Source organism: Aristolochia californica, unplaced genomic scaffold (assembly GCF_029961685.1).
Source record: "Aristolochia californica isolate CCGP_79_NKW_82.1479 unplaced genomic scaffold, dmAriCali1.0.hap1 SCAF_6, whole genome shotgun sequence".
NCBI classification, from domain to species: Eukaryota; Viridiplantae; Streptophyta; class Magnoliopsida; order Piperales; family Aristolochiaceae; genus Aristolochia; species Aristolochia californica.
In genome coordinates this window covers 42,422,592-42,527,384 of record NW_027182257.1, presented here as the reverse complement: position 1 = coordinate 42,527,384, position 104,793 = coordinate 42,422,592, and the positions used below count along the sequence as shown (strand labels likewise).

Below are 104,793 nucleotides of genomic sequence, written 5' to 3'. Positions count from 1 at the left end.
TCCAAAACAAGGGTGACACTAAAAAACAAACTTGACTAGCTTGTAATGTTGATTACATATTGTTGATATACAAAAGGCTGCTGTTTGAAAGAGGTCTATACAAAAAAAATTAGTTGTGTAGGGTCCTATATCCTATTTGGTCCTCTAACTTGATCTTTTACGAATAATGTCCTATAGTTGAACCAACGACTAGATTTGAGTCTCCTTAATGCAGTTAGTGATTTGAATTTCTATGTTGTTATTGTGTGACATGTGGTGAGTGTACTTTCAACTCTAACATATTTGATGGTCAAGGAAGTATGATGGAGTTGTAGTAAAATTGTTGCTTGTTGTATGCTTTGTAATCCTACTCTAATTGAGTTGTGACAGTTGCTACTGCTCACCGCAATTCACTTCTCTCACAACAACCATCTCATTTCTTGGAGAATGACTTGTATTTACAGGCAAGGGTTTTAATTTTAAATGATCGAATGAGTACTTTGAAATGTATCTATTTAAAAATCTTTTATTCATCCTTTATTAAAGAAAATAAAATGAAACATAATTTTTTACTCGATTAAATATTTGGTTAATCTTACCTAATTGTATGTTTATCATTTTCTACATGGAATAGTAATAGCTAAGAGTTTTCCATACTTGATCTCCACTTATTTGGTTATAAGCGAGGCTAACTTAGTATTATTTTTAGTTACTAATGATGTATATTAAGTATGTTGTGTAGCTAAAAAAGCCCATAACAAAAATTTCTTGTAACCCATTTGTTTGATTAGTAGAAGACCATGTGAGTGATCCATACACAAGGATAAGTAGCTCATGTAAAAACAAACTATAAAAACAACCTAGTATTTCTATTTAACTAGACAAGAAAGAAAAAGAATACCGTTGAGTGTAGACAACAAGCCTAAAAGGCAAGAGTAAAAAATCCACACAAGGAGTTGTCCCAAGTAGAGGAGACAACTACTTTAGCTTGAAAAATGAAAAGTTGAACAATAGAAGGAAAAAAGGGATTGACCAAATACATAGGAGTCGACCTCTTTGACAGGAGGAATGGAGATCCAAAGGTGCAAAGGAGTTTACTATAGGAAACATAACTTTTAAACTTACAAAGGAGTTGGGCCCTTCAACATAAAAGTTGGAACACTAAGGATATAGGATATAAAAGCCTACGTGATTCAACCCCATAGGTAGGAATAGAGCCCACCGAATAAGAAGAGGAAATGAAGGGAGTAGAGCCAATGCAACAAAAAAATTTGAAACTAAAAAAGGAGTTAACCCTGTAGCAAAACAATTGAAAAAGAAAAACCAATTAACACGCACCCTATAATGAGTTGAGCCAATAGTAAAACCCATGCACTTACTCACACATTGTCCTACAAGCATGCTCTTACTATTCCTCATTACTGCTCAGCTATGCAAAAGGAGTACTACCATGCTCTGCTAAAAAATACACAAGAGACCTGGTTCATAAGAACCCAGATATCCATATAGTTGGTTCTAGAAGGATATTTTGAACAAAATATAATATAGTTTAATTATTCAACAGTGCAAAGTTTGTTTAGTTTCTCAAAGACACCATCAACTTCTTTGAATTGACTATGATCAAAATGTTAGTCATGTAGTAAGCTCTCAGTCTATTCGAGTAGTCCTTACTCTTGCTCTATGTTGTAATTGGTCCCTTTTACAATTTGATGCAAACAATGCATTCTTACGTAACACAATTCAAGAAGAAGTCTACATGTAACAACTTCTAGATTTTGAGTATGCAACCCACCCTATGGGTCAAACAAGCCCCATGAGAATGATTTGCAACGTGTTGATATGCGAGGAAAAATATAAAAGAAGTTCTATGCTCTCTTACATCATGTCTTTTTTACAAAGGAATACAATTTGAATCCTGCTAAAAATAAATTTTCCCAATGTTCGCAATCACACCCAAAATATAACTTGTTAAACTAACATAAATAGACAAAGCATAACAAGGAATCATCTGCCTAAATTCTACTTTTTTCTTTGTGTTTGCTTCTCTTGTGTGACTTATCTTACAAGAGATGCAATTAGACTCAAAAAAAACTTGTGAGATATGTTTTGCATGAGACTTTTCTTAGACTCCTTGATATGACTTCTTCGACACTCCCTCACAAAACGGAGTTTGTAATTTCAGCTTGCAAAACACTCTTGGTCAAGAAACTCGTGTGGCTGGAAAGAAATCCCAATCTTGTTTGTCTTTAAAAAATTCTGATTTCTGGTTGCCCTGATTTATCTTATTCTTATTCATTTATTTCTTGTACTCTTCATCTTGTTGTCATCTTGTTCTCCCACATAACTTGGATATTCTGGTCACATAAAAATTGATTACCACAACTTGTCAAATTCTTCATTGTGAATTAACTCTTACTTATACTTTTGCTTCTACTTCACCCCCTGAAGCTGAGATGTCTTTGTTCTTTGCCAAGACAACAGGCTTGCACAAAATAATGGTGAAAGAAGAAAAATCACCTTAGTCCAATTACAAAACTCTTACTCCAATCTAAAAAAGGCCGCTTAAATTTAAAGGTGATCTAGCCCATTTCTGGGCAAGGAAAAGAATATACTCGCTTTTAAAGGGTAGCTCAAAATACCACTTGGGTAAAAAGAATAAAAGAATTGAAGTTGGATGTTGGGTGTATTCCTGATCTTTGTAGGTAGTTGCTCTTTAGTCATTGCTCTAAAGTGATTTAAAAACACAAATTAAATAAATTACTTTGAAGAATTAAGGGTGTGAACAAAAAAATAACAACTCCATATTTCAAACAAAAGGAGGTGCACAGTGCGGTTCTTCATACTTCGAAAAAAGAAAGAGGTGCTTTTAGACCAATAGATAAATAAAATTTGATTAGGTTTGACTCAAACGGTAGATAAAAATAATTCCTCTATCAATATATATGATTTGAAAACTTAAAAAACTCTAATAAGGAAAGTTTTAAGATGGAATATAATAATTAAAATTTTAAAAGTAGAATTCTCATATAAAACAATTACTTTTTTTCACAACTTGACCAACTTGAAAAGAAAATATTCAAGAAAGGAATTATGAAATTAGGGAGATTTAGTATAAATATATTTGGAATTTACAATGAGAAAACAAGACTTCCTAATTATAAATTTTCAAATTTTGTCAAAAGGAAACTTAACTCATAAAATTACATGAAGATGGAAAGAAGATGTAGAAGGAAACTTAACTATATATATATATATATATATACACACACACACATATATACATATATTTTGAATTTATAAACTCTTAATTAAACATCAAAATAACCATTCATGAACAAGGACTGGAATTGTAAATTTCACAAAAAATGTGGAGACCAGAAAAAGAGGAATGGGTATTAAAGAATCAATTTTTTACAAACTACATACTTCTTGTCTGACCTTTAACTATCCCAATAATGATATCTTTCTCAAGAAATATTGGATTGGGAAACTATTTTTTGGTTTAGAAAATAGACTCACTGAGCTTTATTTTGTTGTAGCTGCTTGAAAATTTTCTGCAGCCTGATCATTGCTGCTTCAAATGTCAATGAATTTTTTTATATAAAAATTTTATTGTAATTTTTTTTTTTGTGTTAGAAACTAGTCTCAAAGGTCTTTCTCGTTATATATAATTTGTTATATGAAAAGTGTGGTAAGATAGTGCAAAATCCCACATAAAAGAAACAATGAAAGAAGAAGACAAATGTAAAAAAAATTGTTCTTCTTCCCCCTTTTCTTCTCCTTCTCCCTCTCCCTTTCTATGTCAAATCCTTGTCTGCTCTGATACCATGTTGATATGTGAGGAAAAATATGATAGAGGTATTATGCTCTCTTACACCATGTCCTATCATTAAGGAATGCAACTTGAATCTTACTAAAAATAAAATTCCCATTCACAATTACACCCAAAAGTATAAACATAAAAAGAAAGTGTAAATGGGAAACAACCTCCTAAATTCCATTTTTTTTCTTTGAGTTTATTTCTCTTGTGAGACTTGTCTCACATGAGATTCACCTTAGACTCAATGAAACTTGTGAGATATGCTTTACATTAGACTTGTGTTAAACTACTTGATATTGCTTCTTCAACAATAGTTTCAGTGAATTCCTACTACATTAGGTTTTTTAGTCAGTAAGGTTTTTTCAAAAATAGTTTTGTTGATATTTCTACAAAACATCTTTCGCACACTCACCTCAGACTCATTAGTAGCAAGCTGAATGTTTGGTCGTCCTCTCAATTTCGTTTGAGGTGGATTTGAAGACAACCACCCATGTTGACAACTCCACTATTCCATTGCAAACAAGCTAGTTAAAATCCATGCAAAGACGGACCCAATGAGTCCTCTCTTCCTTCCAAGAAAATTATAAAGCAAGCCACCTACAGTATCTCACTAAAGGGACCCACTTCAAGCTTCCACATCAACACACGTGAGCAAGCAAATCTCCCACAAGTAAGCTCCTCATATAGAGAAGAGAAGATCCTTCCCACCAGTAAGCTCCTTAAAAGTTCATCACTCAAAGTCATGTAAAAATGGGCCAAAGATAAATTCAAATTTTAAATCCTTTCCTAAGCCATTGTAAACACACGAGAAATGACAATTCATCTCCTCTATAGGCATTTTTTGAAAAAAAATTGTGTTTTTTTTTATTTGTTGGAAAAAGATTGTATAAGGGATGTAACATTCAATTGCTTATGAATCAACTAGAAATTCAAGAGTTTAATCGAGAGGAGGTCTATACAATTAATTGATTTTCACATATATCTCTCCATGAAAAAATCGCATTCAGAAACCATTTCTTGGGATAGAAAATAGTACTGTAGAACTTTCTTTTGACATATAATTTTTTATACAAGTTCCTATTCTTGGTGGGCACAAATTATCTCGAAAGTTGAAACTTTCTATTGTCGTTTGAAATTGTCCCATAGTCTGACATTTGTTATTTAGGATAATGATTTCTCTTCGTAAAAAAAATTGATTGCAAGAATTATTTTTTGTCAGAAACTAGACTCAAAAGCCTTTATGTTAATATATAATTTAAAATATAAAAATTTTAGAATAAAGGTGCAAACTCCAAGAAAAAAGGGTGCTGGGATGGGAAAACATCGAGAAAACTTATCTTCTTTTCTATTCTTCTTATTCTCCTTTTTCTTCTCTTCTTCTACATCATCTTCTCCTTCTCCATCTCAGGATCGTCCCTCTATGGCAGCTCCCACTTTGGACTAGGTAACCCTTTTCACCTTAGTGATGACTTTCACTTGGGCATTGGATGGTCCTTTTTGTTAGTCTCCCCCTTTGGATTCCAATACATGCATTGTGCCTGCTCTTATACCAAATGTGAAATTTTATGAACTTAGAACCACAAGAGACAAATCAGAGAAGAGAGACCTTGAATGAAATTTTAGAGGAGGATGGTTAGGGTTCCCTCTGCTCTAGTATTTATAACACAAAGCAATGATAAAAAAAAAAAACAAAAACACTTGTGCCCTGCTCCCTTTACAGCCTTGAAAATAAGATTCTATGAAAAAACACCCAATTACAGAAATATCTCTCAACACTACTTTTCTCCAAACAGTGAGATTAAAGTTAACATTGTTATGAACATTTGCAAGGCAATGTGAGAAAGCCAGAGTATATATATAGAAAGGATCATAGTCGAAGCAAATCAAACAGAGAGAAATAATGTTCCCACACAAACATCAGTTAAAAAAAAAACTAAGAAAACAGACACAAACAATCTGTTAAAAAATAAAAAACTCAAACTCGAAAACTAAGAAGCGAGCATTCAGTAAACAATTTCCCTGTAGGTCCGGTGTGGCACACGGGTAAGTACAGCCTTGATGAGATCAAAGAACAAGGAAAACTGGGCAAATGCAAAGAGCGCCACTGGCAAGCAAGGGACAGCGTACACGTAAATCACTAACTGCTTCAGATCGTTTCTCAGTAAGAAATAATGGGCCGCACCGAAGGAAAGCAGTATCGCAGCTATGGAGAAGAACAGAGAGTTGAGACCAAGTATAAGCTTTATTGGCAGACTCCATTCGAAATCCTTCGCTACGTGACGAGAGGTGAGGATGGCTAGAAACGTTATCAGCGAGGTGACAGAGAGGCAAAGTGCCATCAGAGAAGATATGGCAAACATGTCGAATGCAGGCCTGCCTTCCAGGTTGGGAGTTCCTTTATTTTCTTTATTCCCGCCAGGTACAGTAACGGCTGCAGCAAAGGCCACTGTGGCTATAAGTGCAGCAACGACTGAGCATGACTGGGAAGTATTGATCAGCCAGTCGCCTCCTTCTCTGACTAGTTCTCTGTGCGTCTCGGTGAAGATTTCCTTGGCTGTTTGTCCCTTTTTGTTGACTTTCACGAAGGAATGTGATTGCATGGACGATTTCACCAACTGTTTGTTTAAATTACAGAAAATACGTTAGTACTAATCTAGGGGAGTTGGCGAACATTAATCAGGAAGCAAAAAAATATTGAGGTAATCTTTTGTCCAGACCTTGTACCACTTGATCTCCCATTGCATTTGCAGAGCTGCACCAGGTATGATCCATGGTCGGTTCTTTCCAAGTGTTGCTGCAAGGTGGAGTGCACTATTTCCGTCGTTATCTACTTTCAGGAAATAGCTCTGAAACTTGCTTTTGTTAAGGCATAGCTCGGTCAAGAATTGAAACACTACAGGCTGCCGATGTTCCACCGCTAAGAGTACTATATTCTTTCCATCTTTACTTGCGTCTCGAATAGCCACTGGGAAGATATCGAGAATCTTTTCCACTATCTCTTTGGCTCCAGTCCTTGCTGCAACTAAGATCGGTGTCTCTGATATATGTTCGTCCAAATTAGTTTGAGGCACGTCTCGAATACCCACTTTGAAGAGGTCGAGAATCTTTTGCACTCTCTCTTTTGCTCCAGTCTTTGCTGCATCTGGGGTTACAATTATTTCCAAACGATTCATGTTTTCTTGGATGGTCAGTTTTAGATCGTAACCCACATTAGATGCTTCCGGTTCTTTTACTCCATTGTTCTGTTCCTCGTTTCCATATTTTCCCATACTGTATTGTGCCGTTGAACCTGAAATTGTAAGGCATCCCTTATTGCCTTCTCCGTTTGGGGAGTCGAGAAACCTACTCGGGAACGAATTTTAACATGACTTTTACCTGGCTGCTCTGGGCTATTATCGGGCAGATTAGAAAAGCTTGGATATGAATCGTCGGGAGCTAATTGTCCCTCTGGTCTTTTACCATCGGCATTATACTCCCAATCAGAAGCATCTTCTACAAGCTCGTTCATTACCTGAAGTGCCCAGGCGTGTCTCTGCTTCCTATCTTTCAATTTTTTAATTTTCCAGAACCCTGCGTGCAGCATTGCTATTCACTCAACAGACGTAGAAAATTAGAAGGAAACAAATTATCTCACTGATAAGTTAGAGGTACACACCTAAACCCAGAATAGTTAAAGAGGTCAACAGGACAAGCTCCAATAAACGAAACAGTGAAACGTAGTTTAGTGGAATATTTTGATGATATGCAAAATTAGTGGTTCTATTTTCCTTTTCCTTTTTCCCTTTCTCTGGGTCCGCGTTGTTGTTTCCTTTGCTTTTTTCACCTGAGAAGATGATAAAATTTGCAAATCTATACTGACCAAAACTGTTATTGAGGTAGTAAGGGTTGTATATATTTACCTCTGCCTAATTTAATCATCAACCACTTCTTCAATGCGTCGTAATTCACTGCAAAAACTGTTAATTTCTCATCAAGTCTTGATAATTGCTGCAAATGTAGGCTGTGCTAAACTTGGAAGGTACTAATAAGGACTGCATTAATTACATACCCACGTCCCCCACAGCTCTTCTGGCAAACTTAAGCATGTCGATACAAGTGCTGTAATTCTCTGGAACATTTGATTTCCTGTCCTCTTTCACTGGTTTGGGCGGGTGGAAATTGTTCGGCTTGAGAGGGTCAACCCTTGCAACTGCCTTAGACAAGAAAACGTTAAGTAAGATTGAACTGATGGTATTAATGAATAACGACCAGGCATGGTAAAAGCATATTCATTTTCTACATTTCTCTTCACCAAATTTAAAACAGTAAACCCAAATAGTAGAGCTCAGACTCACGATAGTAGATGATATTATCAACCATCCCGAGGTGATAACCACTTCTGAAGGCGTGGGAGCATTCGGCAAGAATGTGCAGAGGCGTCTCCCCTTTCACATTGTTCCTATTAGTCAACCCCTTCGTCCCTTTTTCTTGTTCGTCCCGATATATTTTAATTATTTGGAGCGCCAAATCTGCTCAATTTTGATAACAAAATCGAAGAAACACCTTGTAAGGATCTCAACATAGTTATCATCGAAGAAAGGGAAAGGAGGTTACGTACTCACCGAAATGCTCCCCCATGATGGCAACATGAAGGATAGTGTTTCCATCGTTCCTACTGTGGTACTCACTAATTGATTGCTCTTCTTTAACCTTTTCATTAAGCTTGTGGTAGAGGACGAGGAAGGCGTCCCTCTTCCCATGGAGAGCAGCCAAGAAGAGGGGGGTCTCGCCGTCTTCATTACGAGCTCCCAATGCTTTTTGGACAAATGATTCATCTTCGCCCAACAGGAGGCCACACAGGTCCCGAGCCCCCTGGAATGCTGCTAGGTGAAGAGGGGTGTCCCCTCTCTTGTTCTTCATCATCATGATATCCTGTTTGTGTTCTCCATCTGGCAACCCCTCGATGAGACGCTGAACTTCCTTTTTGTAGCCTTCGATGACTAGAATGTGCAAGGCTGTGTCATCCGAACTGGTGATCTTTTTCTTTAGGATACTATTATCTTCTAGAAATTCGTCGATGAGGGTATTCCAGATGCCGCTCTTCGCAGCCTTGAATATACGTCTCGTGAGGTCACCCTTTGAATCAGCAGCATCGACTTTGATGGGAACTATCTCTGGAACAGAAGAACTGAGCATGACTGGGATCTCAACTGGCTGAACAGCTGAAGTATCCATGACTGGGGCGTCAACTTTCAAGCAGGTTTCCCAACTTGCTGCTCAGCTTGTTTTTCCATTCGCACCAGCCCTACTTATAGAACTCAATACGTTATCCAGGTACCATCCCGTGGCCCCACAAAAGGGAAGCATCATTGGACCATCTCCATCGATCTTTACCTTTTGTCATAAATATTGATCCTGAAGGTTCAAGTTCCATCACTGCCCACTGCTTCGGTGGTTAGAAGAGACTTCAACGACGGTCTCTCATTTCCCCGGGTGTCTCTTTAAGATTGAATGACTTCCCTTTATTTATTGCCTGCCTTTATTCTTCGATAGAGACGATAGAACTTTTAAAAGAAAAAGAGAAAGAGAAAAGAAATACCTTCAAATTACCGCAATGTTCATGCAGACGAATGCTTGTTTTTTTCCCCTTTTGCTTCCTTAAATAGGAAGCAGCTATAAAACTTTCACACTTTACTCTTCCTACGTAGTGAATTTTTTCTCTCATTTTTCATGGGCATCCCAATAGTTTAGGCAATTCTAAGACTCTATTACCCAAAAAATTGAATCTCTAGACTCTATTACCCAAAAAATCTTCTCTATCACCCACTTTGGGCTTCTCCCAAAACCAATGGAAGCTCCATACCATCACCAAGTAGGTGATTAGCCAGGGTCATCTACCCATCCACTGGGAGACTTCACCTATTGGATGAAGACAACTGCACATTTAGGACTATATTTGAGGAGTTTCAACTTAGAGATTGGCTAGTTGCCATCTGCATTTCACTACAAGAAATTTGACTTTTTCAACAAAATATTTGGTAACCAAAAAAAGCCTGTTTTTTTTATCCAGAAAAGTATTATCAGTGAAATTGTTTGTTGAGAAATTTCACTAGAAATAACCCACAAAAAAGTAACTATCGACATAAAATGAATTTAACCAACAATAATTAATAATTTCTCCTCAAAACTATATTTCACCATAAAAATTCAGAACAAAATTATTTAGCTTGAAAGGGATTAGTGAGAGTGGTGGCATAGTTGTAATAAGAGTTCCAAGATAGGTTTGAGTTATGTTAATTATGGGTATTTTTGTTATATAACTTAGAAAGTGAGAAAAAATAAAGAGAAGAGTCAGGGACAATTATATTTCAATCATTCAAATTCTATTACCATGTGGGATTAGTGAGAATGGTGTGGCATAGTTGTAATAAGAGTTCAGAGATAGGTTTGAGTTATGTTAATTATACTAACCATAACACTGCAGGACAGGGACGAATAACTCTCTCTCTTTTTTTCACAATGGGTAATATACCTAAACCTTCTACTAATACTTTCACTTTTAGTAGGCATTACTTGCGATTTAGCAAGTGAGAGACACATGAGACCCTTCAACCGAGAAGGCTATCCCAAATCAAATCAGTAATTAAAGAAAATGATGATTCTCTTCTAAAAAGATTGAAATTAAACTCAAATCTTTAATACCTGTGCCATTCAAAATACGCTTGTGAACGAATGATATAAATTAATGCAGATACAAATAGAGATTACAATCAATCACATAACAGTACAATGGAGCAGAACAACGAAAATTCATCTTTAGAACCTAGTAAGCAGTCTCCCTATAAGTCCGGTGTGGTACCGGCGTCAATATAGCCTTCACAAGATCGAAGTAAAGAGGAAACTGAGCAAATGCAAAGATTATCACCGGCAAGCAGGAGACAGCGTACATGGAAAACGCTTGCTGCTTCAGATGGTTTCTCAGTATGAAGTAATGGCATGCACAGAAGGACAGCAATATGGCTGCAATGGAGAAGAAGAGTGAGGTGAGGCCTATCATAAGCTTTTGTGGCAAGCTCCATTCGAAATCCCTTGCGACGTGACGAGAGGTGAGGATGGCTAGAAACGTCATGAGCGAGGTGACAGAGAGGCATAGAGCAGCCAGAGAAGATATGGCAAACATATCGAATCCTAGTCTGCCTTCAAGTAGTGGAGTTCCTTCGTCTTTTCTAACCCCACCAGGTACAGTAACAGCTGCAGCAAAGGCCACTGAGGCTATAAGTGCAGCAACGACTGAGCATGACTTGGAAGTGTTATTCAGCCATTCCCCTCCTTCTTTGACTAATTCTCTATGAGTCTCGGTGAAGATTTCTTTGGCTGTTCGTCCCTTGTTGTTGAGGCGCATGAAGAAATGTGGTTGCATGGACGATTTCACAAACTGCTTGTTTAAATTTCTGAAAGGCATTAAGAGCGCACTGAAACTAAAAGATAAGCAAATTAATGATTGAGGTTTCGCTGCACAAACCTTGAACCACTTGATTTCCCACTGCATTTGCAGAGCTGCACCGGGAATGATCCATGGCCGGTTCTTTCCAAGTGCTGCAGCTAGGTGCAGTGCACTGTTCCCATCGTTGTCTATTTTCTGGAACACAGTTTCCTTCATGAACTTCTTCCATATTTGTTGATACACAAAGGGTTGCCGGTGCTCCACTGCTAAGAGTACGATATTCTTTCCCTCTTTGTTTTCGTCCTGAATAGCCACTGGGAAGACCTTCAGTATCTTCTCCACCATCTCCACCACTCCATTCTTTGCTGCAACTAAGATTGATGTCTCTGATTCATCTAAAAAGATTATTCAAAGTTAAAGAGTTCTGTTGTTGCGAGTTCATGAGGTTTTTAAAGACTGAATGCCAGTACCTCCATCGTCTGTCTTCTGGTCTTTAGAGGTTTCGAACGGATTTTGCTGTATAAGATGCTCTTGGTTCCTGTTTTGGCCCATCTCTTGTGCTGTTGGACTCTCCATCGGCGAACCTGATATCCCAGGAATGTTCAAAGTTGCAAAAAACAGCCTCGATTTATCAAAGATCTGTAAATTATTAGAGTTACTTTGATAATAATTTAAAGTTATCACAGTACATGTACCTTGAAATTCCTCAGCGCTTAGATCGCTGAAATGAGAGGGAAAGTCAGGAAAATTGTGCAGCCTAGAGCTTATCGATGACTGATCAGGTCTTTTACCATCTGCATCATACTCCCAAGCAGAAGCACCTTCTACAAGCTCCACCATTACCTGAATTGCCCAGGTATGTCTTTGCTTCTTATCTTTCAATTTTTTCATTTTCCAGAACCCTGCATGCAGCACTACCCACTCAATAAACGTACAAAATTACAACGAAACAAGAGTAAATCATTGATAAGTTACGAGTTACACACCTAATCCAAGAAGAGTCAAAATGGTCATCATGATAAGCTCCAGGAAACGAAACAGTTGAATATAATTTGGTGGAATCAATTGATGGGCGAAATATGTGGCTTTGTTTTTGTTTTCTTCTTCTGTTCCATGGCCAGTTTTTCCTGCACAATTTATTTACATTTTGGTACTGTTACATGTGATGATATATGTGAATGTTAAATAGTCGTGTGGGAAGATCAGCACCTCCGTTTGATTGAGAAGCTGCTGGATTCTCTCCATCCCTTGTGTTGCCTCCTTTTCCTGGGAAGATGATAAATTTATGACTGAAACATGACTTGTTCTGCAAATCGTGACCGAGCTAGAACTGAAAGGTACTAATTAGGGTTTCACTTATTACGTACCCATGGCCTCAAAAGGTTTCTGGGAAAGCTTAAACATGTCCAAACAGGTGCTATAATTCTCTGGAAATATGGATACAATGTCATGTCCCGGTGATCGGAGCGGGTGGAAATTGCTGCCATTAAACGACTAATCCACCTCAAGAAAATCAGCCCATGTCACTGTCTTATACAAGAACCACTTGTTAAGATATGGAATTAACGATAATAATGAACTCAGCATAAAATTGTGAAGTTGGGTCAAGGCTTATCCCAAAATTACTAGTCATCTTAGGAAACCTCTTTCCCGACTAATAAACTCAATATCTTTGTTCTCACTAATCCATGTGGGACTATTCCTTAATACTCCTTGTGGAGGTTCACATACGAGTACCTGCTTTGATACCTAATAGTTTTTTCCCTAACAAAAACTAGGACTCCAATATATACTCACGATGGTAGATGATCTGCTCGATCGTCCCAAGGTGATAGCCACTTCTGAAGGCGTGGGGGCATTTGGCAAGAAAGTGTAGAGCAGACTGCCCTTTTTCGTTGTGTCTATTAACCAAAGTGTTGTTCCCATGTGTTTCTTCCTCCTTCCGATATATATGAATTATTTGGTACGCCAAATCTGCTCAATTTTTATCAGGAAATCCATCAAACACCTTGTAAGCACCTTGAGGAAAGAAAAAGGAGATTAGGTACTTACCGAAATGCTCCCCCAAGATGGCAACATGAAGGATAGTGTTACCGTCGTTCCTACTGTGATACTGACTGATAGACTTCCTTATCTTGGCGTGGAGGACGAAGAAGGCTTCCTTTTTCCCATGGAGAGCAGCCAAGAAGAGGGGGGTCTCACCATGTTCATTACGAGCTTCGATTGCATCTGAGATATGTGGGTCGTCAGGCAGACTCGCCAGAAAATCACACAATTCTCCGTCCCCCAGGGCTGCCGCCAGGTGGAGAGGTGTATTCCCTCTCTTGTTCATAGTCGACAGGATCTTCTCCTTTTCGCTATTACCCTGTAGCAGATTGACGAGAGCCTTGACCACTGTTTTGCGGCCTTCTATAACTGCAAAATGCAGGACTGTGTCTTCTGAGCTCGTGATCTTTGCCACTCGAGAACTTGGGTCGCTTCGAAATTCATTCTGGACGACGTCCCAGTTGCCACTCATGGCAGCCTTGAACATAACTCTCTGGACGTAGCTCTTCTGTTCAATAGGCGGTGAAGGGACACCTAGAGAATCCATGGGGCTGGGTTTCTGTCAAGTGAAACGTAGCAACGTTTGCCAACTTCGTTTTTCTTTTCTCAGTTCAGCCCTATTTATCCTAAGTGAACTGTGAAACTTTGGGTAAAGCAAACGGTAGTAAAAAGGCCACTGGATCACATCGACAATTCCCATTTCTGGTTATAAGGTGAGAAGCCCTTAAGATTCAATAATCCTCATTAGCTAGATTTTTTGTCGGTTGGGAAAGATGGACTTCAATATCACTGATGTGTGTTCCTACCACCCTGGGATAGGATTATATTTGAAGGGTCTGGTGTGCTTCTCACGGATTCTCATGCATGTGTCAAATGCAGTTTCACGTTGCTCAAAAGCCAACGTCGAGAAAAGCAAAGCTGTAAGGCTTTGGAGTGGAGTTGCCTCGACGTAATGAATCACCCAGGCAGATAGATTTCTCTTTATTTGCTCCTCTTTAATTTATGGCCTTTATGCTTCTACGAAGGCAGATAGAACTTCGAAAAGAAAAAGAGAAAGCGAATGGCCTCCATGCAAAGTAATATACCTACATTCCATTTTGCTTCCTCTTAAGGTAGCAGCAATTGGCTTTCAAGTTACATTGAGGTGTAAGCCAGGTCCAGTTGCCAACTGCGTCGACTAGCAAGTTGATGGGTTATGAATCTCATGATCCGTCTTGTGAAATGAACAACACTAAACCCTAAACCCTAAACCCTATATGAATATATTCTATATTTAATTAATAATGAACATGAAATCTGATAAATACGAGCAAATCACTTCAACACTATTTTTACTATTAATTTTAATTTCATATTGGCTAAGTTTATATTGATTTTTTTATATAAATATAATTAGTAAAGTCATGTAAATAGAATGCACTATTCAATTCAATAATGAAAATATTAATTTTTTTAAATATTTTTAATATTCTTTAATATTTCATAAATTTTATTTATACATCTTATTTCATTTTTTATTTTAAAAAATCTATGCATTCTCAGACTACGACAATTAGATTATTTTTTAAATTGATAAAAAAATTAAATTTATACCACCAATTAATTATATTTACTATAGAGTTTATTTTTTGAAATTTTAGTAATAATTATGTTGATACATAATCAATTTATGTATATCTTATTGATTAATTTGATTTGATTTTTTTTATTTTTAGTTAACATGAAACATAACTTTTTATCAAAATATTTTTATATACATATAAGTAAATTAATTTAATATGTCAAAATACATTAAGTAATTTATTATACTAACAATATTCTATGTTTGGAAAAAAAGGAAATGTGTTACAAATTCAACAAAGTTATTGGAAATTCGATGAAAAAAATGTTTTAAATGCAAGGTATCTAATAACTTCACAAATTCGTCCTAGAGCATTTCTCCTAAAAAATTTATAAATTCATTGCAAAACGTATTTCAAGCCAAATTAATGCCAGACACTTTTCGTATAAATTTCCAATTTTTTGCAGAAGGTCTTTTAGTCACAAATTTTTACATCCGTTTAGGGAAAATGGCCCTTTTCCTAGTCAATTTAACAATTTGGTGGGAAAATGGAGAATTTGCTATGAGAAGTATCGAAAATTAATTTTGCAAGAAGCACTTTTGGCAGAAAATTTGTAAATTTATGAGAAAAGTGTCATTTTTCATAGCAAATTGTTGAATTCACTAGTCCATTCGTTTCCCACAAGTGGAAAAAATTTCCTAGGAATTCCTTTTACCAGTAAATTTAAAAATTCACTAGCAAAAGTTGATGTATGGTAGCAAATTTGCAATTCGGTGGTAAATGTAATAGTTTTACAAGTGAATTTCTAAATTCGGTGGCATAGTCATTTTTGCTAGTGAATTTTAATTTGTTGGTAGAAAATTTTAAAAACTTAAGACAGAAAGAGGCACACAATGCAACACTCATTTTTCAAATTGAGTTTCTAAATTTAAAGAAAATAAGAAGGTGGTACCCATAAAATCAATAGATTAATGAGAATGACTAGTTTTGACATGAGAAAAAGGGGAAACCATTTGAAAACCTGCAAGACCAAAAACAAATTAAAGCCAATCATGAGTTGAAACATTCGATTGGAATTCATGAAGTGCTAACCTTATTGAAGAGGTATGCAAAAGCAAATAAATCAAGGACAAATGACAACTTGTTGGGACTAGATGAGAAAACTTGGAGATGTTTTAAAAAAATAGACCGTTATGCTTAAACATTGTTATAAGTATCAAAATAGGAAACTGATTTGAGACATAAAATAGCATAAACTCAAAATTCTTTAAAAGAATCGTGTAGGTAGAGACTTGCACTAGAGTTTGAAAACAAAAAGGATACTTGGGTAAACCAAAAATAGCAACTGATAAAATAGAAGAAAATTTTTAAGATTAAAATTCAGGCTTATGAATGCAACAAGCTTCCAACATTACCTTTAGTACTTTCACTATTGATATTTCTCTCTAGAAAAATCAAATTCAAAAACTACTTATTGGGTTAGAAAATAGGCTCATAGATATTTCTTTTGACATATTATTTATAGATATTCTTGTATTTTATAACAAAAAATATTTCTTATGACCGTAATTTTATGTATTTTATTGTTTAGATAACATATATTGCTTTAAGGGTATTATAATAATTTTATAGTAAAATACGTATTTTATAAAAAATTCTATCATTTGATTTTTTTTTTTTATTTTATTGATATGAGTAAAGTGTAAATGGGTATTTTTATCGTTTACAATATATTATATGGATAAAGTATGTGAAATGAAAGAGTATTTTTGTTATTTTTAACAAATGATATATATCATATTCTTTTTGTATTTTTATTTTTATTTTATATTATAGCATAAAGCATGTGAAAGGGCATTTTTGTTAATTTATATTATGATATATGGGTGAAGTGTCTAAACATGAATTATTGTTATTTTATTTTGTAGTATATACATAATCTATGTAAAGGGTTTTTTTTATCATTTTAATTTATATCGTATGAGCAAAATATATGAATGGGCATTTTCATCATTTTAACGTATGATTATATGTCTACCGTATTTCTATACTTTTATCATTTTTTATTACATTATTATATTATATTATATTATATTATATTATATTATATGTGAAAGGGCATTTCTTTATTTTTTTATTTTTTACTATATGCATAAAATATATACAAGAGTATTTTGTTATTTGAGTAAAGTATGTAAAAGACATTTTCATTATTTCTGTGACATAGGATATATATTAACTAAAATCAACGTTAATGGGTGTATTTAGGATAGGGTATCCATTAAGAACCCAATAGAAACACAATATAAGCATATTCTATATTTCTCTTCTACTAGTCTCCTCGTCATCAGCTGCTTCTCAATGTGTTTGATTTTAACTTTTCCATGGGAGGTTAGGAGGAAAGAGAGAACAGGTAAAAGGAAAAGAGAGATTGGAGGGGAAAGAGCCATAGGAAGAGGAATAGGAAGGAAGAAGAAACAGGGAAGAGTGAAGAGGAAATAAGAAAAGAGGGAAGCAGTCAGCCAAGGGCAAAAAGCACAATGGCACATTCAAGTTTCAAGCTAAGGCCAATCCCATTAAAGATACTCATGTTACAAAACCATATCAGGCTGCAAACACGACCAGAACAACGAAAACTCAAGTTTCAAACCAGGAGGGAGAACTTAGTAAGCGGTTTCCTTGTAAGTGCGGTGTGGCACTGGAGTCAATATAGCCCTTACAAGATCAAAGTAAAGGGGAAACTGCGCAAATGCAAAGAGCAGCACCGGCAAGCAGGAGACGGCGTACATGGAAAACGCTATATGTCTCAAATGGTTTCTCAGTATGAAGTAATGGCCCGCACAGAACGACAACAATATCGCTGCAATGGAGAAGAAGAGAGTGGTGAGGCCTATCATAAGCTTCCTTGGCAAACTCCATTCAAAATCCCTTGCTGCGTGACGAGAGGTCAGGATGGCTAGAAACATTATGAGCGAAGTGACAGAGAGGCACAGTGCCACCAGAGAAGTGATGGCAAAAATGTCGAATGCAGGCTTCCCTTCCAGGATGGGAGTTCCCCTGTCTTCTTTGACCCCACCAGGTACAGTAACAGCAGCAGCGAAAGCCACTGTCGCTATAAGTGCTGCAACGACTGAGCATGACTCCGAAGTTCTGTTGAGCCAGTCCCCTCCTTCAGTGACCAGATCTCTATGTTTCTTGGTGAATATTTCCTTTGCGGTTTCACCCACGTTGTTGAGGCGCATGAAGAAATGTGATCGCATGGACGATTTCACAAACTGTTTGTTTAAATTCCTGAAAGGCATTAAGGGTGCACGGACACTAAGTTAAGCAAATTAAAGATCGAGTTTATCTGTACAAACCTTGTACCACTTGATTTCCCACTGCATTTGCAGAGCTGCACCCGGGATGATCCATGGTCGGTTGTTTCCGAGTTCTGCAGCCAGGTGGAGTGCACTGTTTCCGCCGTTGTCTACTTTCTGGAATACACTCTCCTTCATATACTTCTTCCATAAGAGTTCATACACATAAGGTTGCCGGTGTTCCACTGCTAAGAGTACTATATTCTTCCCTTCTTTGTTTTCGTCTTGAATAGCCACTGGGAAGACTCTGAGTATCTTCTCCACCATCTCCACCACTCCATTCTTTGATGCAACTAAGATTGATGTCTCTGATTTATCTGCAAGTGTGTTCAAAGTAAGCGATTTTGTTGTTGCCAATTGGAGTTTGCAATGAAATGGGAATGCTAGTACCTCCATCTTCTGTCTTCTGATCTGTAGAGGTTTCCGACGGACTTTCTTGTTTAAGATGCGCTTGCCTTCCATTTTGTCGCGTATCCTTTGCGCTTTGACTCTCCATACCCATACCTGGAATCCCTGTAATTTTGAAGTTGCTAAAAACAGCCTTTATTTATCAAAGCTCTGTTCATTATTGGAGTTTTGTTTTGATTTAATGTTGATAGAGAAAAAGAAAAAAATGTGCCCTTCACCTTGAGACTTGTCATTCATCTCCGTTGTGTTTAGACTGCCTTCAGGCCCTGCAAGGTCTGGCGAATCGGATGGCAGCCAAGATGCAGCCGTCGAAGGTTCTGGTTCTTTACCATCGGCATTATACTCCCAAGCAGAAGCACCTTGTACGAGCTCATTCATTACCTGAACTGCCCAGGTGTGTCTTTGCTTCCTGTCTCTAATCTTTTTTATTTTCCAAAACCCTGCATACGACACTACTCTGTTCACAAACTTATCAATATAGAAGGATATAATTACTAATCACAGGTAAGTTAAGAGGTATCCACCGAATCCCAGAAGAATCAAAGTGAACTGCATGACAAGGTACAAGAAACGAAACAGTGGAACGTAGTTTGATGGAATCAACTGCTGGGAAGTATAGGTGACAGTATTTTTCTTCTGAACTTGTTCTCTATCATCGTTCCCTGCACATTTACATCTCGGTTCTGTTATATGTGGTTATATATCATATATGTAAATGTTAAACAGTGGATTTGGATAATTAACACCTCCATTTGGTTGAGTAGGTGGTGGATTCTCTGAGTCCGATTTGTTACGTCCTTTGCGTCCTTTTCCTGGGAAGATGATGCAAACATTGCGATTGAAACAATATGATTTCTGCTGCAAATTTATACTGACCAAAACTTGTAAGGTAATGTCTAATACGCAAGGACTGTATTTAACTACCTTTAGCTTGAAACAGGTTCTGGACAAGCTTGAAAAAGTTCCAGCATTTGTCGTTAGGTTCAAACTGGTTCTGGACTAACTTGAAAATGTTCCAGCATGTGTTGTAATTCTCTGGAAAAATGGTTTTGTCATCTTCTCCTGGTAATCGCCTCTGCTGTAAACTCTGGTCGTTTATCTTCTTCTCCAGGGGATCAACCCATGTAACTGTCAGGTGCAGGAAACCATAAGGAAAAAGGATGGTAATGTCCAACTTAATTGAAATTTTGCAGATAAAAGTTCTCACTTCTGGAATTAGGTTAATCTTATATTGAATAAATACTCACGATAGTAGATGATCTGCTGAACCGTCCCAAGGTGATAACCACTTCTGAAAGCGTGAGGGCTTTTGGCAAGAACGTGCAGAGCCGACTGGCCTTTCTCATTGTACACATTAACCAACACATTCTCCCCCTGCTTTTCCACGTCCTGGTACATCTTAATTATTTGGAATGCTAAATCTGTTCAAGTTGGAACACAAAATCCACCAAACACCTTAACTGCATTCCTCTGAATCGATCAATGCAACCAACAGATATCATCAATATTGAAGAAAGGAGAAGAAGATAATTTACTGACCGAAATGCTCCCCCGAGATGGCGACATGAAGGATGGTGTTACCATCTTTCCTTCTGATGTATCGGCCAATTTGATTCAGTTGATTAGCCTTCTTGAGCTCGGTGTGGAGGACGAAGAAGGCTTCCTTCTTCCCATGGAGAGCAGCCAAGAAGAGGGGGGTCTCACCATCGTTATTACGGGCGTCGATGAGTGACTCTGCAGATACCCTGGCCAGAAATTCACACAAGACCCAGTCCCCCTGGGCTGCAGCGAGGTGGAGAGGCGTGCTCCCTCTCTTGTTCCTAGTCAACAGGATTTCCTTCTTTTCGACATTACTCGGTAGCAGATCGATGAGTTCCTTGACCACCGCTCTCTGGCCTTCAATGACTGCAAAGTGCACGACTGTGTCCTCTGAGCTAGTGATCTTTGCTTCCCGGGAACTCTTGTCCGTCTGAAATTCTTTCTTGACGTCGGTCCAGTTGCCACTCATGGCAGCCTTGAACATAGCTCTATTGATGTCGCCCTTCTTTTGTTCATGACCAGTCTGTACGGCTGAAGGATCCATCACAGGGCCGTCAACTGTCAAGCTCCTTCCCCAACTTGGAAGTCAGTTTGTTTGTTAATTCTCTCAGGCAAGCCCTATTTATGCTCAAACTCACAAACGCCAGCAAATCAAGGCCAAAAGCCTCCTGTTTCGGTTGGAGTTGTCTCGACGTAATGAATCACTTGGTAACTTTAAGTACTTAAACAGCTTTACTTTGACGTTCGCAGAATTTTTAAAAGAAAAAGAGAGAGAATATGGCTAATCGTACACAACTTCTATTTTCTTTTTTCTCTTTCAAGACTCGGAAGGATCATTCTTTACTAATGAAACGTTAGAGCTGCCGTTAATAGATCGAACTGTAACTAAAGTCTAATAGATCTAACTCATGTTTATGATTGCTTTTCAGTTTCCGTGAGTTTCCTTGGGTATCAACCTAAATCTATACAGCTATATGGAGGATATGTATTCATGATCATCATATTAGTTTATGTTTTTTAAAAGTAAACGTGATTCATAACAACCTTTGATCCTGATTTAGAGGATCATTTGCACCAGGAAAAAGAAATTTTGTGGGGCTTCCACCAATGCAAAAGGGAGGGAAAGAGGAGGTTCTTGTATTTTATAAAGCGGGTTGCTTTCTTTGATCCTGTTTTAGAAGATAATTTGCACCAGGAAGAAGAAATTTGGCGGGACTTCCACCAATGGAAAAGGGAGGGGAGGAGGAGGAGGTTCTTATTTATAAAATTTTAGTCTCGGGGTGAAAAGTCCTATAAGAGATAAACCTAGAGGAGGGTTGAGTAGGTTTATTAAATGTCTTATGGCCAAATTGAAATTGATTGCATTCACAGCGTCTAAAAATAAAAAAAATTCAAATTATTCACCATTGCACTAAGAATTTTTATAGTGGTTCACAATCAATTTTTTAGATTGCTACTCTTCTGAGGAAACTGTTCCCCTGGAATTAAAAATCCCACTATGGTCAACCAAACAACATCTACAATAAAGAGTCTCATGAGACTCTCAATCACAACACCTGTCCAAGCACTTTGGAACTTATGGTCAACAACTCTTACAATTTCAAAACGGTTTATATGCAAGGGTAACATGTTTTTTTCTATTAAAAGCACAAATAAACCTCTTGTTAGGAAAATATAACATTCAAGCATATAAGAAATAATTATACCCACTTCTAAGGTGAATCTATCAGCAATTTTAGTAGCTCGACTTATAAGTGCAATTGAGACTTTTAATGCTGGCTATATGAGAAAGTTTTACAAAACTGACAATTTATATGAAAATAAAACTTGTAAAGATGTGATAATGGAAGACCAAAGAAACCAAGTACTCTCACCAAATATTTAAAATCAATGTTCATAAATACTTAACTTTCAAAGGGAATCTATGCAAAATTACTTATTGAGCTCTTATTGACACTAGCAATTGAGAGAACACGGGAAGACTTGGGAGCTTCAAAATTTGTGTGATCAAACCTCTCTTGAAGATTGGGTAAGGTTACATATATATGGCATATTTTCCATCGTTCTAAAAACTAGTCACTATGAGTAGATAAAGATGTATTTGGTATTTTTTAAAAATATGTGAAAATATGCTCAAACAATTATAAAAAAACTATTAAGCATGTTGGTAGGTTACTTACAAAATTTGAGGACCAATAGCCTTTTGAATGAGCCTCTTACATTCTAAAAAAATGAATTTATGTTGTTTAAGGTCACTTCTTTTCCTAGGTCGAATTCGTTTTGCTTCCAACAACTTTTTTTTGTAATTGAACCCTTCTCTATGCTAGACTCTAGATTTTGCTTTCTACTAAGGCCGACTCTTCATTTTAATCAAAAAACTTAATATCGGGATTGGACTCCTTTTTCTTGCTTTTTCATCAGGTGGGATCGACTCCTACTATGTGCTTCTCCCTATAGGGATCAACTCCTCATTTTAATCCAAAACTAACTGTTAGTAGGATTCAACTCCTTCTTTATGGGTGTAACTCCTTTTGTATCATTGGTACAAGGGTCGACTCCTTTCTTTTCCATTGGTAGGATTTGATTTGTATTTCTTCTTTTGATGAGCTAGACTCTTCCCTTTATGTACTTGAATTCTTCAATAGCTTTAGTCAAGGAAAAACATTGAAGGCAGTTCGCTAGAAAGCGCTCAAGCCTCTGCCTATGAAAAGTTGTTGCACCTATTTGAATCCACATCTTATTGTAAGTAGGATTTGACTCCTTTTTAACTTCTTTTTGTTGGTGTGCTTGAATATTTTATTATGGATTTCAATCTTTTTTTCAAAAATGGCTAGGATGTTTTTGTTTTCTGCCAAAATTTCACTCATAGACCAAGGTTAGATATCTTCGCTTGTTATCATCAAATTTTGGAAACTTATAGGAAGCTTGAGCCACAAATTCACATGGGGTCCTCTTTTCTTTACAAACAAAATCACTTCAATAAAACTAAAAGGAATTTTTTTTCTTTTGTAATTTATATGAATACAAATAGTACCAATAGTGTAATTAACCTTATACCATATTAAGAGTAACATAGTGTTATAAAAACTAGAGTGGACTAGTTGGTTGAACTAGGTTAAATCGAACAATTCCTTTGTCGGGTTACTGGTCAGTAAGACCAAAACGATGGTCAAAATCCAATTGACCTAGTTAAGTTTGCCGGTGAATTGAACAACCTGAAGGGTCAACCAAGTTGCTAATTTGTAAAGTCCCACAAAGATATTGGAGACTACCAACAATAGTCCGATAGTCAGATAGATCAGAGAGGGTCATGCCAAATTGAAGTGTAAGTGTAGACGACGTGGCAAGAGGTGTTGTTATTGGCTTTACATTTGTCATGTGTGTGCGTGTAAGGAGAGTTCTTTTAATTGATTTCAAATCAATAAATAACCAAGCCTTCTCTAGCCAAAACAAGAATCTTAGCCAAGAAATTTGAAGTGCCTCCAGTTCATACTTAATGATCCTCTTTTCCTAAATATTAAAATTGAAAATTGAAGTCTTCAACTTGAGTTTTCAAGCAAGCTAATGATCTAGTTTTATTTTCATAGTTATTTCCATACTTTGTTTGTTTGATTTGAGCTTTGACGAAATTGTTTTGTTCAATCTTTAAATTTCAATATTGAAACTCTTTGAAAATATTAACATGTACTTTTAATTTTTCATACATAGTGTTGTTAGCATATTAGCAAAAGCACTTAATTATTTGTGAGATTCTACTTTGTTATTTTATTGATTTATTTGCCTATAAAGAGGTATATTATGCTTTATTAAAAAGCAAGAGATCATTGCTACTTAGTCATTTGTGTTGGCTTGCTAAGTATATGTGTGCTTACTTTTGCTATAAGTTTATTTGTGAGCAGGTGTTGCTATTGCCATAAATCCCTGTGTGGGTGATGTTGTTGTTGTCATGAATCACCGTGTGGGCAGGTATTATTGTTGTCAACAGTCTCTATGTGACCAAATATTGTTGTTATTATTGTTGTTGTAAGTCCTTGTTTGTGAAAGTGTTGTTCTAAATTTTTTACTTAGAGTTTACTAACCATAAAGTCCCTAAGTATTTGCTAGATTTCTTTCGCTTTACATAGTGGACTTTTATTTCCAAGGCAAGAGATCCCTGGGAGAGTACAATAGAAATTTGAAATAGTAATTATAAACCACTATATATCTTGGTATTGTGGATGTGATTGTGTTGGATTATTTTAAAGTTCATAATTTTTGTGTAAAGCTATTCACCTCCCTCCTTCCCTAGGTTTACTTGATATAATTCTTTGCAAGCACATCAAATTCAAAGAAATGTCCATAAACATAGGGGTGGCTTCGAACCGAGCCGACTCACGAGCGGCTCGAGTTCGGCTCAGTGCCGGGTCGGTTCGATTCGGTATCTCTCGAGCTCGAGTCAAGCTCGATATCCCAAATTGACTCATTTCAATTAACGAGCTAAGCTCGACCGAAGCCAAGTTCGGCTCAATGGCTCGCGAGCCGGCTATTTACGGGATTCGGGGGGATTTGGGAATTTTTCGGATATCTCGATCTCGGAACCGGAAGAGAGTCGTGTCGTCTTCCGTTTCATCTCTGCTATTCCCATGCCGTTGTCTGCCATTTCCACTGATGAGGTCGTGGCTTATGGTGTCGTTGTTCAGGCCGCAATTCTGAGCATCGAAGGCGACGAGATGGATGTGAGTCTCATACGTGTTTCTTTCTTGTGTTTTACCCTCTCGTTCGGGCAAATCTGCCTCTCTCCTCCTGTGACAGAAATTTAATCCGTAAATTGCCCTACATTTCTGGCCTTCATCTTTGCAGCTCGCCGACTTGCCCATTACTGCATTTTTGTGCTCCAACGGCGCGGCCTGGTCTTTGCAGCTCCGTTCGGCGTTGCCTGCTCACTGTCTTTTTGTCTATTTCTCTCCCACAATAGTCTCAACTTGGAAAACAACAAGAACAATGGGAACGACTGTATTTCTCCTCTTCTTCGCTTCCATTCTTCTCAGCGGGTCGCTGATTCCCAGCAACATGGTCTCAGGTATTTATTTCTTTCTTCCTCTTTATGCAGACATTTATGGTTTATTTTTATGTTAAGTTTTATCGATCGATAAATTGTTCCTTTGTTTTCAATCCTCTCTCTGAAGTTGCCAACCCTGCTTCAATTTTGCCTATAAAACACTAAAAACCCTTTTTCTTTTCTACCATCTATCGAGAAGAGCACATTAGCTGTTGCTAACTACAATACTTTCGCCCAGATCACCGGAACTTACAGAAAATGAATCGATTGACTCAAAGAACAAAAATGAATCTGTAATCTATGGCATCTATAATTGGCGAATAAAACCATCTCAACAAATTACACAGATTAGCGCATGCTTTCTTTTTCTTTAAGCAAATCCGAATCGCTTCTATCTTTTTTTCTTTTAATTTTTTTATCGCAATATTATTCCTATGAGTAATCACAGAAAGATCTGCCGAAACTTTTTTTCTCTGGCAAATACATGACTTTGATTAATTCCTTTTTTCTCATCCTAATTACAGCTTACCCCGTTCCAAATTATCGACACAACACGTTTTCAGGTGTTTTTCGTTACAGCACAACTGCTTTTGAATTAAGATCTAAAAATGATATGGTTAATAATTTAGCTTAATTAAAAACTCTCGACATGATTTGATCTCAAGATTGCCAATATTTTTAACATGATTTGATCTCCGAAATATGGAATTTCACGAGCGTCGTATCTCGCAGTTGCATGCTTCGTGAAAAGAGCCAACTAGCCAAGTTGGTAAATCGCCTTTTGTCCCGCACTACTAACATTACACATGGAAAGTGTAAAGAACAGGTTCGCTGTTGGCAAAGCGCGTGATGAATTTACGTTAGTGACTGTCTATATTCTTACGAGTGAGCTCATGAGTAAGACAAGCAATGGTTTTTTCTGCAGCACATGGCAGTTCAAGCATGGAGAAGTTTTCGACAGCCAATGGTCGTGCTAGTGCTGGTGCAGTTAGCGGTGGTGGTGGAGTGTTTAGACTATTTTATGGAGTGTATAAACAATTTTATGGAGTGTTTACGGAATGTATAAATAATTTTATAGAGTGTTTATGCAGGTATTATGTATATAGATTATGTCCAATTTTAAGCAAAGGTCATGCCAAATTTTATACAAGTATTATATACATAGGTTATGCCCAATTTTAAATAGAGGTCATGCCCAATTTTATACAGGTATTATATATATATATAGGTTATGCCCAATTTTATGTAAAATATATGTATAATTTTATATACAATTTATTTGGTATATATTTTTTTGAAAAGTTTTAAATGTATGTTGAAGCTCGAGCTCGGCTCGAACTCGGTTAAAATTTTTGGTTTCGAGCTCGAATTCAAAATATTTAAATCAAACTCGGCTCGATGCCACCCCTACATAAACATCCTCCTTGTATCAAGGAGAAAAGACATTCTAAAATGAAGGAATCCTTTCCTAACTTCTCTTACCCAAATTCTCTCACAACTTCTTGGCTTATTTTTGAGGAACTCATTTTCCAAACCTTTTTAATGTTTTTGAAAGACAAGAAGAATCAATAGAAATCAAGCAAAAACATTTTCCATCCCCTTGAAGTGGTATAAACACCAAAATATTACAAAACCAAAACTTCCCCACATGGCAGGAATCAAGTTAGAATATATCATCATATTACAAAATAAGATGTCTAATTGCTTTTAACTATTTGTTAAATCTTTTACTTATCCGCAGTCTCTTAAAATTTAAGGAATTTGACTTGAAAATAAGATTAGAAAAGTTGAATTAACAATAATTATTAGAAATCATCAAATCTGATTGTTTTTCCTTTTTGCTTTAGATACTGTTTTGCGATTGTGCTAATTTTTTATTATCCAACTCGAAATTTTCTGTATTTTACAGGAATCATACATTGAAAATAAGCTTAAGAATTTAAAAATAAGACGGAACGATTGGAAGCTTGAATATTAATTAGAATACAATCAGCGGAGTTCCTCCATAGTTGATTTTCAGAAGTCTGTAGTAGAATTGCAGCTGGGAGACCATCCAAATAACCAAGGGAAACACAGCAACGTAAGAGACAGGATAAATGAAGGGCTTCAGCGGCTTCTGAATGACAAAGGTGAATGCAGAAAAGAAGGAAACCACAATGGAGAGAACGGATAAGAAGAGAAAGGTGAGCGCATTTGCGAACTTGTGCGGCAACTTGCTTTCGAAATCGTCAATTTTATGGTTGGAACTGAAAATGTCGACGTACATGGTGATGGAAATCATGGAGAAGCATAACCCCAGGAAGTTGGCGACGACGAAGACATTGAAGGCGTGCTTACCACCAAGTAGGGGCGTCTTGTCATTTTCATCATAGGAACCAGGCACTGAGATGATGGAAGTGTAAGCCAAGGTCGCCACGAGCACTCCAATAGCTGAGGCTGCCTGAGACGAAGTCACTAGCCATTTAGAGCCGTCACTGACCATCGTTTGATGGGTCTCATCAAAGATCTGCTTGGGGGTTTGGCCATATACGTTTAGACAGGTGAAGTAATTCGCTCCCATGGATTCTTCTATGTACTGTGCATGTTATTTCATTCAATGTAGTATTAGCTCTGGGTTTCATCCTAGGGGAAGTGGAAGAAGTAAGAGTTTGGTGAACGTTTTACCTTGAACCACTTGAACTCGCATTGCAATTCCATAGCTGCTCCTGGAATGTTCCAAGGACGATTTTCCGACCTCTTTGCTGCTAGATGCAAGGCACTGTTTCCTTCATGATCCATTTCGCGCAACGCGCTGTCCTTCTTGTACTTGCTTGCAGTTAACAGCCTGTAGACGCCTACATGCCCTTTCTCTACTGCTATGAGCACAGCATTTTTACCTTCCTCGTTTACGTCATGAATTGCCTGTGGGTATTGATGCAAAATTTTTTCCACTACTTCAACGATTCCGTTTTTAGCAGCAATCAAGATTGGCTTCTCTTTGCCACTTCCTTTTAGCTTGAAATCACCTTTCCCAGTTGATTCTGGAACTTCCTCTTCATGGGGTTGAAACCCCTCTACTAGTTGTTGAAATGCTTCAGTGGATGGTGGTAAAGGCATATGCTTGTCGGGAATCCTTCCATCAGCATGGTAGTCCTTTTGTTCAGCAATATGCTTGAAAACCTCACCTAGCACCAGTAGTGCCCATGTATATCTTGTTTTGTTTTCTTTTATTTTCCATATTCTCAAAGTATCTGCATATATCAAGAAGCAATAAGAACTAACGATACACAACATTGAGTTGAACAAGGTTTATGCATATATTTATCCAATGTTATGTGAAGTTGGGTCCAAGACTCATCCCAAAATGACTAGCCAACTTAGGAAGACTCTCTTTTGTGACTCTACAAGTGGATAATTTAGGTGAAAGTTCAAATATAAGTACCTGCTCTGATACCATGTGAAGTTGGGTCTAAGGCCCGTCCCAAAATGACTAGCCAACTTAGGAAGTTTATTTGCCAACTTAGGAAGTTTATTTGCCAACTAATAAACTCAAGATCTTTGTATTCACTTATCCATGTGGGATTATTCCTTAACATGTTACATGTACCAATATTTAACATTTCTATGAGAGTGATGTTACAAATAGGATGTATTATAATGACCTTCCCAAATGAGAAACCTATTGACTTTTTGCCCAATATGCATAACATATTACCAATTAGCATAACATATCAATTGATTTAATATAAGGACTAAGACTTTACCTATTCCAAGGGTCACCAAGTCCAAGAATATGAGAGACATTAGGTGAAAAAAGGCACGAGCCTCACCTACAAACACAAACACAAAAAAAAAAAAAAAAAAAGTTTCAAGTTATAGCATCAAAGTTAAAATACGAAAGCATAGTAGGAGATGATCGTCACCCTTGCTAGGTTGATTGATATTGCTCGGACGTGGAGTTGGAGTCTCGACATCTCCTTTCAAACCCCATAACTTCATCTCTACAAAATCCAAACAAAATTAACTATCAAGCCCAACTAATGTGTTTGTCAGCTAGAGGAAAATAAAATTTGTATTTATCTTATATTTTTCTGGTTGATTATACCTATATAAAAGATGTCGAAACCACTCTGACTTGGTGATTTTAAGAAAATGTTTCTTTCACTTTCCCATATTTATAATATATGAAAAGGATATCCCTAGCCTTTATTTTGTTTTTATTAGTATTTGTACAAGAGGGGCTCACCTCCCTTTCTCCCTTCCTTATGTAAAGAGGGAAGGGAGAAAGATTGAGGTAATGCCCCTCCCTACTCCCTTTTGCTCCATTTTAAAGAAGCAAGTGTTGCCAAGCGCGAAGAAGAGAGAGAGAGAGAGAGAGAGAGAGAGAGAGAGAGAGAAAAGGGTAGTTCCATCCTTTTAATTAGTATCTAATCAAGATGAATGGAGAATGGATAAATTTCAAGGGTATTAGAAATATAAGATTCGTTAGGGAATAGAGTAGTTGGATTATTATTTTTCAAGGGTGAGATTCATTGCCCTTTTCTAAATTTAAATAAATCTGTTTTACCTACCGAAATGGTTGGCCATCTTGTCCAATAACTTGATGATGCGGCCTCGTTGTTCCTGTTGCCTTCTCTGTGGTAACACTTTTCTGTTCCTTTCACTTTTTGGTCTCTTCCCAATGGGATCTGCAGGCACGACTATTACAGACAAGAAGTGCTATCAATAATCGGAAATAATCATCTAACAATAGCTCTTCACATGTCCTACTCTCTTTTGAAGAAACATATACAGTTTCATTCCAGCACTGTCGTTCAGTTCATAATTCATTGAAGAGATTAACACTCACAAGTATAAATGATCCGATCCATTAGCTCAAGGTTGTGACAGCTTTGAAAAGGGCGTGGATGGCTGGCAAGAACATCCTGAACTGACTCCCCTTCTGTGTTGTGTATGTCAACCAAATGCGGGAGTTCCCGGATCACGTGATATGCCAAATCTGTGAAACGCAAGAGACTCGGACCTCCCTTACATGAGCATAACCTTAACGAATTAAAACAAAATTTCCAGAAGAAAGAAAAAAGAACCAAGTCCTGACCAAAATGCTCCAATGCGATGGCAACGTGAAGAATGGAGTCACCATCACCGCTCCTCCTGAAGCAGCTGTTAGGGATCTCCTGACCACCATCAGCTTCTTTCAATATATCGTACAGGGTAAAGAAGGCGTCCTTCTTACCATGTAGAGCAGCCACGAACAAGGGAGTCTCTCCGCGGAAATTGATAGCGTTGATGAGGGTTTGGGGATTAAATCCCGCCAGAAACGAACACATCTTCTTATCCCCTCTGGCTGCAGCAAGGTGGAGTGGCGTGTTACCTCCCTCGTCCTTCAACAGCAAGGTTTCATCCCTGAGATTCACGTCGTTCAGCATTTCTACCAGATTCTTCACCACTTCTGTTTCGGCTTCCAAGACAGCATAGTGCAGAACCGTATCCTGCCCTCGAAGGTTGAGCGTCAGCTTTGTATTTTCTGGGTAATGTTTGTAAATCTCTGTCCATTGACCGCGCACGGCATCTTCAGACATTTTCTTGGCAAGTTGAATTTCGTCATCAGCCAGCATGAATGGTGCATGGAACGAGTAAGGCTGGTGAGAATACATGCCTAATTGTTGACCTCTCCACACAAAGCGAGGACGTACAGAAGACATGACTGGTTTCCGGTGCTGCGGACCAGACTATAGTTGCTTCTTCCTCTTTCTTTCTCTCAATTTTGTAGTTGTCGTGGATGCTGTTTCTTCTTTTGGCAAGTAAGATGTAAAGGAAGAAAGGAACTTCTCAGGTGGATTTCCATAAACGGAAGAAAGGAATTTCTCAGGTGGATTTCCATAAACGGAAGAAAGGTACTTCTCCCGTGGATATCCATGAACGGAAGAATCACTGCTCCTTTGCTTGCCTGGTTCTTCACTCGGTAATATCAATTATACTAAGCCTTGCCTCATCATCCACTCTTACAATAGCCGGTTCCCATTTTACCTTTTTATCATATCATTCAATAATTGCACGACTGTGTAGTCTATAATTATATATTAGAATTCTTATTCATTGATCAAATTATACAAAACAGTTACAAATATATGAGGGATTTTATCCCATTTAAATTACAAGATTGTATATTCCAATCCTATCTCAAAATCAAATCAAATCTTATCTTCAACACTCCCCCTCAAATTGGAGTGTATGTTGGGACTAACTAATGCCTTAGTGAATAAGTCTGCAGTTAGTTGTTTGTTCATATATGGGTTATCTTAATCATATCTGCTTATCTTTTCACGAACTAAGTGACAATCAATTTCGATGTGTTTGGTTCACTCATAAAAGACCGGGTTTGAGGCGATGTGTAGAGCAGCTTGGTTGTCACAATACAACATGACTGACTGAGTATGTACGATTTCTAAGTCCTTCAAAATGTTCTTCAACCAGGTAATAGACTACCCTATCCTCGAGTTTGTTTCAAGTATCGAAGGACTCTATATGGTGCCTCAAGGTGTGGTGTACATGGTTTTTCCATAAATTGGCGTAGAACATGGACGCCGTATACCAGTTCTGGTCTAGTAATGATCAAGTAGATTAATCTTCCCACAAGATGCATGTATGATGAAGGATCATTTAGGAATTCGTCATCGGATTGTGTAAGAGCCAAGTTTTGTTCCATTAGGAACCTTGTAGGTTTTGCTCCTAGAAATCCAGCATCTTCTAATATCTCCATAGTCATCTTGATGAAAGAAACAAAGGAATGTATTATTAGATGTTTTATTTTCACTTACAATTTTCAAGGTACCTTTTTCTAACGCATGACTGTATTTTGTTATTTCATTTGTTAAAGGATGAATAATAAAGATAACAAGAGTATAAAAAAAAAGGTTGTTGTATTTTATGGAGCCACAAGTGTGGCATATGTATAACGTCATGCAGTAGTATGGCATTATAAAAATTTACCGACAAATCGATCTTCGATGGAAATAATAGTGGTAAGAGTGCTAATGGAGTGGCTTACCTGTTCAAATGACACAGATTGTCGAGACCAACTATGCATGGGGGTTAATGTATTTGGAAGATTTGTTAGCATCTTGAGGGAAACAGGTCATCTTAAGGATATAATGTATAGTACCATAGAGAAGCAAGTGGCAAAGTTTCTCTATATTGTTGGCCATAATTTGAAGAACCGTCCAATAAAATTTTATTTATTTTGTTCTAAAGAAATAGCTAGTCCTCCAAGTAATCATATCCTTAGAAGATATTTTTTTCAATAGAAATAAAAATAATAATAAGTTCTAGCCATACTTTAAGGATTGTGTAAGAGCTATTGATGGAACACATATTCGTGTGAAAGTGCCAGTAGATGATGTATCAATATATCGAGGACGAAAATAACATTCAACACAAAATGTGTTGGTTGCATACACATTTCATATGAAATTCACATATGTTTTGGTTGGTTGGGAATGATTTGCATCTAATTCAATGATTTTGAAAAATGCATTGACAAGAGAAGTAGACAAGTTGATCGTACCTTAAGGTAACCTCTAAGTTATAAAAGTAACTATTTTTTAGAAATTTAATTGTAATAACTTAATTGTTTTTGACTTCAGGTAAATATTGTATAGTGGATGAAGGGTTTATGCAGAGAGCTGGCTTTCAAAACTATCACATTAAGGAGTATTTTGTTCATGGTGCTAAGAATTTTGAAGAGATGTTTAATTATAGACGTGCCTAGTTGCGAAATGCAATTGAAAGAACATTTGGTGTATCAAATAATTTTTTTCCCATTTTGAAGACAACCTAATTATCCAATTCAAACGTAGGTGGATATTGTATTAACAACGTGTATTATTCACAATTATCTCATGGTAGTTGATGCAAACCTATAGCTTATTAAGAAGGTTGATCAAGAGTTTATGGAGCAAGTGATTGGCGAGGAAGTGTGCTTAATTACAAATTTGGCGGATATTGTATTAGCAACGTGTATTATTCACAATTATCTCATGGTGGTTGATGCAAACCTATAGCTTATTAAGAAGGTTGATCAAGAGTTTATGGAGCAAGAGATTGATGAGGAAGTGTGCTTAATTACAAATTTGTCTAAAGAGTGTCAACAAGTAAAAGGATTGAGGTAAAAATAGCTTAAAATATGTGGCACGATGAGATGCATTAAAAATAACTTATTTGAATGTTATATCATTGTGCAAACATGAGACATCTTCTTGAAAATTGTTTATGTTTGAAGTATCTATGTATGAAGTTAGTCTTGTAATTTCAATAGTTTCAAGTTTTAATTGAATTGGAGTTTTAATTTCCATGTATGTATATATTTTAAATGGTTGACATTTGGTATCTAATCATTGAAAATTGATATTGACAATTTTCAATAAAATGGATAGTAGTGGAAGTGATAAAAAGAACATTATATAGAGTCAAAACATGAATAATTGTCTTATGCAGATTCTTATAGATCAAATGACTAATGGCCAAAAAAAAATAGGACGTTTACCGGAGTTGCCTGTTCAGTAGCTTCTAATGTCAGATAATTTTGGATCTTTCTGTGGCTTGCAATATATACCTGTCTAACACATTAAAAATTGGCTAAAGACGTTGAAGAAGAAATTTGCTACACTTCAGGAACTCCATCATAGTAATGGTAGTTGATTTGGTTTTAATCAATCAACTATGATGTTTGAAGCAACTCCACAAGTGTGGGACAGTTACATACATGTATGTTCGTACATAATTTATTTTTTTATGTTTTAACTAACCTTTGTATACTAATTTTGTTTACAATTTGTTAAATGTGTAGGCCCATCTTGATGCAAAACAATATCGATACAAGCTTGTTCTAAACTATGATGACTTACATGTTCTCTCTTGGAAAGATCGTGCAACTCGGTCTAGTGGTACTATAGCCAAAGAGAGGCAAATGAATTTGGATAAATGGCCTAACATATCAAACTTGGAAGACAATTTTACTTCCCTTGAAGATGGTTCTAATGAAGTAGAAGACATTGCAAACTCTCCTACTCAAGAGGAAACAATTCCTAGAACATCTACTTCATTTGGAACTAGTAAAGTAAAACGTAAAAAACAACGGGCTTTTGATGTCCTAGATGAAGATCTGAAATCAATCAAGGAGAGTCTTGATGGACTTGCAGTTGCCATTTCATTAGGAAACATTCAAACCTCTCAAGCACATAAGTTGTACAATGAAGTGATGAAGATTCCAAAACTTGACAAACGTGCCAAGATGAAAGCATATGACTTTCTTGTTGAGAGTTCTACTATAGTAGTTGCTTTTATGGGGTGCCCACTTGAAGATCGAGCAATGCAGTTGATGATGAAATAGATAATTGATTGTCTTACTTTAGAAGTTGAGTTACTTCAAACAATTTTAAGCAATGTTGTCGAGATAATTTTTGAGTACTTTAGAAATTAACTTACTTTTATGTGAAGTGACTAGATTAAACAATCGATGCTTAAGATAGATTTTATTGAGTAGATCTCTTCTTATTATAGATGTTATTCCTATGAATGTGTTGATGAGTTTATTGAATAGATCTCTTCTTCTTACAGATATTATTCCTATGAATGTGTTGATATATTTTTTTTTGTAAATCTCTTCTTTAAAGATAGATTTTATTGAATAAATATCTTATTTCTACTTATGTTGTTCCTATGAATTTATTGAATATATATTTTCTTATTACAAATGTTATCCTCTGAATATGTTGATGATATTCTTATTACAAATGTTTAAGATAGATTTTACATATGTTATTCATATGAATGTGTTAATGGGCTAGGTTTACGGTGACGGGTCGAGGATAGGTAAGTTTAAGTTGGGTTTATAAGAGCATGGGGATGATGATCAGATTGTGATCGAATTTGATGTTTCAAGTTTTTTCGGATTTGGGTTTTGGGATCAGGGATCGAGGTCGTGTTTGGGTTTTGAGATACCTGACTCGTGCTAAGTAGACTTAAGCTTTCAACTTGCAACTTTTTTATGTTCATTAATTTATTTTTTAGGTTAAATTGAGGTATTTTATAATTAGAGTTTTAAATATTATTTTAGAACAATAATAATTATTACTATTATAATAAAATTACAAATAATATTTGATAAACATTGATCTTAATTGATAAATAAAATTTTATCGATAATATTTTGATAATTATAGATATTTTAGTTCTAAGAACAATAATAATTTTAATTATTATAAAATTTTTAAATTATTAATTTTATTTCCTTTTCATTTTCCTTTTGCATCCGAGAAACCACATTTCTCTTTTGTTTTCATTTATTATCCATGGACATCCAAACAAATTTTTTTTTTCTTTTATTTATTTATTTATTTATTCTTTTTCTTTTTCTTTTCTTTTCTCGGGGTTTCAAAGAGACAATTAATGAAGAGTAAAGAATTTCTTTGAGGCATTCCATAAAATCATTGGCTTGTCCGACGTGACAATTCCAACGACAACTTTCGCTATGATATACTCGACGGAGCGATCAGACTAGCTGCAAGATGGAGAAGTGGAGATCCTCTCAAAATCTTCTGAAGTGCTGCTCAGGTCGCCTTTTCCATCGTCGGTTGGACCACAAATCCGAGCAGGCGGCTCCCACATCAGCTTCTCGTAAATTCTACACACCCATCTCTTTAATGCATGACCGCTAAGTTTTATTTATGGCCATTTCTACGGTTTCTTAGAGCTCTCTAACATCTGATGGTTGCTCGGTTCTACTGAAAACTTTGTACGTATTGTATATTTTTTTGAATTGCGCTATCTTTTGATATCTGAATCTCACAAAATCTTAAATGTTCAGAAGAATTAAACAGATGGCGATCGAAAATGATATACAGTTTTTGATACTCTAGAAAGAGAGGCAAAGGGAGACTTGAAAGCATTTTTGAAATTTCAAAAGAATGAATGCAAAACATATTTTTGAGATTTTACACTGATGATTCCTGGAAATTAGGATGACGATACAGTAGAGGCTACAAACCATCTGCACAAAGCGACTATACTTTGCAGTTGGTTTCCATTTGCGAGGTTCCTGGAGGCAATACCCATTAACTACTGCTTGATATATTCACAATATTGTCTGTTAGTCTAATATACGAAACATTTTTCGTTAAGTAGAGCGCCGGATTATTTTTTTGCATTTATCACAGAACTAGAGTTGCGGTCAGATCACAGAGACAATAGGTTAGGAACCAAAGTAGATTCCTTTTTTTCCTCCGACGCTCGGGTAGCAATTAGTAGAAGCCAAGGTTGAATCTAGAAATGGTCAGTGTATACGTGACTGTATATACAAAGCGTACTAACTAGAAATTGTGTCTCTGAGATCTCTAGCTGGGTAATTAGGGATTCATTCAAAAGGCAATGTCAATGGCAATGGCAATTGCTTTCTCGCTGTAAAAATAGACATGAGGTGAAATGGCCAATTAATCAATAGTGCTTTCTGCTTAATTTATGTCAGCTATCATGGGAAAAGGAAATTTATGATGGGATATCAAATGCAATTTACAGGTTTTATTTACAGACAAGGAAACTCATGCAAACCATCCATCAAACCACCACCAAGAACACTCCGGACATCCTGTTTTCAGCTTGGTGATTATACGAGATTATTTCAATCTTCTGCCACAAATATTGATGGGATTCATAAATTTCAAACTAGATCCCTCAATTTGGATGCGATGAAGATTCAGAGAAACCCATCGTTTTCTACAATAACGCTTGATGATATCTGCTTTTTTAAAGAGACATTGGGTGAAAAGAGTGTCATTCAAGATGAAGATAAATTATCATCTGCTAATTTGGATTGGATGCGAAAGTATAAGGGGTCAAGCCAGCTTTTGCTCCAACCAAGGAACACAGAAGAGGTACATATTTGACTCCTGGTAGGCTGTAAGTACCAGTAACTACTCTTCATAGTGAATAGGACCAACCATGTTTTATTTTGTTTTATTTTATCAAGCATTACAAGAAAAACAGTAACAGATCGTTGTAGGGAACCATTCAGGGCTTATCATGATTCTTGTGTATTCAAATATTGGAACCTGGTAACTATCCCAAGTATAACCACTATGAACAAATCGAGTGATTCAAATCACTAACTTTGGCTGATGCAATCTGTTACATATGTTGGACACGGAAATTTAGTGACTGGTTGATGAAGAGTGCACATATTTTGGGAAAATATATTTGAAGATTTGAAAATTCATATGCCTTCTCAATGGAGCTTGAATACGGGTCATATGTGTGTGGTCATTGCTGTTCTACAAAGCTGAAAGAAGTACCTTCCAAAAAAATTTGAATAAATATATTTTGCTGGCTGCTGCATAGATGCAGCTGTAATTGTTTTCTCATGTTCCCAATCTCCTAAGATTAGCAAACAGTGTCAACAGTGACAAGGCTTTTGAACTCTGAGAGGCAGATTGAGCTTGTTAAGCATGGAAACAGCTGGAAATCAAAATGTTCACTTAATTGGACAAATCTTTTGTATTTTTCTACTTTACCCACTTTTTTGAAGTCCCAGTTCACTCTTCTCATCTAAATGCGGTTTCAGTTTTCTGAATTTAATGGGATGAGATAGTAGGTAGAAAATAATAGATAAGCTGCACATGGACTGTGAAAATATGATGGCCTACTGTGCATTGCAGACGGAATTTTCAGTCATAAACTCTTCGCCATCTGATCCTTGTCCCAGTGACATTGTCCATATTAAGTTATACAATTCATGACCATTTTCATTAAAATCGTCATCTTGGGTGCCATCAACCTGTGTGATTTCTGTTGGCCAGATGCATGAATCTATTCCCTGTACCTGCCAGATGTATGCAGGTTCATGTTCTAATATTTGATTACTACCTGGAGAAAGGACCTCTCTGTTATCACTATTGGAATCAGCAGTTAATGCCAACTATGTAGTATTAACTGGCTAGATTGGCAGTTATACTCTAATCTTATGATATTTGCAGCTGGGAAGTTTTATTTATTACAAAGAGCATCCATGTGTTAAAGAAAGTCATGGCTGTCAGTTTCTAGTGCTTGGAGTTACTTTTTTGTGTTTCAAATTACTTGTTTCTTGGTTTCTTTTGCTTAGTACTAATGAATGAAGTTTGCAGGTCTCACAGATTCTAAAATACTGCAACTCTAGAAGGTTAGCAGTTGTTCCACAAGGGGGTAATACTGGCCTTGTAGGTGGGAGTGTGCCTGTGTTTGATGAGGTGGGAAACTTTACCTCTATTCAAATCCAACCAAGTTATTCTTACAAAAATTGGCATTGAGCATCATAATAAATATGTTTTGAAGGTTCAAAATTCAGGCATTTTATGCAAGACTCTCTCTCTCTCTCTCTCTAACTCTCCCATTTTAATTTTGTGAAATAGTTCTATCATTAAAATTCAGAGATACTTATCGGCTTCATTCCGCATTAATAAACTCTTCAAGGAAAAAATAATCTGCCAAATCTACTATATAGTCTCTTGATGTGATAGCCAGTATGTCTGCTTGATCAGGCTTCCGAATTGCTTCTGTTGGTCATATACCCCTATCAGAAAAAGTAATGAATTGAAGGGTATCCACTGGAATGTAGAGATGGTGTAGACAAAGACCGTTAGATTACTATTTTTGTGGGTAAATTGAAGAAAATAATGTCTTGAGGCTGAAGATGTACCTGAAAAAGACTATGCTAGTTATGTAGGCTCAAAAGAGATGGGAGATTGAGGATGTGACATAGAATAGAAGCAAGATGACTAAACAGAACATCAGTGCCTGCACACTATGCAATAGTTGTATGCTGAAAAGGGTGAAGGCAAAAATTTTAAACACAGTTGCGGGAAGAACTGTGTTTTACAAGGCCGTTCAAAAAAAAAAAAAAGGCAAATTATTTTTTTGATAAAATGTTTTACAAGGCAAATTATTGATCAGTGAAGAAGCATTATCTGCGAAAGATGAGGGTAGCAGTGATAGAAGTTATCACAAATGTGTGGCTAAACTCGAAATGATGGATTAACAAATGATTGTAGTATAAAACAACCAGAAATAAGAAATGTTGTTGGAGATGATTCAATTATGTGTAGTGAGACCAAGTAGTGGACTGGTCAGAAGGGCTGGTGTGAGTGTCTTTTGAGGGTTTGAAATGAAATAGATGGATGAAACTGGAAATATTAGTAGAATTGGTGAGGAAGGACTTGATGGAGGCCAATGCAACAATTGAGCTGGCCTGTGATAGAGCAGAATGCAGGATGGGAATTTGTGTAGCCAAACTGACATAGTTAGAACAGGGTTTTATGATAAAGGTTCCTGTTTGCATAGGTCTGCCTGGGGGTTAAAGAACCCTGCAGCCTGTATGGCAGAAGGTTTTTGACCCAAACCAGTTCATCAGTATGAAAAGGCTGGGTAGGCCCTAAAACGGCCATACCCAAATCACTAGGATTTTACTTCTGAGATGAACTAGATCTACAGTTAATTTGTGTCTATTTCTAGATATGGTCTCCTTAGGTGTTGTAATTCTTCAGAAAAAAAAAGATGACGTATTTTCAAATATGACCTTATAATTAGAATTTAATGGCCAATTATAGCTTTGCTTTTAAGAAAACTTAACAAAAATATAGAATTATTTTTTAAATGAAATAAAAATATTATACCACCCTTGATTTTAAGATTTTCTTATAATGTATATATAAAAGTATAATTAATGGGATTCACTTCTCTAATGGGCAGGGGAGCCTTTCACTTTTTCTCTCCTCTCCCTGGTGCACCTTGTCAAAGTGGTTTCGTCCACTCTTGTAGGCGGTAGCTTTCGGCACCTAACAGATTGGTCTTTTGGGTGTATTGGTTAGCTGCTATCATGGTATTAGAGCTGGGCACGCCACGTCCCGCGTTCGAATCCCGTGAGAAGCGGTCAAAAATGGGCGGGGTGGGTGTCAGAGTGGTTCCGTCCACTCTTGTAGGCGGTAGCTTTCCGCACCTAACAGATCGGTCTTTTGGGTGTATTGGCTAACCGCTGTCAAAAAGACCGATTTGTTAGGTGCGGAAAGCTTCCACCTACAAGAGTTGACGAAACCACTCTGATACACCTCACCATTGAGAACAAATGAAGGGGGAGTGAAAGTTTACCCCTACTCTATCAGGCAATGCGGGGGGGAGCCACCCCTATAGGGGTAAGGCACTCAAGCCCCCTCTGTTGAGAAAAAGGCCCACATGTGGCCCTTTTTCTACTTTTATATTAATATTTTTTATTTTGAAAAAATTTAATTACTATCTACCCTCAATGCTTTCTGTTGGTCGTATTTGGAATTAGGCAATGTTTCAAAATATAACATTTAGGTGACTGTAATCTAGAACTTTGGTATCTAAGGTATCTAAGGAGGTTGTTGAAATATCTATAAAGGGCATTTTAGTCATTTACCATTGTCATATGTTCCTCACTGGGTAGCAGTGAGCTTATCTTTATGCTAGAGTTATATGTTTAAATTTTTGCTTCATTCTGAGGTGTAATGAGGGAGATATAAGGGTTTATGTGTAGAGGGGCATATATATCATTTTGTACCTTTTTTTTATAAGTGAGTAAATAAGTGAATTGAGGGTCTATTCTAGAGCCTAATGGTTGCTACTCTATTTAACACAACCTTCTCAACTTCTTCTCTTCTACTTTTCCTTCTTTTTCCTCTGTTTCTTCTTAATTTTTATATTTTACATGTTATTAGTGCATATAATCAGATTTTTGTGAGTTTTTTAACGAGATTCTTTCTCTCCTCAAGTTTGCTAATGCTCCAAGAAGGGAAATTTTCTAGAATTGTTAATGATTGAAGTTAAATGTTAAACCTTTTTTCCTTGCGTTGTGCCATAACAGGGTTGATGTCTTGTGTTGTCAATTGAACTGCTTTCTGAAGTTCTTGCGTCCCTAGCAGTTTGTTTGGGTTCTTCTATCCCAATACTGTGTCTATGCAAGTCTTCGAGACATGCGTAAGGAATTTCAGAATCTTAACGGCTCCAACATAAGAGGGAGCTGGTTGCTGATAGCTGGCATGACTTATCCTTCCCGTCCCTTGACTATGGAAATTTGGTCTCCCCCTCCGATGGGCCACTACAAATTAAATTTCGATGGTAGCACTTTTGGATGCTCTGGTCTTGTGGGCTTTGGTGGAGTTATCCATGATAGTAATGGTTGTCTACTTTTTACCTTCGTTGGGCCAATTGGAATCTCTGATTCTACCACAGTTGAGCTCTCGGGTTTGCTTAATGGGTTGTAGATTTTCAAACGTCATCTGGTGGGGTCCCTCTGTATCGAAGGAGATTCTAAAATTGTCATTAACTGGTGTGTGAAGTCAACTCCTCCCCCTTGGCAGCACTGGGATATGTTTTTTGATATACGTGATTTAATTTCTCTTATGAACTATAATTGGAAGTACATCCCTCAGTCAGTTAACCATTTAGCTGACAATCAAGCTAAATTAGGTGTTTCACTCCAACACCTTGTTGTGGAGGAGAAGGCCATTTTTAGCTAGGTATTGTACTTTTCCTCTTTTTAATAGTTTATACATCTTCATTCAAAAAAAAGATTGTCTGTCTCATCATCCTCAAAGTTGATGTCAGCCCTAATTGACTTCTTTTCAACTATTTTCTCTCATTATTTGATAGTAACAGTGTGATAATATCAATTGTGCTTTCGGTGCCCTAATTGTTTGTGTTGTGTGGGCTCCATTTCATCTGCGCAAGCATATGTAGTCTTTTTTAGTGACTTTTGGGTGCTGATTGTTGTGGTAATGTATTCCAGTAGGTTATTTGTGAGAATTTTACTATCCATTGATAATAGATGATAGCTGATTTAGGTGAAGCAATTACACCAGCCAAAGAGTCTAGTAATTTAGATGGTAAGGTTACTATTTTGATCACCACAGAGAAGTTGAATAAACTGAATTACCTGGGCTGGTCTAAATTTGTCCAAATTTATCTTAAGGCTAAGCGGAAAACAAAATACTTGATGGATGATCCTCTTGACCTTATAACTGATAATTTGGAAGACAGAGAATAATCAAGTAATGACTCGATTTTTCTTTCTCTGTTAACATATACATCCTTTTCAAAAAAAGAAAAAAAGTTATGACCCAATTGCCAAATAGCATTGAGTCAAAATTCGGGAAGCAAGTGATGAATTGTAGACCTCAAAAGAAATTTGGAAGTGACTAGAAGTTCTGTATGATCAAGAGAGCAACTTTTCTAGAATCTATGAATTGTGTACAAGTTTTTGGGCTTAAAAGAAGAGATCGATTAGTTATTGATTATTTCACTGAGTTGTAGAGTGTTTTACTCTTAGTTTGGATATTAATTTTTGTAGCTATCAACAAAGCTGGCCCTTGTTCTAGTTGGATAATAAGAATGTTTTCTTGTATGTTGATCTGACCAAGGAAGTCTATACGAAACAACCTCCTAGCTACTTTTCTAAAGGGAATGTTGGAAAAATATGTAGACTGGACAATGCCCTTTATGACCTCACGCACAGTCCTAGATCATGGTGCAAAAAATTCTGCCAAGTAGTTATGTCTTTAGGGTTTTGTGTGTGACCTCTCTTTGTTCGTTTTGAAGAGAACTTCTAGATTTGTAGTGTTGATTATATATTTTGATGACATAATCTTGTTGGGAGGTGATGTAAAAAGGCATTGAGGAAGCTAAAGGACATTGCGAAACACTTCCAAACCAAGGATTTGGGTTCACTCAAGTATTTCCTTAGGATTGAGGTATGAAGGAATAAGACAGGTATTGTTCTAACACAAAAAAATATGTTACTGATATGCTTAATGATTATGAGTTGTTGGGAGCTAGGCTTGCTAAGACTCATGTGGAAGTAAATCACAGTCTCCATGAAGAGGATGGTGTCGAGCTTAAAGACAAGATTATGTACAAAAGGTTTGGAAGAAAATGTATTTATACTATAGTGACTCGACTTGACATATCATTTGCAGTGAGTGTGGTCGACTAGTTTATGGCGCACCGTAGTAAGATACATTTCGAAATTGTGTATAGGATCTTGCATTATTTGAAGGGTTCACTAGGAAAAGGATTGTTGTAAGCTCCACACGACCACTTGAAGATTGGAAGATATTTTGATGTTGATTATGCAAGGTCTAAATTGGATAGGAAATCTGCCTCAGGGATTATGTTTTTGTTGGTGGAAGCATAATTAGTTGGAAGAACAAGAAACAAAATGTTATAGCTCTCTCTAGTGAAATAGTAGATTACCAAGCAATGGCCAACATAATTAGTGAAATATTGTGAGTTAGGGTATTGTTACAAGAGTTGGGGTTTCCTACTATAGAAGCTATGAAGATTTATTATGATAACTAGACCACAATTGGTAGTAACCTAGTGTTCCATGAAAGGACTAAACATGAAAAAGTTTATTGCTTTTTTTTGTGATATTGTAATGAGTAGAGTTGTAGCCACTGCCTATATCAAGCTCATGGATCAACTTGGCGATGCCTTTACTAAAACATTGGGCAAGAGAGAATTTAGGATTTTTTGTAACAAGTTGGTGCTCGTTATATATATATGCTCCAATTTAAGGGAGTGTTGAAATATCTATAAAAAGGGTATTATGGTCATTTACCATTGTCATATGTCCCTCATAGGATAGCAGTGTATGTATAAATTTTTGTTTCATCTTGAGGTGTAATTACGGTGATCTAAGGGTTTACGTGTAGAGTGGCATATATGCCATTTTGTACCTTTTTTAATAAGTGAGTGTATAAGTGAATTGAGGGTCTATTCCAGATCCTAGTGGCTGCTGCTCTATCCAACGCAGCCTTCTCAACTTCTTCTCTTCTACTTTTCCTTCTCTATTTCTCCTTATTTTTTATATTTTATAGAGGGCATATATCTTCAAGTCTTAGACTTAACTATTGACAAGTGGTGTTCATGGGCACAACTCAATTAGCAAAGGGGGTGTATCATTAAAACAGTTGATTGTAAATTTCAGTCATGCTAATTGATTGTATTTTTTTATTTTTATTTTTATGTAATTAGTTTTTCTTTAGTGTAATGAAATTTCCCTCCAAAAAAAAACGAGATCATATTTGAAAATCCCTTTAATTTAGTTTGGGTTGAATTTAACTCCCTTGGGAGTAGGTACTTACACAATTACATTGTAAAACTCCATTGCTGTTTATTTTCCATGAGTATGAGGATGTGAGAAAGATGAAAGTATCAACAGAACTTTGATATCTCCCCTTTAACATTGTGAGGTGTCTAAAATTCAAATATCTACTTTATTGCTTGTGTCAATATGCTGATACTTGGTGTCTAAGATTTAAATACTCTGTTTGTCTGGTCAAATCATTACTAGACATCACTCATTCATTATTAGTTGTCAACTCACTAATTTGCCTGGACTGTTGTTTCGTTGAACCAAATTGAACCTGTAATCCATAATAATAATTCTCAGCTCTAGCCCATCTCATGGTAGCTCCGATGCCTGGAATATTTCTGCTCCACCGAAGGTTCAATTCTTCCTTTGGTGTGCTCTCCACAATCGTATTTTGATGGCTGATAACCTTATAAGACGAGGAAACACTGCCCCCTGCCGTCTCTGTCCTTTTTGTTCTCAGAATGATGAGACCATGCAACATCTCATTCTGCATTGCCACTGCTCTTGGGGTGTTTGGACCCGGATTTTGCAGCGCATTGGCCTTCATTTTTGTATGCCCGAGCATCTATCCGAAGTCTGTCAAACCTTCATGCACCTTTTCCTGCCCAAGCTGGGAAGAATGTTGATCTCTGCTTGCCTAGCTCGCATTCCCTGGATGCTATGGCAAGAGAGAAACAACCATTGCTTCAATCTGAAGTTCAGATCCTTGGAGGAAGTTGCTGAGCTGACCGTCGGCCACATATCCTCTTGGCTTCACTCCCGGAAGGACTTCAGCAACCTCAGTGGCATCTCTTTGAGGACAAATTGGTGCTGCATTGCCCACATGGCTGGGAGCCTTTGCCCTCCAGCCTGTGTCCCTTGGTCCCCTCCTCCCCATGGGTTTATCAAACTAAATTTTGACTGGAGTGCTAATGGGAACCCGGGGCTGGCTGGGTTTGGTGGCGCTTTTCGGGATTCTTCCGGTACTGTTCTGGTCTCTTATGCAGGTCCTATGGGGAATGCTGATTCCACATCTGATGAACTCCTCACTTTATACCATGGTCTTACCATATTTTCTGATTGTCTTCAAGGCCTGCTCATTGTTGAAGAAGATTCCCGAGTTGTTATCCAATGGTGCTCTTCCACTGCAATTCCCCCTTAGTGGCACTGGCCAGTTTATCATCGTATTACTGACCTCGTCTCAAACCTCACTTGTAGCTGGTCCCATGTTCCCCGTGCAGCTAATTCTTTAGCTGATGGTTTTGCTATGCGCGGGACCTCCCTCCAATCTCTAGTTGTAACGGGAGGTCCCCTTTTATGTTGTTTCTCTTGGTTAGTCTTTAATAAATTATCACTTTTATGAAGAAAAAAAATATTAACTCTTTGCTGCCAGATCCATAATTGCTCCACACCATTCTTTAAGCATTGTCCTGGACACTTTGTTGGGTGAAAATAAATGTGACTTGGGAAATCTGATAGAATACCTCCTGCCTAGTTCAATCATGAAAGCCATTTTGGCCGTTAAAGGGGATGGTGATATACTATTCTAGTCAAACCTGTTGATGCTTTCTCTGCCTTCTTGATGTTTCAATCCCCTTTTGAATGGGTTATATGAGTACTTTGCATGTACACAGAAAATTTCTGATATTTGATGATATTTCTTGCACTGAAATGATACTACCATTCATAACATTTTTTATTTTTTTTTGATAGGTGATTATAAATCTTGGTTCTTTGAACAACACAATCTCTTTTGATGAGGTAGACATTATCACTTTACTGGTTGGTCTATTTTTTTGTTTTTATTTTTCCCTTTCAATGTGCTTGAGAAAAAGCTACTTTTGTAAACATGGTGAAAACAAAATTTATCCTTTTCTACTAACCATGCTTTCTTAGCATTGGGAATATGGAAATATCTGAAAATTGTTCTTGCTGTATCTCATTTACAGATACCATTAACAGTCAGAGCCCCTCGCCACTACTGGATTTGTTTCTGATACTTATAGGCCTTGTTAGTGTGCAATAATATCTCCTTGTACTTTAAAGTTTCTTTTATTATTATTGCTATTATTATAACTATAACTGTTTATATTATTACATCACCATCATCATCGTTGTTATAAATGAACAGTAAGGAAAAGAGAACACTCCTGAAGATTCAGGAATTAGATACTCCTGAAGAGTCAAGAATACTCTCAGATAGTGAAATGAATCAGCAATCAGCACTCCATGGGGAATATGCAGTCTTATTCATTAAGTGAGGGTGATTTGGAAATGAAGGTCAAGATATGAATGGTTTAAAAAGAGGGACAAAAACATAAGTTCCGTTCATGCTATTACCTCAGCTCATAGCACATACAATATATGTTCATGATATTAAAGGCCAACTAGTGGAGGATCAAGACTAAAATGCAAAAGAGTTTATAACATTCTCTTTTGAATTATATACAGATGATACTTCTTTGAGACAACAAGCCACAAATCTTACTTTTAAAACTCTTCTCAATGGAAGTAGAGTCTGAGATCCCCATTGGACTAGAGTAAGAAACGAGCGTGGTGCCATCAGAATTCCAGATGGCCACACCAAAAACAACTGTCCTAGGATTGCCAAGAGCACTGCTATCAAAGTTGAGCTTGGAGATGCTAGGGGTGGGGGCTTCCAGTAATGCATAGCACGGCCGAGAGAGGGGACGGACATCTGAGGAATGGCGCGCCAGTTGCTTATTGTAAAGGGAATGCTCCTCTGATTGTAGGTTTTGCTATTGCTTAATAAAGTTCATCTCTTTAAAAAACAAAACTCTTCCATATGGTCTTACTGAATCTCTTGAAGCACCATTACTTGAAAAAAAAAAGTTTGGAAAGCAGTGAAAACCATACCAAATGACAAGGTAACGAGGCATGACAGGTTTGTTGCAAAATTCTATAAGTACCATAAAGCTAAACTTTGACGGAAGTTCCAAGGTTAACCCGGGACCTGGTATAGTGGGGGCTGCAATTCGTTGTCATGAGGGACTTGTCCTTTAGTCCTCCTCAAGTCCCTTGGGAAAGGTTGATTCTATGGAGGCAGGAATGGGAGCCTTTTTTCCAAAGGCTCATCTTTTCAGAGACATCTTCTCTCTCCCTTTGATTTTTGTGGGAAAAAAAGAAGTAAATGGAGATTTGAGGGACAATCTTTTACACATTATTGACCTAGCTAGTTTGCAGCTGAATCCATGGCAACTTGTCCCTAGTTAGCCAATTCTTTCTTTCTTTTTCTTTTAAGACATTTAGCCAATTATCTGGCTGGTTTCTTGATAAAGGCTAGCCCAAAGAAACAAAAGACAACAACAATATTCATTTCAAAATCGGTCAAGTTTGATCACCTCATTTTTCTAATATGTTAATATATTTTTAATGTACATTTGCTCCTAGTGAAAGCATGTCAACGCATATTCTTTATAGGTCAACTTAATTTGACTGTACATTGAATTTCAAATTTTTCTTTTTTACATGGGCACTCTGTTGACATGTAGTCAACATGTTTTAGACTTAAGAAAAGTTTGGTCTTTTTGTTTGCCATATAAAATCCCATAAATTGCTATATTTTGGAGAATTTACATAATGTTCCAAGGATAAAAAAGTTGGCCTCCAACCTCCTCTTCTGTCTTGCCAATGTTAAAATCCACGACCATATTCCGGACACTCTTATTTAGACCCCTTGCCCTAAAGGTTCCTTCACTATGGCTTCAACTTGCAATCTATTGCATGGACCCAACACCTCTCAGCCTCACCACCCTGCTGCTCAAGCCTGGTCTCTTCTTACTCCTTCTTGTGCCAACTTTTTCACCTGGTATGCCTGTAGAAACAAAATCCTCACCTCCGATGCCCTCATCAGACAGGGAACTCATGTTCTAGACCCAACTTGTCCCCTCTACCATTGCACTCCAAAATCTGCCACCTATGTCTTACTCCATTGCCATTTTTCCCAAGCTATCTAGGCTAACCTCCTCAACAGAGTTGGCGTACAATATTGTGTTCCCCACAACCTGCCATCTATGATCTAATCCATCATCAACTCTCGGCTTCCTAAGCTTGGAAAAATATTTATCTCTAGCTGCATGGGTCACATTCCTTGGGCGCTCTAGAAAGAGAGAAATAACTTGAAATTCCAGTTCAAATCCACTCCTATCAAGGTGTTTGCTGAGCACATCGTTGGTCAGGTCTTCGCCTAGCTCCTCACAAAGAAAGAATTCCTCCACCTTAGCAGCTCTGATTTCCGTGGAAATTGGCGCCTAATTGCTGCCACGGCTAGGCCACCCCAAAAATGGCAATGGTCCCCTCCCCCTTGGTCACTTCAAACTTAACTTCGATGGCATTCCTTTTGGCTGCCATGGGCCTCTAGATCTTCCGAGACCGATTCTTTGGCCTTCCTTAACTGTATTTGGATCCACACCCCTAGATCTGCTAACCACTTGGCAAAGTCTCATGCTAAATGGGGAACCTCCCTCCAAAACCTTATTGTGGAGGACGGCTCCTCTCTATAGGTTATATTTTCTTTCCTCTGTTTTATAATATTCACACATTCCATAAAAAAAAATCACCATCCCTAACTTGCCATTCGATAAAAAATAAATAAAATCACCATTCCTGACATGTACACATTGGTCTAAACACGTGAGATCTTTATGGTCTTGATGAGGCTCCTCCAAATCAACTCCTTAACAGAAATCAGTCTCTCGAGCTTTCTTGACTTGAGTCTGTAATTTTACCTCTTGAGGTCATCAAATTTGCAGTGTGGAAGATAAGAAAGCATGGAAGACAAGAAAGCATCTATACGTCATAAATTTTAACTGTTAGTATCAAATAGTGATTATTTTGCAATCATCAAAATCAGGGATTTAAAATGAGATATGAAACCTTAAGACATACTGCCTTATACTCTACTTTTATACTTGATGCAGTTGCAGAATTTCTTTCTTCCTAAGTAACCAAAGTCAAGTTCTACCTATATAGGTTCAATAACCTATGGAATTTTCTTATCATCTGGGATACACACCCAAATATCTATCTTGAAATTGTTTCTCATGTAGATCTTCATGTATGAAATATAAAAGACCTTGTCTGGACTTTTCTTGAAGTATTTCAAAACCCTTTCAACCTTTATCCAGAGAAATTATAGGGGCATTTAGGAACTTATACTTCTCACTGAATGAAAGTACCCAGGCCCTGTCAATGACAAATGAATCAACTAATCTTCCGTATCAACTCTGGATCTCCTAGTTGTGGACTATCATTTGAAGAAGTAAACTATTTTTTTGAATGGTGATTACACATGCACACACCCCTGATCCCTTGGTGAAACTTGAACCTAACACCTCAGCCAAGATATCCCTTGAAAACTAGAATATGTAGGAGCATCAAAAGTTCTACAAACTAGAATCCTTCTCTTAAAGAACATTCAATAAAATTCTTTTAAGACATGTTAATCCCTTTGTCCAAAACTAGTTGAGGTTCATCTATGGTTAACTGCATGAAGTTCTGGATATAGCAAAGGTATGAATGGTAGTCTTGTTACTTGTAGTTGCTGTTTTCAAACAACAGTCGTTTGGACATTTACCTTCTATATAATTTTCACTCAACTCAATTCAGGCTTATCTAGCCAGGCTTCTGGTTAAATTATTTGCTAAGAGATACTTTGTATGTATCATTTTTTATTTGTCAACTTTTAACCAATTATGCTGTGGTTGCATGAAGATTACTTGTATTTTTTCCTTGAAATGTTTTGTTATAAGTCAGATTCAGCAGTGTAATATTTTTATTAAATGTTCATTACAGGTTAGTGGCATACTGATATGTGAAGCAGGATGTATTTTAGAGAAATTGGATAACTTCCTGGCTAACCAAGGGTAAATCTCCACAATGACCATTCTAATCCATTTAGTCCATTTGGATCAAAGTTTGTCTGTGTTATTTTACTTTTGATGATACTTCCATATTTTTGCTACTGGGTTGAACTGGATAAATAATGTCAAAGCTTCTTTGCTCAGTCTTCGCAGTTCTTGTGTAGCTGGCAGGACATCAAAGGGGTTCTTTGGAAAACTTAAGTAGGAAAAGCAAACGTGCAATTGAATGCCATTTTAGATGTCCTCTATATTCAGTAACTCTGTTGATGAGGATGGATTTATATACTCTAAAAAGTTACTTGCAACTGTGACTTGTAATGGTCTCATTCTAAAATCGGTTGCTTGAATAAACCAGAAGATAAACACACTATCTCCGATACAGCAACACTATGTGCTATAAATTCTGTAGATTTGCATTATCCCCATTACAAAATATAGGTCCTTGCCTTCTGGACTATATTTTTGATAAGTTATTATTGTGACGTACTTTGTCCCACAAATCTCATTTTTTGGCTGGAACTGGAGTTTGATTATCTAGTTATGCACTTATTATGTTTTCTTTTGAGTTCCATCTGCTGTTGGGCTTTCATTAAATCCTTTGATAATAATGGAGTATTGTTACTTCTATAAAAGGCTTGCATTGTCTCTATCTACCTGCACTATTCCTTCTTCAGTTAAAAAAACTGTCTTCTCCACAATAGAAGCTAGCCATGGATGTTGAAATGGAGGTACTGTTAGATCGGGGAACATGGCAGTTATGTGACTTACCCTAGAAGCAACTATTGTTGGGTACAGATGGGTGTATACAGTGAAGTATAAGGCTGATGGCTCTATTGAAAGGTTCAAGGCTTGGTTGGTAGCCAAGAGGTAGACGTAGACATATGGCATCGATGTGTTTGAGACATTCTCTCTGGTTGCTAGGTTATCTTCTATCAGAATTTTTCTTGCTATAAATTTGGGATGGTCTTTATGTCAACTAGATATAAAAAATGTTTTCTTGTATGGTGATCTGGAAGAAGTTTATATGGAGCAACCTCTTGGGTATGTTGTTCAGGGGGAGATATATAAAGTATATCGACTCAAAAAAGCCGTTTATGGACTCAAACAGAGTCCACAAGCATAGTTTTGAGAAATTCAACCGAGTAGTAATGTTAATGGGGTTCTCTAGAAGTCACTGTGATCATTCGTTGTTTGTCTTGAGGAGGTCATCTGGTGTTGTGGTGTTACTAGTGTATGTGGATGATACTATTTGTTGTGGATGAAGAGGTTAAATCCCTTCTAGCCAAACATTTTCAAACTAAAGACCTTAGTTTACTAAAATATTTCTTGGGCATTGAAGTGGCAAGAAGGAAGGCCTTTTATTGACATAGAGGAAGTACGTAACTGATATGTTACAAAAAATTGGTTTATTGGGAGCCAAATAGTTGATACTCCAATGGAAGTTGGGCATGATCTCCATGATGATCAAAGTGTAGAACTTAATGATAAGACATTGTACCAAAGATTGGTTGGGAAGCTTATATATGCTATAGTAACCCGTCTAGATATTTCATTTAGAGTGACTATGGTAAGTCAATTTATAGAATGCCCACACAAGATTCATTTGGAAGCTGCACATCGAATATTGAAATATTTGAAAGCATCACCAGAGAAAGGTATCTTTTTAAAACATAGTAATCATTTGAATACTGAAGCTTTCTCTGATGTTGATTATGTTGGTTCCAAACTGGACAAAAAAACTGCTGGGTATTGTGTGTTTCTGGGTGAAAATTTGATAAGCTGAAAAAGTGAGAAACAAAATGTTGTAGCTCAGTCCAGCACTGAAACAGAATATAGAGCAATGGTGCACATAGTCAGTGAGTTATGTGGGTGAAGTCTGTGACACAAGAATTAGGGTTTTGTCAGAATGAACTTATGACTATGTATTGCTTAGGGCCCATCTCCTCAAAATCATTAACCCCTGTCAAAGTGCATTCATTCATGGTAGGAATATCCTAGACTCCTCTATGACCTCTCACGAACTCCTAGACTCATTCAAAAAATCCAATCTACCCAGATTCGTCCTAAAACTTAACTTTTAAAAAGCCTTCGATAATGTAAACTGGAAATTAATTGATTATCTCTTTGACAGAATGGGTTTTTGGACTAGGTGGAAATTTTGGATGAGAAGTTGCATATCTACCTCATCATACTCTGTCCTTATTAACGGAAAACCGTGTGGTTTTTTTCAATGCAACTAGAGGAATAAGGCAAGGGGACCCTCTCTCTCCCTTTCTCTTTACTTTGCTGAACACCTTGCATTGAAGATCCGTTTTGCTAAAAGTTCGATGATCCCAATCAATATATTGTATTTCTGCAGTATGCGGATGATACCATATTCTTTGGCGAAGGTACAATGAACCAAATCTCCCATATAAAAACCCTGCTCAACTTATTTGAACTCTCTTCTAGGCAAAAGGTAAGCTGGTCAAAATCATCCATAACTGGGTTCAATATTGACCCCTCGGTTCTAAATTCTATGGCTAGTTATCTGGGATGTAAAATTGCATCTCCTCCCTGTACATATTTGAGACTTCCACTGTCATCTGTTCTACCCTCACCCCGTCATTGAGCGTCTTGAAGGCTGACTGGCTTCCTGGAGAGGAAGATTTTTGTCCAAAGTTGGTAAGCTTGTCCTTATCAAATTTTGCCTCCACGATATTCCTTCTTATTTCCTTTCCTTGTACCGTTGTCTTGCCTCAAATCGAAAAAGAATTGAATTCCTAAAAAGGAGATTTTTGTGGGGTGGGCCAAACGGTGAAAGAAAGTACAGCCTCGTGAAATGGGCTGAGGTATGTAAACCAATTGCCATGGGAGGCCTTGGGATCCGGGATACTGCAACAACTAACTCTGCATTGTTAGTTAAATGGATCTGGAAATTTAACATGCAACCTAATTTGATATGACGGACTATTGTTGCTGCTAAAGCAAACAAAATATTTGGTTGGTGGACAGAAGATGGAAGATATAATAAGTTATCTCCCGTGTGGAAAAAGATTGTAAAAATGTTGCCTGAATTCAAAAAAGCAGTCAAATGCTACACTAGTACGGGATGTCTGACAAAAATTCTGGTCAGATTGGTGGGTGGGGCCAAGCAGCGTTAATATCAGCCACTGTCAAATCTTTTCCTTGACAAGAAATAAGGATGTGACCATTTTTGACAAAAGGACAAATTTCGGTGAATGGAACTTACATCTTCGGAGAGTGCTGTCAAATGCTGAAGCACTAGAAGCTTCTGACCTTATCACCTGCCTATCATCGGTACGGTTTAGAAATATCTGACTCACTCATCTGGACTCCATGCCAACAATGTACGTTTTCGACTGCCTCAACTTACAATTTCTTGCTTTTCCTCTACCCCCCTCAAACCAACCAACCAACGGCCATTGCATGGTCTTTACTTGCACCTCCTCGAGCGAAGTTTTTCATTTGGAGCGCATGCCAAAACAAAATACTCACATCCGATTCTTTAATCCGTCGAGGAATTCTTGTTCAGGACCCCCTATGCCCCATCTGCCAAACCTCTCCTGAAACTGCTGGCCACATCTTGTTACATTGCAACTATGCCCACATTGTCTGGACCAACCTCCTTAACAAAATTGGTTTGCAATATTGCCCTTCTCAAAATCTCTCATCCACAATCCTCACAGTTACTAGTGCTCATCTTCCTAAGCTCGGAAAATTACTTCTCTTACTGCGTTGGTCATATCATCTGGGCCTTATGGAAAGAAAGAAATAATCGAAAATTCAATATAAAATCTCTTCGAAGTAACATTTTGATTGATAGAATTGTGGGCCAAGTTTCCACGTGGATACTCATGCAAAAAGAATTTCAAAATTTAAAAGGCTCCAACTTACGAGGAAACTGGCAACTGGTAGCTGAAATGTCTTACCCATCTTGCCCCCCTGTTATGGAAACTTGGTCCCCTCCTCTGATGGGACACTTCAAATTAAATTTCAACGGAAGCGCATTTGGCTGCCTTAGGCTTGCCGGATATGGTGGGGTCATCCATGATGAAAATGGAAACCTTCTTTTTTCTTTTGCTGGGCCAATCGGAGTATTTGACTCAACTACCGCTGAGCTTTCTGGGTTATATAATGGATTAAAACTTTTCAAGCAACGGTTGGTGGGCCCTCTTTGCATTGAAGGAGATTCAAGAGTCGTTATCAACTGGTGTGAGAAGTCCTCTAAACCTCCTTGGCGGCACTGGGATCAGTTTTATGATATCTGTAATTTATTTTCTCAATTGCAATATAATTGGAAATGCATTCCTAGATCAGCTAATCATCTAGCGGATATTCAGGCTAAATTAGGCATTTCCCTCGAACACCTTGTTGTGGAGGAAGGTCCTTTTTAGCCAGGTATTGTACTCTTCACTCTTTTTAATGACATTTACACCTTTTTACTAAAAAAAAAAACTATGTATTGTGACAATCAAGCAACAATTTTTATTGCTAGAAATCCAGTGTTTCTTGAGAGGACAAAACACATAGAGGTAAATTGTCATTTTATTCGGGATGTTGTTATGAGAAAGGAGGTAGTTATCCCATATGTTCATTGTGGAGGTCAGCTTGAAGATGTATTCACTAAGGCATTGGAAAACCGTGAATTTATGATTTTCTGTAACAAGCTGGGCCTTATGACATATATGCTCCAGCTTGAGTATTAGAAAATCTACTCAAGGGTAGTTTGGTCATTTCACCTCAGTGTAAGAGGGGAATTTCTGTAATTGTCCTAATCCTATCATTAAATGGGGTTGAGCATGACCCCAACGAACTCAGAATTTTGAGTTCTCTCATCTCTCCTTTCCTCTCAATTTCTCTTTTTCTTCTCTTCAATCGACTTTTTTCAGTTATTCATTTACAACCCTACTTGTTCTGGGTTTTTATAGGGAGAGGTTTCAGCGTTGGGTTCACAAGGTGGATTTGGGTTTTCAAGTGTCCGCTCTGAACCCATCCCTTGCCAACCATACCTCTAAATAAGTGCAGGTATAGGTTGAGTTAAGTAGGGAACATCACCCTTATGTGGGCATGGGTGGGGTTAAATGGGGAACATGAAACTTGACCTTACCTGATCTAAACAGTGACAGGGTTGGCTCCTCACCTGGAGGGGCAGGGATGGGGTGAGGGGGAAAACCTCACATAGGTTTGGATGAGATGGGTTTCCCCGACCTTGACCCTCGGGATTTATTACGAAGTTACTCTTAATTATTTTGAAAAAGACATCTATATTGTTTAAAAAAAGATAGATTCTTTACTTCATTGAGGGCGTATATGGAAGGAAATAATTTAATTGTTTATAGAGTTGTTGTACAGGAATGGGGTTGAATTTCCAACTCTATTGTAAGTTGTATGTGGGGATAGGTCTAGGGATTTAGTTTTGGCGGAATGGTTTCAGATTTTCAAAAACCTGCCCCCCACCCCCCCCCCCCCCCCCCCCTACTTCTACACATTTTTTTTCTCATTTTTTAACTTAAAAATCTCAAACACAGTCAAGTTCCCCCCCCCCCCCCCCCCCCCCCCCTACTTCTACACATTTTTTTTCTCATTTTTTAACTTAAAAATCTCAAACACAGTCAAGTTTGATAACACTAATTGAAGATGAAAGAGAGGACGGGAAAGACTTGAGAAAAAGAGGACAGGAAGGACTGATGCATATGTGGTTTTCCATTTTGTTTTTACTATTTTTAGTTGCAATGGTATACATGTCTACCGACTTATGTTCCTTGATATTGAGTCTCTTGTAAAAGTATATGAGTAGAGTAATTTGATTAGTTCATTGATAAGTAGTACATATCTGGGAAGATACACTGTTAGAGTGTCTGATAAAACGAAGAGTAATCTTTGAAGCATCTTATTTCAATGTCCAGATTTATGATGCCGCTTGATTTGGGTGCAAAAGGAAGTTGTCAGATTGGTGGGAATGTGTCAACTAATGCTGGCGGCATACATTTTGTACGTTATGGTTCACTTCATGGAAACATCCTTGGTGAGAATTGAAAATGTTAGGTCTTGTCACTGCATGCATTGGGTCTGCCTTTAGTTGAATGCCATCATCTATGAATATCATAGGACCAACCAAATAATGACGATTTTAAATCTTTGTTTCTCTGATGCTCATTTTTGGTGAACTGAAAAGCCATCTTTCTTTGTTTCTGAAGCGACTGTATTTCGTGTTACTATATTCTATTTATTTAATTTTTATCCATCCATCTAACTGTCTATTAGATAGATGGATGGATAGATGGTTACAAAGCAAACAATATTAATTGATACTTCTGTTCTAGTTGTTTTCCTTTTCTTGTCATTTCCTTTGTGGTGAAGGTCAACTTTTGGGCAATATGTTGTCGTTTCATTCACAAATAAATTCATCTCAGTTGGAGATGTTGGTTTGAATACAAAAGGTCAATAAATTTGCAATATAGCAAACTCTTTTTTTTTTTTTTATTTGGAACTTGCGAATAGCATTAATTCATAGTTCTATTTTAGTTTTCCTTTTCTGATCACTTCCCTTGTGGTGAAGGTCAACATTGAGGTGCTATGTTGTGTTTTGATTCACAAATAAAGAGTTTGAAACCAAATTTCATCCCAGACCCATCAGCGTGGTGTTTAGTGGTAAATACCCATCTACAAACCACAATATCTGCTCCTGGAGGTGGATTACATAATGTCCATGTCCCTCATGAAATGAGAGCATCTATTTTCTCTTGTTCCATGGAAGAGTCATGATATAAAGCAACTTTATGTAAAGAGGGAGATAGAAAATCAAAGGATACATACTGAGAAATTGGATCTTGAGTACAAGACCCTACCCCTTTTCTTAATGCAATGGGTAAATGAAGATCAGACTGTGGCTGGTACCCATAGAGGGACTGGGTTTGGATCTGATGATGAAGAGGGCCGAGAGCATTGAGGCTCAAAATCTTTCTTCTAGTCACCAGTAATTTGGGGAATGACAGGCTGTTCAGCCTTAGTACCTGTCTCCAAAGACTGAGAAAAGGTGAATGAGCTGAGAAATGTCTTTTGTGTTTTGAGGATCAAGGCGCTTATACCTCTTCTACAATCGGGAGTACCCAAGGAATATGCACTTGATTGATTGAGGAGAAAGTTTATCCTGACTTGGAGAAGAATTCTCCACAAAACATAAACAACCAAACACTTTAGGTGGGAGGGAAAATAGTGACTGAGTATGATACAGGACTTTAATAGAAATTTTGTGTTGAAGAGTGGAAGAGGGCATTCGATTGATTAAATACAAGAGGTCAGTGTCGCATCCCCTCAAAATCATTTAAGACCTTCATGTGGAAGATTATACTTCGGCCTGTATCGAGTACATGACAATTTTTACGTTAAGCCGCCCCATTTTGTTGAGGAGTAAACTGCAAGACCTTTCATGCAAAATTCCGTATGTGGTGCACATTTTGGAAAACTCCTCACTCATATATTCTAGAGCATTGTTAGTCAGTAAGCATTTTGTTAAGTTGGGTCCAAAGCCCATCCCAAAATGACTAGCCAACTTAGGAAACCTCTTTCCCAACTAATAAACTCAAGATTTTTGTACTCTCTAATGCATGCGGGACTATTCCTTAGCACTCCCCCTCAAGTGTAGGCCTTCTTTTGTGGCTCTACAAGTGGATAATTTAGGTGTAGGCCCTCGTTTTTGGCTTTACAAGTGGATAATTTAGGTGTAAGCCCTCCTTTGTGGCTCTACAAGTGGATAATTTAGGTGTAGGCCCTCCTTTGTGGCTCTACAAGTGGATAATTTAGGTGTAGGCTCTCCTTTGTGGCTCTACAAGTGGATAATTTAGATGTAAGCCCACATATGAGTACTTGCTTTGATACCATGTAAAGTTTGGTCCAAAGCCTATCCCAAAATGACTAACTTAGGAAGCCTCTTTCCCATCCCAAAATGACTGTTCCTTAACACATTTAATAGAAGCACCAAATTGACATTGAATTTCTTTATAGAATTGTTGGAAAACAAACAATACTTTATAATGTTATCTCAGTGAAAATACCCAAATACATTCTGAAATCATCAATGAAGGTAAGAAAGTATTGAAATTCCCTTGTAGTGGGTATCCGACAAGGCCCCCAAATATCCGAATGAACTAACTAAAACTTATATGAACGGCCCAAAGTGGTCTTTTTATGATTACTACTTTTGTGGTGTTTACCGAGTTGACAAGACTCACAAAATAATTGACTTGAGACTCTAATTGAAAGAACCATCACTTTCAACTTGTCAATGGAGGGTTGCTCCAATCGAACATGCCAATCCAGGGGGGTGACAACAGTCTGAAAGGCTGATGAAGATGGATTTTCATTGACGGCTAGAAAGTTATCCTAGTTCATGTCCTCCATCAATCATCTTTCTCTTTCTCAGGTCCTGAAATACCCACATAGCAGGAGTAAAAGTTACTAAAAAATTCTGTTGTTTAGTGAGCTAACTGATAATAAATTGATTGAAATTTTTTGTACATATATGCTTAAATTCAAGGATAGAGAAGAAGAGGCTTGAACATGACCTTCAACTCTGAAGTGACATTGCAAGAACAAGTAGATGTTTATAAGGAAGAGATAAGATGAGAATTACCTAACATATGAGTGGAAGCACCCAAATCTATCACCCAAGAGGAGAAAATGCTGAATTATCTAAGTGAGAAGGGGCTGATATGAGAGATGCCAAATAGATAGGTTTTTCTCCAGTTAATATTTTGCCCTGAAGCCAACTCAAAGAGGCCAAGGACAGCTCTCAGCTTTTTTATCTGATCCACAGTGCCCACACCGAGACAAATGGTGTCATCTGCGAACTGGATAATCGGCAATAGGGAGAAGCCAACCCATCTCTTTGGCCAAATAGATCAGGGAGGAGAGATATTCAGCCACCACGTTGAAGAGCAATAGGTCCCCTTGACGGATGCCACGAATTCCCTTAAAATAGCCACTCACCGTCCCATTAAGATAGACAAAATAACTGGCGGAGGAGATGCAACTTTGGATCCAGAACCGCCACTTGTCTTCAAAACCCATTTTACCCAGAAGAGTGTCCAACAGTTGCCAATAAACCTTGTCAAATACCTTTTCAAAATCCAGCTTGAGGATAAACCTAGGGAGCTTCAAGGTCTTGAAGTGGTGAAGAAGTTCATGACTAGCCATTGCGGAGTCAAGAATATTCCTCCCTTTGATGAAAGTGTTTTGTCCTTGGTGAATGACAATAGGAATTACCGCCCGGAGACGGTCGGCAAGAAGTCGAGCTAGCAACTTATATGTGCTGGTAGTGAGACATAGGCCGAAAATTAGTAGGTTGCTTTGCCCCTTCTCTCTTGGGAACAAGGGTAATGAAAGAAGCCCCGATACTTTTGAATGAGATGCCACGGTGGTAGAACACACGGACCATATCAGAAATACCCTCGCCAATGGAAAACCAGCCATGACGGTAAAAATTTTCATTATACCCATCCGGACCCAGAGCCCTGTCCAAAGGAAGGCCCATAGAAGTTTTCTCAATTTCTCGGTTGGAGAAAGAAAGCTCAATAAGACCAGCAGCCGTCAAGGGATAGCTAATAGGTTAACACTCTAGAAGAAAGGTCGAACTGGATGGCATTCGGTATAGAGACGTGCAAAACAACTCACCTAAGTGTTGGAAATGAGAGACTATTCCGAGGTAATTTCGCCATTGATGCAAAGCGAGCCGCCTGGCGGTTGCAACGACATGGAAGAATTTTGTGTTTGCATCCCCCTTCGAGAGCCCTTGAAACGGGTGCACTGCTTCCAGTGTACGAATTCGCTATGAGCAAAAGCTTGCAACTGGCCTTGAAGAGCATAGCGCTGACTGTTTCAGAGAGGGTCAGACATTTGGACTCCTCATCAAAGTCAAGGGCAGCCATCTGAGACAAAATGGAGGCTTTCTTAGCAGAGTGGGAAGATTGATGCTCCAAAGACCATCCACGCAAGAGGGGCTTGAGAAGCTTGAGCTTAACCGGGAGGGACCATCCTCTAGGGTTGACAACGACAATCTTCTTCCAAAAGGATTGGAAAGAAGAATCAAAAGTGCCATCCTTGAGCTAAACCTGAAGAGTGGGAGCCTCCAACTACCGAAGTGAGTATCTATCAAGATTAGTTAGTGATCCGAATCTGCACGATCGAGAACTTTGCTAGTTGCATTATAATAGAGTCAAAGCCAATCCTCATTAGCGAGGAATCTGTCAAGCTTTGACATGACGGGGGGCTGTCGACCATTGGACCAAGTGAAGGCCTTCCCAGATAAGGTGATTTCATTCAGGTTCCAGCAGCCAATGAAATCCACAAAGAGTCTCATGGAGGTAGTAATCCTCCGAGCTGGCCGAGACTGCTCGTGGCAAAACCAAATCACATTAAAATCACCGACGAGTAACAGAGGGATAGGCCATCGCTGACAGACCGAAAGGAGGTCAACCCAAAAGAGGTGTCTCTCATTGGGCCGAGTGGGACCATAGAACCCCCACAAGATACCAAATGGTGCCCGAACTCTTATCCCGAAGCTTGACGCCAAGCGAGTAACTGTCCCGAAAGCTATCAAGGACCTCAATAGTGTCGAGGTCCCAAATAAGGAGGATTCCTCCCGCCGAGCCAATGGCGTCAATAGTAAGCCAACCGGGATCCTTCAGGGGCCACATATCTCACATGAAATTGAGGGGGAGAGAGGCGGCCTTAGTCTCTTGAAGCACAACAATGCTGGACTTGGTAGAGGAAAGGAGGCTCCATATAGATACACGGTGCCGCTACGAGCCAATTCCACGAATGTTCCATGAAAGCACAATCATTAATCGTTCTTCTTCTTTTTTGACTTTTTCAGAGGAATGATTATCCCCTGGGAGCGGTCTCGAAAATACAACGCCGATCAACTTGGCTAACGCCATCATTTGGGCCCAAGTTTCAGGATCAAACTTGTGTTGCTCAGATTGTAATGCTTCCACGAAGCGTTGGGATCTTTCACCAGACTCTGGAAAGATGAAGAGACCTAATTCTGGGCCGTGGGGGTAACGGTTTTGTGCACTTGGCTCACCTTGAAGCAACTGCCAAGGCTGGCCTCTGTTTCAGCACTGAAGGGGGGGGGGGGGGGGAGGGTTCTATCTACTGGCTTTCTCTCACTTACTAATCATGCTCATACACAATCAAGATATATATCATATTTTTATGTTTATAATGAATTGCTTGTGTTCTATATCCCTCGCTGTTCATGATATTTTGTCGAACTAACACACTTCTATTTTGGCATTCTTTTCTATGGAATGCCATCAGTTGGACATCTTCTTAATTCCCATACACTATCTTAATCTTTAAAATATATTGATCAGGTCTCGAAGTTGTGATTCCAAATGGAACTGTTCTTGACATGCTGGGAGCTTTACGGAAAGATAATACAGGATACGACTTGAAACATCTATTTATAGGTTGGCATGGAACTACTGGAAGGTCAGCTGTTGTAAACCTTGTGGAACAGTAAGTAATTACGTCCACATTTTGATGCAGGTAGTGAAGGATCCTTGGGAATTGTTACTAAGGTAGCCATACTTACACCACCAAGGTTATCATCGACCAATCTTGCTTTTCTTGCCTGTACAGACTACATGAGTTGTCAGGTTCAATTTTTTACCTTTTCTCTTGAACAGACATAAACCTTTCATTGTTGCACAATGTTTAGTGGATTCCCTCCAATGTAAATATTAACTCTCTATGATCTGCAAGGTCTTTTGCCTCATTGACCTATTGGATTTATTTGATAATCTAGCTTGCCTGTACTGACTATACGAGTCGTCAGTCTTTACTTTTATTTTTGAACAGACAAAAACCTTTCATTATTGCAGTCTTTATGGATTCCCTCCATTATAAATATTAACTCTGTATGATCTGTGAGGTCCCTTGCCACATTGACTTATTGGATTTATTTGATCATGCTCTTTTATTTTACTTTTATTTGAAAAAGCTGAGTTAACATAGGGTACAACTAGTACAAGCCAGCTCATCTCGAGCCAGAGGGGAAGGGATAAACCAAAGGCTAGACATTCTCTGGAAACTTCAGCTTTGGCAAGGCTGTCTGATATTGAAATTGCTGATCTTGGGACTTTATGCAATATGCCATTCTAGTGAAAGGTCAGCAACTTCGTCAAATAAATACCTTAGATTCCAGGTGTTTATGTGGGGTGGGGGTTGTATTTTTTCTTGTCCATCCTATAACCAAGCCGATGGCCCTTCCACTATCAATTAGCCGGAGCAATTCTGTTTGAAATTGCTTGATTGCAGTCAATAAAGCCCTTGCTTCAGCTTCATTAGATCCACAACACCCTGCTAGCCTGGAGAAAGCCGCTCAACAATTTCTATCCATGATAATCCTCAATTCCAGCTGGTAAGAGAAGATTGATACTCGGAAGAAGTGGAGAAGAGAGGAGGAGAAGGATATCATATAGAGCCAAGAGAGAAAAAACACAACTTGGGTGAATCCACCCAAACTCGACTCTCGTTATTTAGAATTGCTAAAGCCCTGAACTCAACAGCTAATGTCTTCGTAATTCATGCTAATTAAATAAACTCATTACATAATGCACACTCTCACTAACTAAACCCTTGACATAACTTATGCTCTCACTAACTCCATAACTCACGCCCTTACAAATAGAAAATGTTCTACAGTTACATGCATTCTTAACAAGGAACTAAATATAGAATCTATCACCTTAACAATGAACAAGTAAGAATCTAACAAAATAGTGATGAAGGATCGACGATGAATACATTTTGTTGCTAGTTTTACAAGGATTTCTCCAAATGGGACTTCCTTATTAATTGAATGCCTTATTCTGTTATTGATGGGAAAAATCCTATTTAGGTATTGTTACCATCAGTCACCTTATTTCCAGTCTCTCATCGGGTCTTCAGATATGTTTGTTTTGCACATGTATTTGGGTCTTCTAAAGACAAGTTGGTACCTTGTATTGTCAAGTGTATTTTTTTGGACTACTCATGCACACAGAAAGGATATAAATACTATTGTCCATCCATTAAAAAATCTGTTAAGGAATAGTCCCACATGGATTAGTGAGTACAAAGATCTTGAGTTTATTAGTTGGGAAAGAGGTTTCCTAAGTTGGCTAGTCATTTTGGGATGGGCCTTGGAGCCAATTAACATGGTATCAGAGCAAGTACTCATATGTGGGCACATACCTAAACTATCCACTTGTAGAGCCACAAAAGAGGGCTACACGTGAGGGGGAGTGTTAAGGAATAGTCCCATATGGATTAGTGAGTACAAAGATCTTGAGTTTATTAGTTGGGAAAGAGGTTTCCTAAGTTGGCTAGTCATTTTGAGATGGGCCTTGAGCCCAAATTAACAAAAACATTTGTTCCTGTTGACATGATATTTTTTTAAGATACCCTTTCTTCTCTTCATCTTCCTTTGAGGTGCCTCCACCTATCTCTATGTCTGAAGTTGTTGCCCTTGTTCTTGTGGATGCTATCCCTAGTCCAATTCCTAATGCTACTACAGTGAAGCCACTACAAGTATATCATAGATGGAGAGCTAATAAAGATGAACCGGTTGCGTCTCTCCCGTTGGACCAAGAACCCCCTTGTCTATAGACCTTGAGATAAGCGACCTACACCTGCCCATTGCTCTTCAAAAAGGTGTTTGAAAAGGTACACATTATCCCTTGTCTCACTTTGTATCGTTGGATGCTCTTTCTGACCGGTACAAATAATTTTCCTTATCCTCGTGTACTATTCCTTCGTCTATGTAGGATGATATTTCCTCCCCTCAGTAGAAGAAAGCTATGGATATTGAGATGGAGACACTTTTGGATAGAGGCACCTATCAGCTATGTGATCTACTCGTTGATGCTATGGTTAGGGGTTGTAGATGAGTATACATAGTGATGTATAAGCCAGACGGTTCTGTTGAACCATACAAGACTAGGCTGGTTGCCAAAGGCTACACCCAAACATATGAGATTGATGTCTTCAAAACTTTTTCTCGTGTGGCATGGCTATCTTTAGCTTGGATTTTGATGTCTGTTGTTAACTAGGGGTGACCACTATATCAACTGGATATCAAAAATGCTTTCTTGTATGGTGATCTGGCTGAGGAGGTATATATGAACAACCTCTTGGATGTGTTGCTTAGGGAGGGAATGCCAAGTTATCCCGATTGAAGAAAGCCATAGATGGTCTCAAACAAAGCCCCCGGACATAGTCCGAGAAGTTTAGTCAAGTGATTGTGTCAATTGGCTTTATCAAGAGCCACTGTGACCATTCATTGTTTGTTATGAGGAGATGGTTTGGCATTATAGTAATATTGGTATATGTGGATGACATCATTTTATCTGGCAGCTATGTCCAAGGCATTGAAAAGGTAAATACCCACCTAGCACAACACTTTTAGACTAAAGACTTGGGCTCACTAAAATATTTTCTCGGCATTGAAGTAGGTAGAAGCAAGGCAGGTCTAGTAGTTGACTCAGAAGAAATATGTCACTGACATGTTACACATGAGTAAGGACTATTGATTGCTAAGCTAGTTGAGAGCCCTATGGAGGTTGGATATGACCTTCATGATGAACAGAGTGATGAACTCCGAGACAAGACAATGCATCTTCGGCTGGTTTAAAAATCATATATGCTACTATCACCCGTCCTAACAGATCCTTTGCTATGAGTGTTGTTAGTCACTTCATGGAGTGCCCTTGCAAGATTCATTTGGAAGTTGCCCAGCGGATCTTGAGATACCTGAAAGGGCACCTGGAAAGGGACTATTCTTTAAACCTCTCAACCACATGAAAGTAGACACTTTCTCAGATGCTGAATATGCTAGATCTAAACTTGACCAAAAATCTACTACTAGCTACTTTGTCTTCCTGGGAGTTAATCTGATTAGCTAGAAGAGTAAGAAACAGAATGTTGTTGCTCGTTCTAGTGTTGAAGTTGAGTATAGAGTCATGGCTTATACAGTAGTGGACTAATGTGGATCCATGGTCAAAGAATTAAAACTACAACAGAAAGGGCGGATGACTATGCACTGTGACAATCAAGTTGCCGTATTCATTGAAGGAAACCCCGTGTTTCATGAACAGAAGAAACACATTGAAGTTAATTGTCACTTTAATTGAGATGCTGTGATGAAAGATGAAGTCATCACGCCCTATGTAAGGTTCGGTGATCAAATTGGAGACATGTTCACTAAGCATTGGGTAGATGTGAATTTGTTGTGTTTTGTAGCAAGTTGGGCCTTATGGATATATGCCCTCCAGCTTGAGGGGAGTGTTAGAAAATCCACTAAAGGGTAATATCGTCATATCACGCTCTATAAAGTCCAGGAACTACGCTATTTTATTCTATGTATTATCTCTAGTTCAATTTTTATGTAATTTAGACTATTTTATTCTCTGTATTCTTTTTTATTTCTAGTTCAAATTTTATGTAATTTAGACAAGTATGTAGGCAGATATAAGGGTTTAAGTGGTTTTTAAATGACAAGGGGTATTTCTGTAATTTGCAACTCAGAACATATAAATAGCACTGGGATCAAGATCAATCCCATACAGAGTCTTTCTAAACTCTGGTTTTCTCCCTCTCTTCTCTCTTTCTCCTCCTTTTCCAAAACCCTAAAAGTCATTCTTTTACATATATCTTGTACTTCCTTCCATCTTGAAGAAAGAGATTTTAGCTTTATCCTAGACAACAAAGACGACACTCTTCCCTGATACTAGAGCTACGTTTGACCATGGCTGTTGTAGGTCTCCTCTCGGGATACCTCTCGGTTTTCTCATCTTCTATCGTTCTCTCTCACTTAGCTACATCTAATTTAACTTAACTAATGAGGACCTAAGATGTATATTGCTCTTTGTCAACCATGATACATCTTAGGTCCTCATTACTAAAGTTGAACTAGAGGTGGGGAAGTGAGAGAGAAGGATACAGAACACTAGCTGGCTTGCAAGAAGCAGAAAGTAAGTGAGTCAGAGGAGAAGAAAAATAAGGACGAGAGAAGGAAGAAGAGGCATGAGAAGGGAAGTTGAACCCACCTGACCCCTGTTCAGTTTTCTATAATGAATGCTGTAAATTTCAAATTGCAATGATACCTGCAATTAGAAACTAGTTCACGAGGATTAAATTGAATGTTAACTAAGTAAATTACTTATTAGAACCAACAGTAGCAGGTAGTGTGTTTGCATAAACTATAATTTTCTTGAATATTCTTGAATAATGAATAGAACTTTTAAGCATCGACCAGCACTATAGTTAACCACATTGTAATGTTGAAGTTTAAATTTTATTTTCATTGGATCCTTTTGTTTACCTTTTATGGTATGAACCTAAACTAAAATGTGTTTACTTTAAATTGTTTGTAGAAACTCCTGCAGGAAGCCAAGAGAGCACTTGGAGAGGTTTTGTCAGCATTTGAGTTTCTAGATGGCCATTGTATGAACATGGTATGCTTATATCAATTGAATAATTTGTGCCTCTCTTGTACTCTGTACCATAATTTGGGTTTTCTTTGAGTTGATATGTATTGGTAGAACAAAGTTTGACTTTACAACATGAGAATAATGATGATGAGAAAAAATATCAGTACCTACTGGGAAGTTTAAGTTATTAAACAATTATTGGACTCAGCATTTCATTTATTGTTGGATTGGTTAGTCAAATCATGAAGAATTCAAGACAGATTTTTTTGGAAGCTATACAACAGATGTTGAAATATCTGGAAGTTGTCCTTCGGAAATGATTGGTTTATTACCACATTGGCACTTACATGTAATGTGTTACTCAGATGCAGACTATGGGTCTAAGGTGCATAATAGATCTACATTAGGGTTTTAGATATTGTTTGAAGAAAAGTATGAAACAATTGTCGTAACTAGATCGAGTGTTGAGACAAAATATTAGGAACTATTCCATGCTACAGATAAGTTGATGTTGGTAAAGTCAATGGTTGTGATGGTTGGGTTCTCGTTGGATATACTTGTGAAAATTGGATGTTATAATTGTTAAAATACCAGTTCAGGTGTATTTTGGTCATTTCCTATATTTTTCACATTACATTTTTTCTCTTATAGTATGGCTATTAGATAGAGAATGTCTTATTTTATCTTTAGTTAAATTTTCATTCAATTTAGACATGTATTTTAGGAGATGTAATTTTGAGTATTGAAGGGCATTTTTGTCCTTTTATAAATTTTCACTTAAACCCTGATTATAAAGAAGCAGGAAGGGCCTTTCTGGCTTGGATTCCAAGACAGCAAAGCTGCCCCTCTTCCAGAACTCTTTTTCCTCTTCTATTTTCTCCCAAATCACATATTTTTCATGATACCAGAGCAGTAACGCAAGTCTTGGGTAAGTTTCTTTCGATTTTGTGGATCTTCTCTCCATTTTCAGCAATGGACTGTTGCACATGCTTGCTTTATTCTCCACTCAATTCCTTGGCCAAGACACTATTTTCACTGCTCTTGGACTCTTGAACTTGAGTTTTTACTTCTCTTGCAGTCTCCTTGCTTGTGTGGATTTCTAGACTAGACTTGAGTCTACTAACATTGAATAGAGACTCTTCAACGACTCTTACTCTACTTGACCTACTATTACTGACTTGATCTTACTCTACTTGACCTACTATTACTGACTCGATCTTCCCCTATTGGGCTCACACAAGGGTATTTCTGTCAAGAGGTTGGCCAATGCAACCTAAAAGACTAGTTGGTTAAGTGCGGAAAGCCACCGCTCACAAGAGTGGACGGAACCACTCTGACATCCACCCCGCCCATTCTCTACCACCTCTCACAAGATTCGAACACGGGACGTGGCGTGCCCCAGAACTCCCGATGTCAACAGGTTGGCCAATACAACCTCAACGACTAGTCTTTTTAAGTGCGGAAAGCCAACCTAATCAAGAGAGGTGGACCGGAACTACCTCTGACATCCACCCCGCCCGATTCGAAGGCAGGACATGCCGGTAGGGGTGGCTTCGAACCGAGCCGGCTCGCGAGCGGCTCGAGTTCGGCTCGGTTCGATTCGTTATCTATCGAGCTCGAGCACCGAAATCGGCTCGTTTACCTTGACGAGCCGAGCTCGACCGAAATCAGGTTCGGTTCGTCGGCTCGCGAGCCGGCTCGAAGTGAGTCGGATCGGTATCGGGATCGGGAGCCGGAGCGGGAGCGGGATCGAGAGCGAGGGGGGGAAATTTTTTTCCTCCCCTCGTCACCGTCGAGCCCCTCCCGTCGGCTGTTGTCGCCGCCTCCACCGCCGTCGCAGCTGCTCGCCGGCCGCCTCTGTGACCGTCCGTTCGATTTCTTCCTCTCCTCGCTGTCGCCTCTGTTTCCGTCGCCGTCGCCTCCGTCGCAGCCATCATCCCCGACGATAGGTCCTCCCCGACGCCGTGACCCCCTTCCCTACACGTCGTCTCGGCAGAAAAACAGAACCTAAGTTCAGGGGAGAAATTAGGGGAGAAATAATCTCCCCCCTCCCCCGCACGAAGATGATCTCACACATGCGATTTCGCACGTGCGAGATCATAAAGTAAAAAAAAAAAAAACTTTTTCCTCTCGAAAAAATTAAAAATAAATTTTATAGAAATAAGTTTCTATAAACTATTAGTGTCTCATGTTTTTTTAAACATTTTTCTAATTGAAATTTTTTATTAAAATCATATAATTTTCTAAGTAAGATTTTCGTACCAAGATGGGGTAGAAAACTGTATAGAAAATTTTTGAATAAGTATTTAACAGTTGATGCTGTAATACTTTTAGCATGAAGCAATTTTCATTGCAATTTTGTGTTTGATATTTTATTTAATTAAAAATTTATTGATAAGTATAATAATATATTAGATTGATAATTAATTTTTATTTATTTCCCTAGAAGAGACAATAAAAGGTCCATTTAACTTTCCTAGGAAAATTTTAAAATATTTCTTGTAATTTTCTAATAAGTCACTAATAGTAATAAGATTTTATTTAAAGGGTTTTTTGGGAATATGTATCATAGGAAAAATATTTTAAGGTTTTCCTAGAATATAAATTTTCATCTAGGGGCACTAAGGAGGCCATAATAAATTATGGCCAGATTCAAAAATTACAAAACAAGCTAGACAACAATTGGAGTAAAAAAGATTAATATTGGTGCATTTTAATCCATTATTGAAATTCAATCCTGAACCTCCCCTATCATTATATTTTTAAAAATGTATGCATAATTTTATATATAATTTATTCAAAGCCACCCCTACGTGCGAGATCATAATCAAGGAAAAAAAAAAACTCTTTGTCCCTTCCTCATGGCTCTTAAAGAAATTGAAAAGATATTTTCGTAGAAATATGTTTCTATAGACTATTAGTGATTTTTTTAATAAATGTTGAAAAGACATTTTTAGTAGAAATATAGGGACCATTAGTGCCTCATGTTTTTTCAAAATATTTTTCTAATTATAAATTCTTTTTAAAAAATCATATAATTTTCTAAGTAAAATTTTCTTGCCAAGATGGGTTAGAAAACCATATAGAAAATTTTTGAATAAGTATTTGACAGTTGATGATATAATACTTTGAGCATGAGGCAATTTTCATAGCAATTTTGTGTTTGACATTTTATGTGATTAAAAAATTATCAATAAGTATAATAATATATTAGATTAATTATCAATTTTTATTTATTTCCTTAGAAAAGGCAATAAGAGGTCCATTTAACTTTCCTAAGAAAAATTTAAAATATTTCTTGTAATTTTCTAGTAAGTCTCTAATAGTAATAAGATTTTATTTAAAGGATTTATAGTTTTTATTTGGGTGATTGTAAATTGATAGTAATATTTCATTTAATTTTGTTGTGTTTGATTATTGTATGGAGTTTATTTATAATGTTATGCAGTGTATGGAGTGTTTACACTATTTTATGGAGTGTATAAACAATTTCATGGAGTGTTTGTGGAATGTATAGACAATTTTATGGAGTGTTTATGCAGTATTATGTATATTGATTATGCCCAATTTTAAGTAGAGGTCATGCCAAATTTTATTCAAGTATTTTATATATAGATTATGCTCAATTTTAAGTAGAGGTCATGCCCAATCTTATACACGTATTATATATATAGGTTATGCCCAATTTTATGTAAAATGTATGCATAATTTTATATACATTTTATTCGATATATATTTTTTAAAAAATTTTAAATGTATGTTGAGGCTCGAGCTCGGCTCGAAGCTCGGCTCGAACTCGTTGGGCTCGAGCTCGATAATAATTTTAGGCTAGAGGCGAGGCGAGGCTCGAAGCTCGGCTCGAAATATTTAAATCAAGCTCGGCTCGAACATAAGCAAGTTCGGGCTCGTCTCGGCTCGATGCCACCCCTACGTGCCGGACCTGGCTTTGATACAATGTCAAGAGGCTGGCCAATACAACCTAAAAACTAGTCGTTTAAGTGCGGAAAGCCAACCTACTCAAGAGAGGTGGACCGGAACCACCTCTGACACCCACCCCGCCCCTTACCGCTCCCCGCGGGATTTGAAGGCGGGACGTGCTGGACCTGGCTCTGATACCATGTCAAGAGGCTGACCAATATAACCTAAAAGACTAGTCGTTTAAGTGCAGAAAGCCAACCTAATCAAGAGAGGTGGACCGGAACCACCTCTGACACCCACCCCACCCCTTATCGCTCCCCGCCGGATTCGAAGGCGGGACGTGCCGGACCTGGCTCTGATACCATGTCAAGAAGTTGACCAATACAACCTAAAAGACTAGTCTTTTAAGTACGGAAGACAACCTACTCAAGAGAGGTGGACCGGAACCACCTTTGACAATTTCTTCCCTAATCCTTTACCCTATTCCTTGCGGCCAACATGGCTTGACCCATGTTGATACTGGGGTTCATAAGAGATTTACACCACCATTCCATGAGCTGCTAGGGTCCCCTTAACAAATTAAATGGGTTGTTTTTAATTTATTAGTTATTATTACATATAATTCAAGAACATTACATATTTATTTTAGGTGGTTTATTTGATATAAATGTGTCAAATTGTAATCTGGATATGGAAGCTTTCTAGAATGGTCTTTTAGATATTATTCCAAAGAAAAAAATGATAGTCAAAAAGAAAAGGAATAGAAAAAATCTTCAGTTTTTTATGATAAAATGGAGGATTTTACCTTTTATTATGTTATTGGATATTTAAAGTACCCTATAATGACACCACCTTGTCACAAAAAATCAATCTTATTTATTTTGTGTATGTTTCTCTTGATGTGCCAGGTGTTGACTCACTTAGATGGGGCTCGGAACCCATTACCACCATCAGTCTCTGATTTTTATGTTCTTATCGAGACTACAGCAAGCAATGAATCATACAACAAGTATATCTCTTCTTTTCACTGAGTTATGTCCATTTTTTATAAACTAAAGGACTTCTGATATTTTTCGATGTGTTACTGAGGGTTATTTAAACATACCCTCTGAAAATTGCAAATTTGCTAATATCATCTGGAACAAAGTTATTCACACACAATGATAGATGAGTAAACCCCACATTAACATGGTGGCACATGTCGATGGAGGAGATATAGCTACTGTAAACACCTTGATAATGAAGTTTAGAAGATTACATTGCTGCAAGTTGTCATACAACAATGTTTCTGTGAAATAGGGCATCAAGTCAGCTATCCATGCTCGTTTACTCTTCATTGGTAAGAATACCTTAGCATTTACAACGAAAAAAACATCTATGCCCTTTCTTTTTTTTTAAAGTTCATTGCTAGGGTTTTGACGTCAAACCTCCTAAGATATGATGTTTGGTTTTGAGAGGTTAGTAAAAAGTAAACCTCACCTACCCCTGACTGATCAAAATTGAGAAGAGAGCTGTTAAAGCATGGATTTGATTCTGCCAAAGAAGAAAACATGAGGAGTTAGTGCATGAGAAGAAGGGAAGAGCAAAAGTTTCCTCCTCCTCGTGAATCACCTTTATTCATAACTTACACTTAGGGTTACATCATAAAAGACAATTATACCCTTACTAAAGAGGAAATACAAAGTAAATACTCTACTGTCTTACATTCCCCCTCAAACTGGAGAATAAATATCAAACATTTCCAGCTTGTTACAAAAGATATTAAATACTTTAAGAAGAAGGGCCTTTGTGAAGAAATCTACCAACTGTTTTGGTGATCTCACCTAAGGGGTATATCTCATCACTTCATCTCTAATAAAGTGACAATCTACTTCAATGTATTTGGTTTGCTCATGAAATGCTAGATCTGAAGAGAATTATTTGAAAAGTCAAATATACCCTTCAGAAAAAAGAGAAATACAACTCAAACATATTTACAGAAGTCCTATTTCAAACTCATTTACACTTAAGTCCCTGTATTACATAATATTCATAGAAAAGGACATCTTCAGTTTTTAAACTGAACCAGTGATGGGTTGTAAATAACTTGATGTTGGCCACACTATCATTGATAGTGAGATTCATGTGCCATGCTCAGATATATGGAAATGTCTTTTGTCTCCTTCTATTATGTTGATTCCTGCAGACAAGAATAGTATCCAGAGTTTTATTAAATGCTTTCTCATGTTCGAACACATTCCACCCAAGTATGGCATACTATTTTTTATTCTGGACCTCACTGAAATGTCAGTTTGTAAATCTTCTTTTCAGAGAGAAACTCGAGGCTTTTCTAATGCATTCAATGGAAAGTGGTATTATTTCTGATGGTGTTATTGCCCAGGACATGAGTCAAGCATCCTCATTCTGGCATATTCGTGAGGTTCCATTGTGATCTTCTAGTATTTTCCATTTGCTGTACTTTCCTTTTCTTGCAACCACTGGTACTTGTATTGGAAATCTTATTTCTCATTGTGTTTGTAAAACTTGAAGATAGAAGAGTAGAAGAGTAGAAGAGAGAAGAGAAGGAAGAGAGGGAGGAGAGAGTTTGAGAAAAGGTCAAATTAGAGCTTGTTGCCCACTCTATTTAATTAAGAGAGACCTTGTCAATTACAAAAATGCCCCTACTTACACATATGCCTTATCTCCTTATCTCCCATTCTATTTGTCCTATGTACATGAAATTTGAACCATAGACATAAGTCAACATGAGGAACAATATACATAGAAAATAAATCTATTGATGAGATAAAATGACCAAAATGCCCCTAGACTGATTTTCCAACACTCCTCAAGTTGGAGCATATATATCTAAGAGGCTCAGCTTGTCAGAAAAAATAAAAAATTCTTGCTTTCCTAGTTCCTTAGTAAAAACATCTTCAAGTTGATCTCCATATTGAACATATGGGGTGACCACCTCTTTTTTCTTCACAGGGTCCTGAATGAAGTAACAGTCCACCTCTTTATGTTTTGTCCTCTCATGAAAAACTAGATTATTAGCAATAAAGATAGTTGTCTGGTTGTCACAAAACATTGTCATAGGTTCATTTTGCTAGAAGCCCAACTCCTGTGAGACTGATCTCACCCACATCAACTCACTCACAATGTGAGCCATTGCCCTATTCGGCTTCAACACTAGACTGAGCCATGACATTCTTTTTTTACTCTTGCAACTGATTAATTATCACCTAGAAAAACATAGTAGCCAATAGTTGACTTTCTGTCTAGTTTGGAACCTGCATAATCAGCATTAGAGAATGCTTCAATCTTCAAATGACCACTAGGTCTAAAGAAAAGACCCTTTCCTGGTGCCCCCTTTAGATACTTTAAAATTCTATATGTTACCTCTAGCTGGACTATACATTGGATGCTCTATAAATTGACTCACCACACATTGCAAATGAGATATCTGGTCTAATAACTATAGCATATATCAGCTTTCCCACTAATCTCTGATATTGTTTTATCAATCAATTCTACACTTTGATCATTATAAAGATCATGTCCAACCTCCATTGGGTATCAACTGGTCTGGCCCCCAAAATACCATTTTCTTATAGCATATTAGTTATGTATATCCGCTATGTCAAGACAACTCCTTTGTTTTTGCTTCTTCATACTTAAATCCCTAGAAAGTATTTCAGTAGCCCCATTATTTCCGCTTTGTCAAGGCAACTCCTTTTTTTGCTTCTTGCTACTTCAATCCCCAGAAAGTATTTCAATTGCCGCAGATCTTTAGTTTGGAAGTGTGTTGCCTAGTGGGATTTAACTTCTTCTTTGAATCCCACTGTTTAACAGAATGATATCATCCACATAAACCAGCGATACTATAATCCCAGATGATCTTTTTTTATAAAACAAGGAATGGTCACTATGGCTTCTAGAGAGAATCCCATGGACATCACCACCTAGCTGAATTTTTTCAAACCAAACCCTCAGACTCTGTTTTAAGCCATAAATAGCTTTCCTGAGTCTACATACTTTATCCATATCCATCCCCCGCCCCCTGAGCAACATATCCTGGAAGTTGCTCCATATACACCTTTTCTTCCAGATCACCATACACGAAAGCATTTTTTATATTGAGTTGGCACAGAGACCATCCTTGATTCACTACAATAGAAACCAGTATACAAATAGAAGATAGGTGGGCAATAGGAGAAAAAGTCTCAAAGACATCGACACCATATGTCTGGGTGTACCTTTTAGCTACAAGTCTAGCTTTATATCTCTCAATGGACCCGTCTGCATTATACTTCATTGTATACACCCATCTATAACCAACAACTACAGCCCCTGGAGGTAAGTCTCATAATTGCCAGGTTCCTCGATCTACCAATGCTTTCACCTTGACATCCACGGCTTGCTTCCTCTTGGGAGACAAAAGGGCATCCTACACTGAAGAAGGAATAGTGCAAGTAGAGATGGACAAAGCAAATTTTTCGGTAACTGCCAGATAAGGAACTAAAGGACAAAATGAGACGAAGGATAACCACTACCTTCTCTAACACCCTTTTGGAGTATAATAGGAAGGTGTAAATCACTTACCTCAGGATCCTTAGATGATTTAGAGTCATGGCACAATGTGAGAGAAAGGTCTGGAACCTAAGGAAATGTCTCTTGTCTATGCTAATACACCTACAGTGGTTTCTCAACAGTGACACCTTGTGAAGGTCGAATGCACTCATCAACTGTGAGAGGAATAACTAATTCAAGGTCTGAAGGAATAAAAGGTACAGTCTTTGAAGAAGTAGACTCAAAGAATGAAACATTCTCAAAAAAGTACAGCTCTCTTCTTTTTGAGGAAAAGGTGTGAATTTAATTCAAAAGAAGGGGAAAAAGATACAACCTTGTTGCAAGAAAGTAGAATGACAAGAACCTGGCCAATAGACATTCCTATGGATACTAGTAGATATCTCCATGATGAACAAAGACCTATTCTTAATGATAGGACCAGTGTAATAAAACTCGGACTCACCTAGCCAGTTGAACCAGGTTCAATCGGACCCAGCTCCTTGTTTGGGTCATATAAAAAGAAAAATCAGAGAGAGATGAAACCTGGCTAACTCAGTCAGGTTTACTGGTTCAACCAACGAATCAACCGACTCTACTCAGTCGGGTTTACTGGTTCAACCAACGAATCAACCGACTCTACTCAGTCATCCAGGTTGCAAATCTATGTTGAACTACGAAAAGTAAAAAACAAACAGTAGTATCAAGTTGGTGGCCAAATCATACAATACTATACATGTCGGTGGCAATTTGGTAAACCCCGAAAAGTAAAAAACAAATAGTAGTGACCAAATCATGTGTTGAACTAGAGTATCAAGTTATGGCCCATACCTGTTGTGAGTTGATGTGGAATAGATTCTTATGGCGGAGTTTGGATTTGAACTGAATGAGCCTATTATGAGGGGATGTCATAATCAAGCAGCCATATTCATTGCAAGTGACTTGTGTTTCATGAGAGAACAAAACACATAGAGGTTGATTGTCATTTCATTAGAAACATAGCTATGAGTGAGAACATATGCACTCCATATGTCAAATCAATAGACCAATTGGGTGACTTATTTACTTAAGCACTAGGGAAGGAATTTGTATCTTTTTGTAGCAAGTTGGGAATGCTAGATTTTATAGCCAACTTGAAGGGGAGTGTTGAATAACGTACTAAGCAAAAAAGGTATTTTAGTCCTTTTACATTGGGGTATAACTTTTAATTTAGTTTCCTTCTCCCTTTAGAATCATTCAACATATATTTGACTGGGTAGTGTACCGTCTAGTTTAATTTAGGAGTAATCTGGAATATGTAAAAAGGTGAAGGGCACTATAGTCTTTTTGTACTCTTTTCACTCATATACACAGGTTAGGGGTCGATTTTTCTCCCCTCACTGATGGCTGTCGCTCTCTCTATTTTAATGGAACATTCTCCTTCCAAGTCTTCTCTAGCTCTTTTCCCACTTCTTTATCTCTCAAATCTATACATCTACAAAAGTAAAATTAATTTCTGGCATTGTATGTCATTAACATACATGATATGTAGCATTTTGTTGAGGTGGCCATGGGTTGGGTCTGGGTCAGGGCAACTTAAACTTGTTGTTGATTGGATTGACCTGAACCCGGCCCATTTATTAAACAGGTATAAAATGTAGACCCGTACCTGACCCACGGGGTTCAGATTAACCTACTTAAGTATTAATAAAATAGAAAAATGGGTAATATGAGAAAATGAACATAATTATGTAAAATTGAGAACATAAATTTTATTGATAGATAAGTTATTTTAAATAGTAAAAAAGGAAGACAAAGCGTCTGGTCTAGCTAATATATTGAACCAAACCATTTTGGCCCAATTTTTGCTTTTTGATCAATTAAATATGGCCTGTAAGGTCCTTGTGTCAAACCCAAACCTGACCCATTTATTAATCGGGTCATGCAAATAAACCCATGTCCAATCCCTTTGTAACTCAGGTCGGGTTTGGATCAGGTTGAGTTGGGTTAAATCTGCTTCTCCAAATTATCATATTTTTTCCTTAGCCGGTCTGGTTAAAATTTGCTTCTTCCTATTATCATACTTTTTCCCTTATCTTTAATTTTTTATTTATGTAATCAGGCACATAGCAACTGCAAGTATTAAGCAAATCCAATTATGTTTCTATTTTTGCAGGGTGTAACAGAAGCAGTGGCAAAAGCTGGAGCCGTCTACAAGTATGATTTGTCTTTGCCTGTTGAACATCTCTATAATGTCGTTGAGGAAATGCGACAAAGACTAGGTAACGTTTCCTGGGGTGTCAATGATGGATATGCCACAGGACCACTCCAGTATTTATATTCCACTACAGAAGCACCATGGTCCACTAGTTTTATCCTGTTAAGATAAGAATCATTTAGTTATACTGATTATATAAACAACAGCTCCCTACCTGTATTCCCACTGATTGGATTGCTTGAATTATTGAAATCATGGAACGTTTTGCAACAGCCTTTTTGGGGACCTTATCAAAAATCTTGCGTAATGTATGACATGGGTGTATTCTTAACTGGAGCCTCCGTTGCAGAGTAATTATGGCATTTGTTTCATAATCGTCTCTGTTTTTGTTTTTATTTTTATTTTTTAGGGGATTTCGGTCACCTTCATACTCATAATATGTCACCAGTCAGTCATTTTTTCAGGCCCCACAGCCAAGGTATTGGGATACGGTCACCTTGGAGATGGTAACTTGCATATGAATATTTCAACACCCAAATATGATGACACTGTAATTTCTCAAAGCTTTTATCCTTTTGCTGATTGTATTAGTGGAACATTGTCTGCAATTGACTTATTGTTTATTTAGTCTAATGAATGCTTCAATACTTCCGTTTCTAAAAAAAAAGGACTTTTAACTTCTCTCTTCCCAATTCAACAAGTACACATTCATTTATTTTTTTCCTGACATCTTTATCAACTCTTTTTTATAAAATGTTATAGGTGCTTGCACAAATTGAGCCTTTTGTGTACGAATGGACATCGAAGCACCGTGGAAGCATAAGTGCTGAGCATGGCCTAGGGCTGATGAAAGCAAATAAAATCCATTACAGCAAGTCTCACGAAAGTGTATGTAACTCTTCAGAATAAGTCAGTTTGATTGTTCCTAATGAAACTGCATGTAAATTAGTCTCATTGGAGCTTGATTGTCTATTAGACCTTATAAAGCCATTCAAAATTTATTTACCCGGTTTTTAGATCCCTGATAAGCCTACCAATTAAGCTAAGGAGGCCAACTCTCTTGAAACCAACTGCATTTGATTACATAGTGCATCGAAGATAGCCCTCTAAGATCATTTATTTTGCAGCCTTCACTAAATTTATCTTTTGTTTGTGGATCAGGTGCAACTAATGGCTTCCATTAAGAAGCTACTGGATCCCAACGGGATAATGAATCCATACAAGGTTCTCCCCCACTCACTGCTTTCCCAGGGCTGAGAGTTGAAGCACCCAGTGCTCTCATTTGTTAATACTTAAACACTAGTCGTGGTTTGGCAAGGAAAGCGGCTCCTTTGCACATGAACCAATAATATTTAGAGCAAGTATCCATATTCAGAAGCAAAGACATGTTGTTTTGCGTGTAAATCTCAAGAGCAAGGCAGCTGGGGAATTTCCTGAAGCCAGTTCTTTATGGTTCTTCTGTTTTTTTTTTTTTTTTTTTTTTTTTTTTTTTGTTTAGAACAGGTAAAGAATATTTGATCTTTCTCTTTTATCCTCTAACTCGTACCTGAAGCACTCAAAGGGCGATGTAAGATGCCTGAGAATACAATCGCGTTAAGCATTAGAGGAAGCAATGGCAGGCTTAAGCAATCCCGAGGGCACAAATTCTTCCCTTGCTGACGCTATTCATGCCTGTCATCCCTTTACTAGTCTTTTCAGTCTTCTCTTTTAAAGCCAGCCCATCAAATTAACAAAGATTTCTCCTTTGATTGTAGGAAAAGAGTTCTTTCTTTCCACTCTAATATTAAGAAACCCATGGTAGGTCCAAGCATTTATGCTCCCACAGGACACTTTCCATCTTTTTCTACCTATCCATCTGCATTTTATAAACATAAAATCAAAAGGGGTTTCATCTTCCTTTAGGATTAGCCTAATGGGCTGGAGAATCAGGAGACCAGTGCATGACTTTTAACCTAATTTCTAGTCCACATTCAGGTCAAAAAAAGAACCATTGCAGAAACTCTCAAACCAATTAAAATGAAGATTTTGAATCCCCGAGAATGCCGACGAATCATCGGTTACCAGAGCTGGGATTACAAAAGAAAAAATTGACCTTTTTACCTCCATTGTAGCACTTGATGCAAAGATGTTGATGCTCAAATCTGGGGTGCAGAGTCAATATTAAAATGGAAGATAAGGTGGAGCCTTTGAAGCAAAACTTGGCATAAATAAGGCAAGCTTTCTTGGAAAGCAAGTCCTGCATTATTCCTTTTCCTACCATGTTTGCTGTTTGGATTCTGGAAAAATGAATAATGCGCCCACAGGAGCGCAGAGATGGTGGCTTGACTTCAATGGTTGGCGCATTAGGTTCTGTCTACTTGATCCACTGGGGGAAAGGGTCCCACAGATGAAACTCTGGCACCAAGAAGGAGACAAAATGGAGACTTGAGAAGGAGTGAGAAAGACAGAATTCAATGGAAGTGGACTTGTATATTAATCCCAGATCAGACAGGCTGAGTAACAAGTCAAGAAGATAATCTTTTCGAACTGCTTGAGAACAGCAAACTGAAACCTTAAACAGATATTTAGGGTTTCAGCTCAATCATGGTTCTCCCTCTTTGATCCTCTCAATCCAAATCCATACCATTTCTTGGTTTCTTGTTCATTCTGGGTGAGTGAAAAATAGAAATTAAAAAAAATTATATAAATTTAAATATTTTCTTCCTTTTATTTCAATAAGCACCAAATAAAGTTTAATAACTTGTAAATTATAATAGATTAGTCTTAATTGATTGACACGCCCCGAATAAAACATGTTTAATATTTTAAATTTTATGCCTAATTTCCTACCTAGAATAAATTTTAAAATAATTTAAATTCAGTTCATGCATTGGGTTTTCTAATTCTACTCCACACCTCTATTTTTCATCATTTTTCAAATAAAAAAATAGGGATTGATTTTATTTTATTTTATTTTAAACTTATCACAATCTTTCTCCTTTCACACGTGAAAGGATCACGAGTTAGGACACAGATGAGTTTATTGAATAAAAAAAATCAGGAAAAAAAAAGGTTAATTTTGTCACCTGGAAAGAAAGGACATACTCGGGAGTCTCTGCATTTTGAGAGCCCAAAGAGGAAGTTTTTTAAATTCTTCATATTTTCTCTTGCTGTCGTTGATTATGCCACAGAAGTGGACAGATTTTAGGTTTGAATGGTCATATATGCTCCTTTAAACTCTTGTAATGACAGCTTAGTCCTGTGGGAACCTCCGCAATTTAGCCTTGTCAAAGACAATTGTTATTTTATTTATGTTACTAAACTACCCCTATTGATTAGAAAATGGTTAGGCATAAAATTGTACCCGCAATTCCTTCATCCATCAATTAAGAAAATTTGCAAAAAAAATTGAAAATTAGGTTACTCAAATTCTTAATTTGGTAATTAAATTTACATTAAATGATTATATTTTATTTTATTTTCAAAAAAAATTTCATTTTTATGCATTTGTGCCTTAGTTCGATTAAGGTTTTTAATATTAAGTAATAAATTTATATATAGTATAAATTAAGTATAAATCGATAAAAAACGTTCGATATGACAATGTTACCCATTGATACCAATTGCATCTCAGGCAATATATGTCGGATTTTGAAATAGGTAACACAATATGAATATGGTTATTTATTAGGTTTTAATATTTTATTATTTATTTTATTTGACATTTTTTTTTATATAACATCAAATTTTAAAGATCTCCAACCAAATAGTTGATACCATTTAAAAGGAGGGCATTTTAGTCATTGAAAAAGTTGTGGAGGACATATGAGTAATTATACTATATGTAAATGACTAATGAATATGAGAGGAGACAAAAGGCATACTTCCACCGAGGACGGTACCTCCTAAAATACGCACTCCCCCTTCTTATATCAGGCTCTCCCTTATTTCCCAACCCCTCCTCTCCCTCTCCCTCTCCCTCTCAGATATGACCAGCTCTTCCGCCCCTTCTCGCAAGGTCTCCCTTGTTCTTCTCTCTCTGTCTGCCGTTTTTGTGGGAATTCTCTTTTTATCAGATATTCGGTTTGTCTTACCTTGAATTCTTCTGCAGGCTTTGAGCAAGATCGCTTGCAACAGACTTCAGAAAGAGCTAGTTGAATGGCAGGTCAATCCACTTGCTGGATTCAAGCACAAGGTCACTGATAATCTCCAGAGGTGACGGTCTGACTTCATTTTTGTTCGTTTTTATTTTTTTCGTAGATCATTAACGGTTAATCCCTTTTGCTAGTGGCACTTTTTTTTTTTGTTTCTAATATTGGTGGGTTTTAATCTCTTGCGATTTTCTAGGTGGGTAATTGAAGTTAATGGTGCCTCCGGAACTTTGTATGCAAACGAGTCATACCAGCTGCAAGTCGATTTTCCTGAGCATTACCCCATGGAAGCACCGCAGGTGAGTATTAACGTCTTGTTTTCGCTTTTCTGGGTTCCGATTATTTGATTTCAATCTAGTGGTTGTTTTAATTATTGACCTAGTTCTGTTTGACAGGTTATTTTTCTTCACCCTGCTCCTTTGCACCCTCATATTTACAGCAACGGGCACATATGTTTAGGTAACTTTTAAAATCTACAACCTTGAGTGCATTTGACCTAGCTGGTTCGTTTCAGTTGACCATGATTGTAGTGTAGTTCACTGGAATGTTCTTATACTGAGATGTTAAGTACTAAAATTGAAAAAATTTACCGATTTTTTTTTTTTTCTTAATATCGTTGGTTTATATGAGCATTTTATTTCTATGCTATTGGTTTGTCTTTGTTGATTGGTCTGAATATTTGTGTTTTTAACATTCAAATCTTAGTTGTAACCAAAATGATGTATCCCTGCTATTAGTGTCATTTCTCTGGAGAACTTTGGGTTACTTGCCATGTTGGTGCAATTAATTTTTTACTTATTTAGTGGTCACGTTATCTTACTAAGAATAGAATTTCTTTCTTATATGTGCATGTCAACCGTTCTAGAAATTTGGAGCCTCGAGATTTCTTTTTCTTTTCTTTTTTTTGTATTGTCTCTAGAGTTATCTTCCTTTCATGGAAAATTAAGGTGTATGCTTTTAATCCCACACTTATCAGTTGACATCAACTTGTGCAAAGTAACGTAACTGAGCAACTAGTGTTTTAAGTATTCTATTTTCTGCTTTCTAGAAAATGTTTGAAAATAAGCAGTCAAAAAGAAAATGAAACTAAAGTTATGGTATTGCACAAGACTAGCAGGAGAACTCTCTACATGCCTAGTCGCACTGGTTGTGGTATAATTGTTTCTCAAGAAGAATCAGTAAAGACAATATAATCAAGAGCACAAGAAATGTTTGCTGTCTTGATCAGTCTAATCCAATTACCTGATCAATTTTTTTAATAACATATACCACTTTGTTGTCTTTTGCATGCCGAGTACATATATTCGAAAACCTAAGAGTGGTGCCTTAAAGAGTAATTAAGAGGGATGGTGGTTACTGTGGAACCTACTATTAAGTATAATGCGACAGATTGCTACAAGTTGTTATGAAACTTCCCCCCTTAGCTTCACTGGCAGATTTTGAATTTGTTTATATTTTTATTTGTTTTATATGAGATTATGGGAATGCTGTTAATAGGATAAGGTTAGTGATAATTCTCTATTTTCAAAAAGAATCTGGTTTTGAGTCGAACCTTCTTTCTATGTTTCTCTGTCGTACAATGTTTCCCACTTATCTATGAGAAAAGAATTCCTTTATTCTTCTTAGTTATGAGCTTAAATGTCCACCAGCACATTCTGTGGTTCTCGTGGTGAGTGACTGTAGATTTGGTTGTATGAGGTTATTATTTTTCATTTTTCTTGGCTAGTGAAAATAAAGTGAATGGCCGTAGTTGTAAGCTCGTTTAATGAGTAAATGACCATTTAGTTGTGAGGATTAATAATACTTGAAAACTTTCTATTGCATCACAGTAATTTGATTCAAGTCTAGGTTCTGCACCTCATTAGTCGATAATTTACACACCAAATATCACAAAAGCTGATCATAGTGAATCCAAACCACATGTTGCACTTGTTAGCAGAAGATGGATTGATTCACTATACTTTTTGTTGGAAAATTTGATTATATTTGTTTTTACCTAATCCTTCCTTTGGCTTAAGATTGGCATTTTGTGGGACTCCACTTACTGTAATACAGTAAGTTGGTATGAGTGCATGAATCTATGAGTATAGTTCACCAGTTGTCTAGTTTAATACATCTATGTTTACGAGAACTTTGCTCTAATTCATCATCGTGTGCTCTGATTGTTGACAAAGGTTTTCCTACATGCTGATTAGCATGGATAATTTTTTTTTGTTTTTAGAAACGCATGGATAGGTATTTTATTGATGATACTTTTTACTACATCATCATGTAGCTTCCCTTGCTAATCTTCTTTAAATAGAAAATTTAGGTTCACTACATCTGGCCTTTTCACAGTAAAGCTAAGCAAACCATAGTAGCCACATCTGAGTAATTTTCAGTCAACCTCTGAGAAGTTTATTTTTAAACATGACTGCATTCTGTATCTGCTCACTTGAGATTGGGAGTGTTGAAGCATAATTAAAATGTAGGTCTTGCATCTGTAAATTTCTTCTCTTGCGCATAGTACATAGCTTGTAACACTTGTTTGCATCTTCAACTTACAACTTAAGCATGCTGAAATTCATTTTGATGTAAGGTATTGTAGTGGTTTTGTTTTCTGAACGAGCCTGTTCTATTTGACTGTTCTCTTTACACAAGTTGATATTCAGTGCCATCTTGCAGACATTTTATATGATTCGTGGTCCCCGGCTATGACTGTGAGTTCCATCTGTATCAGTATATTGTCCATGCTTTCAAGCTCCACGGTGAAGGTATTACTTTTATCTTACTTTTGTCAGTTTAACATTTTATGAAGTTCTTTTAGAACAAACAACATAAGCAGTGGATTTCATTTTTATGAACCCTTCAAATATCAATTGTCATCCGGTGTAACTAATTTTTGAAACACTACATTGTAAGGTCGGTATTCTAAGTGTTATTGTTCAATCCTTTTCTCTGCTTGTAGCAACGGCCTGCAGACAATGACCGCTACGTCAAGAACTGTAGGAATGGCAGGTCCCCTAAGGAGACGCGATGGTGGTTCCATGATGACAAAGTGTAGAGTCGACCGGATGGGCATCTAAATGTAGCTTTGGTGTAAGCATCCCAGTAGACCTCACTAGTTGAGATGTGATTCGGAAGCAAAAAATTATCCTTAAGAGTCGTTGGTGTAAATTGGCATGCCTTTAATTTGTAAAGGAAGTGTTCTTGTGTTTTCAAAGTGTAATTGAACCACAGATGCTGTGGTAGTTGGTAAGACACTAGTGAGCTTTCATTACTCTGGTCAGTGACTCTTGTGGAAATCTAACAATTTCAATATTCTCCAGGGGAGACACTATTCTCTGTCATGTGCCCTTCTAGACCTCTGTTTGTAACTACTTTTTCCCAGACATACCTACTGGCTTTCCATTTGGGAGTATTCGTTTTATCGCTCTCTTCTTTTTTTTGTTGGATGGGGTGTGAGCTTGGTAAACGGAAGTAGAATGGATAATTAAGCCAAAAAAAAATTAATCTGAAGGTAGTTTTGAAATTGCATAACTAGATTGCTAATCTAGATACGAAGCAGCTTGTGATTCTTTTCATGTGGCTCGCTTTTAAAGAGTTTGGCTGTACAGGAAAGGGGAGAGTTGAGACCTGTCTCAGAGATGCCATGATTCTTTGACTGTAGCATGAAAATGTCCCTGAGTCAAATTCAATTAAAAGCCAGTCTGTTTGAACCCATCAACCAATCCGATTCTTTTAATTTTCGGTACAAAGAGAACAACAAAGCCTTATTCGAAAGACTGAAAGATGGATGGAAGAATCATGTTCTCTTTTATGTTCTGGTTCAAAGGGGGGGATGGTTGGGTTACAGAAATAAGAGTTGAACTGGAATAACTACGCCAGAATCAGATAACATATTCACTTGACATGGCAATGTTAGTAGGTAATTCATTTTCCCTTGGAAACAATATCTAAAGTATATAAATAAATGTTTTTTAATTTTTCCAAGGTGGTTCTATGGTGTAGTGGTTAGCACTCTGGACTTTGAATCCAGCGACCTGGGTTCGACTCCCGGTAGGACCTTCAGAATTGAGGATTGTGACTTCTCTCCACTCTTACTCTCTGGTCTTTTTTTTACCATCTGAAGATATCCAACTTGACAAATCCGGCTAAGAACTGAATCCGTTTACAACCACGAGATCCGACCTCGAGCCCGGTTGCCGTCTGTCTCAGACTCTCCAAGTGACCCCAAATTTTTCATTGCCCTATCCAGACTGCTCTTGGCTTCTTGCCGCTAATGGCGTCTTCTCTCTCATCTCTCTGCAGTCCACACCACTCTCTATTCCTTCGCGTAAAACTTCGACGTTGCTGCTCCCTAACCGCTTCGGCTCTTTCTAAATCACATGTCTCCGTTGCTTCTTCATCTGCTCCTTACTCTCTCTCTTCTCGTTATTGGATTCCGTCTCTTGCTTTCTCCAAAAGCTTCTCGCATTTCCACTCTCATTCCGCTAATAAGAGCACTTTCTCGAAATTGGGTCCGAATGCCACACTCCCGGATTTTGTTGCCCAGGCCGCAGTTGCTGCCTCAGAATCTCAGCAAGAGTGAGCTCCCCTACCATGTCTAAACCGTTTTTTTTTTTTTTTTTTTGGTATTACTCCCCTGCAATCTAGGGCAAGACGTGGTGATTGAATTTGGAATAAGAAATTTGGGTTTCCCTGGCTGGTCTCGTTCTTTTTCACTTTCTGAGAACAAAAGAAAATCTTAAGGTATCCCATGAAACTCTTATAAGGAAAAAAAGATATGTCAGAAATTTTAAGTGACTGTTTTTTAGAAGCACGTCATTTGATCAAGCAGCCCTTTTTTAACTCAATAAACCGCATAAAGTTTGAATTTCCACGTGGAGGATCCTTCTTGGTTGTCTCAATACTCGCTTGAGATTTGTATGTGCATGGCTATTTACATATTTCTATAGACGAATGATTAGGTCAAATTTGCTCCTGCTTACCTGTGATACTGTAGGAACTATTCCGAGAAAAGAAAAAAATATTTTTTTTGCATGAGAACTTGATGTTCATAATGTTGATATGCTCTCTCTTTCTAATGGGATTATTATTCGTTGATGATCAGTCCATAACTCATTTAGCATCCGTTGCTTCTAGTGATCCAAAAGGCATCTAAAGCGGCCTGGCAAACAGTTGTCTACATTACTGCCTAGGGGTTGAGTGGTTAGAAGTCCTGTCTTTCTTTGTGGTTCTGATATCCATGTTAATCTGATATCCATGTTAATCAGACGGGCTTTTGTTTGTCCCAATTGTCTGAGAGGGCTTTCATTTTGCTCAAATAATTCGTTTATATGAGCTAGAACATAGGATTACTTTGATTTTCTATCCCTGTTCAGACCTATTTTTTCTTTTCTCCATTCAACTATCTGGTCAGTTCTGCAGCGGCACACTTTGAAGGTGGATTGTGCCAAGATCCTTCTACAGTCTGTGTGAAGATCTCCTTCACTTTTGCTACCTTTTGCCTGGCTATTTTGTCTATATTTTTTTTTCTGAAAATGTGAGTAACATTTAAAAATAGGAAGAGACATGAACAAAGGATTTATTTCTCATTCTAAATTAAAAGATGCATGCATATAACAATCTGCAGAGTGCATTGCTTACTGTTACTTGGATAATACAACTTATATTACGTTTATCTTTTCTTGTCAAGGTCCACATCTGTTTCTGAGCTTTCTAACCGAAGCCGTATCTACCATGAGACTTACGGATGTCAAATGAATGTTAATGACATGGAAATTGTCCTCTCAATCATGAAGAAAGCTGGGTACTCAGAAGTGGTGGGGATACCTGAGAGTGCAGAAATTATTTTTATCAACACTTGTGCAATCCGAGACAATGCAGAACAGAAGGTATGGCAAAGGCTAAACTATTTCTGGTTCCTTAAGCGCCAATGGAAGAGCAATGTAAAGATTGGAAGGGCTGACTCCAAGTACCCCCCTAAGGTGGTTGTCCTTGGTTGCATGGCTGAGAGGTTAAAGGATAAGATACTCGATGCAGATAAGATGGTTGATGTGGTCTGTGGACCTGATGCATACAGGGACCTTCCTCGTCTGCTGGAAGAGGTAGACTATGGCCAGAAGGGGATCAATACACTTCTTTCCCTGGAAGAAACCTATGCTGATATAAGCCCAGTTAGGATTTCAACCAATTCTGTTTCTGCATTTGTTTCAATTATGAGAGGATGTAACAATATGTGCTCTTTCTGTATAGTACCTTTCACAAGGGGCAGAGAGAGGTCACGTCCTGTCGAATCTATTGTAAGGGAGGTTGGTGAGCTCCAGAATGATGGTGTGAGAGAAATAATGTTACTGGGTCAGAATGTCAATAGTTATAATGATGATTCAGGAGTTGATAAAAGTATTGAACCAGGAACAAACTGGAAATTCAGTGAAGGCTTTTCAAGTATGTATAAAGTGAAGAACATGGGGTTGAGATTTTCTGATTTATTGGGCTGTCTATCCACAGAATTCCCTGATATGAGGTTTAGGTATACGTCACCGCATCCTAAAGATTTTCCTGATGACTTACTGTTTCTAATGCGGGAGAGATATAATATCTGCAAAAGTATTCACTTACCAGCGCAGTCTGGGAGTACCTCTGTGCTTGAAAGAATGAGACGAGGATACAGCAGAGAGGCATATATGGATCTTGTGAAGAAAATTAGAGATATTATTCCTGATGTTGGGATAAGCAGTGATTTCATATGTGGTAAGGCTCTTCCTGAACACTACTTTGTTTTTTTCCTTGTCGATCATTCTTTTCTTTGTTTATTTGGTTACCTTTGCATGTGTATCAAGCTTTCCCCTATAAAACTGGCTTTTTGCTTATTTTCTGAAAGGGCGATTTTCTATACATATTAAAAATATGTAAAGTCATCTAATGTTCCAAGAAAGACAGATATTATGGCCACTATAGCATTGTGATTTTTAGCAATCCTCTTCTTGTTATTTTCAGATAAGCTTCTTAATTTTTCTGGCCAATAAAGTTTATCATTGGTTTTGGCTATATCCGTATCATTTGGTTGGCTCCCAAGGTTTTGCATTAACAACGTTGTTCTGTCTCATACTGTAACATCCCCCAATTTGGCTTGATTATGTAGCTTGAAAATGGATCAAAAGTTTATAGATCGTCTGACATTAGTAATTTGTTGGCCAATAAAAGCAGTGGATGCAGCAGTAAACTGTAGAGTAATCTCTCCAACAGTTTGATCTTCCTAATCACTAGAACTGCTTGAATCACTATGGACCCTTTACTAGATTATTTACATTTACCAAAACTTTTAGTCAAGGGTTTACACCAATAACTTGAGATGTCTACTAGACGACTTTTAACTAAAATGTATTCAATTTTCATGTCCTTCATTTGCAGGCTTCTGCGGCGAAACCGAGGAGGATCATCAGGATACTATTAGCCTAATAAAAGACGTCGGTTATGACATGGCATACATGTTTGCATATAGCATGAGAGAAAGGACTCATGCACATAGAAACTATGTCGATGATGTTCCTGAGGAAGTCAAACAACGGAGACTAACTGAACTCATTGAAGCCTTCCGTGAATCAACAGGTCGGTGTTACGACTCTCAAATTGGGACCGTCCAACTTGTATTGGTTGAAGGACCAAATAAGAGAGCTCCTGAGACGGAGCTAATAGGAAAGAGTGACAGAGGACATCGTGTTATTTTCCGCAATACCCTCGTCCCCTCCCAATTGGGTTTGGCAACTGATGAGGTTGAAGTACGGAATCCTAGGATTGGAGATTTTGTTGAAGTCCATATAAAAAAGTCCACGAAAGCTTCATTATTTGGTGATGCACTGGCTTTGACAAATTTGAGCTTATTTCACAAGGCATCAGATCCTCCTCTTGTGGCAAGCTGCGGGCATTGAGGCTCTATCAGCAGGATTCATACAACGGGTCAATGCTTTAACAGTGTAGATACTCAACTTTTCTTAAACGCACAAGATCATGGTTCGGATCTCTTTGTTTGTGCTATGTCTGATCTTTGGTTTTAAGAGGCTTCTGAGAGCTTAGTTTGGTTGCTGCCAAAACTAGTTTACCTGTCTGTAGTCCAAGACCTCAAATGACCAGAGCAGAGGAGCCCAGAAGTTGCATGAGAAGAAATGCGATCAAGGAGTGGTTACCAAACACTGGTCATTTGAACACCCTCCCCTAATGTCAAGCGGTCGCTTGCAACTGCATCTGAAGTTCCAGAAAAGAACTCCATTTTTGAAAAAACTTGTGTAGTTCTCATTTCATGTATTCTTTAAGAATGAGAAATCTGATCTTGTTATTTGTTCACCCAAACTACATCTGAGAATGCAGGACTGCATGTGCAATAGTTGTATTGCTTGTTAGAGCCCATGGTTAGCATAGGGGTAGCATCGAGCCAAGCACAAACTTGCCGAAATGTTTTCGAACCGAGCCTAATCTGAGCTGAGTTTATGAACAGGTTCGGTTCCATGCCACCCCTATCATAAGTGATCTAAGTGATCTAATCTTATTTTTATGCTAAAAGTGAAGTAAAGAAATGGCGAAAGAGGAAAAAAATTATTACGTCAAAAAAGCATTTACATAAGAATGTAGCATTTTTTTTTAAAAAAATATTATTTATTATAAATGTGTAAATATAAAATTATATTAAAAACAATAATTAATGAGGGAAATCAGACTGAGCATCTCTTTGGTCAATGTGGTCACTCCCATTAATAATCGAAAGGCAGGTTCTATTTTTTGAAATTTGTAGAAGAGTCCAACTTTGTTCACGTACACTAATAGAGAACACTTTAAGAATAAGAACACGAATAGAGTCCAACTTTGAAAAGTTCAAAGTTCTCCAAGCTTTCCCATCAAATAAAAAATCCAAAACTAGAGAGTTGCCATGTTAGACTGAACTTTTAGAGAACAAAAACAGCTTTACAGACGCTACAAATTTGTGTTTTTCAGACACATCTATACACCAACATTTTTTTTCTAATTAGAAGTATTGGGCTCATGGCCTCCTAAGTATACAAACTTAATAAACAAAACCGAAATTTCTGTCCTCGAGCTACGCCACCATCTGCTCCTCCACTTGGTGACCCCTTCTTAACCGCAGACCCACATCAGCTTCTTGCTCATGCAGCACTACTGGATCATCATCCTCTTGTTCCTCTGCAACTATTTCCGTCTCATCGTTTCTGGCTCCAGCATCCTCACCGAAGTTGTGTAGCCTCCGACCGATCAAATAACGGTCATCGCGAATTGAATTATGGAGATTGGTGAACCACACATGGAACCTCTTTGCACAGAAGCAGATGGCGCTCAATGTGAGACAGCCAATCCATGAGAACCTATAGACCGCCGAGTTGACTACCAATGGATAGCCAAGCACCGGGAACACACCCCGTGCAAAAACATATGGTACACAGAGGGCTGTTAGTAGCTTCATCACTATGGGAACCACAATTTCTCGTAAGACCCAAAGGCCCCGTAGCCTTGAGAACCCATCCTCCCTCACCCTCTCAAACTTGATCCTCCAGCTCTCATCCACCAATGGTGCCATTTGATCCAACATAACCTGTTTCACATTGACAGACAAAAAGGGATTGCCATTTCCATTCAGGTTAATTTGAATCATCTCCTATATGCAAAAAACCATGTTTTCCAAGAACAAGGTTACAAAAGTCATACCAGTCTGGTCCAAATCTTCAGAAATATGAGTCCCAATGCCCAGTCCTGGTACAGAAGGAATACAGGGCTTTCATCCACAGGAACCCGCATAGGTACAATCACCAGTAGCTCAAATAACAACCCAATCAGCACTGGTATGACAAAGACCTGTGACGATAAAAAAGTAAAAAGTTCCAAGTGATAAAAATGTTCACAGAATGAAAAAACAATTTATAACAGGTCTTACTAAACAGATTCAATAATAATGCAACAAAGAAAATCACTTACCCATATGGATAGAAGAGCTGAACTTTTAAGAATAATAGCAGACCACTTCCAGACCTGGGTGGCAAGGTCCCTAGCCCTCCGTGTTTTTACATATTCTAGAGCATACCGAGCCCCAGCAACCAGAGTCCAGATAATGTAGAAGCCAATATTGAACGAATATAAATCTTTAAAGAAAAAAATTACCAATTAGTGTGTGAGGATCAACTTGCATAAAATGTATAACAATAGGAATGGAAGCAAAGGGAAACAAACTTTGAAGGATAACTTACCGTTACACTTGATGCCATGAGTTATGGGGAGGCGAGGAATAGCACTGAATAGTGCACGTCCCAGGGAGATTGGGACAACTATTAAGGCTGAATTGAAGAGAAGAAGTGTCATCCATGCCAGTACCAGCAGTAGCACAATGCGAAGTACAAAACCATATCTGAGACAAACCAAGAACTCATTAGGAGGCTTAAAATGGTAATTACAGAGTATAGTTTTCTTTTCCGTCTTTTAGCTATTTGTATCTTGAACATATGTTCAAATTGGAAGCAGAGCTTAAACCACAAGAATAAGAAGAGCCAAACAATACTCTTTTAACTGCAGAAAACAATTCCTATGAACTAACAGGCATCAAAATATCAATCCGATAAAGTAAATAAACAGTATTGAGGAACTCCTACTTAAAAGTTCATAGAAATAAACTCTATCCTGCACGTACTCTAGCTGCCGTATTCTGTGATTTTTCTAGACGTTCTGCAAGTGTCACTTTGTTCTCGCAAATCACAAAAAGATATTCACGTCTTGTGAGTATAACTAGTATTGATTAATTCCTTGGGTACCAGCACTAGTTCACTATTTGTTATCATCACATTTGACAGTAGACAGCAAAAGAGCAAGAATCATTCTCAGATTTTTTGGCCAGGCAAATATGATGCAGAAAATGAAAAGTGAAGGATCATAATGCAAGACAAAGTAGTAGCACAGCTCCAAAATGTAGAACAACAGCTTTTCTTGTGAATCAAAGTTCATAAACAACAAAAAGAACAACAATAGTGGTTTCTGTTTTATAGAATCAATTACTAAACAAACATAAAAATTGCAAAGTCACAATGAAAGAAAATTTTCATACAAGAAACACCAAGGACGGTTTTTTTTTAATAAAAAGCATGTTAATAATCTACAATTTCATCAATTGGGTTCAGGTGAAGTTTATTGGATCACGTGTAAGAAACCCAACATTGTTCGTTTAGTAATGGTTTGAATGGTTCAAAAACCCAATTTCATTAAATTGTTGAGACAGAGAGAGACGAGAGAGGAGAGAGGAGGAGGGAGAGAGAGAAAGAGAGAGAGAGCATCATAAACATATTTGGTACTACTTACTCAGCCTCAGTTTGATCATCAACATCAGATTCCTCAAGAATGTCCTGGTTTCCACCATGGCGATCTTGAGGGGGCGCAAGGGCCACCAACTGCCTATCTTGCTGCTGATCAGGCCCACCTCTTCGTACATCATGTAGTCTCATTGGCTCTTCATTGCCATTTTCTTGCACAACATTATTCTCATCAGGTCTTGGCAGCAAATACTCGGTCAACCCAAGCGCCCAACCAACTGCCGTAAACCACTGCCGCAGAAGAGTCTTGATAGTTGCTCTTGGCTTGAAATGCTCAATCGCAAACGGTATACAGATTTGGAACAAGAGCATGTCTGCTGGAATCTCAGTAAATGGATCAGAGACACTGCCGATACACAGATAAAACCGTAAGTTATATATAATTTTAAAAAGTGCATTTATCACCATATGTATGTTAAGAGAGAGTGTGTACTACTCACGAGATGTCTAATGGAAAGATGGATGGTGCCAGTCGCATGGCAAGTTTGACAGGTAAGAATACCAGCATCACAATCAGACTCCCATAGACAGCAACAGACAACAGAACCCTGCGAGCATGTTTATGCACTGGATCGTCGATTAAGTCACGGAAAGGATTATAGTTTGGATCAGCTGGGTCACGAAGGAAGTACAGAACTCCAGTCCTCAACACCTGTAATTAACAGATTGATGAACTCAAATGCGCTTGAGAAAGTAGAATCAGTTGCAAATAAAAAAGAATAATATCAGGTTCCCCTAAGTGGAAATCAGAAGGAAAGCATACCCCTCGAAGAAGGCTAACAAATATGCTAATTTGTAGCATATACACAATCCCCACGAGCCAATGTATTAATGAGCTTGCCAAAGGAGAGACAGAGAAGAATTCAACCCTATGAGAGAGTGAAGTCCCTAACATCCTGATGGTACAAACATCTAACCACCAGCCACACATTAATGGGAATACCCCTAATTCAATTACCAGTAGGAAAGCAACTTTAACCATAGTCATCAAATGTTTCATTGCTCCCAGGAATTGCCTGACTAGGGATGGAATCCCCTCAGCTATAGAAGCAAACCCATACAGTCTTCCCATTGCCAGAGGCTCGCCTCTAGTATAACGAATAAGCGCAAGAAGACCAAGATACAAAAAGACCAGGCAAAATATGACCATATATCCAACAAAAAGAGTGGTGACGTCTGAAAAGCGTGATGCACCACTACCAGCTCCTTTCAACAGTTCTGTGGTAACTTGTGTGCCAACACTGATCGATTCATTTACCCCACTTGTATTTACTTTCAAGGATTCAGCAACCATCTCCACAACATGGCCAAATGGCCCTTCCTCACGATGAATCCCAGAAGACGACATGTTCGTAACAGCCACTAGTGTGCTCTTCAATGTGTCGTTAGCAATGGAAACTGCTGTCTCTGCAAGAGACGAGGAAGCTGATAATGCCCGAGATGAAGATGAGAAAATCCCAGAAACATAGAAGAGAACAAGTCGTCCTAGTGAGAAAGGGAAGAAGATGACGACAGCAATAAATATTGCATTACTAGCTAAAACCTGTAAAGAAAGAAAGAAATCATAGCAATTAAAAACCACAACCAAACAAAAATGAAAAAAAAAAGAAAATAGCCTATAACTTCAACACAGTATATATAAGTACGTGTAGTAGAAAAGAATTCAAGTCATATGTGCAGGAATTAAGCAATTGTTGATTTTCAGAAAAGAAATATTGTATAATATCTTAAAGATTTGCTACTTCAGCAAGACATTAAATACGAAAGAATTTAAAAGAAAACACCTAATCCATCCTGAATGTGTCGACAAGCAAATATCCACAATTTTCAATTCCATTCTAAGTGAAGCGGTAAAGAAGTTGGACACTGGACTCACTGTTATTGCATTTTCAATTAAATGGAAAACAGGTCCCTGCATGCCAACAAGCTCATCAAAGGGCACATCTTCTGCCCCATCAGCATCATCAAGGCCATCAAACATCTGTTCAACATGTGCTTCAAGTCGTGCAGCTTGCATCTCCAAACGTGCAGCAACATTTTCTGCATTTCTTCTAATCAACTGACCTGCCCCAGCAATTCCTTGCCCTCCAGCAGCATCTTCACCATTTGCATCAGCAGCCAGGACCCTGTTTGGTGGGCCCTGAGCTCTCCTAACCATCCTTCCACCCTGTCTATCCTGGCCATCATCATCTCTCTCACCATCCTGACCTCCAAGCTCCCGAAGATTCCTGAAATAATCCCTCAAGGAAGTGGCCCCCAGAAAGATAAACACAATGCTGGCGGAAAGAAGAAAGCCATGGAGACAATCTGTGAGAACCATAGTCACTGAAAAGTGACTTAGGAACAGACTTTGTGCTTCACCAAAGCTCCTCACAAATGCCAGTCTCCAAATCCAAAATGTGATGAATGGTATTATGAGCAGCCACACAGAAAGTACAAAAGCAAGCCGGACAAAAAACTGTAGGACATGGCAAGTTTTCATCCCCATTCCTACCACAAACTCTTGAAAAGGTAGCCTGGCAGGTGCATTCTCAGCATAGACGGGAGAAAACGAAAATGCATGCTTGCATACCTGCAATATATATTATTGACATATTAGACAAAAATTACTGAACCACGACATGAAAATATTTATATAAACTATTACAAAGAAAAGACTTCATCTTTCTTGAAAAACTTAGAATGTAAAACACAGTTAACACTTTCCAGTGGTACACTGGATCATCAAAGCAGAAAAAAAATAAAGATAGAAACCAACAAACAAGTGGTCATCATATTATAGTCATCTATCAAACAGCGCCAGCAGTACGTAGTGAGTAAATAACTATAAATCAAATACCATCATTGTCATCCATTCGGTAACTTTAAATCTAAACGCCCTTGTAACTACATGAGCAATAGGGGATTTTGTCAAATTTTGACTCACCCGAATTTGGGTATCTACTTCGCACAGACAAAACAGCTTGCTTGCATGTAAAAGCACATGCTTTTCCCAGCTAAATCTACTGTTAAGGAAAATTATTACAAATCCAGTAGGGAAGAAGTGGTAAAACTAAATGCTTCATTTTTTTAATCTGCCAATTGCTTTTCCATGATTTAACTTGCCTGCCACTCTTGTTATTGGCTGAAAAGTAACCCAAGAAAAGGGATGTTTTCTTCCAATTCCACAAGAACCTCCTAATAATCTACTACCTGGCTTCTTTCCTGGAGAATTAGAAAGCTGAATCGCAGGTCAAGTCTAATATCCACTATGTAATAGTTGGATACCTCAATTTGTGAAAAAATACTAAGAGATTGGGGGTTCATTGTTAAGACAAGCTATTCGATTATTAAGTTCTATTGCATTCGTGTAGTTGGAGGCAGTCTCAGAATAAACACGACTTTTGAAGACAATACAGTGGTGAAATTTGGTTTGAGACTATTGAAAACTTCTCATATCCCACCACCTAAAGCTTGATGGGAAGGTTTTTACTGTTTCTTCAGACAACCCATGCCACCTCCATATAAATGCAGGAGAATGAACTGCTTTCACTTACCAAATGACACTTAATCTTTCCCATGATAAGAATTTTCTGAGGACTTTCAAACTGCAAACATGCTTAACTAGCTTATGAACAATTCAATTTTCATTATCAATAATCACATAAGCTGGAGATGAAGATTCTAAGATGCAAAGATTATAATGCTTGGGCTTTATAACTGATACATCAACATGATGGGGTGAGATGGTATTCCACTTGCCTTAAAAACACAAACAAGGAGAAGTTGATGGTAGGAGACTTGCATTGGAAATGGTATGTATTCTTGTGGCAATCCCAGTTCGGTAGTTTTGCCTGTCTATCCAGAGGACCAGAGAAATCGACAGAGTTTTTATCTTTGGCAACCCATGTTTGAAGATTCCTCCAATGTAGGAGAAGTTGCAATTAATTCATTTGGAAAAGGTTGCATAGTACATCCTTTCTAGAACAATTAAAAGTTTAGATGTAATTTGATCACAGAAAATAAAGCACTCTTTCCTGGGTTCTTGCTATGCAGTTGATGGCCCATCATGGATTTAAAGCATTTAGACCCATATCTTCTGAGGCCAACTCCAAATGCTGATGCCTTTAGGCTCCAGAGGGTGTAAGGCTCTCTTAGAATTTTACCTCTTTTTGTGGGTTCTGGTGTATATTGAGGCTCCATTGAGTCTCACTTAATCATTCCAATTCTTGTTCTCGAGTTTAAAAATTGTAATTAAGTAATAAAGATGAAAGCGCTAGGCTACATCTTCCAAGTCAGAAGCAACCACTTTATCAGAACTCTAGGACGAATGGGTGGGCCATTCTCCTTTTTGTTGACACTAAAATATCCAATATAATGGTAAAGTAAACTACATCCAAAAGTAATGAGTTTATCAATTCAACTCACAGGGTTTAAATGACTTTCAGAGGAAACATATATCTAAGGACACTTCCGCAGCTACTAGTGAACAGAGAATTTGGTACTCGCTCGTTTTGCAATATGTCAGTGATCCTAACTGTAGAGGTTGTTATTATTCATTTCCTAACCTTTTAACCTCCTCAGATCTGCGAAGTGAACATAAATAATGATAGATGTCCGATAAGCAAATCGAAAATATCTTTTTTATAAATGCCAAGTGATGCAGTAGCAGCAGCTAGCACATCCAATATCTGATAGTGAAAAATTCAGCCAACTATAATAGATCCTCTCATATGACTAGATTGCACATAGGGATGAGACCTGACCATCATTTTTTTTTATCGAAATTAGGAAAAATAAATATCGAACAAGGTTACTGCTACAAAAAGAAAAGAAAAAAGGCTAAATTGCTCAACAAGGCAGTGCTGAAGGACTATCAAAGATCGGCCAGACTAAACCTTCAACCAAGATGTGGGGCAAAAAGGACCTAAAAAAGATTAAAATCAAAATTTACCTCGCAGCTTTTGGCGTTGCTGTGATTAAGCCACTGAAGGAGGCAATCCTGATGCACATACTTTATGCTACCGCTGCAAGCACATGGGTATCGAAGAGGGTTTTCCGAGTCACCCGGGTTACGGCAAATTCGACAAACATCCTCTTCCTCTTCATCATCTTCCTCGTGTTTGACCTCTGAAATCTTCTTTTCCTCCGTTTCCTTTTCATTTACTGGAAAACCCACATCGCCGGCCGGCGCCACGTGGATATCCATGGGTTTTTTTTTTCCGACTCTTTACTACCCAAACTCTCTAAGGAGAGAAGAGAGAAGGAAAAAAACGAGAGACCAGGGGAGGCAGGCCAGAGAGGAGATCGATATTCAGGGGGAAACCGAACAACGAAAAGAGATAAAAACTTAAAGAGTTTGTCGGAGAGCCCACGCCGACCGAGAGGAGGAAGGCTGGAAGGGGACAGAGCAGTTTCCTCTGCACGGACCATATCGATGGGTTGGTTGGTTTTCAAAGCGAATACAGATCTCTACACTGAAGCTGAGTATAAATCCTGACCGTCCGATCTGTGGTCATCGCGTAGTAGTCAGATACAATTGTTAGATTAGAAGATGAACTTTTTCAGATTCTATGACCATTGCGACCTCATTTGGAAAATGCTCACTCACACGTACGAGTGAGCTGTCGAGTTTCACACGTGATATGGCAGCTTACGCGGCTTTCTAAGTCATTATAACGGCATTTTTTTTAAAATAATCTTCTTTTCCTAATTCTTCCTAATATTTCTTTTTTTCCTTTTTTATTAATTCCAATAATATATTTAAAAAAATTCCTCCTTTCGTAACTTTGTTTTGTTCTCTCCTTAGTTTATTATAATATAATAAATTATAAATTTGCATATAAAGGAGGTGTGTCAAAAATAAGTAGTCTTTGTATATTATTAAAATTTAAATAGATTATTAAAATTTAAATCCAACGTCGTATCTTGGTGTCGTGGTGTAGTTGGTTATCACGTCAGTCTAACACACTGAAGGTCTCCGGTTCGAGTCCGGGCGACGCCAGTTTCTTTTTATGATAATTTTTTAGTATCATTCTGCAAAGAAAAGTAGAAAACAGCAATTTTCGTCAATTAATTTTATAGTATTCGATAGAAAATACAGACACAAAGTATTTGCAGTCTCAACTTCTCCTCCATCTTCCACCAAATTATCACCCAGTGTACAGCATATTTCATTTGTGCTTTTAGCTTCAAGGTACATATTTACACAAGAGCTCCCCCCTTGAGATACTCGGTGAAGACCAACGCCACAATTCCCAGCATCGCGAACCGTCCGTTCCACAGCTCAGCCTCGGAGTTCATCAGCCCCTCCGATTTCGATTGAACGCTCACCCCTTTAAACAGAGGTATCAACGACGCAACTGACAGAACCGCTGTGGCTCCCACGAACCACTTCAAGCCACCGTTGCTCAACTGTGTCAACACCGGGTCACTTTGGGCTAGTTCGGCTCCAAGGGCCGCGACGATTCCGATCATTGCCAGCCTCCCGTTAATCCTCTCTGGCGCCGGGCCGCTGAATGCTAGCACGTCGGAGAATGAGGTGCTCACCTTGGGAGCAGGGGCTGGGGGCGGAGGGGTACTCGGCACTGGGGTTGCTTGCTTCTGCTTCTGCTCCTACGCCATTGAGAAAAAAAGATAAAATATCCTCTGTTAGCTCTTAGATCGAGGATGAAATGGATTCGTTACTCAGAAGAATCAAAGTTGTCAAAGCGGCTTAATTGCCTCTCCCTGACCTCTCACCACCAATCGACCTGTCCTCCTTCCATGAGGGGGAAACTGAGCACGACCATTCGGCAATATGGAGTTCGCCACAAGAGAATGGAGCACCACTGATGCAGCTGCCATTGTGCTGGTTAAAACTCATCCAAGAAACAGACAGGAATATTATTTAATGATCTCGAAACAAATGAAGCAAGCGAGAAAGCTAGAGATACCAGTCTTGCTCTTCTTTAGTCTGGGAAAGAGGAGAAGTGGGCAGCGTATTTGTAGAGGTGGGGGGAGAGGGGACGGATGAAGCTGAGATCTGTAAAAGAGCCACGATTAAAGTTCAGCTTTCCTGGTTTCGGCGTATTTATTTTCCATCCCTGGAAATTTAACCACGTCTCCGGTTTTATTCCGACCCGATGCCCACCCTCTTCCTAGATAATCTTTAACATTATCACACGTTGTTTACTCAAATACAACTGAATAGATGTTGTAATTTGACTTAGTTTAGTGCAAAAGCACAACTAACTAGGCAGATAAACAGCTAACCTCGCGACTATCCTCTGAGACATGCAGCTTCTCCGGTCTTTTGCTCGTCAATATCGTCCCCTACGATGTGCAGCTCCACCAGTCTTTTGGGAGGAAGCTCCGCTCCGTCTCTCGCCCATACCACGGGCTTTCTTACTCCACTCGCCCAACTTCATCTTCATCATTCCACAGCAAAGATTCCAACTAACATTCTAATTAAGCATCTAAACAACAAGCAATTCTATTTCAACAGCATCAGGTTTCGGAGTAATACGCGTGGGATAGAAAATTTAGTAATTGAGCAGATGGTCCCTGAAAGGTGAAGGAGCCGGCTGTGAAGCAAGCACGCTCCATCTCATAGGAACTCCATCTGCTGCCTGTCTGGTCACCTATTAGATCCAATTACTCGTGAACAGCTAAACTAACCTACAGCCTTGATCAAGCGGGGAATCAAAAGACAACAAAAAAAGACGCCCAGATCATCACCAAAAAACAACCCTCAAATCAAATTCAAAGTCATAAGATTTCACACTCCGAGGGCATATATGGGGTGCAGCCAGCAAGTCAAGAAATCTCCCCCTGCTATTTCAGGTCGTACTGGTCACAACCATAGTAGCATTTTCATCAATAATAGGAAGTTGGGCTACGTAATAAGAACTGCATTCATTTTGCTACCACTAGGGAACATGTTTAGATGATGGACAAGATATAAAAAGGGGTAAGGTTAGTTCAGTTCTTCTCAGTGCTAATCTCCAGCTCCCGCCTAAGTTGCACAGAGAAGTCATCATTCACGTCATCATCATCCCAGTCATCCTCCCACTGCTGCACGGCTTCACTCCCCTCTTCCTTATCATCCCATTCTGTGACATAACAAGGCAAGTGAGTAGAGTTAAATGCATATAGCAAGCAAACTAGTACACACCTAATAAGTTTAGCACACCCAGTAATGGAATCGTTCAGACAGTAGAAAAATAAGTACAACATGACATACGTAAAACAGTTCTATGGGGAAACTCATAATGCCCACAAGAGAAGGTAAAAATACCAAACTACGATTATTTTAACAATGTTTTTTTTTCTATCCAAATTTCTTGATCATATAAAACACATTTGGGTTGAAGAACACACAATGTTCATAATGTGCTCTCGTTTGTTTTGACTGGCAGTTAATCCTCTGGATAACAACTGGCAACTGCTCCTAATGTATCTCCAAATTCTACAACAAATAATTATAGGATTTTATGGATTGGCTAAAATTCATTCGAAGGATGAACAAAGGAAACGTGTGGGATATCACCAGAAATAACTTAGAGTCACTTCCGCTGCATGTGGAAGAACAGTGCTGGTGCTGTCTTTCAGTACAGGAAAAATGCCAGACAACTTTTTCTTGGTCTATCAAGCATAGCAATGCAAGCATTGTCCTACAACTACCAAGTGCGAAATTAACAAGTGCACTCTTGGACCACCATGTTCCAAAGTCAATGACAGTTAAAGAAACATTAACAATTTCACTGAACAGGGCCATATGGAAAATCTTGCTTTAGGAACTGAAGAGGTCTTCTCTCTCTCAAAATGGTTTAAGCCCAAGCCCTTTATATCGATATACAAGAACATAATCTGACTCATCAATCATGTTTAGTGTGTATGAACTGAGTAATAGCAAACAGAATTCAGAGCCCCTTTGATAGGGAGCTTCAAACAATGATGGACATGTCTACGCTCATACTGGCAGGTGGTTATTATGTAATCCTCAGCAAAAAGAGGTTAGTGGAGGGTAACTTTCAAGTTTTCCTCACAAATGTCTGAGAAATAATTCTAAAGAGATCAACATGTTTGTTTTTATATTCTCAGCGAATAACGTGCAAGTGACACATGACATGCAATGAAGGACATTTTACCAAAGTGTGCATATTGTGCACCAAAGCATTCCCACTCCAGTTGTACGTTTAAGTATTCACGGCTTGCTTGTAGGTTTCAGGAATGCAGTAGCAACATACCATCTTTAGCAAGTTAAGTGGTAGCTGGTTTCATAACATACTGCAGTAGTAGGTTTTACATTGTGCTTGCACATGCTGCAGCCTTTTCACATCCATTAAACATCATAATGGCCATTTCTTTAAGTGTTTAATGGCACATAAATATCATGTGAAGAGCATGCAAGAAAAGAAATGCTGCTCTATGATTCGGGTTGCGAATATTTTCTTTCAACGTGCATCACTTATGATCCAAAGTGAGGTTGCCAACTTACCATATAACTTTATCAATTAATAAGGGCAGACTGAGCTGAACCAGAATTTTATGCGGCGTAAGATTCCCCTTGTAAAGACAGGTCTCTGTTTTCTTTTTCTTTTTTTTCTTTTTTTTTGTAGGAACATAAAGTCACTTGCAGTGTACATTCTAGAGCAAGTAGCACCCCTTGCAATAAAATCTTCTAATCCTATGGATACTCCCATCTCCCTGACAAACACCAGTGTTATAATAGTGAACAGTTCTCAAACCATAGCTATAAACGTTCAGCTTCTATTTCAGTCCAAGAGTATAAATTAAAGAAACTCTAAGAATGTAAGAAGGGTACTGCCATTCTTACTCATATTCAGCTAATCTGAAGATAGCAGAACTATATATGAAAACTATAACCCTAAAAACAAAGAATCCAACATCACACTTCCTTGTGCTCGTAAAAAGTGATTGAAAACATTGTACGCATAAGCAATTATCTATAGAGCCAGTCATTCACATTATCAAAGTGGCCAAGTCAGAAGTAGACATGGTAGAGAAACCTATGATGGCAAAGAAATAAATGTATTTCAGCTACATATTGCTTTAGATGAAAGACTTTAGCCAATTACGGGCAAAGAGGAGCACTCTTACCAATTTGACTTGAAAAGTCTGTAAGGTAGCAAGTAATAGAGAACGCGAAGAGGGGCACAGTTGCTCACAAAAAGATATGAAAATTTTAATTTTAAACGGAACAAACCTATTAGATATGAAAAACTTGCAATGTTTTGCAATAATGGTACGCTCTTTTTTTTTTTTTTTGAAAGATATAGTAGTACCCACTAGACCACAGCATTTCGTCAATTGCAATGGCAACCTTCCAACGACTAAGAGAGTGAAACCCAAGACAGAAAAAATTGCAACAACGATAAACTAAGGCAACATCAGTATGAGGTAAGCGACATAACCCTAAGCAGCTAGGGCATCAACATTCGGCTAAATCCGACATTCAACATAATATACCAATTTACCAAAAAAAGATCAATGAATCCAACCCAAGGAAAATAGACAACCTAAACTACATATTTTACTCCCTAAGCAAGAGATATCACACAATATAATAAACATCAGAGAAGCAGAAAGGAAAAGGAAACGGGAACAAAGAAACTTGCCTTCGCCGATTTCAAACTCCTCAAATTCGTCATCATCTTCGAAGAGATCTATCTTCGCATCTTCTGCTGCTACCTTCGATTCAGTAGCCATCTCAATACTTGCACTGAAAAGGAGAACAGCTCGGACCAGAGATCAGTATAAAACCCTAGACTGATCAAATAATCTTGAAAAGGCACAAATAAAAAATTTAAAACAGAAAACCTAGAGAGATCCACGAGAGTTCCAACTTCCAAGCGGCAAGAGGTGGAGCCGAATTCCGGATCTTTCGAGAGTGGAACGACGGTATTTAAAGTAAAGGTACGGTGGTTTACCGATTAGGGGATCCGCTTGGCTTTGCCTCAGCTTCATCTACCAACTCCGACCCCACTCAGCGGTGACAAATCAAATTCTGAAAAAATAACCCAAAATTTACCATTGCTGAAAATGAATCTAATTGGAGCTAAATTAATCCAGGGAAGCTAAAATACAACCGGACCAACCGGACCAAAATAGTTGAACCGAACCACATTGACTCATCCACTTTGATAGACTATAAAGCAAGAACGCTATACCCTGCCTAAAACAATCACCAAAGATCACTGCAAGCCCCCACGAACTCTCAGAAATTACCGGCGATTCAATTCAATCCCATCACTTTCTTGAATTAGACTTGCAGAAAAAAGAATCCATAACCTTCTGACTGACTGCAAGGAAGCGAAATCTTTGGCTCCTAAATCATCTTACCTTCTTTCTGACTGCACGGAAGCGGAATCTATGGCTCCTAAATCATCTGCTCAAGGCCCTGTCTTTCCATACAAAACCGCGCCGTAAATCCTTAAAACATGTCTCAGCACTGCAACGCCTACCCCGCCACTTCCACCAGTTTTTTTTCTTACCCAGAAGCAAATCCAGAATCCTGCTTGTGAGTTCTAAGTAATTGATGGGTCCGGCTCCAATGGGGTTCTTGGAAATGCATTACGATCCTGCAGTCGACGGATGGGTGCTGGACCTCGGAGGAGAGACGGTCGGTACCCCGAACCGCCCCCCTTTTTACAAGACATACTCGGTCTCCAGCAATACCCAGAAGCAGGCTTTCATCAGAAGTTGCTGGAAATCGATAAAGAAGAGTTTCAGACCGTACAAGATGTGCTGCATGACCGTAGATGAAGGAACGATTTGCAGCACGACTGGAACTGGTTCCGTGTACGAGTCCATGAAGTCTAGGTCGATGCATCCTGTGCAGTCTTCTCCGAAGGATGATTACTACAGTGGGATGAGTTCAGAGGAACGTGATCGGATGCTTAAAGAAGCTATCGGATACTGCAGAAGTCGATGGGCGAGCAGTTCGTCTCAGGCTGGTGCGCTTGTATTGCCGAAAGAAATAGCT

At 37.9% G+C, this 104,793-nt stretch overlaps 9 protein-coding genes, 2 long non-coding RNA genes and 2 other non-coding genes across 15 annotated transcripts; 5 read left to right on the top strand and 8 right to left on the bottom strand.

Annotated features, from left to right (window-relative positions):
* Positions 1–5,802: 5,802 nt before the first annotated feature.
* On the bottom strand, positions 5,803–6,972 carry LOC137935452 (ankyrin repeat-containing protein ITN1-like). The gene is made up of 2 exons (XM_068780104.1): positions 6,517–6,972; positions 5,803–6,414 (listed from the first exon to the last, which is right to left on the bottom strand). Exons 1-2 carry the CDS (start codon positions 6,970–6,972, stop codon positions 5,803–5,805), a joined length of 1,068 nt encoding a protein of 355 aa, XP_068636205.1.
* A 532-nt stretch (positions 6,973–7,504) lies between these two features.
* Positions 7,505–7,932, bottom strand: LOC137934824 (uncharacterized). Its single transcript, XR_011109211.1, has 3 exons — positions 7,848–7,932; positions 7,699–7,755; positions 7,505–7,622 (listed from the first exon to the last, which is right to left on the bottom strand). It is a non-coding gene; the product is annotated as an uncharacterized lncRNA (long non-coding RNA).
* Positions 7,933–10,531: 2,599 nt separating this feature from the next.
* LOC137935451 (ankyrin repeat-containing protein ITN1-like) lies at positions 10,532–11,405 on the bottom strand (the record flags this gene model as incomplete). Its single annotated transcript, XM_068780103.1, has 2 exons — positions 10,532–11,213; positions 11,301–11,405. Coding segments are annotated over 2 exons (717 nt in total), but the record flags the coding sequence as incomplete, so codon positions are not given.
* Positions 11,406–17,317: 5,912 nt separating this feature from the next.
* On the bottom strand, positions 17,318–20,680 carry LOC137935450 (uncharacterized). Its single transcript, XM_068780102.1, has 9 exons — positions 20,137–20,680; positions 19,845–20,018; positions 19,522–19,725; positions 19,344–19,409; positions 19,122–19,259; positions 18,816–19,037; positions 18,580–18,702; positions 18,190–18,506; positions 17,318–18,105 (listed from the first exon to the last, which is right to left on the bottom strand). Exons 1-9 carry the CDS (start codon positions 20,678–20,680, stop codon positions 17,494–17,496), a joined length of 2,400 nt encoding a protein of 799 aa, XP_068636203.1. The 3' UTR covers positions 17,318–17,493.
* Positions 20,681–27,152: 6,472 nt separating this feature from the next.
* Positions 27,153–30,858, bottom strand: LOC137935449 (uncharacterized). Its single transcript, XM_068780101.1, has 5 exons — positions 30,003–30,858; positions 29,725–29,853; positions 28,918–28,983; positions 27,839–28,404; positions 27,153–27,749 (listed from the first exon to the last, which is right to left on the bottom strand). Exons 1-5 carry the CDS (start codon positions 30,856–30,858, stop codon positions 27,153–27,155), a joined length of 2,214 nt encoding a protein of 737 aa, XP_068636202.1.
* A 4,801-nt stretch (positions 30,859–35,659) lies between these two features.
* Positions 35,660–78,884, top strand: LOC137934507 (probable D-2-hydroxyglutarate dehydrogenase, mitochondrial). 3 transcript variants are annotated; one of them, XM_068778891.1, is made up of 15 exons: positions 35,660–35,830; positions 36,728–37,083; positions 38,329–38,430; positions 46,044–46,091; positions 50,145–50,215; positions 56,122–56,240; positions 61,591–61,686; positions 61,766–61,875; positions 66,634–66,714; positions 71,517–71,617; positions 72,919–73,027; positions 77,312–77,417; positions 77,818–77,903; positions 78,116–78,241; positions 78,515–78,884. In XM_068778891.1, the coding sequence occupies exons 1-15, from the start codon at positions 35,722–35,724 to the stop codon at positions 78,608–78,610; spliced, it is 1,716 nt and encodes a 571-aa protein (XP_068634992.1). In that variant the 5' UTR covers positions 35,660–35,721; the 3' UTR covers positions 78,611–78,884. The 3 variants fall into 3 exon arrangements, with proteins under 3 accessions (XP_068634992.1, XP_068634991.1, XP_068634993.1); XM_068778890.1 differs by having other exon boundaries at positions 77,806–77,903; XM_068778892.1 differs by lacking the exons at positions 77,818–77,903; positions 78,116–78,241; positions 78,515–78,884 and adding an exon at positions 77,627–77,704.
* Positions 78,885–81,243: 2,359 nt separating this feature from the next.
* LOC137934499 (probable ubiquitin-conjugating enzyme E2 16) lies at positions 81,244–84,812 on the top strand. The gene is made up of 6 exons (XM_068778879.1): positions 81,244–81,350; positions 81,444–81,547; positions 81,680–81,782; positions 81,879–81,942; positions 84,148–84,236; positions 84,431–84,812. The coding sequence occupies exons 1-6, from the start codon at positions 81,321–81,323 to the stop codon at positions 84,524–84,526; spliced, it is 486 nt and encodes a 161-aa protein (XP_068634980.1). The 5' UTR covers positions 81,244–81,320; the 3' UTR covers positions 84,527–84,812.
* Positions 84,813–85,458: 646 nt separating this feature from the next.
* Positions 85,459–85,530, top strand: TRNAQ-UUG (transfer RNA glutamine (anticodon UUG)). The gene has a single exon. It is a non-coding gene; the product is annotated as a tRNA-Gln (tRNA).
* Positions 85,531–85,732: 202 nt separating this feature from the next.
* LOC137934429 (CDK5RAP1-like protein) lies at positions 85,733–89,819 on the top strand. Its single transcript, XM_068778753.1, has 3 exons — positions 85,733–86,049; positions 87,161–88,218; positions 88,879–89,819. The coding sequence occupies exons 1-3, from the start codon at positions 85,745–85,747 to the stop codon at positions 89,394–89,396; spliced, it is 1,881 nt and encodes a 626-aa protein (XP_068634854.1). The 5' UTR covers positions 85,733–85,744; the 3' UTR covers positions 89,397–89,819.
* A 434-nt stretch (positions 89,820–90,253) lies between these two features.
* Positions 90,254–98,210, bottom strand: LOC137934200 (probable E3 ubiquitin ligase SUD1). The gene is made up of 9 exons (XM_068778469.1): positions 97,759–98,210; positions 94,702–95,397; positions 93,589–94,368; positions 93,266–93,477; positions 92,815–93,171; positions 91,716–91,873; positions 91,447–91,610; positions 91,180–91,326; positions 90,254–91,066 (listed from the first exon to the last, which is right to left on the bottom strand). The coding sequence occupies exons 1-9, from the start codon at positions 98,011–98,013 to the stop codon at positions 90,557–90,559; spliced, it is 3,279 nt and encodes a 1,092-aa protein (XP_068634570.1). The 5' UTR covers positions 98,014–98,210; the 3' UTR covers positions 90,254–90,556.
* A 524-nt stretch (positions 98,211–98,734) lies between these two features.
* TRNAV-AAC (transfer RNA valine (anticodon AAC)) lies at positions 98,735–98,808 on the top strand. The gene has a single exon. It is a non-coding gene; the product is annotated as a tRNA-Val (tRNA).
* A 526-nt stretch (positions 98,809–99,334) lies between these two features.
* LOC137935154 (uncharacterized) lies at positions 99,335–99,824 on the bottom strand. Its single transcript, XR_011109234.1, has 3 exons — positions 99,740–99,824; positions 99,539–99,643; positions 99,335–99,413 (listed from the first exon to the last, which is right to left on the bottom strand). It is a non-coding gene; the product is annotated as an uncharacterized lncRNA (long non-coding RNA).
* A 695-nt stretch (positions 99,825–100,519) lies between these two features.
* On the bottom strand, positions 100,520–103,724 carry LOC137934370 (protein DELETION OF SUV3 SUPPRESSOR 1(I)-like). The gene is made up of 3 exons (XM_068778656.1): positions 103,629–103,724; positions 103,427–103,530; positions 100,520–100,897 (listed from the first exon to the last, which is right to left on the bottom strand). The coding sequence occupies exons 2-3, from the start codon at positions 103,515–103,517 to the stop codon at positions 100,767–100,769; spliced, it is 222 nt and encodes a 73-aa protein (XP_068634757.1). The 5' UTR covers positions 103,518–103,530; positions 103,629–103,724; the 3' UTR covers positions 100,520–100,766.
* Between the last annotated feature and the right edge of the window lie 1,069 nt (positions 103,725–104,793).

What these genes read in the sequence shown, in the direction of transcription:
- LOC137935452 (XM_068780104.1), bottom strand. Translation starts at nt 6,972, where the DNA reads ATGAATCGTTTGGAAATAATTGTAACCCCAGATGCAGCAAAGACTGGA. An exon ending in GGGAGATCAAGTGGTACAAG is followed by an intron (nt 6,415 to 6,516) that starts GTCTGGACAAAA and finishes TTAAACAAACAG; the next exon opens with TTGGTGAAATCGTCCATGCA.
- LOC137935449 (XM_068780101.1), bottom strand. Translation starts at nt 30,858, where the DNA reads ATGTCTTCTGTACGTCCTCGCTTTGTGTGGAGAGGTCAACAATTAGGC. An exon ending in CTTGGTGACCCTTGGAATAG is followed by an intron (nt 28,405 to 28,917) that starts GTAAAGTCTTAG and finishes TGATATATGCAG; the next exon opens with ATACTTTGAGAATATGGAAA. An exon ending in GCGAGTTCAAGTGGTTCAAG is followed by an intron (nt 27,750 to 27,838) that starts GTAAAACGTTCA and finishes TAACATGCACAG; the next exon opens with TACATAGAAGAATCCATGGG.
- LOC137934200 (XM_068778469.1), bottom strand. Translation starts at nt 98,013, where the DNA reads ATGGATATCCACGTGGCGCCGGCCGGCGATGTGGGTTTTCCAGTAAAT. An exon ending in TAATTGAAAATGCAATAACA is followed by an intron (nt 94,369 to 94,701) that starts GTGAGTCCAGTG and finishes CTTTCTTTACAG; the next exon opens with GTTTTAGCTAGTAATGCAAT. An exon ending in ATCTTTCCATTAGACATCTC is followed by an intron (nt 93,172 to 93,265) that starts GTGAGTAGTACA and finishes GTGTATCGGCAG; the next exon opens with TGTCTCTGATCCATTTACTG.
- LOC137934507 (XM_068778890.1), top strand. Translation starts at nt 35,722, where the DNA reads ATGGAGAAGTGGAGATCCTCTCAAAATCTTCTGAAGTGCTGCTCAGGT. An exon ending in ACACAATCTCTTTTGATGAG is followed by an intron (nt 46,092 to 50,144) that starts GTAGACATTATC and finishes TGTTCATTACAG; the next exon opens with GTTAGTGGCATACTGATATG. An exon ending in CTTGAAACATCTATTTATAG is followed by an intron (nt 61,687 to 61,765) that starts GTTGGCATGGAA and finishes ATTTTGATGCAG; the next exon opens with GTAGTGAAGGATCCTTGGGA.
- LOC137934499 (XM_068778879.1), top strand. Translation starts at nt 81,321, where the DNA reads ATGACCAGCTCTTCCGCCCCTTCTCGCAAG. An exon ending in CTTCCGCCCCTTCTCGCAAG is followed by an intron (nt 81,351 to 81,443) that starts GTCTCCCTTGTT and finishes ATTCTTCTGCAG; the next exon opens with GCTTTGAGCAAGATCGCTTG. An exon ending in ACCCCATGGAAGCACCGCAG is followed by an intron (nt 81,783 to 81,878) that starts GTGAGTATTAAC and finishes TCTGTTTGACAG; the next exon opens with GTTATTTTTCTTCACCCTGC.
- LOC137935450 (XM_068780102.1), bottom strand. Translation starts at nt 20,680, where the DNA reads ATGGATCCTTCAGCCGTACAGACTGGTCATGAACAAAAGAAGGGCGAC. An exon ending in TCAGCAGATCATCTACTATC is followed by an intron (nt 19,726 to 19,844) that starts GTGAGTATTTAT and finishes TGCACCTGACAG; the next exon opens with TTACATGGGTTGATCCCCTG. An exon ending in ACCTACTCAACCAAATGGAG is followed by an intron (nt 19,260 to 19,343) that starts GTGTTAATTATC and finishes GTAAATGTGCAG; the next exon opens with GGAACGATGATAGAGAACAA.
- LOC137934370 (XM_068778656.1), bottom strand. Translation starts at nt 103,517, where the DNA reads ATGGCTACTGAATCGAAGGTAGCAGCAGAAGATGCGAAGATAGATCTC. An exon ending in GGAGTTTGAAATCGGCGAAG is followed by an intron (nt 100,898 to 103,426) that starts GCAAGTTTCTTT and finishes GTTATGTCACAG; the next exon opens with AATGGGATGATAAGGAAGAG.
- LOC137934429 (XM_068778753.1), top strand. Translation starts at nt 85,745, where the DNA reads ATGGCGTCTTCTCTCTCATCTCTCTGCAGTCCACACCACTCTCTATTC. An exon ending in GCCTCAGAATCTCAGCAAGA is followed by an intron (nt 86,050 to 87,160) that starts GTGAGCTCCCCT and finishes TTTCTTGTCAAG; the next exon opens with GTCCACATCTGTTTCTGAGC. An exon ending in AAGCAGTGATTTCATATGTG is followed by an intron (nt 88,219 to 88,878) that starts GTAAGGCTCTTC and finishes CTTCATTTGCAG; the next exon opens with GCTTCTGCGGCGAAACCGAG.